Source organism: Colobus angolensis, unplaced genomic scaffold (assembly GCF_000951035.1).
Source record: "Colobus angolensis palliatus isolate OR3802 unplaced genomic scaffold, Cang.pa_1.0 Scaffold17, whole genome shotgun sequence".
Classification (NCBI taxonomy): Eukaryota; Metazoa; Chordata; class Mammalia; order Primates; family Cercopithecidae; genus Colobus; species Colobus angolensis.
In genome coordinates, this window is record NW_012114821.1 from 13,191,265 (window position 1) to 13,318,394 (window position 127,130).

The following is a 127,130-nucleotide window of genomic DNA, read 5'->3' on the forward strand; positions in this document are numbered from 1 at the left end:
TTTTTCCCACTTAAGAAAACAAAAAGGAAAAGAGAAAAATGATCTTCTGGAATAACTCTGCTTTGATATTCTCCTTTTGTTCCCCAAAAAATACATTCCAGAAAGGCAAACCAAACCTGCTCAAGTTGCCTATGCACAGACAATCTCAGCAACATGGCTCACAGTGAGCAAGCAGAAATTCAGGGTCTGGAATTGAATGTAAGTGATAGGAAGAAACAGTGTGTGCTTTCACAAAGATCCTTTTGTCAGACAAAGTAACAGCATGATGATCCAATGGAACTGGTTAATAACATGACCCAGGATTACATGACCACAGATATGCTAGTCGTTCTGAAACTTGCCCAAGAAATTGCAATCATTTCAGCAGAACTCCATGAAATGTTAACAAAATAATTCCATCATCAAAACTAGGAATGATATGATCGGGTAAAACTATGATCTCATGTATGTATTTGGTCTTTTTGGGTCACAGTGTGACATGAAAAATTGTAAATGTCATATTTTAGCAAGATCAAAATGAATGAGATAAATCACCTTCACAAATGTTAGGTGAAACATGATCCTATTGAGCTGAGAAAAGTACTTGAGATCAAGTGAGTTTTGACTATCAAATATCAGCCAAAAGCAAATATCAAAAGTTTAAGAAAAAAAGTTATTGCAGGAAAAGAAAAGCAAATCAAATTGAGAAAGTGCTATTGAATAACTTTGTTTTTAGAACTGGGAGTTTAGGCTTATTAGACATGACATTGATATTACAAAGCCCTAGTTTTCATGAAAACATAACTAGATAACCCCAAGGTATATAGGTTAAAATGAACTAATTAATCAACAATTATGCATCCTGTGTCTATTTTGTGCAAGGTAATTCCTAGACACTAATTTAAAAGAATAATTTCCTGTAGAAAAACCTAATATAACCGGACCTACTCATAATTTGACAAAATCAGTCTCATAATTCCATGCTACTGTAATGGGAGTGTAATAAAGAAAAAGTCATTTGTTTATTCATTTAACAAGGTTTATTAAGCACCACTATATGCCCAGAACTGTGCAGTGCACTGAAAATTCAGAGATAAGAAAACCACAGTTTCTGCCATCAAAATGCTAGTAATTTAGAGGTCTCAAATATCAGAGGTCCCTTCAAACTATGTCTACCAGGAAAATAAAATACCTGATTTCATCCCTGCAAACAACTCTATACAGACAGAAAAGCTTCCTAGCTTGGAAACCATAAGAAATTGAACATGAAAATGAGAGCAAAGATTCTACATCAAAATGGCCATGATCCAGTCAGCCCAATCAAGACTGAGTGGGTTGAATGGAGACTTCGAGTTTGGATTCAATGCTTTGAATTTCGTAGCTCCAGAGACGCTGTGCAAAAAAGAGGGATTCTAGGGAATCCGAAGAAGATTGTTGGAGAAACCAGCTTTCTTCTTCTCCCCTAATCCCTACTAAGATTGAGATTAGGCAAGGAGCTGAGCTACTTTCATTTCATCACGTTGACCAAGAGAAGCTTATGATACAGACTATGACACAGCACCCATTTCAAGAGAAAGATGTTACTCTACTTGTGGGAACCTGCAGATCAAATTCTCCTGGGGCAAGACAAGAAGTTTGTTCAGCAGCCTAAGAAGTCAACTGTACTTTGGACAGTGCTGCCAAACACACCCCAGGATTCCCCCACCCCTGCGCTTCCCCAGAAGATGCCACATAGCTGGTATTTGGTTTTCATGACTAACCAAAGATTCTTCTTTGCTTCCTGAACCCCAGGCATCCTTAGGAATTTGCTTCATGTCCTCACTTGTCCTTGAAGGCTTGTTTTTCAGGATGAACTTTTTAAGTCTAAGTTGTTTATATTCAAATCAACCCAATGCTATTGTTGCTGATATTATACCATCCCAAACTGTGCCAACTGGCCCCTAAACAAGTCAGCAGGCAGCCCCTCACTCACTAATGCCCAGTTTAGAGCATGTTAGGACCAGGTTATCTGCATAGCTTTAGTGGTTTTAGAAGCCAATAATGGCAGTGTAAAAGAGACAGGAAGCATACAGAGATGACCTTGAAGAATATTTGAGTTTCAGCACATTCAAAAGCATTTGACTCTTCTGCCATGTTTTGATTTTCAAATGAGACAATCAATGTACACAGAAAGCCCCTAGTACAATGACTGATGCATACTAGGGACTGTTATTTATGTTATTTTTTTACAGTATGCATGGACTTCATTGTCTCAGTCTTTGGTGTTACTTATGAACTTCAAATTTACACCAAAAATTTTTTTCTCAGAAAAATGAATGGTGGAGATACAATCCTAATTATTAAATCAAATGCTTTTACGATTGCTTTTTAAGTAAGTACATCTCTGCAAATAAAACTGCTTACTCTTGTCTACCACAATAAGGAAGAGAAGGAATATTGGAATGAAGAGAGGCAGGAATGTTGGATCTCAGTGGCTGAGTTGTGGCAATTCCATTGGACGTATAGTAGCAGAGGTTGCGCCATCTGGATGATGTGTAGGAGATAAAGTCAAATAGCAAGAATAAAAGACTCATGATTTCCCAAGGAAAGTCAACTGTGCATGGTGGCTATCAGGCAACACCCTAGCAATGAACTTGCAGAATAAAGAGTTAATGCTTGCTTAAACCCTCCCTGGGGAGATTTGTTCCCAGGCTTTCACAGCTTTAACCTCAGCAACCCTGTAAGAACATTGTGATTCGTATTTTGATGTGTTATCATAGATGCAAGGAGATGTAATTTCATAGATTCAAAGATACACAGAGCAAGAAGAGCTTTTGATCACCCAGAACAACCACCTGTCTTTTTAGATCAAGAAGCAGAAGCTCAGAGCAAAGAACATCACACCACATCCCTCAGTGATTGAAGAAGTGATTGAGTCACGGAATAAATCTGGAACTCAGGTCTTCTGAACCTCGCTCCAGATGTTAGAGACAAAAGTAAAAGTAAAATAGCAAGTGAAATCAAAGCATCACTATTGAGCCCAGAACAGGAATAAGAACTTCCTGGCCCACTTGAGAAACCGTTAAACCAGACATGCCTTTGGGGACTTCTTCCCTTCTCTGGAATAAGATTGATGTTTCCATGCTGTGAAAGATGATGATGTTCCTTCTCCCAGATTCCTGCTGTCTTCAAAAGGCCTAGCAAAAACCACTGATGCAGGGTGCAGTTGAGAAAGGGAATGAAGAAGAATAATCCTATTGCCATGCAGGCACTCCTACCCTCCACCTCTCTGCCCTCCACCCCTCTGCCCTCTCCTGCCTTGTTCCTTCTTGGCCCTGCCACGTGTGGACTGGTTTACCTTTTTAGCCCATCACTTGGACTCATTCAGCTCCAGTCATGCCTTAGGTTGTATCCTCATTTATAGACCAATTAAACAGGGTTTCTCCTTGATAAATCCCTATGGTTTTGATTTTAGGAGGTCGGGCATGATTTCTTTTGGGATCTACATGACCCAAAGTGGCCAGTTTTACCAAAGGTGTCCCTTTGCACTGCGATCTCTGGGTCTCATTTCAACACAGCTTGGATCCTCTTGCCTTGTCCCAGGGAATCCCCATGTTGTCAGGCCACAAGCAGATACTCTAGGGCCTTCTCCAAAAGCTACAAAGAAGCAAACAGGACTCAACTTAGGACATGGTTATGTAACTAGGAGATTATTTTAGGAAGTAAACAGGCCTGTGTTGGCTCAAAAGAGCATCTTCATTGTTACTTTCCACTTACATGGTTCTCGGGATCAGTCTGCCAGAATTTGGCAGGGCTCCCCAGCAGTCCCTGTGAATCCCTGTGGTAAGATGTTCCAGTTCTCCCGAGTCAGGCTGAAGTGAAAGCTCCTAAGAGATATTCAGAAAGAAAGATGGTTAAGTTCTAGGACAACCATAGTTTGCCCAGTAATTTTAAAGTTTGTCATTCTACCTAAGCCTTCATCCTCCAGATAGCACTGTTATGGGTTTAAAATAAGCTTCAAGGGAAATAATGATATTTTCTGACCCAGCCAATAATGGGCTATATATGAGAATAACTTGAGAATGGCTTACAATTAGGTAGTCAGAAGCCCAGCTCAGTGCTCAGGAATGTATTTGTAATTCCTCTTAGACTTATCAAATGGACTGCAATTTGATACCTAAGAGTAATAAAAAAATGAGAGCATATTTTATTTTAATGTTCCCTTCTCTTCCTCTGCCCACACAAGTGAGGTCAGGGAAAGGGAGAGAAACTTATCCTAAGCGCTCCTTATGAGCTGCCTGTGACATGATAGCTCTCTCTCAAGTTCATGCAATCCTCATCGGAGCCCCGTGAGGGAGATGTTATTGTCTCCATCTTATAGATGAGGAAACTGAAGAAAAGACCTTGTCAAAGGTCACACAGTGTAAGAAGTAGAGCTGCGTATTTAACCAAAGCCCGTGTACCTGGAAAGCTCCTTCTCCCTCCCGCTTCTTCCTCTCAAATCAGGCCCTAGCGCCCCCACAATGCTTCGGCCTTCTACGTCCACTCAGCTTTACAGTAAAAAGATCACAGACCTGTGAGTTCCCTGCAGAGTAGAGTGATGATGCCTGGGTCAGCTGTTCCTCTTGGCTGTTCAGCAGGTCCTTTGAGTGGCTTCACAATCCAGCTGTCAGTGGCAGAAAATAATACCGCATAAATTATTCACCTGGTTCACATTGGAATCCATTAGCTCTCGGGGCTTGGTGTGGTTGCAGATCATCCACAAGCGCCCCTTGTTCTCTGCCCCCAAGGAGCTCCTGTCATTGTTTTTAATCAAACAAGTTCAAATATCTCCACATCTCTGCTGACTCTGGTCTTTTGTCTCTAGACTGTACCTTTATTTCTGAACTCTGAAATTCAGCAGAAACAGGTGAGTCTTTAAGAGCATTCTCTGGGAGGCCAAAAGCTCAGAACAGCTGTGTCTCTCTTTCTCAGTATTAAAAGACCAAGGTTTCCCATGGAAGCCAGCCTGATCTGGTAATTGGGCCCTTCTATACCCCTCTGAATCCTTTTCCAAGGAGACGGCAGTTCCCGCCCCCACAGTTCCCCTGAGGGTTGAGTCCAGGTGGTGGCCGTGTTGCAAGATTTGGGGCAGCCATTTTGCCAAGGATCAGAGATTCGCTCTCAGAGAGGGGAGGTCGGCTCCGTCCCATCCTGAAAAAAAAAAAAAAATCATCTTAGAAAGACAGGTGGACTTCATCAGACTTGTCAGTCCTTCCTTGTTTTAAAGAGAAAAATGATCTCTGCCTTGCTTCAGATGGCTATTTTTTTTCCTCCTTTTTCTAATGTAGCAGTGATGGAAAACACCAGTCTTTGAAGAACAAATTGTGGTTCCCAGTGACATGAATCCATTATATTTGATTTTGGATTGTATTTTTTAACCCCTTTTTATGGCATAGAATTCTGGTGCCTTGCTCCCTGGGTTTGTCTCTGTGCTATGAGTAGGCTTTCTTCACATTCTGGCTTACAGGGGAACACAACTATTCCACAAGTGGCCTTTAGTGCTCTTTATAATATGATTTCCTGTAATTTTTAAACTGTATGTGTAATTTATATTCTGGCTCTGTCCAATATTTGAACAACTTTAATAGGTTGATTTCCATATATATTATGCAAATAATTCTTACCTGATTTTTTATGTTCTATCTTAAATAAATACTGCACCACTTATTAATAAATAGACATTTCAGTGATTATGTGGAGGAATGTTATTTGCTTCAAAACAACTTTTATGAGGTTGTATTATTTATCATAAATAACACTGACTGTTGCTAACAGAAAAGCTCTAAATATCAGTGGCCTAACACAACAAAGATTTATTTCTTGCTCAAATCACAGTCCAGTGTAGATTGTCTGAATTTCAAAGAGTGATGCAAGCATTTGGGCTATTGAAGAGCTGGAGTCCTTCACTTCCAGCCACAGTGCCGGGAGGAAAGGATCTAGAAAAGCCATACCTACATCTTCCTGCCTTGGACTCAAAGTGACTCATCATTCCCACTCACAAACTCATTGCTTAAACTCAGTCACATGGTATGGGACAATCTGCAAGGGAAGCTGGGAAATGTAGTCTTCATGAATGCCCAGCATGAGGAAATGTGTTGAATATATAGCTTTGCTCACTACAAGAATACTATGACTGATCCTATAGATTTCCTTGTTAGTACTGAGTGATGACTACGTCTAACCCAAGTGTAGTTGTTGCCCAGGGAATAAAATAAGGGAACCAGAAAGTCCCCCTGAGAGTCACTGGAGTTACAAATATATATGTGGCAGCAGTTGAGTAGCATAAAGTGTTGGCAAGAGTTATCTACTAGTGGTACACATTTCAAATGCAGCAAACAAGAACATGTCCTAAATATTTCTCTATTATCAATTGGACCATTGGTGGGTATAATCCCTTCATAAGCCAGTTTGCCAACTCTCTCTCCTTAAACATTTGGATATTGATTATAATTCTTCTTTTCTTTCTTCTATTCAGTTCACTTCAAGAAACATGTATTTAAGTAATATTAATTGGATATCTACCATATACCAAGCATCGGAGATGCAGTATTTTACAATTTAATGTGGTATTGGCCTTAAGATCGTTTCAGTTCTGTGAGAAGCATGATGAATGAGATAATCAAGGGTTCTGTGGAAACAAAGCATGGTACTGGCTCATATTAGAGGTATAGAAAACACTTCATGCAGAGCATGGGGTATGAATGGAATATTTAAGGATGACTTCACAAAGCCAAAAATGAAGAAGGAAGTGGAGAAGACAGGCCTGCCAGACACTGAGAAGAGGATGTGCAAAGAGGCATGAGACAGGCTTAGTTTAGAAGTTCTGTTCAAAGCAAAGTTGCATTTTTACATTCTTGTTCTTATGGTCTCCAATGCCTCTGGCAAGCAACTCAGTGGGCTTTATGACCTGGGTAAGCAGGGAGCATTCCAGGTATAGTAAGAAGGCAGTGTGCTTGGAATGCAGAAAGCAAGAACAAGACTGATCCAGGCAGATGAGGCCTTGAAGGTATATTAGGGCTCTTTGGAACTTTCTGTCCTTAAGTTAAGCAGATCACGCCATAGTGAGGAAATCTCTTCCCAGATCCGCAGTCTGAAACTGCACCCTCCCTTCTGATTTCTGCCTCCCATCCTGATCATGGTTCTCAGAATACAATTTTGAAGTTTTCCTTTCAAAGAAACTACTCCTCTCATATCTAGAGACTGACAAGATTTTCCCAGCTGCCTGGTCTCAGTTCCTCTCATTAGAAGAAAGAATCATACTGTCTTTTTTATTGGTAACTAATGCCATCACCACAAGGTCTCATGTCCTACCCTCCTGCTTCCACTCCCTACAATCCCACTGCCTCCCATGGTCCCATTTCGGGGACTTGCAGCACCAGTCAACATAGCCACCTAATCCATGGGCTTCAGCATCAACCTCGACTCCCCACCTTCTTCACCTGCACAGCCCATGATTTCTACCTTGTGACTCTTTCCAAGGAGGGTCCTCTTTTTGCCACACTTTCTCCCTTCCTGGTCTATAATGGTCTGTTTGACTCTGGTCTCTTTCCTTCCACTTCATCCTCTACAGTGTTTGTGACACAGTCGTCTTGAAGAAACAGAAATCCAATCATGTCCTTTTACTGTTTATACATTTCGGGGCTCTTCGACATCACCTAACATTTAACTTTTAAAATTCTTTTCTTTAGCACACACAGTCCTCAATGATCAGCCACTTTCATGCTCACTCTTACCTGTCCAGCTAAGTGTCATGTTCCTCACCTATTCACCAGCGCACCCTCCACGATACATATGCTCTGTGTTCTACTCCATAAAGGAAGGCCTGCAACTCCCCAGACACACCCAGTTTTATAATAATGCTTGCTATATCTCGATCATGTCATTTCTTTTGCCAATGAAACACTCACTCACAAGACTTACTAAGACATCATTTCCTCATGAAAGTCTTTCCTGAGTCTTTCATCCTCCAAGTAGAATAAACCATTCTTCCCTTTTGCCTTGACTGTATCCTGTACAGACATCCACTATAGTATTTGTATTTTCATGATTTTCTCAGTAATTTCAGTGTCTATCTTCATTACTTCCATGACTACCACCACTATTCTGTGAATTGTCTGAGGATAGACACTGAGTCTTACTAATCTTTGTCCTCAGAAACTATCATGGTGACTGTAAGTGCTAAAGAATGAAACTGAGTAAATGCAGCTACATTTTAGGTGTGTTATCTATTGCTACACAAATATTGCCACAAACTTAGTGGTTAAAAACAATACAAATTTATTATCTCGTAGTCTCTGCTGACCAGGAATCCAAGAACAACTTAACTGGGTCCTCTGCTTTAGGGTCTTACAAATTCAATCAAGGTGTTAGCTGGAGCTGTGGTCTTACCTGAGGCTCAACTGGGGAAGAATCCACTTCTTGTCTCATGTTAGGAACAATTCAGCTCTTTGAGGGCTGTTAGACTGAGGACATCAGTTTTTTTGCCGGCTGTTGGGCAAAGATTGCTCTCAGTTCCTTGTCACATAGCCTTCTCCATAGGTCAGTTCACAACATAGCGCTTGCTTCATCAAAATGAGCCAGGGAGAGCCTGCTGGCAAGATGAAAGTTGCAATCTTATGTAACATAAAACTAACAACCCATTACCTTTGCCATATTTTATTGATTAGCAGCAATTCACAGATTTGCCTATGCTCAAGGAGGGGGTATTACTACGCAAGATATAATTGAGATCATCTTAAAACCTGTCTGTCACGCTAGGTAACTAGGGCATTCTCAAAGTAGCATGAACTTAATATTGTCTTTAGGGACTAATGAAGCAAATATTAGAACTCAGAAACCTCCCTCCAGCTAATAAGGGTGATTGCTTAATCTCTGGACCTAGCCTTTATCAGCCTCTCCCAAGCTCAATTCTGTTAGACATAAGAATAATAGCTAAGATTTACTGAGCACTTACATTTGCCAGACATTTTATTTAGTATTCCCTATGAATCATCTCATTTAGTCTTCACAATAAATCTTGGCACTCAGAACTATTATCATCTCTACTTTATAGATAGGGACACTGAAGTATAGAGAATTTAGTCACTTGTCCAGGGTCACATAGCTAGTAAATGGCACAGCCATGATTCTGACCAGGAAGTCTGACTCCAGAGCCTTTATTCTTAGCTACTAATCCATTAGAATCTTTTATTTTGAATATAAGTCCTTGCTAGCTATGCAGGGAATAAATATGTTCATATTCGTTTAATTTACCTAAGTTTTCTCACCCAAGTTCCTTTCCTGCATGCTTCTCTAGGGGTTATATAATGTGTGGTTGTCTCATTTAACATCCAAGTGGAAAAATAAGAAAGTCATACACAGGTAAGTGGAGGAGATTTTAATAAAGGGTTTGCTTACAAAGATTTGGTGATAGTTTAGTTAAATCAGATTGGCATGGTACAGTCCTGCAAAGCTAGCAACAGCCCTGCAAAGGCCAGAACCCAGATGGAGCTTTATGGAGAGGGCCATGTGATAGGGACTATGACCTTGGGCAATCTGGTAGTGAACCAGCAGGGAGGGAGCTGCTAAGGGAATAAAGACTGCAACCTCACTCTCTTTCCCTCTTCTGATCCTCTACTGGTACATACTGTTGTCTGAACCCAACAGAAAGTCAGGGGGAAAGGAAGCCTGCTACATAGCTTTAGAAAACAGAAAAGTAACTAGGATGAAATCATGGCACGAGTGAGCTCACCACCCAAGGAGCTCTGCGATAAAAAAGTAAAGCTTGAAAAAGCATGAACTTTGGGAAAGATCTGCCTTGAAAGATATGCAGAGGAACAGGAAAATGTAAAGAGTGGCCTGGAAACCATGATCAATGTAGATAGAAATGAAGAGAAGAGGGTCATGGAATTAAAAGGGGAGAAATGAGAGGGGGTGGCCATCATATAGAGTAATACCAAGATGTTGAGGTAAGGCAGGATATGGATGGGAAAGAGACCACTGAATTTATGTAATTTATGTAAAAGAAAGGCAAAGAGCTGCAGGAAAAATGAGGGTCCAAGTGTTGATGAAATCAATGACAAGTAAGGAGAGTTTGTTATCGGTTGCAGGAGGGAATGATAGGGGAGGCTTCAGTATATTTATAAACTGTGAGAAAAAGAAGTGTTGAGAGGGAAAGAATAAAGACAAAAGAAAGAAAATAGATAATTGATGGCATAAAGACCAAGAGGAAGAAAATAATCAAATACAAACTAAAACCCATAGCTGCAAAGACAACACGATGGGAATTGAACACCTCCTTGGTACCAGCCACTACACAGGTTTAATCAAAGTCTTTTAAAGTGTTATTTTAATTTACTTTTTGAGACAGCGTCTCACACTGTCATGCAGGCTGTAGTGCAGTGGTGCAATCTTGGCTCACGGCAACCTCCACCTCCTGGGTTCAAACAATTTTCCTGCCTCAGCCTCCCAAGTAGCTGGGATTACAGGTGCATGCCACCACGCCAGGCTAATTTTTGTATTTTTAGTAGAGACGGAGTCTCACCATGTTGGCCAGGCTGGTCTCAAAGTGATCCGCCTGCCTTGGCATTCCAAAGTGCTGGGATTGTAGGCGTGAGCCACCATGCCCAGCCTAATTAAAGTGTTACTCAATCACTTCAATTTTAAGTCATCATAATTCCCATTTTATACATGGGGAAATTGAGGCTCGGAAACATAAAGAAATCTGCTCAAGGTCAGACACTAAGAAGGGAAAGAGTCACAATTTGAACTTAACCAGGACCACCTACCCCTGAGTCTCAGGTTACTTCCTTTGGAGAAACCACTTCCCAGACCATGTGGGCTGAAGAAAGAATAGGTGAATCAAAAACACTGTGAGTTGATGGGAGAGGAAATTAGTAAAGCTTATTTAAGTTTGCCTCTCTCTACTATCAGTACAGTGGGAAGGAATGTTTTTTCATGCAAGAGAAAGAAACTTGAGAGGGTTACTTAACCCTTTTATGGTAAGCAACTGTAAAATGGGGAGAACTATACCTATCTTGAAAGGTCATTCTATGGAATGATATCGGTAGAGTACTTAGCAAAGGATCTAGCCCACAGAAAATGTTCAGTGAGTGATAGCTTTTGACTCCATCCCATGCCCACACACCAAGCTGCCCTAATTTGGGCATCTACAAAAATAGAGATGAAGTGTTGAGTGTAGGTGGTTTATTCAGAAAGCATTCCCAGAAAACACAACTCAGAGAGTGGAGAGATGAAACAGGGGGAGAAAAGTCTCAGATAGAGAAACAGAAGCATTGCCAGTGAAGGTGGAGAGCTGCCAGCATGCTGAGAATTATCTGTGAACTGCAGGTGAACTCAGAAGTAGGGAGGAAGGACACAGGGCAGGATATCATCAGCATCTGGCACAGAAGCCTAACTTGAAAACCAGACATACACAAAAATAAACAAAAACGCATCCAGGTTGCCACAATTTACTCTGTAAATCAAAGGACAAAGATGGCTTACCCTGGGCAAGCTGGAAATGATACTCAGGGACACAATTCATTGTGGAAACATTGCCTGTAGCCTCTGAGAATCAGGGTAGACAACCCCTGCTCTTCTAGAACACCGCCATCTGGCTGCAAGGTCCACGTCTAGCCTCACAAAGGCCTATGGACAGCTTTGCAGTTATGGTAAGTGAATCCACTCTGCAACCGCATATTTCTGTCCAACTAAAACTTACCCACTTCAAGCCTCAGGTGACTGTATAACAGAAAAAGCCTGAAAATTTCTTTCCATCTGCACAAATGCAGCAAAAACCCATTCATAGCCTTACATCCCAGATACTCTGCCAACTTGTTCTTGTTTCTAATAATTTCAGCTTCCAACAATGAGCGTGGGCATCCCATTGACCCAGGACCCAGTGACTTCTCCTCACTGAAGACATGTAAGGTGTCTCCCTTGAGAAAAATCCAATTGTCCCGTGTCCTGTCCCCACATCAGATATGAAAATATTCCCAGCAGTTTACCTTCTGGTTCTGGGCAGGTCTGCCTCAGGCCAGTGCAGGGCAAGGGAGTTAGCAGAAGGAAGAACAATGAGAGAGGAGATTTGAGAAGTATCAGGGTCGGGTCATGAAGGCCCTCATGGGCCATTATGAGGTTATTTGTTTTTACTCTGAATCAAGAGGGAAGTCATTGCAAGGCTTCGAGTAGAGAGATAGCAAGATCTGATTTATGTTAAAAAGAGTTTCTCTGGCTGCCGTATTGAGAATACACTGGAGGAGGCAAGAGCAGAGGCCAAGAGATTAGTTAGGAGCAATACTGCATTTGCAATAATCGGTTCAATGAGAGTCAAGAGAGGCTTGGACCCAAGTGAGAGTGGCGGAGGAAGTGAGAAATGTTTGAAATCCGGATACATTTTTAAGAGCAGAGATGACAGAATTTACTGATGGAGTGAATGTGAGATATGAGAGGAGAACAAGAATAGGATTATTGGAAAGCTTTTTGAGTACCTTAATGAGGGAAGGTATCATGGAGATAGGGTAGATTGGGGAAGAGTCTGGTTTTGCAAGCAAACAACTTGTTTGGATTTTTATGTGTTAAATTTCAAATGCATATGAAATATTTGATGGAAATATCCAGCAGGTATTTAAGTATGGAGTTAAGGAGACTGTTCAGGGCTGAAGATATCTCTGTCTATATCTATATCTATACTCATATTTATGCAGTCATGCACTGCATAATGATGGATCAGTCAACAATGGACGACGGCCCCCTAAGATTATACTGGAGCTGAAAAATTCCTATCACCTAGTGATAGTGTAGCCATCCCAGTGTCACAGTACAATGCATTACTCATCTATTTATGGTGATTCTGGCATAAACAAACCTACTGCACTACCAGTTGGATGCAAATATAGCAATGCAATTATGTACAGTACATAATAATTGATAATAATAAATACTGGTTTATATATTTATTATACAATACTTACTTTACAGTGTACTCCTTCTACTTATGAAAAAAAAATTTACTGACCTGGCACTGTGACTCATGCCTGTAATCCCAGCACTTTGGGAAGCCGAGGCATGTGGATCACCTGGGGTCAGGAGTTCGAGACCAGCTTGACCAACAAGGTGAAACCCTGTCTCTACCGAAAATACAAAAAATTAGCCAGGCGTGGTGGCAGGCACCTGTAGTCCCAGCTATTTGGGAGGCTGAGACAGGAGAATTGCTTGAACCTGGGAGGCAGAAGTTCCAGTGAGCCGAGATCACACCACTGCACTCCAGCCTGGGTGACGGAGCAAGACTCCATCTCAAAAAAAAAAAAAAAAATACTATAAGGACTCAGATCAGTCTTTCAGGAGGTATTCTAGACAAAGTCATTGTTTTCATAGGAGATGACAGCTCCATGTGTGTGATTGTCCCTGAAGACCTTCCAGCAAGACAAGGTGGGGAGGTGAAAGACAGTGATAGGGACGATCCTGAACTTGCATCAACCTAGGCTAATGTATGTGTTTGTGTCCTAGTTTTTAACAGAAAAGTTTAAGAAGTGGAAAAGAAAAGTAAAAAAGAAAAATTAAAAACAGGAAAAAGCTTATAAAATAAGGATATAAAGAAAGCTTTTGTACAGTCGTACAATGTTTGTATTTTAAGCTAAGTTATTACAAAAGAGTCGAAAGGTTTAAAAATCTTTTGTTTATAAAGGAAAAAAACTACTGCCAGCTAAGGTTACTATTTACAGTAAGGTTAATATTCTCAATAAATTCAGCATAGCCTAAGTGTACAGTGTTTATAAAGTCTTCAGTACTGTGCAGTACTTTCCTAGGCCTTCACATTCACTCACTACTCACTCACTGACACCCAGAGCAACTTCTAGTCCTGTAAGTTCCTTTCGTGATGCAGTGTTCTTCTACACAGGTGTTCCATTTTTCATCTTTTATACTGTATTTTTATTGTGCCTTTCCTATGTTTAGATACACAAATGCTTACCATTGCATTACAATTGTGTACAGTATTCAGTATAGTAATGTCCTATACAGGTTTGTAGCCTAGGATCAATAGGTTACACTGTATAGCCTAGGCGTGTAGTTGGCTATACCATCTAGGTTTGTGTAAGCATACTCTATTGATGTTTACATGACAAAATTGCCTAATGACACATTTCTCAGAATGTATCTCCATCATTAAGTAATGATTGACTCTGTCTATCTATTCAACAACTTGTAGGAAACATTTGAAACCATGAGACAGAATGAGATCCCAAGTGAACTAGTATAGAGAGAAAAGAGAAGACAATCAAGGAGTAAGCCCTTCAACATCAAGAGGCCAAGGAGACAAGGAATGAGCAAAGGAGGCTGAGCAGGAGCAGCTAATGAAATAGGAGGGAAAACAGGAGACTGTGGTGTGGGGAAGCCACGTGCTGAGAGGGGCTCAAGGAGGGAGTGATTGGCTAATGGCGTCAAGTGCTGCTGTGCCCAGTGAGAAGTGGAGTTAGCCATGTAGGAATCAGCACGGCCTTGACAAGAGCTGCACTGGAGGGATGCTGGTGTCATGCCTGATGGGAGTGGGCTTGAGAGAGAGGAGATGGAGGTGCTCTGGGACATCAAGTAGAGACAACTCATTGAGGAGTTTTGCCATGAAGGGAAAGAGAGAAATGAAGGAGGAGCTGTAGGGGATGTAAAGTCAAGAGGGCTTCGATTTTGTTTAAGTAGAAAGAATAACTGAAGGATAGGAAGGAGCCAGTCGTTAAGAAGCCTGGGGAAAAGCCCTCCAATGAGAGGGAGCAGCCAGTGCAAAGTCGCTGTGGCTGTGAACAAGGGAAAAGGCCGCATGTGATATGGGTAGAGACTTAGGAAGGGGGCAATTGCAGGAGTCTTTGTGGCCAGGGTAAAGAATTGAGATTTTATTCCAGGTGCTGATGAAAGCTATAGAAGGATTTTAGGGAACGTAGTGACATGATCTTGATTCATGTTTTAAAAATATTTCTCTGACTACGTATTGCATGATTTCACTGAAATGAAGTGTTCAGAAAATAAAAGCATATAGAGATTGAAAGTAGATTAGTGGTTTCCTGGGCCTGGTCGGGGTGGAGGGAATGGGGATTAACCATAAATGGGCAGGAAGAATGTTTCTGGGGTAACAGAAATGTTCTCAAATTAGAATGCAGTGATGGTTGCACTAAATTTACATTGAATTTTACACTTAAAATGGGTGAATTATACCTTAATAAGGTTTTTCAAAGATTACTATGGCTGATATAATGGGGACTTATTTAGGGAAGCAAGAGTGGTAACAAGGTGACAAGCGAATGGCAACTCCAGTCGTCTAGATAAAAATCATCAGTCTTGAACACTGGCCCTTGGAATAGAAGGGGCCGAGTTCTTCTAGGCCAGGAGTTGGCACTTTTTCTGGAAAAGGCCAGGCAGTATTAGTAGTAAATATTCTAGCTTTGTGGGCCATATGGTCTCTGTCACAACTACTCAGTTCTGCCATTGTAGCCCAAATGCAGCCACAGACAATACATAAATGAATGAGTGTGGCAATGTTCCAATAACATTTTATTTGTGGACACTGAAATTTAAATTTCATACAATTTTTGCATGTCATGAAATACCATTCTTCTTTGATTTTTTCAATTATTTAAAAAATATAAAACCATCCTGAGGTTGTAGGCTGTATAAAAACAAGTACCCCGCTGTAGGCACCTGCTAAAACCAACTATAGCCCCCAGCCCTTTCTTCAGAAGACTCCGGCAGGCCTGCATGCCAGGTGATGCTTGGCCCACAAACCATTGCAACAGGAAGAGAGAACTCATCACCTAGGGACTCCTGTTCTCTCCTTCAATACACGTAATTACTGTCAGAAAGGTTTTCCCATTCCATGCTGAATCAGTGCATTGTCATTCTGCTCACGGATGCTATTCAGCTCATTGCACGGGCATTTTTCTCCCTTGGAGTTGATCTTCTTTCACCACCCTGAGTTTTTGGTAGGATTATTATTCCATTTTTTTCCCAAGGGGATTTAAAGCAATGTTATCAAGCCTTTCCCCACCCCCACCCACTGTATCTTTCACTAAGAACTCATATAAACCCCGTGGCTCTGACCTAGCTGTTAATCTTTCTAGCTATTTAAGTTCTTTGAAGTCAATTTATCCTTCTCAGAAGATAGGTAAGTAGTATACGGTAGGTATTTTAAAACTCTTTTGGTTACTCCTCCTCTTCAAAGCATGAAGCCAGCTAAAGAATTCATCTGCTATAATCCTGAGCTCTGGGTTCCTGGATACTGAAAGATATGAGAGCAGTTTCTATCATCCAATATCTGCATGGTACTTAGCTAAGACTCCATCCCTTGATCGCTTGATCACAGTCTATTTCTTGTCATTGTTAATTTTAAGCTATTGATTAGAATCTTAAAGCAGTCACCAGCTGGAAGGATGGTTTCTCCTCACATCTATGATAAAAGAAACAGAATCTTTAATCCAAAGCATTGGAATGAGGATGAAAGAGTACGCTAAAAAATGACTGGCAGTGAGGCAACAGCTAAAAAGTTATACTTTCTTACTCAGTATTCAACCAGCAATGGATTTTGGCAGCAAACAGACTGGACTTCCAATCCTGGTTCTCCCAGATGCATTCCCTTGGGCCTTATGTTTGTCTGAGTCTTGGTTTCCTGAAACTATAAAATAAGAATTATAACAAGTCATTAGTAGGGTTGCTGGAAGGACCAATGGGTTACTATATGTAAAACTCCTAGCACATCAGATGGTCAACAAATATTAGAATCTTCACTTTTCTGTCATTAGATGCTTTTTAAAAGCCAGCCCCTCACCTTTTGGTGTTCTCTCACAGCTCATGGAGCCAAACTACCTAAGTTTGAAGTCCAGGGCTGCCCCTGCCGGCTTTATGACCTTGGGCGAACTGTCTAAAATCCCCAGGCTCTTGGTTTCTCTTCAAGAAGGGGGAGCTGATATCTACATGGAAGGTTACTGGCTGAATGGACAGTCGTAATACCTCAGAACATGTGTCATTCACTGTGGCTAGCCCACACCTGCTGACACTCCAGTGTGTATCTCCACCTCTCCACAGCACACCGTAATTACGCTATATCTGATCTGGCACCTTTTGACTGCAGAGTTCAGTGAGAAAGGCAGGTTTGCTCATCAAGCTGAACTAACCTTGGTTGATTTGGGACCCTTGTTGATTGGAGGTAACACAATGTTTAATTGAGACGCTAGAGCATTTGCCTTCACCATCCACACTCCCGGCTTCAGGGCTGCTGTGATAAAACACACAGACAAATTGCAAATTAATTTCTCAAGACTCTCGGGTGAATTCTTGGCCCATCAGTCATAGTAACACTTCTCAGCCCTTCTCCCAGGCATGTGACTGGATTTCTAACCCTCCCACTTCCCAAAATGCTTTGAAATGGCCATTCTGTTTGTGTTCAATATCAGACTTTTTATTGGCACTCCAAGTTGGTATTTTGAAAGCAGGAGAGTAAAACAGAACGCTGTGGAAAAGATACTTTAGTATCTGAGAGACCATGGTTCAAATCCCAGTTCTCCTGCTTAGAAATCATGTGACTGGGAGCCGGGGCTACACCTCAAAACCCTGGGCCTTTATCTTCTGTAACTCAAAGATCAATGCCTGTCTCATGGGATGCTTGAGAAGTTGAAATAACAGACTGTGCTCAAAATGGGAGGATCAATACATTGTACTCTAGGGGAGGAAACTCCTGTTTCCTCTCTTAGGTTCAGTTTCTGAGGTCCTGCAAATTAAACTAACAAAAGAGATTACAGGACAAAAATGGTTTTTTCATATGCTTATAGGAGTCCTTACAAAATGAAATAAAAACCCTAAAGGGACCCTGGCATGGTGGCTCACACCTGCAATCCCAGCACTTTGGGAGGCTGAGGAGGATAGATCATGAGGTCAGGAGTTCAAGACCAGCCTGGCCAAGATGGTGAAACCCCGCCTCTACTAAAAATACAAAAATTAGCCTGGCGTAGTGATGGGCACCTGTAATCCCGCCACTCGGGAGGCTGAGGCAGAAAATTGCTTGAACCCAGGAGGCGGAGGTTGCAGTGAGCCGAGATCACACCACTGTACTACAGCCTGGGCGACAGAGTGAGACTTCATCTCAAAAACAAACAAACAAAAAAATCCTAAAAGGGCCATCAGACTTGGGGACTTATATATCACTTTAACAAAAAGGTGAGAAATTTGTGGAGAAGTGACAAGACAGAGGAAAAGAGTTTTGAGCTTCTAGAGGCAGTATGATGTGGGAACAAAATACATGGGGAAACCAATGGAAGCTAAGGCTTATTTTTGTGAGGTTTGTGTGCCCACTCAGCACCCACTTTCCATTTTCTTCATGGCCATAAAACTCTCCCCGGGAGAGAGAATTTCTCAGAAGTGTCTGTACATAGTCAGGTAGGAGAAGCTCCAAGAAGGCTTCTTTCTGCCTCTGTTGATTCTCAATGGCCTTCCACTCAAAATAATCCACATGACCAAAGTCACTTATTAGGGGATAGTATATTTTGACTGGCATATCTTGATCCCCTTCAATATATAATTATTTTTGTCCTGTCATCACATGACTTGCTCTTCTGCAAGGGTCATGGAAGAAACAAAGATTTATAAACAATTATCCAGTAATAGTCATGAGAAATGTAGTGAAATAATGACAACTTAATTTTACGGTAAAGTTTTGGATATCTAATTCAGTCTTTTAAAGATATAACTTTGAGGACTCACTCTGTCATATGAAGAATATTGTCTGTCTTGCTTACTATTGGAGTACCAACATCTTTTCTTATTTTTATTATTATCACTATATTATGTTGGTGCAGAAGTAATTGAGGTTGTTGCCATACTTTAATTCTATCACTTATTTGTTAAACATTTATATAGCACTTGCTCCGTGCCAGACACCGTCCACTGCAGTCTACAAATGTAACATATTTTAATCCTCAGGACAGTCTTGGGTGAGGCACAGAGGGGTTTAGTAAGTTGCACAACAGAACCAGGAAGTAAACCTAAGCAGCCCTCCAACTCCAGTCTCTGTGCTTCTAACAACTATGCCATGAGCGCCACAAATGCTTTTTGACTGAGTGAAGGTTAAGTAAGTTAGCCCAGATCACAATGGCCAACTCAAGATTCAAGTAAAGTCTGTCTGACCTTAAACCCAGGCTGTCTCCCTGTCCTAGACTGTCCCAGAGTGGCCCGGACTTGCAAAGGGGAGCATAAAGCCAGATAGTCTCCGTTTTACTGTCAGTTGAAGTCTAGCCAGTCTGAAGTGTTCCTTTATAAAACTCTCCAATTATCCAAACTATGGATGTTCCAAATATTTCATGAGATACACTAAGATATTATTCATTGTTATCAGAAATTCAAATTTAACTGGGTGTCCTATGTTTTGTACTTGTTAAATCTGACAACCTAATCCAAACATATAGTTGACTTGGCCAATGACAAAGAATTAAAAAAACCAGGGAGAAGTAAAAATGCATTTTTCTCCAAGAACAGTATCAGTAGGAATTGTAGTCTTCGAGTAATAAATCTTAGCACGTTGGCTGGGCGCTGTGGCTCATGCCTGTAAACCCAGCATTTTGGGAGGCCGAGGCGGGCGGGTCATCTGAGGTCAGGAGTTCGAGACCAGCCTGACCAACATGGAGAAACCCTGTCTCTATTAATAATACAAAAATTAGCCAGGCAAGGTGGTGCACGCCTGTAATCCCAGCTACTCAGGAGGCTAAGGCATGAGAACCGCTTAAACCTGGGAGGCGGAGGTTGCAGTGAGCCAAGATTGCACCATTGCACTCTAGCCTGGGCAACAAGAGCAAAACTCTGTCTCAAAGAAATAAAAATAAAAATAAATAACTCTTAGAATGTTTACTTTTAGTAGATGGAAGAGGGTGGTTAACGTAATGAAGCAGGAGTCAAAAAGAGAGAAATGTGTAACTATTATATAAATGTAAATAATGGTTTTTCTACTATAAGGTTTTATCTTTTCATTTCATATTCCTCTGGTATGATGCTGAGTCCTGAAATAGATACAGAAGAAAAAGGGGAGAAAGAGGAGAAAAAAGAGAATGATAAGAGAATGAGAAAGAAATTAAGATTCCTAATATCTACCATATTCCAGAGATTGTAGTAAGCATATTTCATTGTCTCATTTAATCTTCACAAAAATACCTTCAGCGTAGCTATGACTCGGTCCATTCTACACATGAAACTCAAAAGGGGAGATAATGTTTGCACAGTCGTTGAGGTGCCAGAGGAAAGAATCCTCCTTTAGCAGGAATTGCCTGCCCACCTCCACCCCCCGTCACCCTTTGCTGGAGAGAACGCTGAGTCCTGGCTTCACCAGGTGCTCGCTGTCTCTCTCCTTGTCTCTCTCTCTCTCTCTCTCTCTCTCTCTCTCTTTCTCTCAGTGGAGAATTTAGCACAGCCAGCCTTGAGTGTGAATTAGCTGAGCATGTGTCTACATCTTCTAAGTTACTAAACAGCCCAAGCGAAGTAGCAGTGTCTACTCTGTCCCTGTGTCTCCTGCCTGAGCTTGATGCCTGGTATGTGTTGTGAGCGTAACAATGTGCCAGGCACTGGGCAAAATGCTCTGAATTCACTATCTTAAATCCTCACAAAGACCCTGTGAGAGTTTTCTTAACTGTTTTGCAGATGAGGAAACTTGATATTCAGAGAGTAAATAGACTTATGAGAATAGCCGAACTCCAAGAAAGCCCCAGCTTGTTGCTTCCTTGTAAGACCTGTCTCTGTGTGGGGTGGCATCTAGAACAAATGCCAGTCACATGTCTATCAATAATTAAAAAGCTATTTCACTGTTTCTGGGGTCTTTTAAGAAAATTCCACAGGGGCTTCCCATTCCTAATGGACAGCAGAACTTCTCAACATGCAATTTGCCCTGAGGATGCTCCCTTCCGGCAACATTTTTCTCCAACCCAAGCACAGATTCTCTTGACTTTTCTTCCCTCCAATTCACCTTCCAGATAAATCCATCCCTCTACCAATGGTAAATTTCCCCTCTTTTCAAATCATATCTGTGCAACCTGTATTTAAGTTGTCATACATTAATACCTACACAGAAAGACTGTGCAGTTATCAAGTATGAATCAGACAGTGTTTTGTGTGGCATCTGGCACGCAGAAATAAATGTTAGCTGTTATTCAATTTAGTCTCAGCTTTGCAGCTGTAACTATCATGGTGATTTTGCATGGTAAATGCAAAATGAGAAGGGCTGGCACAGAGTGCTGCAGAGAAGGGAAGAGATTGTGAATACTCGCATACTCCCATGATGATATATTTTCCTATTTATGAGAGGAAGTGATGCTGTATTTGAAGGATATTTCCCATCTCAACAGCCAGAAAGCCCATGGAAGAAACATTAATGCTCCCTGCATGTGTATGCATCTCCCTCTACATTCCCAGAATTCCTGCAGTCACGTGGGGTCATGTAAGTAATTTTGGTATGGGCTGCAAGCAAAAGCAAATGTGTTGCTTCCCACCAAAGCACTTAAGAGTTGGTGCATAATCCCACAGCTCTCTCCCTTCCAGTGCCACAGTGAATCAAAGTCTAAGGAGGCTACAGTTGCCACATGGAGAACTACAGGATAGTGCAGTGCCATTAACTGGAGTCCCTGAGAGACTGTGTGGGCAGAGTTCCCCACCAAAATGCAGTGAATACATACTGCAAACAAGAAATCAACTTTTGTTGTTAAGCCAATTAAATTGTTGAGTTAATTTGTTACCTTAGCTTCCTAACGTCTCCTAACCTAGTACAAAGCCTTTTTCAGATTGTGATGTTAATGATTCCTCAGGCACTGTTCTCAAGGGAAGATCTGCATCAATGTGCTTAGTAATCTAGCCAGTTTCCTCCAAGTGCTTGCTTGCTTCATTCCAGGTGGGTCAGAGTATCACAGGCATGCTGGGCTTCCTGTCACGTGGTCCTCCAGTGAGGCTGTGCGTGGGCCTGGCGTGTGTCTTGTCCCTTTGGAACACAGGTGGGTTTGGCTGGAGTTCCGGAAGTGTCTGTGTTGTATAATAAGTTTGAGTATCCACTGTGCTTTAGAGAACCTCAGTAGCCAACATTTCTGCCCAGAATCCTAAATGAATTATTTGTTCAAAATGGCAAGAATAACTTCCCCATTTCTGTTTTTCCCTTGACTTTTTGCATTTGATTCCCACCTATGCAAAAGAATTCTCTTCACCTCCACTGTTGCGACCTTTGTCCAAAGCATTATTTTCCTTTACCTGGACCATGATAGAGCTTTCCAAACCAGCTTCTCCTCTTGTCTCTCCACGACCCATTCACCACCAATCAGCCTGAGTGATCTTTTCATAAGTCTTGTGATTTCATCTTCCAAGTTCCTCCCTCTTTTCTCTCCCCCTGCCCCAAATAATTCACGGACTTCCTACTTCTCTCTGTGTAGTGTACCAGGTCCTTTTCAGGCTCTGCGTGACCCTGCCTCCCTCACCATCCCTGCTTCCTACCACCTTCACCTGCTTCATTCTTTATGCCCCCATCACTGTTGGCCTTCTTTCGATTCTTTAAAGTAATACTCACGCCTACCTCAGACACTGGGCTTGTGCTGTTCTCTATACATCAAATATTTCCCCCAATCAGTTAAATCCTACTCAAATGCTATTCATTCTTTAGAGCTCAGCTCAACGTCCCCTCTCAGGGAAGGCTTCCAGATTCCTGGGACTAGATCAGCCCCCTGTTACATACCCTCACCATTCTCTTCAAGGTATTCAATGTTGTTTTCCTATGTGTCTGCCTTTCCAGCACACACAATGCCTAGCAAATACTCGGCACTCAATAGCATGATCCATCATCAGTAGTTGGTCAACAAATATTTGATGACTAAATGATTAAATGAATGAATAAACTAGATGTGGGACTAAATGTCACTTCACAATCCCAGATCGTAATTCTCTCATCTGTAAAATGGGTATGTTGAATCAAATTATCTCTGGTATTATGTCTTGGTTATAATTACTCTGATTAAACCTTTTTTACTTTAGTGTCTGGTATCAAAGGAGAAGCCAAGAAAGAGATGGGAATGACCTTTTTACCTACAACAGGTAAGTGGGTAGTAAGGGCTCCTTTTCAGCTCACTGTTCTTGGACAAATTCCTTGACTTCCCCAAGCCTTACTTTCTCTACTGATAAGACAGCGATTGTATCCACATCTAACACTATAATAGTCACAACAATGGTTCCTGTGAGCTGCTCATTTCTTTATGGTTCATTGAATCCTTGTGATCTTAATAAATCCACAAAGACTGTGGCATTCCATTGGTGATAGAAGATTTTATAATGGGAGGTATTTTTACTTGCCATAATCGCCTTTGTAATAATTTCATCTTTCTTTGCTTTTCCTTTTTGATGCTATGAAATTGACTTTGATGCTATGAAATTGACTTTGCGGTACAATGATGAATACATTGCAACAGGAAGGACAAGAGGAGTCAGGGAAAACAGGTTTCTGTTTCTAAATTTTAGTAAACAAGCAGGACAATTTTTGGTATGGTTTTGGTTTCAGTTTTGGTGGAAATTATGTTACTTTTTATTTTTATTCATTTATTTATTTATTTATTTTTGAGATGGGGTCTTACTCTGTCACCCAGATGGGAGTGAGGTGGCACAATCTCAACTGACTGCAACTTCCACCTGCAAGACTCAAGAGATTCTCCCACCTCAGCCTCCTGATAGCTAGGACCTCAGGCATGTACCACCACATCTGGATAATATTTTGTACTTTTGGTGGTGACAGGGTTTCACCATATTACCCAGGCAGGTCTCTAACTCCTGAGCTCAAGGGATCCACTCACCTTAGCCTTCCAAAGGGCTGGGATTACAGGCATGAGCCACCAGGCCTGGACTATTTTTATATTCTCATTTATTTTTAATTAGTACATTCACGCAGTTCAAACAGCAAAAGGTACAAAAGAGTATAAAGTTAAAATGCTCCCCCAGCTGACAGCTTCCCTTTCCTGATAGCACCAATTGTACCAATTTATTGTGTATAAGTAGGATAAATTTCCATAAATATTTTTCCTATTTAAGCCTCCAATTTTCTCCTCCTTAAATGGGAACTACAATTCTTGCCCCACAGGTAATCATGAAGGATAAAAGGTGATAAATACTAAGCATGAAGAAGTACAAAAAGTGCCAGGAAACTTCTATTTTAAAGATATTATTATGGTGGTCTTTTTATCCAAAAACAGAAAAATATCTTTTTGTAATCTGTCAGGGAACTTATTTGAAAAATGCTCTGTATCACATCCTATTCAAACATCTGTGCTCTACTGGTGTTTAGTTCAGACTTCAAATATTGTTATCAAAATCCACCCAAGGATTTGTAATTTAAAAAAGGAGTGGTAGAAATACTCTTTCCTTGGTGAAAGCGTGGTGCTAAAAAAAAAAAAAAAAAAATGGTGCTCAGTGAGGAAGATGACACAGGGCCCCCCATTCTGGCTGGAAAGGTATAGAAATCCTGCCAGCCTCGTAGCCTGGGGCATCCCTGCTGCCTGGAGACTCGGAACTGACATAATCTTGGTCCCTCACCTGCATGGAGGACTCTGTTGCCTTGGCAGGTCACAAGCAAGGTTGATTGGTGCCTCCCGCAGATCTTATAGCAGCTGGTGCAGAGTAGACTGCTTAGGTAAAGTGCCACGCAGGTGCCTGAGGGGTTGAAGTGGCCTCACTCAAGCTAGAGAGCTGACTAGTTGGCAGCATTTGCTCTGCTTAATTACGTCTGTCTCAGACTTCCTTTTGTTGTGACATAAGCCCCTTGCCACCAGTAGCCCTATTATGGGGAAGGGGGGTCAGAGTCCCCACCTACCTCTAACCCCAGAAGCTCTGTTATTTAACCAAAAAGCTTGACAATTGGTAAAAGGCCAAATTGGCTTAAGCAGGCGACAGTTGACTTGACTCAGTTTCAACATGGTATCCGAAAAGCAGAAGCCAGCAACTTAAACGGCCACTGACGGATAAACAAAAAAATGAAATGCGGCATATACATACAATGCAATATTATTCAGTCTTAAATAAGTAAACACTGCCATATGCAATAACATGAGTGAACCTGGAGGATAGTATGCTAAGTGAAGTGAACCAGTCACAGAAGGACAAACACTGTGTGATACCACTTTCATGAGGTATCTAAAAGAGTCAAACTCACAGAAGCAGAGAGTAGAAAGTTGGTCACCAGGGGATTAGGAGAGGGAAATGAGAAGTTTGCTGTCCAAAGAGTATGAAATTTCAGTTACGCAAGATGAGTGAGTTCTAAAGATCTGCTGTACTGCATAGTAACGATCAGTAACAAAACTGTATTGTGCAGTTAAAAATCTGTTAATTGGGCTGGGCGTGGTGGCTCACGCCTGTAATCCCAGCACTTTGGGAGGCCGAGGCGGGTGGATCATGATGTCAGGAGTTTGAGACCAGCCTGACCAACATGGTGAAACCCCATCTCTACTAAAAATACAAATATTAGCCGGGCATGGTGGCATGGGCCTGTAATCCCAGCTACTCAGGAGGCAGGAGAATTGCTTGACCCCAGGAGGCGGAGGTTGCAGTGAGATCACACCACTGCACTCCAGGCTGTGTGACAGAGTGAGACTCCAACGCAAAAAAAAAAAAAAAAGAAAAATTTAATAGAGTAGATTTCATGTTGTGTTTTTCAATAAAATTAAAATTAATTTAAATTAAATTAAAAAGTAAAATAAAAAGAAGCGAGCAAGAAGAACATGGACAAAGAGTTGAGATTGCTCTTTTCTGATTTTATCTTAGCCACTAGCCCAATATGGGATTTAGGTACATCAAATCAAGTTTGGGGATTTCAGTTTATCCATTCTTCAAAGTATTGGACAAGATGATTTCTGAGGATGTTATGAAGTGTTTGAGGCTGTACTTTCAGGTTCCTATTTTATTTATGAAAACTTTTATTTCAGTGTCTGGAAATAAAGATGTTAAGAAGGAAAAAGATGGGACATTCGTCGGTGTAATGGGTAACTACATCAGCCCTAAATCTTGACTTACTCTGTAACACAGAGCACATTTTTCAGACTCTGTGGCTTGTTGCTTTCCATTTGTAAAATGACAATGTAAAATAAAGCACCTTCTCCATCCTGTTGGTACCTACGGTTGCAGTGGTCATTTTTCATGTTACATGTGATACTAGCTTTTTTTGTGTCAGCTTCTTTTCTGAACCTCTCTGTGACCCTGACAAAACATGTCGCTTCCGTGTCTCATTTAATTTAATAAAATAAATTGTAAAGTAGGGCACCTTCTCCATCCAGATGTAACATGAAAAATGACCACTGCAACAGTCGTAGTCACAAGTAGAGTGTGATGCTATAGCATGTGGTCCAAAACAACTGATCCTTCTGGTCTCTGCTTAATGTCACTTCCACAAGAAGGCCTTCTCCATCCCCTGACACCAGGCTAGTGCCCTGGTGCTCCCACACCGCGTTGACATTCCTCTTTTGTCACGACATGTGAGTCTCTTTCTCCCTGACCAAATCATACACAGGAAGCCCCATGGAGCTGGTTCAGTCTCCTTTGCCATTTCGTATTGCCTATCATATTGCTTGGCCCTCAGTGAATATTTGTTGAGTGAACCAATGAAGATTGAATGAATGAATGCCTTTGAAATTTCATATTTTTCTTTGACATTTTCTCCTTTGGTCACATGAAATTTGCTAAGTAGTCAAGAGGCCTAATATGTTGGCCACTGCTCTACAGTTCTAGAAAGTAGGTTCTGAACCCTTTATTACCACTGCTCGAGGTTTTTCTCCTCTCTGGGCCTCAGTTTCCCTACTCAGTTAAGGAGCGGGGTAAATAAGACCCCCTGTATCAGAATCACCAAGCTTATTTATTAAAACATGGATTTATAGGCCACACCCATCCCAGAGAGGTTAGAATCTGTATCAGGGCCATACAGAAGACTCCGGGATCTGCCTTTCCTCAGTGTCTGCCAGTGACTCTCACACGGAGAGCAGATGCCAAAGAGGCTTCCAAGACTTCTTCCGTTCCTGGGGGTAGGAACTGGACCACTCGTGTTTTTCTCATGAAGACTGTTTCCTTCCCAGTGTCCGGCCTTAGAGGAGAAGAGAGGAAGGAGAAGGGGGTGGCGTTTCTTGCTACAACGGGTAAGTGCCGCTCCCCGAAATCCCTTGGGTTGTCTGGGCTGCAGAGCAATTCCTCCACTTCTCTGGACCGCTGTTGTTTCCCACAGTAGAGAGAATGTCATCTCTCTAATCATTATCTGATCATTAAGTAAAAGTCGAAGAAGGCAACGTTTGAATAAACAGGAGCATCAACAACTGTTTCCATCTTGTCAACTGTTATTTCCAAATCTTTTTTCTTTTAGATGGAGTTTCACCCTTGTTGCCCAGGCTGGAGTGCAATGGCACAATCTTGGCTCACTGCAACCTCCACCTCCCAGGCTCAAGCGATTCTCCTGCCTCAGCCTCCCAGATTACAGGCACCTGCCACCACACCCAGCTAAATTTTTATATTTTTAGTAGATACGGGGTTTCACCATGTTGGCCAGGCTGGTCTCAAACTCCTGATCTCACGTGATCCACCCACCTTGGCCTCTCAAAGTGCTGGGATTACAGGCATGAGCCACTGTGCCTGGCCAGTTTCCAAATCATTAAGGAATAGCCGGAGGAAGCGGGAATTTTAACTCTACTCACTGCACAGTGCCACTCCTGCCACACCTGGGAGATTTCTCCCTCCATCCTGGGTCATATCCTGGACCTATTAATTCTGAATTTCTGAGGATGGAGCCCAGGTACTGGAATTGTGTAATTAAAAAAATATATATTTCCAGGTGATGTCAATGCTCAGCCAGGTTGTGTGGACCCCACTTTTACACGGGGTACTTATTTTCAAAGAACTGCTGAGAACTCCTGCAATGCCCTTGGGCTTCCCATTATGCTTGAGATACCTTTTATATGAGTCCTGAGTCTCTCCAAATGCAGAGATGCAATCGTCACTAAAAGTTAATGTTTCCTGTGCTTCATTGGGATTTCTCTTATCTATATTTGTCACTCTGTTGACTGTCACCTCCTAAGGTCAGGACCCTCCTCTTGACTTGGAACCCCTTATGCCTGACACTTGGTTTGTGTTCAGCACATGTGCAAAGAAGTTGAATATCTCTACCTGAAGTTTGGAAATGAGGAACTTTTTCTCTTGCCGAGAAAAGCCTGCCAGTGACATTATCTCTGAATCTCTTTCAGAGCTGCCTGCAGGGTCAATTGATCTGTCTGCACTTAACCTGACAGAGCTTGTGAATGGGATGTTGAGTAGAGCATTAAAAGGTAATCATTTTTTAAAAACACAATCCAGGTCCATGTTTTTTATTGTGCCAGTGTCTTTTCTGAGCCTTTCTGTTGCCTCTACAAGACACTTCACTTCTGTGTCTCAAGTTTCTCGGTGTTCAGAGTGGAGAATAGGCTGAACTCAGTGGCCCAGGCCTGTAATCCTAGCACTTTGGGAAGCTGCTTGAGCTCAGGAGTTTGAGACCAGCCTAGGCAACATGGCAAAACCCCGTCTCCACAAAAAAAAAAATACAAAAATTAGCTGCATGCAACGGTGCATGCCTGTGGTCACAGCTACTCAGGAGGCTGAGGTGGGAGGATTGCTGGAGCCCGGAAGGTCGAGGCTGCACTGAGCTGTGATCATGCCACTGCATTCCACCCCGAGAGAAAGAGTGAGACTTTGTCTCAAAAAACAAAAACGGAAACAGAATGCAGAATTCATTGTCCCACCTAACACAGAATGACGTAGAAGGTTGACGAGAATTTTGAGAGTAAATTGCATTCCAGACATCGTATGTTTGTAACTGTAACTCTGTTGCCATAAACTAATAATAATTACTCATTGATTAAGTTAATATGATTCTGGATTTCTTTTTTTAAGCCCATATTATGATTACGATATTATTATAATCTTCTTTCTGTGTTCTTTAGCGTCTAGCAAAATGATTTGTATGTAACACATACTTAGTGAATGACAGCAAAGCCTGAACAATCCCTAGTGTACACTCCTCACTGCCTTCACTATTTATTCTCACATTCTTCAGTCAATATTCACAGAACACCTATCACATGTCAGGCACTATTCTAAGTATTGGCGGATAAGGCAGTAAACAAAGAACAAAAATCTGTGGCCTGGGGGAGCTTCCATTCTATTGGGTGAAGGGGTAACCAAAAACAAACAATAAACATAACAAATAAGTAACAATACATGTAATTTAGAATAAGGGGGATGGAGAATGCCAATTCAGCATTGAGGTCTATGTAAATGGCATTCCCTAGGATTGTGCAATACACACACTGCACAACTGTGCCTGCTGGCTCTACACTTGTTCACTTACATATTTACCCATAAACATTATTATCCATCCCTGTCCCAATGCCTGTTACTGTAAATCACAGGGATATAGCTCCTGCCTCCGATTTGCTCTCATGAGAGTTGCCGTGGATAGGGCTGCCTTGGGAGGTGCACGATAAGAAGGCAGTGATCTACCTGCAGAGGGTGCTGTGGAGAGACTGAATCATCAGATGGAGGGATGGGCTGTAAAATACTTAGCCCTTCCAGCCCCGAACTGTTAATCCTGTCCTTTCCTCTGCAAGGCCCTGCCCTGGGCTCTGTGAAATTTTGCAGAGACTCGAATGCCATAACTGGTACGCTCGATGAGCTCAAAACTCTTCCAATGACTAATTTAATCCTTGTATAACGTCCATGGGGTGGTACTCTCACTCCCATTTTCTAGATGCAGACATTGAAGCAAGCCCATTGCCATATAGAATTGGAATTCAGACATGTTTAATCCAGCTTTGTGATCTAGCCCAAAGTTCCCCAAACTTGTTGCACAATAAGAAGGACCTGACATACTTATTAAATATTCGTCTCCCCAGGTTCCTGCTCTGGAGATTCTGACCCAGCTGATCTTGGATGGGACCCAAAACGTACATTTTTACCAAGCGCTATTTGTGATTCTTATCATCAAAAAAACTGAGTACTGGAGTATTCACATTTTGGTGTATACCCCATTCTTCTAAGGAGCTTATTAAACACAGAGCCTGTGTACCGCATTAGGGTCTCCAGACGGCAATAGCCAGAGAGCCGAGGGAGAGAATGGGCACCGCTGGTGATTTGCGTGCACCGAAGTTTAATGATTCTGCCATTCCATCCACCATCACGGTGGGTCACAAATTTATATGAATAAAAATCACCTGAGGCCGGGCACAGTGGGTCATGCCTATAAGCCCAGCAGTTTGGGAGGCTGAGGTGGGAGGATCACTGGAGCCTGAGAGGTCGAGGCTGCAGTGAGCTGTGACTGTATGATTGCATTCCAGCCTGAGTGACAGAGCAAGACCCTGTCTCAAAAAAAAAAAAAAAAAAAAACAATTCACCTGACAACTTTGTTAAAATCCAGAACCCTGGGCATACCCACCTTTCTCCTTTCTTCACCATCTGATTTAGTAGACCTGAGTCACATCCAGGAATGTGCCCTTTTAATAGGTGCACCTTGTGAATTGATGCAGGTGGGTGATTCTCAGACCATGGTCTGGAAAGATCTCCCTCTGCTGCACTGTCTTCCAGATACAAACCAAGAACAGGCACTGATGGAGAGTAGACAAGATGCTCATGCATGTATTCCTAAACCTGATTGTTTATGTTAGTATTCCTGGTTTAAAAAAAATTCCCTCTCTTTGTGTAGTAGACTGAAAATGGCCAAAGATATCCACTTTGTAATTACCAGAATCTGTGAATACTTCTTTATATGTCAAAAGAGTGAATATCACCTGATATGAAAACATATGGATTGATTGAGTTAAAGATTTTGAGATGAGGCCATTGTCCAGGATTATCTGTGTTGTGCCAGGTGCCACCACAAGGGCCCTTACGAGAAACAGTCAAAGGAGACACACACACAGAAGAAAAGATCATGTGACGATAGAACAGAGAGAGATGTGGCCACAAGCCAAGGGACACAGGCAGTCACCAGAGCTGAGAGAGGCAAGAACAGATTCTCCTTTAGAGCCCTTGAAGGGAGTGTGCCCTACTGAGTTTCAGACTTCTAGCCCCTAGAACTGTAAGAGAACAAATTTCTGCTGTTTAAGGCCACTGAGTTTGTCATAATTTGTTACAGCAGCCTCAGGAGCCTAATACACCTTGGAATCTTACTTAGAGAGTTGCCACAGCTTGGGATGGATCAGGAAATATAGACAAATGATACATACTCTTCCGTTTTTTGGTTTAGTTTTACTTTATTATTTTTAATTTCTGTTACTTTTTTGTTTATTTATTTTCATCATTGCTTTCTTTATTTGTATTGTTAATTTCTAGGGACTGTTTACCTATTTGTATCATTTACTCATTGTTACCTTAGTAGCCATCTGTCTGTCTCTTTATCTGGTGTATTTTGGCAGATAGCAAGAAGTTCTTCTCCTTGCTGAGTGTCACTTCCTACAGTTCCTTCGCCTTCCACAAGTTTTCTGTAGCTGTTTACAACAGTGAGTGCTGCCTAGCTCTTCTTGATGGTGGTGGTGGTGGTGGAGATGTGTTGCAGGGCCGGTCTGTGTGTCAGGATCTCTGTTGAATCCTTTCTCTTCACAGTTTCTAACCTGAAGACAGTGGACCCCGCCAAATTCCCCACAAGGTATTGCTACTGTTTAAACAATCGGACCAATGACTTATCAGGTGGGTACAGCTAACCATGAGGCTTGCAGCTTTTCCAATTTTGCTTGTGTCTTTTTAGATAAGTTTCTGTTTTTCCTCAATGTAAGATAGGAAAATATGTTCCTATCCACTACCCTTAACCATGTGCACATTCATTATCCCAGTGAAAAACAGTTGTGTGTGCAAAAGGGACAGGAGGAAAATGTTCATGAAGCATTGTTTTAATTGCAAAATTGAAGAACAACCTAAATATCCATCATGAGGGAAAATGGTTAAGTAGTCTCCATTAAGTCTCCAAAGTCTAATTAAACTTTGGAAAACAGCCACAGATAATACATAAATGAGAGAGAGTGCTCAAATTTGGCCTGTGCATGGAAAAACTTCCAAGAGATTTTTAATTAGAAAAAGAAAGTTACCCAAAAATATGAAGCACACAGTGTTATTGATAAGAACACATATGTGGGCACCAGATAGGTGATTCCCTCTGAAAAGAAGATCGGAGTGTGTGTTAGAGTGGAAGAATGTCGGTTAAAAGAGCCTTAGATTATCTGAACTTTTCTTCCCAAGGAGAGTATATTCATGTGCTAGTTTTATAAATAAAACTTTAAAGTATTACCTGTTCCTTATTTTAGAGAATATTGAAAAAGAAAAGTGACAATTTTGCACCACTAATTCACCCATTCAGTAATTCTGTTTGAGCCTGCACTATGAGCCATGCACCCTTCTAGGTGTGGGTAAAGCACACAGAGCAAAGTGAACACACCTCCTGCTCCCCTGGCACATAGAATCCTAGCGGGGAGCAGAGAGTAAATAAATGCACTGCAAGTACATGGTATGTGGGCTGACAGCCTGACCATGGGGACCATGAAGCAGGGGAAAGCTGGAGGGAAAAGTCACAGTGGGGGATATTACTGTGTGTAGGGTGGTCAGGAAAGTCTCCTCCAAATGGGGTGAGGGTTGAGGGGTGATCTTCAGGATGTGAGGGGCCAGCCCTGTGGTTATTCCTGGGTACAGTGTTTCAGACAAACACCTAAGCAGCAGCATGAGGAGGACCAGAGAAGCCAGCATAGATGGAGCCGGTTAGCCAGGACAGAGTTGTAGGAAATTAGCTCCGATTGGTGAGGGCAAAGTGGGGAGGGTGTTGCAGATCATATAAAAGTTTAAGGTCTACTGTGAGGATTCTAGTTTTCACCCGGAATAAGAAGGAAGCCATTGTGATTGTCTGCACAGGGAAGAGACATGATCTGACATTTTAAAATGATCCTTCTGGCTGCTTGTTGAAGACTAGATTGTAAGGGAAGCATGCACTAAAGGCAGCCAAAGCCTCTTGTACTTTTCCCCACTTAGTCTAATATTAATATTTTCCACCATATTACAAGCTCTTCATAAACATTTGTAATGTCTATGTAACCAGTGAATGCAAGCATTCTCTTAGCCACTATGCTGTTCTTAGACTTTTGAGTGGATTTAGGTTTTTTCTTAATATAAATAATTTTCCATTGGACATCTTTGTGCATAAACTCTTCCCTGTTTCAGATTATTTCCCCCACAGAGTAGAATTTCTAAAACAAATATTGTGAAAATATTAAAGGAAAGAATTACTGATATTTAATGAGTACTATATGCCAGACCCTACATTGAGTACTTAATGTCTATTATCTTACATAATTTACCCTGTGAATCTCATCAACAAATACATTTGTGAGGAAAAAAGTTCTTCATAATCACGCCTTTCTCACCATTTCATTAACCCCTGCTGAGGGTAGAAGTCTGTGCTGAGTGTGTCCCTACCCTGATTGTGTGAAAGATAAAAATAAGATTTGAAAAGTTACATCTGCCTGGAGAAAGTTTATAATTTTTATTTCATGAGTCAAATCATATTTCCACACACTTGCAACAATTATATGAAAAGAATGATCCATGGATCATTATCTACTGATAAAATTGCATGCTGTTCCTCTGGTAGGTCACAGCAACTTTCTCAAGGTTTGACAAGAAGTCACAGCGCTACCATGAGAGGCTGTACACTTAGGCCAACAACTTGCCGTTGCTCAGCACCTTTGGGGATGATGTCTTTTTGGATGATCTTTAGATCTGGATCATTTTCTTTTTAATGTTTTCAACTCTGACCTATAGCCCTCCTTTGAGAGTATATTTGCTTATTTTCCTTTTTTTCTTCCTAAATGAAACTTGCTTAAATTTTCTTGATTTTAAAAATAATGTACTGTGATGTCAAGACGCTATGCAACATGGACAGGTAAACTAAGAAACCAGAAATAACTGATATCCCACCATCCACTGGTAGTCACTATTAACATGCTGATGAATGTTATACAAGGCTGTCTACACTACCTATATAACCCACTTATCTATCCAACCTGTCATCTAAGCTACTTATCTAACCTACCTACCTACCTATGTACCCCAACTAATATCTACTCATTTGTGGAGACATCCTGCTCTACATATAGGAACCCATTCTCTGTATTATTTAGAATACAGGGTGGGCTACTATAACAAATGACTCCAAAATAGTCCAGTTTAAAGAAGGTAGAAGTTAATTGCTTTCATGTGTGATAATGTGGGCATGTAGACACGCCAGGGCTGCTCTAATGGTTTGATGGTTTTGGGACCCAGGCTCCTTCTAGCTTGTTGCTTTGCCTTACATATGGATCTGTGTTCTCATAGCCTAAGGTAGGTTGCCTGCACATCCACAGTCCAACTACAAGGAAGGGGAAAAAGGATTTGGAAGGTGTATTAGTCCATTCTTCCATTGCTATAAAGAAATACCGGAGACTGGGTAATTTATAAAGAGACGAGGTCTAATTGGCTCATGGTTCTGCAGGCTGTACGGGAAGCATGACTGCTTCTGCTCAGCTTCTGGGGAGGCCTCAGGAAACTTACAATCATGGCAGAAGGGAAGGAGAAGCAGGCAGATCTTACATGACTAGAGCAGGAGCAAGGGAGAAAGAGGGGAAAGGAGTTTTAAACAACCAGATCTCGCAATAATTCACTCACTATCATGAGAACAGCACCAAAGGCATGGTACTAACCCATACATGAGAAGTCTGCCCCCACGATCCAATCACCTCCCACCACGCCTTACCTCCAACATTGTGGATTACAATTTGACATGAGATTTGGGCAAGGACACAGATCCAAACCATCCCAAAAGGCATGCACATGTACTATGAATTCATAGCCTGGAAACCATTCACATTTCTCTTACATCCTATTGACCAGAATTTAATCTCATGGCTACACTCACCCGCAAAGCAAGCTTGAAATTATAGTCATTGTGTTAAACCACCACGTTCCCAACTAAAATTTGATACTCCCTTACTAAAGGAAGGTGGGAGAATCGATATTGAAAGACAACCATCAGTATCTTTCATTTTTTCATGCAATTTTATAATCCACTCTCAAACTAACCTGTATGTCTTAAAAAATCCATTTCATTCCACTGAATGCAAGTATGCCTCATCCTTCACATGAATTCTTAGTATTCATTGACAGAATGTACCATGATTTATTTAATTTGTCTTCTCTTGTTGGAAACTTGGCTAATTCCTCATATTTTTGCAATTATAAACAAGGCTGTGATGAACACCTGCGTAAAATCACTTAGAATACTTGCCCAATTACCTCTGCAGAATAAAGCCCTCAAAATAGCATTGTTGGCTGACAGGGAAACAATATTATAATGATCTGAATTGCTAAAATGTCTTCTAAAAGTCTTGCATACGTTTACAGTCTTACCAACAATGTTTGAATGCCTATGTTTTTCCACTCACATTTGCCAACACTGAGTGTTAAGAGACAGTCTTAAATCATTACCAAAAGGATAGGTAAAAAGATTTTCTTAATTCTACCTTCTATTTATGTATGAAGGTAGTCATAAATCTTTCATTTTGATCATTGCTAGTAAATTAGATAATTCAAACTTTCATAAATGCAAAGAATATCTTTGAGTTAATAATAACTGGCTTTCTTCCAAGCCTAAAAAGCAGATTGTGAAAACAGTTCTAAAGGGAGAATTGACAAAATGCATTGAGCAAGAGGTTTCATGAGTGGTGGTAAGAATACTGGGAATACTGGAAGCTTCAGCCCAAGGCAGACCTCAGCTGAAGTCCAAGCTCTGCCATGTACTCAGGAACTTTGGACAAGTTACATCATGTCTCTGAGCCTTGGGCAAAACCTGGACTCCATGTTTTGTGTGTGGCTTCAAAGCCATGCTCATAGCTTCTATATAAGATTAATAATGACTTCCAAGTTGCATTTTATTGGTCTGTTTATGAATCTTGCTTCCCCACTAACCTCAACTTCTTCTATATGTCTTACACAACTCTCCAGTACCGACTAAGTGTATGGCACACTGCTAATGCTCAATGAATATTTATTAGATAAATGGATTAATAAACAAAGGAGAATTTTTACAAGCAGGAAGAAAATATATGGAATGACTAAGAGATAATACCCTTCCTCAGTTTCCACAATTGACTAAGAACAGACCGGTCTAAAGAGACAGAGAAGGAGGCCGAGGCGGGTGGATCACAAGGTCAGGAGATCAAAACCATCCTGGCTAACACGGTGAAACCCTGTCTCTACTACAAATATTAAAAAATTAGCCGGGTGTGGTGAGGGGCCCCTGTAGTCCCAGCTACTTGGGGGGCTGAGGTAGGAGAATGGCGTGAACCTGGGAGGCGGAGCTTGCAGTGAGCCAAGATTGTACCACTGCACTCCAGCCTGGGTGACACAGCGAGACTCAGTTTCAAAAAAAAAAAAAATACAGAGAAAGAGGGTGCCCATGTTTGCTTACCTTCTGCATATACAGGTGTCTATACCTGCATAGGTATACTACATAGTGCATAGGTGTTCTCCCTCCAGGAGGTTAAAATGTGCCTGTACAGATGTAGTAAGAGCACCTCATGGCTTTGGTTCTTACACAGTAGTGCCCATCATCTGTTGGTCTTGGCTACACATTCCACTAATTGTCACATAACAGTTTCCTACCTCTCGTGGTTCTGTATTTTCAAGTTAGTTTGCTCCTGCCCAAACTCATGATCCCATTAGTAAGTGAAAGGAGCATTTACACAGTGTGATGGGAAATCATCCATTGGACCCAAGAAGCTTCCTCTCTAGAAAATGGCTGGGGCTCCTCAAACACATTCGCCTTGTTTAGAAGTCAAGAATGTGTTGGATCGTGGAAAGCCATAAATGAACAAAGAAGGAGATGGCAGCTGTTTGACTAGAAGAATATTCGGAATTTTCAGTCAATGGTGCCCACCATGTCAGGCAATGGCCCTGTTCAAACTCAGCTGAGAAAGAAAGTTCACAACAATTCTGTAACCTGAAATGCAGAAAAAATTATCTCAAACACCACTCCCCACCACCACCACCATGAGTCCCCTTAAAAAGGGGGCAGAAGGAAAGGTTCCTGGTGATAATTTTATAAAGTGTCTTGTCTCTATTGTTCATAGTTTATAATCCACCAGTAAATTTCACATTGCATTTTCATTTTCCAACTCCCAGGTCTGTAAATTTACCCTACATGTCTGCTTCCTATCAGATGGAGTTGGTATTCTGAAAACAATTAGGTAAAACAATGGGGAAAACCCCCCAGAAAGACCATTATTCAACAATGTGGTCTTTCATAGCTCTTAGATGTTAGTAGAGAAGGGGTTGGGAGAGAGGATGATAAAAGAAGAAAGAGGATTTTAACAGTGGATCCAAAGTTTACCTCTGGCCTGAAATCAAGACTTTTCCTTTTTTAGAATTAGTAGTATTTCTCTATACCATTGTTGATATTCCTCAATATACTAAACTAAATCAAACTTGTAAAATCTACTCTGAAAAATCCACATACAGTATATTTTTCTCCTTTTGTTTCTGAAGCAGAAATTAAACCTCCTAAATTTGTCTTGCAGATTTTACAGCTCTACTGGTAGATATCATTGGAAATTCCACCAGCTACCTCACAGAGATTTTTAAGTCAACCTCCATCCTCTCAGGTGTGTTCATCTTGAAAACACTTTGGTAATTTTGAGGTTTAGCATCTGTTGTGGTAGATAATCAAGCATAGTATGTTCCTCACTCCAACCCCTGCCATAGGTTAGGCTGGCAGAAACCTTCATGTAATCTTTAGTTAGATAATCAATGTGGTCCAGTTTCCACACCAATAAATACAACAATATTTAAGTCTTCATATTTCTGGGATCCATAAAATTGGAGGAAGAATCCAAAGCTCAAAAGTTAAAGGAACATAGGCAGACTCAAGAAAACATCTTCTGATGGGTCAATATACCCCCATTTTAAGGAGGACAAAACTGAGATCCAGAGAGGTTGAATATTTTACTCAAATTTGGTGCCAGAATTCAGGTTTAAATCTATATGGAGCCTAAGCCCATGTTTAGAGTACAGTTCAGAAACATACACCTCATTTATAAGGTGGTTTCATGTAACCTCCAGGAAAATCACATTTCCTTAGGGACCCACTTTGAAAAGCAAGGATCATTCAACAGTCCAACAATTGGTCTCAGCAGAAAGATGGTGTGATGCACTGTGGAGCAGCTACTATTTTAAAAGCAGGAGGAAGGGAGAAAGAGAAATAGTAACAGCTACCATTAGGTGTCAGATAATATTCTAAGGGCTTTCCATGTATTCTTTCATTGGATCCTCACTACAACCTTTTAGGGCAGCTACCATATTTATCCCTACTTGACAGGTGAGGAAACTGTCACAGAGGGGTTAAGTAAATTGCTCAAAGTCACTCTGCAGAAGCAGAATTCTAAACCAGGTGATCTGGCTCTTAGCCTGTGCTCTTATGTTACTATGCTAATGTATATAATAACAGTAATATATTAATAATAACAATAATGATTACTCTAGCTACCATGCTCTTCTATCTGCTGGGCACCATACCTAGTGCTTCACTCCCATTATCTCCTTGAATTTCCCTGTAATCCTATAAGAGACATGGAACCCCATGTCCACAGTTCTTTAGGCAGCATTGTCAGAGAAAAGTATATTTAAGAATTCAGAAGTTTTCAGGCTTTTGAAGATCTAATAGTGTGACCACACCATACCTGATGTAACCTCTCCAACAGCATCCAGAGAAGCCCAATAAAATCAAACATGTTAATGGTAATTTGGCAAAATGTTCAGCCCTTTACACTAAGTAGTATAGATAAAGACTATAATAGCCTCACATGTTTCAAGTTTTGATACCAAGCTCACACAAAACATGCTGCCTTACAGAGATTTGGGGATTTGGGAATTACAAGTAAGGGATTGTGGGATTTGAATTTTCACCATTTTATAAAGGGGCAAACTGAGTCCTGAAGAGGTCAAGCAGTTCATTCTTGTTTGCATAGCTAGTAAGTGGCAGAGCTGATGTTGTAACTGTGGAAGCTGACCTCAGAGGCTCTGCCCTTAGCCACTACACCATCCTCCAAACCCAGCCAAATAAAATAAAGAAATCGGAAAATCAGGACTGCCTTAAGAGTAAAAAGTCAGCCTTATTTTTCCTATATTATCCTAAGTTAGGTACTTTCAGCTTAATTTTCATTTCAATCAAAGACTTACAGCTTCAAACCCATTGCTAAGTCTTATTGTGTACTGGTTTGTCTTACAGTGAGTCAAAGCAATGCATCGGATTGCATCTTCATCTGTGTGATGACAGGAAAGTCAGGTAAACCACTAGACATTCTTTGACAAGCTCTCTGGGCTGAGAAATAGACAAAACTGTCCAGCAGATGAAACCCAAGATCTGATGCTGTTGGTGTGATTTTTGCAGGAAGGAATCTTTCTGACTTCTGGGAGATGGAGGAAAAATACCCCATTATCAATTACACATTTACCAGCGGCATGTCTGGTGTGCTGGGTGAGTACCAACCTCCCAAACTCCTCCCATAGACTCTCCAGACCAGGGTCCCACCTGGCACACTAGCAACTGAAAGCTGCCCTCAGGTTGTGTTTAGCTACACTGTGTTAAAAATCAGAGAACTTCGCCATTAAAAAAAAAAAATGAATTTCTGGATTCTCTTGCAAAAGGTCTGGCAATTCTAGATCCTCCCCTCAACACAAGGCAATAAGGAACTGGAACTGAGTAGCTGCCACCCTCATTCCCGCACTAGGAAGGGCACCTTTTCCCTCTTTTCCATAGTCCTCTCTGCCCCCTATTGCCTTGCACGTTTTTTCTCATATTAACTACTTGGTTTTTGTAGACATTTGAATTTGTGACTCTGTGCTGGGGACCTGGCCACTCTGTAATATCCAGTCCCTACCCAACCATGACCCACCTTCATGCCCCTCTGTGCCAAATTGGTCATGCTGTTGTCTCCTTCTGAAACTTCTTCCCTACTTTTCCATATTTCAGAACCCTATTTGCCTGTTAATTGCAGCTTAGATACTACCTCCTCTTTTTTAAATATCCCCCAATCAAAGTCAGTCTTCATCTTCTACCGTCCCATAACACAGCACTTGCATGTCACTTGGACTCTATGTTACTCTGGGTTGTGACACAGTTGACATTTCTATGTGTGTCTCAATGAATGGAACTGGAAGGTAGAAGAAGTAGTTTCCTTCAGCCTCACAGCCTGCCTTCCCCTTGGTGCCTTGCACATAGTAGACTCTTCATCACTTTCTATTGAAGTGCAATGAAGGATACAGTAAATCTGCAACTCCACTTTAAGGGCTACTTTGCTTTATATTTATTGTAGGGCTTCTTTTGATTATGCTGTAGAAGGAATCTCAATGTGTGTGGGACAAGGCTACTTGATAAGAAGATGAAATGGGCAGTTGGTAGAATGACTTCACCTGCCCGATTCTCAGTACAGATCTTAGGGTTGAGTCAATCTCATTTATTTGGAGAGTCTTTCTGTGACATTCCTACCCCCCACCCCCCTCTCCCACACACACACTGGTCTCAGTTAATTCTCCCACTTTGTGCTCCTTCAACAAGAACAAATGCCTAGGAAGAGAAAACATATTTACAAGCTGATGCTAAAGCTGATGTGCCTGAGAGCAAGTACCCTGGCTGGGTGGTAGTTTGGCTGGATGTACTTAGCCCCATGTCTGGTTGATCTGGGAGCAAGGCTCAGGCTGGTGTTGCACACAGGGTGTTAATGGGCCCAGAAGTAGGGCAGAGAGAGGAAATGAGACTGCAAGGCCATTCCTTTAATTAGACAGTTCTCATTCTACATGCATTCAGGGGAGGTGGGGACCAAAATCCAACACAGGCTCTGCCCACCAGACTATAGGCCAGTCTTTGTCTTCCCAGGGGAAGGAACCCTATGGGCTAATAGGAGCTTGTCATCCTCATATCCACTGCTACCACCACTTGAGCCTTCCCTAGGGAAGATATAAGGTGAAACTAATACTTGATCCCACTTCCTTCTTTCCTTCATGGAGCAACCAAGGATGCTGGGCAGATTTCCCTCTGAATTAAGCTCTCCTGCTAACTCTGTGGGAGCATATTTTTCAAGCCGTTTCTGTCTGGAAGCTTCTGATTCCCCCAAATTTCACTTTTGGCTTTTAGTTGTATCCATAGGGCATATGAAGGAGACTAATTCCTCTTCCAGGGACATGTACCAGAATCCTGGAGTGGCTGAGGGCTGGAGGTGGAAGAAAGGCTCTGACAGGGGTCAGGATCTGTTCAGGAAACATAGCAAATGCCTGATACTTTTAAGCTTGAGAGCTTTGCATTCTGTTCAGTGTGATTCATCACAGACTTTTTTACAAATTGATAGTTTATCTTAGTTTGAATTCAAGGGGAAATACTTCTTTTGGTTTTATTTGATGCTGTTCAGAGAAAGGTTTGAATCTCCACATTCAGTATACTTGCTGTCCAATGACCTTTCCATTTTTTTATGTCCAAAGTGTCAAGCATGTTAAAGTTACCATTGACTGCCTCCCTGAAGGTGCAGCTACCAGGGGAACTGCCAGGACTTCAAAGCCCACAACCAAAAGCCAGAAAACACTACCAAGTACAAGCCCCCGACGCTGGGCCCAGAGCACACCCTGGGCATCTGCTCTGAGAACCTCTCCCTGGATAAAGACAGCTGCTCCTTCAGAAAGAGGGGAGACCCTGAGTACAGACAGGCCTCCTGAGCTTCCTGCCAGGGCCACGGCCACATGGGTCAGTGCCTCCCATATTCTCCCAGCTTTGGGTAAGATGCATTCTCACCCTTTCCTCCCCTTTGCTGTGTCTGGCTCCTGTTCCCTCTAGGCTTGTATATATAAGCAAAATCCTTACCTCAATCCCTTCTCCATCAATGAAGCTACACTTCAGCTTACTTAAGTAACAGATCTATATGAGCAAGTATGGGTTCTACAAGATCAAGCAAAGGCAGAAAATACCATTGACATAATGTACTTCGAATATGTATTTTGATGACTTTTCATTCTGAAATAGTTTAAGACTCACAAAGAGTTGCAAAAATAATGTACAGAGTTTCCCAGTACCCTTCACCCAGCCTCCTTCAATGCTACTGTCTTATATTATCACAGTACATTGTGGTAAAAGTATTTATATTTCAGCAAAGCATTTCGCGATATCGCTCCTGAAATTCACATGAAATGGTGAAGTGAAGTCAATATTTTACGGCACGGTTAGTTCAGTCTGTAACTGGTTTGATAATGATGCCAAAAATATGTCAATGACTTGACACCAGCGGGAAAGCTGCCGCCAATGGCCTGCAGGAGGCTCCTGCCTCCCCAGCGTCTTGAGTACATGATCAGCAGTGTCATCACTAAAGACACAAAAGGCGTGGTTATCTTATTTTTCCTATTTGGAAATAATATAAAATGGAGGTAGCTCATTAAGAGTCAATATTTTCTCAGTGGGTTCCAACAGTGGACCCACTGAGACAATATTGTCATCAGAATTCGTTCATTCAGTTATCAGAATTCATTCATTCAGTTATCAGAATTCATTCATTTATTTACTCATCAAAACACATTTCCTTCCAGACACTAGGCTAGCTGTTAAAAACACAGCTCTATAAATGTTCTCTTTCCTGAGCTCTCAGACCTAGGAGAGAGCCCAGGCAAGTGAACCAGTAGTCATGATCCAGCCTACAAAGAACTATTGTACACAGAGAGCACAGAGAGGGCTCCTACTCCAGCATAGAGGAGACACAGGCTTCCCTAAGAGATAAGGATTGATAGGTGTCAGCAGCCTAGGAAACAAGGATGACTGGGTGGCGTAGAGGAAAAGAAATCAACTCCATTAAATAGAAAAACACATTTACTGCAGAAAATTAGCACAATAGCTGGCATCATGACAATTATACAAAATCAGAAAACTTTCCAGAATAATATGACAAAAACTTGTGATTTCTAATCACAACAAAAAAATCATAAAATGCCTACCTATAATCCTACAAGGAGAGATGCTGGTTTTATACAAAGAAAACTACGAAATTTTAATGAGAGTAATAAAGGAGTATTTAAATGAAGAAATACACCATGTTCTGGTTGAGAAATCTGAGTATTTTAAAGAAAGCAACTGTCCTCAACGTAAGTTATAAACGTAAAATCCTTCAATAGAATTCAGTTTTGTAAAACTTGAAAAAACTGACTTTAATTTCTACTATGTTAATAAACAGGTAAGAACATCCAACAACTTTTTAAAAGGTCAAAAAGGGAAGATCCTTCCTTCCTTCCTTCCTTCCTTCCTTCCTTCCTTCCTTCCTTCCTTCCTTCCTTCCTCCCTCCCTTCCTTCCTTTCCTCCCTCCCTCCTTCTCTCCTTTCCTTCCTTCCTTCCTTCCTTTCTCCCTCCCTTCCTTCCTTTCCTCCCTCCCTCCTTCTCTCCTTTCCTTCCTTCCTTCCTTCCTTTCTCCCTCCCTCCCTCTCTCTCCCTCTTTCTTTCTTTCTTTCTTTTCTTTCTTTCTTTCTCTCTCTCTCTCTTTCTTTCTTTCTCCTTCTTTCCTTCTTTCCATCTTTCCGTCTTTCCTTCTGTTGAGATAGACTCTTGCTCTGTTGCCCAGGTTGGAGTGCAGTGGCTCAATCTCTGCTCACTGCAACCTCTGCTATCCAGGTTCAAGCGATTCTCCAGCCTTAGCCTCCCAAGTAGCTGGGATTACAGGCACCTGCCATGATGCACAGTTAATTTTTTTGTATTTTTACTAGAGCTGGGGTTTCACCATATTTGCCAGGTTGGTCTCAAACTCCTGACCTCAAGTGATCTGCCTGCTTCTGCCTCCCAAAGTGCTGAAATTCCAGGCATGAGCCAAGGATTTGTCTTAACTAATAACAATCCTGTGATGTTGGAGGGCAGGTATTATTATTAATACTGGTATCCTCGTTTTCATGAGGAAGCTAAAAGGAGTTAAGCAATTTTCCCCAAAGTTCACACTACGGAAGAGACAGAGGCACGACTAATCTGTTTGGATCTCCTCACCTCAGACCCCGCAATCTTTTCACTATGTCACATGACTAGAAATGTATTAAATCATTTTGAGAGACAGCTAACTGACCCCCAAACACACATGGCTGGGGTTCCTAGAGATTCAGAGGTGTGTGTGTGTGTGTGTGTGTGTGTGTGTGTGTGTGTGTGTATTCATTGGTGCTTAGGAAAACAATGCTTATTTAGGTCCATTTGTTTCAGTTCAGAGTAAAGTTTAAGCCCCTGGATTATCTGTATTACAGGTGCACATTGCATTTGCCCTTTGGTAAGGTTTCAGTGTCTCAACAATTTCATATCTGAATCAAAGTGGTCAAGCATGTCAGTACCCTGTTACTATCACTTTGAATGTGCAGCTACCAGGAGGGTGGCCAGAACTCAGTGGGTGACAGTTGACAGACAGACATGGGCTTCCGTATCGTCCGTGCCCTGGGCTCAGATCATCGGTGAGCAAAAACCTGGAGGGTCTCCCTGGGAAACTCGTTCTCCCCCACCGACTACTGCAGGGGCCGAGGAAGCCATGTATACTACGAGCCTTTTGGTGCCTCCTGCTGGGATAATGACCACAACTGGCAGCCCATCCCAGGACAGCCCTACCTCAGGTAAGACAGGGTACTCACTTCTACCTCTCCTGTTTTAAATTAAAGTTAGCATTGTCTGTTTTGATAACCTTTCTAAATTTTTGGAATATAACACGCATACAGAAAACTAGGAAAACATAAGCAATAAATTAACGATCACGAAGCAAACTCTCCCTTCTCCTTTCCTTTGCCCTACCTCTTTGTTCCCATCTGTAGATGAATGAAAGCTCCTTCTTTCATTTCCCAGTTCCTCTCTCTTTTGTGTAATCCCACTCCCCGATTTCTTCTCTTTTTCCCTGTTTCATTGTCCATTAACAAGCAGTATGACAACTACAATGGATGGACCCGGGCCTGAAATTCCAGGCATGCGCCCTACCTGCTGCTCAGCCTCACCTTGCCCCTCCACCTTCCTCCTCTAGACTCCAGCCACAGCACACTGCTAGCTACCCACGTCTCCTGGTCTTTATATATGCACTTTGTTGTGCCTGCAAAGCCCACTCTCCTCCAGACCTGCTGTGCTGCTTGACTCAGCACACCTGCCCCAGCTGAACTGGGTGTCCATCACCTGTGCCTCAGCTGTTTCTCAGCCTCACCTCTTTCCTTCCACTTAGCCATATGAGGGAACTTGCCTGCTTGAGCTTCTCTCTCACTCATCTCCTACAAGGAGACTGTATTGCTGGTTTTGCCAGACGCCAGAATCTTAACAGCAAGGATCAAGTCCTGAAGTGACCCTTAAACTAAGGCTTCATGAACATGATATGAAAATTGTCGAACTGAACCCATACTCTCTCATGAAAATGACAGGCAATTTATCTGGAGTGGGATGGAGCAAGGTGTACACTAAGACTCAAATGAATGAGATGCAACTCATTTTTCCTTTGCCCAGGAGCACCCACATTGGACACTTCCTATACAACACCATCGCTCTCCCGTTCCGTGTCACCATACCTTACCAATGTTAGCTGGTTTCCAATGGTACCCATCATGCTGTATCACAGCCATGATGAAATTTTCCATTTCCTTTCTCACACTCCATTGTGGGTTCTATTTCTTACTCATCTCTGCTTCTTAAAGCCCTGCCTGGTACCTGGCTTAACCAACATTGGTTGGATAGGGCAGGATTGGTGGCCCTGGTCCTCTTCTCCCTCAGGGCCCCCTAGAAGAGATGCAGGCTCACCTCTCTCTCATCTCCCAGGAGCATTCACCCATGGCACACAGACTCCGAGTCCAACCAAGGCGACAGCCCCCAGAGATCCACAAACAGGTGAGAATGCACAGCGGGAAAGAGAAACTCCATACAGAAGTGGGGGTTTGGGGGGGCGGGGGATGGGAGGGGTGGGAAGCTTGGGGACTAGGGCGTGGTGGGATGGGGTACCAGTAAACAATCTAAGCAAGTTATTGCGCTTTGTTGTTTCCTGCAGGAAAAGAGTCAGGAGAACTAGTTTATAAGCCTTGCCACGCTGCTAAATTGCCGTGTGGTCTTGCATAAATCACTTCCCCTTTTTTGGTTATCATTTCCCTATAGATTTCAAGAATGACTTATCTTTAAGTTATAAATTTATAAGTTATAAATTTCTTGCTGTGTGTATCACCCATGGTAATTCCATTCTGACTTCTGGAAGGCCATTCTTGCCCTTTGCAGGTGATCTCTCTGCAGAGTGGCCATTCACCCCTGGGGAAGAGCCAGTCCTGGTCCCAAGACCCCATCAAGTTTCAAGTGAGTACCAGTGCCCAGTCATTACTATTGCTTGTGTTTATTTTGAACAAGGTCATGTAGTAGAATAAAGAGAGGTTTGTTTGGTAAATTTAGAATCAGACTCCTGGGATTCAAATCTTAGCTCAACCATTTACTGGTGAGGTGGCCTCCAGTACTCAACTTCCAGGATTCAGTTCCCTCAACTGTAAAGCAAGAATAATTGCAATTTTTGTGGGCACTAAAAACGCCTGTTTTTTTTTTCTTTCCCACAAGATTTTGTATTAAGTAAGATAATGTTTGTGGACGTGGTTTGGAAGTAAAGAGCTCTATAGAACTTAATTCAATCAACTTTTATCAAGTGACTGTCTATTGGGCAGCATGCTGGGCACTTTGCAAACAGAAGCTGCTCTTGCAATGAGCAGGGTTGATAGCAGTGAAGGAGCAAGGAATAAAAAAGATGACTCCAAAATGCAACTTCATTTGCTGAGTGTGATGTCCTGTTGTTCTGTGTTAAGGGATACCCTACCCTTTCCATCCCTGCACAGTTAATTCTCATGGATCTAGAAAGAGACCATTTCCTGGGTCTGTAGCTGTGTTTCCAGAACTCCTGACAGAGGCTGAGGACTTGAGTTACTGTGGTTTTTGATGCATTTTTCCAACTTTTGGACATCTCACTCTCCTCTTTTCTGTTGAGCCAGTTTCCATAAGAAAGAAATGGATACAAAGTGAGTGCTTCAAAGCTGCTTGAGTCCTCAGGCTCCTCCCACTCCTGAATACCTTTGTACACCAGCTCCTGGACCATCCAGTCATATGTCAACAGGGCATTATTAAACTGCTGGACCCTGCCCCCTCTCCTTTTTCATGTCACCTTAGATCTGCCCCAGCCTTACTCTCAGCCTGCAGTGAATAGTGAATGAACCTTTCAGACACAAAGATGTGATTGTGCTACTAAGGAAATTATATCCCTTTTCTCCCAGGCATTCTAAAGAAACACAGTGGTGCAGATGGAGGCAGTTGTGAGACCGAGTTTTAGAAAACAGGATGACTGTATCTATATCTATGTCTATATTGGTGTCTGTATCCAATCTACATCTATATCTGTATCTCTATCCGTGTGTCTATAGCTATCTGTATAGGTATATCTATCTGTCTCTCTTGTTAGCTCTATCTGCTTACCTAATAGGCATTTACCGTATCTTATCTATTAATCTACCCACTCCTCTGTCATCTGTCTAATAGATATTTATCCAAGCTATCTATCCATCCATCCTTTAATCAACCCACCTACCCATCCATACCTATTTATCTATCTAGTTATCATTATTTCTTAACTTCCGTATCGTAGATATTTGCCTATCCATCTGTTATCTATCTATCTACCTACGTAATGAAAAATACAATTGTAAATTAAAGGGGTTCTGGCATTTCTCAGCAACTGATTCTGTTCATCCAAAAAAAAATCATGCCACAGAGTATTTGGCATCCACTCATTCATCCATTTAATAAATATTTATTGAGCTCCTACTGTACTGCTAGGCACTATGCGAGGCCTGTTTTTACTTTCTCTTCACAATAATTCTGCAGGAGAGGCAATATCTCATTAAGGAATTATGGTGAGTTCTACATATAAAAGGAGACTACATTTGACCCCAGATCTAATTTCAAAGCTTGTGCTTATTCCACACCTCTGTGTCACCTTTCCCAAGATATGCCATATGTGGGGGGAAAAAAAAGCTGCAATTGAGAAAAAAAAAAAAGTGGCTAGATTCTTAAGAGAAGCAGAAACTGCTATGTATATCCAGAGAGGAAGAGATTACCTTCAGGTGAGGGGATGGTTTAAGAGTTTATTGATTGGGAATGTGGCATCTGAACAAGGTGCATTCTAAGCAAAGGCATAGCTCAAGCAAAGGCACTATACCTTAAAAGGACTGATGCTGAAGGTGCTGAAGGTGAGGGTAGTGTGGAATGAGGCTAGAGAGGTAGCAAAGAGTGAGATTAACAGGATTTTGTCACCATGTCAAGGAGTGTAGAATTCTGAGGCAAGTGAGAGTAATGTGATCAGATTTGCATTGCAGAAAGCTTTCTCTGACTGCAGAATGGGGAGGAATGGGAGAGGCTGGGAGCAGGGAAACTTGCAAGGTGATTGTTGTGCTAATGATGGCCAGTGGTGATGGTGACTGGAAAGTGGAGTTGACTGTGTGGATAGGGAGACTTGGATGATATTTAGGAGATAGAACCCAAGAGGATGGTGGAGTGAGCACAGGAGGGAACCAAAAATCATGCCCAAGTTTGAGCAACTAAGTGGATATCCCAAGTGTCATTTCCTGAGTTAGAGAAGGATGGATGGGATGGGATGGGGCAAGGGGCATGGAAATCAAGCCTTGGAAATGTTAATTATGTTCAAGTAGTGAAGTGTGATGGTTATGAGCACAGGCTTCAGAGTCAGACCTTGCTGGAGTTACTCTCTGTTGCATAACTGATACAACTGCAGAATTACTCAGACCCTCTGTGTCCCCTTCTGTACACTTCTGATGTCTACTTTACAAGATTTATGAGAATTAGATAAAATAATGTATGCAAAGATCTTAGGAGAGTGTCTGATATGTAGCAACTGCTCAATAACTGATAGAGAAAAAGTCGGGGCACATTGATGCAAATTGATCAATGTTCTGGAGGGTTTATGTTCTAGTTAACTCAGAATAAAGTATTTTCTTTCTACCTTTTTAAAAAGTCTTCTGCTAACATTATGAGCCCCTTCTCCACTTAAATAAATATATTACTGGCCAGGTGTGGTGGCTCACACTTGTAATTCCAGCACTTTGGGAAGCTGAGGTGGGAAAATTACTTGAGCCCAGGAGTTTCAAACCAGCCTGGGCAACGTAGCAAGAAATCTCTACAAGAAACAGAAAATAAAAATAAGTAATTACTGATAAATTATAATTTTGAAAAATGTTCAAACATGACAGAATAATATTAAATGAACACATGTCAACATGTCAGAGATATTATTGAATTCATTAAATAATGAGGAAACCAGAAAGATGTGAAGATTGGTTCAATGCGGAATTTGAGGGAAAAAGATTTATGTAGTCAGTCAAAGGAATTCTCAAATGAATTGATATCCCACAGCAATAAACTCTTTTTTTTTTACTGGACAAAAATCAATTGCACCTCTACCAGACAATATTCATTTACATTGCTATGGACAGAAATCATTAGCATTGCTCTTAGACAAGAATTATTTTATTGCTATCAGTTAACATCTACCTCTTGATAGTTGTAAAATCACCCATTCAATAGAAAGTCAATTAATGGTGCACAATTCTTTTTACCCAGTCCCCAGAGAGTCTGCTAGACAACAACCAAAACTGCATTAAAAGGCTATTCAGTAATCCTTTTTGTTTATTTCCAGGTTTTAGATAATTTTTCCTGATAGTGATTAGTGAACCTTTGTTGGAAGATTATTAGTAATATTGGAATATAACCTTCTAGTCCCTAGAAAGTAAGCTCTGTGAGAGGAAGGCCCTTTTTCTTCTTATTCATTGTGGTAGCTCTAGTGGCTGTCACCAGTGCCTAGCTTGCAGTGGGGCTCAATACATTTTTAATAAATAATAATAATTGCTATTATTTATTGTTTGTTTCATGCCAACAACTTTGCAATATGCAATATACTTTAAATAAATGGTCTCATTTAATCCTTCCAGTCATCCTATATGATAGGAATGGGTCTTCCTATTTTCCAATAAGGAAATGTAGGTATACCCATAGGTAGCTTTCTGAGCCTCAGCAGATCCCAATGAGTTGGAATTTTTATTAAAGATAATTTGTTCTCTCCTTCTTTTATCTTTGGCCTTCCTTCTCCTAAAAGCTAAAAATTAAACAACACTGAAAAATCTGGTTCACGGAAACATAATTAACTTTCACTTGATGGAAACAGAGAACTCACAAACTCAGAGCCTGACTCTCCAGTGACACAGCATGCCAGTCTCATCTTTCAACCTGCCCTTCCTTCTTTCCTTCTTGCACTCATATACACATGCACATGCACACACATGCTCACGCACAGGCAAACACATATCCATATGCTCTCACATGCATGCACATATACACACACATGCACACACATGCACCCTGTGCACACACATGCGTATACATACTTCATACCCCCTGTACTCAAAGTTTTCTCCAATCCCCCTCAGCAAGTCATCCCCTTACATCATGCAGAGTCATTATATGCTCTGTCCCTTGCATCAGAAATGTCCTCCACCTGATGCATTTCTGTTCAACGTCTTAGATCTCTGTTTAATATTTGCTTCTCAGTGAAACTATCTCTGTTTTCCTCCAGGAACTTGATCACCACCTTCTTTCCACCTGTCTCTTAAAACTCTCACAGTAGCTTTATTGGGTAATGGTGAGGAATGCTATGTTTACCTGACTGTCTCAGAGCTACCTGAGATCAGGATAAGACTATATTCACCTGGTGCAGGGCTTAACAAAGAGAAGATGCTTGCTAAACTTACTGATTTGATTGGTCTGGGATTGCATCTTCTAGGGTGTCCTCAGCCGCTCTTCAAGGTGGGAGCCATGGCTGCCGCTCCTCTCACCCTGGCTATTCAGAGGCTCAATCCGTGCCTGATGGAGCTGTGCCACTTCTTCCAGCAGTGCCTCTGCATGGGCCAGAGGAGTCCCAGGACAGAGGACATGAGGTAATCTGGCCTAGTGGCTTCTTTTCAGGTCCAACGTTTATAGTTTTTATTTTGTGTGGCTTTTCTGCAGGCCACAAGGCAGTCAGGCAATAAGCAATCCACAGACAGGTAGCAGGGGGTACCTCAAGGAAAGGGACTCTCCAGTGAGTCCTTTACTAGACAGTCACATCCTTGAGATTCGTGATGGGATCTCATTCATAGCTGGTCCCCAGAACCAAGTGCAGTGCCTGGCACAATAAATATAATTGAGTTTAGCTGAATTGAAGTTGAGTTGAGTTGAGTTGAATTGGAGTTGTGATGAGTTGAGATGAGTTGAGCTGTGTTGAATTGAGATGACTTGAGCTGTGATGAGTTGAGATTACTGCAGTTGTGATGAGTTGAGTTGAATTGAGTTGTGATGAGATAAATTGTGTTGAGATGAGTTGAGTTGAGATGAGTTGTAATGAGTTGAGATGAGCTGAGTTGTGTTGAGTTGGGATGACTTGAGTTGTATTAAGCTGAGATGACTTGAGTTGTGATGAGTTGAGCTGTGATGAGATGAGTTGAGTTGAGTTGTAATGAGTTGAGATGGGTTGAGCTGTGTTGAGTTGAGATGAGTTTAGTTGAGTTGAGTTGTGTTGAGTTTAGATTAATTAAGCTATATTGAGTTGTATTGTGTTGAGTTAAGTTGACTTGTGTCATGTCAGGTGGAATTATGGCAGAGGATCTTGAGTGGTTCTTTAATCCAAATGCCCTCAGCCTGGTGAGATTTGCTAGGAGAGAATAATTAGAAGATATGTCTATCTAAATTCCAGTTCTTTCATAAATCCCTACCAATCACCCACCAGCAAAATAAATTGGAAAACTTACTGTTTTATATTAAGAAGTTCTAGGCATGGACATTTTCTGTCCTACAATGCTGACATACTGTTCTTTCTTCTGGGATTTATTCTTGGCTGTAAGCCCAAAACTAAATTACCTAGATGAATATTCCTGCTCCAGTGGTCTGGATACCAATCTCTGATGTCTTTAATGTTATTTTCAAAGACTACTCTCAAGATCCATTAGCTTTTAAAATTTCTGCCTCGGAGTCTCAAGCCCAGGTGGGCAGCCATTTTCCATCACCCTTTTCCAGTTGTAATCTTTGATCCCCCAGTCAGTACGAACATTTCCTCCACTCACAGAGGGCAATAAGCAAGACCCACAGGCCCAAAGCACAGGTTTATTCTAAAAAAAACTTACACAACAATACTTTCTGTATTGTCTAGGATAAGCCCACTTTAGGATATCTTTTACTCACTAACTTCACCAACAACGTGTATTGGGTCTCTGCTGTATATCTGTGATGCTCTGTGCTAAGCCATGGGATCTAGAGATGAACCAGAAATAGCCTCAGAAACTGAGGCTTTCATAGTTGGAAGGAAGAAATGGTCATAAACACAAATCAAAATACAGCATTACAGGTAATAGAACCAAGTCACATAACCAGGCAAGAATGTGTTAATCATATCCCGTTGAAAAATATCACATTTGAAAACATTCATATTGCAAATAATGGCTGAATGAATAAATGAAAAAGACATACATTTTCAGAGAGAAGTTTGAGTTTAAATTTAGAGCAATGAAGCACCTGTTTGCTTGGGCTTGTCCCTTCTTTTCTGTGTATTTTCACTGAAGAGTAAATTTTTCCATAAACTCATACACTGAATATTGGCCAAGAATACTAGAGTAGGGGAGGTGGCATTACTTAGTATGTTTGTTGAACACAGGCTCTGTGATTAAAAAAAAAAAAAAAACACTGGTGGGAAAGTTGGCAATGTAAAAAGACAAATTTCAAAGCAGCTGCCAAGTGCTGAGCCGGCTTGAATAACATGCTATGAGATCCCAGGAGAAATAACTAATAGGGTTTTATGGAGGAATAGGAGTTTCCCAGGCAAAAGAAATAGCATCTGCAAAGATGGAGTGATGGGCAACCTGGAGCATCTAAGGACCACTGAGATGTTCAATGCAGCCGCAGCAAAGATAGGAGACCAAGTCTCTGGCATGTCCCTATTCAGGACTACCTTGCCTTTTAAGCACCTGGGTCACCTATTATATGCTCTCTTTGACTTTCACTCTAGAGCTCCATCTGTCCCTTCTCCAAGCTTTCTAACTCTCTTCTTGTTCAGAGTAAATAAAACAGCATTCTTGAAGTCCAGTCCTCTAAATCCTGTCCATTTTTAAACTGAGATACTCTAAACTCTCATTCTCTTCACATCATCTCCCTCCCAGGGCCATCTCTTGAAATCTTTCTTATTTAGGGCCCCCAGAACCATTCTTGGGGCACACTCCTTGGAGAATAACAAAGCTGCAGACCCTGGTGACTTACAAACTTTGCTAGCTCAGGCCCCAGTCAAGTGTCCATGGCTCCTCCTCTATTCAGCCTGCTGCTGACTCCACAGTGCGTGCAGCAGCTCTGTTTCGCTAGGAATTTAGATGGGCATACCTGCAAGGGGCTGGTATAATAATGGGTGCTTCAACACTAGTTTCAGCTCATCCTAACCATGGCGTTGCTGCTTAAGCCTGCCCTGAAGAACAGAAGATGAACAAAATAGGCCACCTTAACAACTGATTTTCTTCTAACCATCTAGCCTTTTCCACAAGGAAATGCCTTCTCCAGTCCTTGTGAGGAATACATATTCTTGTTATGAACAGGACTTTGACTCCATCCCCTGTAAAGTAATAACCATGGGCATTTATCTATTGCTAATTTACCACCTGCAGGCAATGCCTCTGCCAGGAAACTTGGGAATGGGACATGTCGTGTTTAAATAGTTTCTCTCCTGATCATAGAGGCAAGATTCCCATTCATCCTGAGAGCCGTGTACCCTCTCAAAGTGAATTCAGGCACAGAATGGCAGCTTTTTGGCTTATGAAGGTGTGGGTCATGTTTCTGTGGTTGCTGCAACTTAAATCCTGGTCTTACACTTGGCAGTTTCACAGAGCACCTCAGTTTGGATGATGTAGTCCATGTAGCAATATGAACTTCTGAAGCAGATCATGTCCCAAAGTTGCTTGATATCTTCTATCACAGAAGCTTTCTAAGAAGTTTTGTTGCTGTTGTTAGAAAGTATGACTCGCAGATTGTTACACTGGCTAAGAAGGAATAGTATTCAACCATAGAACCAAGGCCCCCAAAGCTAGTAGGTAGCTTAGTGTGCTATAGAGAGGGCAGGGCTTGAAGCCAGGCAAGCCTAGGTTTAAATTTAGTCTCTGCCACTTACAAGCTATGTGGTCTCGAGCTAGTCATTCAATCTCTGAACCTCAGTTTGTTCATCTGCAAAATGGGTATAGTCCTGCCTACATTCTAGGCCACATGTTGCACAACTCCAGGAGCACCATTCATATAAAAGAGTAGCAGCATTATTACTTATATTGACAGTGTTGTGAGAACAAAATGAAATGAAATGAAGTAATCTCTCGAATTGTTCCTGCACGGTACCTGGAACGCTGCACTCGATGGTTGCTGATTAAGACACTGTTGTGCTTGCTGTCTTGTCCACTCCCACAGCCAAGTGAGAATCCCACTGCTATCACACTTGACGTGTTGTAACTGTGCTAACCAGGTATCTAGTGGCCATGTCAGCTGTTGAGTTGGCCAACCTTGACATCCTGTCTCTGGAAATTTTGAAAGGTCTCCATAAGAGTACAGGTCGTAGGCTCACAGAAAGCATCCTGCATGTGTTCATCACTCGCCTCTTCACACTTGGTTCCATTTCCTGCCCTTTCTCTAGTTGGTTCTTTAATGAAAGGGGGCTGACTTGTGCAAACTACCTTTCCCAGAACACGTTGCCTGTGAATTCCTGTGAATTCATCCCATAGAAGATACTGAGAGGAGATTGGAGGGCAGTAGAAGGGAGAAACCAGGGAATTTCTCCCCCTGCCTTTCTGCTTTGGGCAATATTTCCAGGAGTGGCTCTATCTCCTCTGTGGTTCCAGTTTCCACAAGGAGTCCTCATGACAGCCTCAGCTTTGTGGTTCCAGCTGCCACCAGAGGCCATTGCCCTCTGTGCTTTAGCCACAATACTTTCTCCGTCCGTCCTTTCAGGCCCAACAACTCCCTGTGGCGGCTAATGCAGGGTTACCACAACTTCCCCTATTGGTTCTTTCAGCCCTTTATCACTGATTCACCATATTAAAGCCCCTCTATAGAACCACCAAGTCCTGTTTTCCTGGCAGGATCCTGACTCAAATACTGATCTTATTGCCTACCAGAATGGCAGTGTGTTCTGGCAGAAAGTGAGTTACCCGGGTTAAAATCCAACACTACCACCAGAAAGCCCTTGGGGAAGTCATTGAATCTTGTGCCTCAGTTGCCTCAGCTTTGCACTTTCCTATAAATTGGGGGTGATAGGCCGTGGAAAATATCTGCCACAAGCTTGACTTGAGCAATTAGTTGCACAACTCTCTAGGGTGTGCTGGAATCACAGAATGACAGAGACGGAAGAGAAATCAGAGAATGTTTAGCCCAACCTCTTCACATATCAGATGAGAGACTGAAAGAGAAGTGAATTCCCAGAGTCATACAATGAGCTGGTTGACACAGCCTGCACTGAAAACTCTTCTTCCTATTAATTGCGTGAGTGATCTTTTCACCACAGCCCATTGATGCAGCTCCTGCCGCCCCTGACCAAGAACAGAATGTTATTTTGCAAAGTGTTTACTGCACTAGTAATGATAGCAGCAGTCCACTCTCTCTCTCTTCATCTCCCACTAAAATAAATAAGTAAACAAACAGACAAGTGTCGCCATGTATTGAGCACCTCTTGGATGCTGGGTACTGTTCAGGAACTTTACGTATGTTATCTTATCCTCATATAACCTGTGAGTATAGGTTCTATCATTGCCTTTCATTTATATACAAGAAAATTAAAGTCCAGAGAATTAAGTTATCACCCTGAAGTCATGCATCCTAGTACGTAGTGGGGCTAGTTCTAAAAATAAGTCCTGCTGCCCCAAAGTCTGAACGTCTTCCTACCCAGCCTTCTTTCCTATCTCTCCTCTGACACCCTTTAAAGATGGGCAGAGGGTTCCTTGCTGTGAATAATTGGCCATATAGTTCATGTTTATGTGCTTACCTTTAAAACTCTGGTTGTCTTCTAATAGCCATCACAGGATAGTCACTGCTCCTTGCTCTGATTTAAATCTTTAGATACTGTCTTGAAAACTATTCCTGGTTTCTGAAGAATGCAACATATATCTGTCAGAGGGTGAAAAGGGTTTCCCACTCGCACAGTAAGTACACAGCTTGACTATGTTGTAATTTTGCAGTGAATGCATTACACAAAAGGGTCCTGTAACTCTGAGTGATTCCCAGATGTCCTCGGAATGCTGTAGCTCATCTAGACCTCATTAATCTGGGCAAAGAGCATCTAGGATTTTTCTTATTCTCAGCTAACAGCGTGATGTTTGCAATAAGGTCAAGGGAAAAACACAGCAGGAGTCAGCCTGACCAAGCACTGTTGCTCTCTGCGTAAATTTGGGCAAATCTCTTAGCCACAGAGCTCCCACGTAAGCTAAAAAGACAAATAAAAATAAAACAAAGGACAACCCCCACACAAATACTGAAATTATTGACCGAAGGAAAAATGCATACAAATAATTCATGCAAAAGAAGGCACCGTGAAGTACTAGAATTTATGTTTCATTATGGTATCTCTCTTCTTGTCCCTGGTCACTTCAAGGCTTCATTTATTCCCAGATATTCCAGGTATCAGCTGTGTTTATTTCTCTCACCTCTGCAAAAAAGTCCCAAAACCAATAGTTTGGCCATTTTATCATGCCATCTACCTGAACTACCTTAAGGGACTCTGGTCTTCTAAATATCATGGCATTACATTAAACAGCGTGGAAAATCCCTTCTTACTATAACCCAAATATAAGCCGGGCGCTCATAGGGCTCAGTCTTGGCAATGTTTTACATTTGAACAAGCAAACAAAACAGTGTATGTAACAACCCAATATTTCCATTTGTGTCCTGAAGAATACCAGCTGGGATCCCTGGGATCCATGTCAACACTTCTTAGAAACCCTTCTTATTCTTTCTGCCCTCCACTATTTCTCACTTCTCACAAGCCATCATCTTAAAACTTCTCTTTTTATTTCATTTTTCAACTTATCACTCAGTAGCTCTCTGAAAATCAGGCTTTCTGGCTCTTCTCTGTGTTTCCATTTACCTCTTCTGCTTATTTTGCTTTCCTTCTGCCTCCATTATTTTTTTCTTTCCCAAACACAGGGTTCTTGTTTCTTATGCAAGTCCACCATCTCACCTTTCCTACCTTTCCTATCTTCTCTTTCTCTCATCACCTTCATCCTGCATGGCATGACCAAAAAAAAAAAAAAAAGAAGAAGAAATACAAGCTTTAGGAATGGAGATGGGGGTTGGTCAGAAATCAAAGACAAAGATTTATCTGGCATAAGGAGAGGAAATAGGAAATCTTGCAAACACATAATTCAATAGTTCTTTTGTCCTTGCCACATTAAAATCTCTGTGCACACAACATATTACATTTACTGAACAACTTATTAACGAGTTTAAATTAGCCTCGTACAAGCCGTAGAGATGCGTTAGATACAGCTGGGTTTTGGAAAAGAGCACTGGGCAGTGAATGGAGAAATAGGGGCTGCTCTGCACTAGACTTTGCTGCTAACTAGCAATGGGGTCTTGCACGAGTCCTTTCCGCCCTCTGAGGCTCACCCCTAGTGACTCCTGTCCAGCGCCCTGCCCCACACTTGCTCTCTGGAAGAGCCTAGACCGTTGGTGCCGACAGGGTTTAATTTATGTCTCTACAGTGTTTATGTCTCAGTACCTTGAGTTCCTTCTTCTTCTGCTTTTTTTTTCAGCCTTAAAGCAAAAATGCCTTGAGAATATCTGCAAGTCTGTGTGAGACCTTGAAAATAACACTAGGGCATAACAATGACTTCAGGAAATGCACTATCACCCTGGCTCTTCTCCCAAGTGGGCTACATTTGAAGAATTCACTGAGGCTCCAGCTAGATCATCAATTAATTGAAAGTGGTTATTCTTGGAAGTAGCATTTTCCCCCTCCTGTGAATATGTGCAAAACATTGAAGGTAGAATGTTTCTTGTTAGAGGCCTCACAATTAATATAGTAACGCCGGACTCCCTGCCTGCTTCAAGTCTTGGAAATCTAGTGTTCATGCTCAAGAAACTGCTACAAAGCTGAGGCAACCCTGACAATTTAAAAACTGGGGATGTGTGGGCACGTTAGCCTGCACAAACCAGTTCAGTCACGGAGGCTCTGACATAATACCTGAGGTGACTTAAACCTGAGACTTTAAAGACAACAAAAGCATAAATTAAAATTGAATTCATACTGTAGAGAGATTCACATTTACTGTTTATATACAGTTAACTAAAACATGTACAACCAATCAGATCTGCCATAGTATGGGAACTATATAATCTTCCAAGCCCCCTTAAGTGGGCAATAATGAAAACTTCATCATTAGGAGGAGGTTTAGAGAGTTATTTTCATTGATATCTTGTCTTGATTCCTCTTCTGTGTGACCCACTGGATTCAGAGGTCCCCACGGGCACCCTCAAGTTCAATGATTCATGAGTAGAACTCAGAGGTTGGGAAAACTGTTATATGCACATTCAGCATTTATTAGAGCAAAAGAATGCAGATGAAAAGCAGCAAAGGTGAGAGGCACCTCTAGAGAGATTCCAAGAGAGCCCAGGCACAAGCTTTCAGTGGGGTTGCACAGTCAGCATCTAATCCTCCCAGCAACAATATTTAACAACATATATGGAGTACTGTCAACCAGGAAAGCTCATCCAAGTTTTGGTGTCCAGGGGATATGTGGGGGTATGGAGTAGGTATGGAGTGCCTTCATGGCTTGCATGGCTAAACTTAGTTATTCAGTCTCCAGTCCCTCTAGAGGTCAAGCTGGTACTGCATGACCTAAGGCCCTGCCATGAATCACATTGTTAACATAAACTATCTGTCATGGCACAAAGCCTCAGGTACAAGAGACACTCATCAAGCAGGATATTCCAAGGGTCTAGAGGGGATTCCCCAGGAGCTGGTCAAGGACCAGGCTTTCCTTTGGAAGGTGCAGGGTTTGGGCTCATCTGTGGAGTCAACTTTTTTCTGCATCCCCACATACTGAGATGTCACCTTCATTGCATCAGGTTCCTTTTTCACTATGTTCAGGTTTGCGGTTGCTCCAGTATCCCTGTCTATGCTGAGTCTCCTTGTAAAGCACGTGTGCTCTCTCTAGTGGCCCTGCACGGACCCCTTATTCCTCATTACCAGGGACAGCTTTTCTCCTGATGTGCTTGGTGCTCCTTCTCCACTCTCTTGCCTTAGGACTCTGCTGGGCCATCCGTTTTTTTACCCTTTTGTGATCTATGGCTGCCCTTGGGTGAGGAAAATCACTTTCTGTTTGTCTAAGTAGAAAACCGTTTCCTCCATTGGAAGACCCCTGAGTGCCCTAGCACTCCTGTGAACCACAGGGTACCTGGGGAGGTAGAACTTGGACATTGGAGAGAGGAGCAGCCAGACATTTCTCTTTCTAATCATACGCAGAAAGATTTCTTTTTATTCTTCAAAACACTTGAAAGACTCTCCAAGTTCTGCAAATGTCAGGCTCACAAATACATGTCGTTTTGCAAAGATGAAGAGGATACAGCAAATTTTCTGAGAGGCAAAGGGACTTCCACCTGAATAGGAACCAAGCAAACTCACTGAGTATGGGTTAACTTGATTGAACCCTTGCATGGATATTAATTAAGGACCTTTGACAGGGAAGGGTCCTCAAGGTTCCCCAAAGAGTAACTTATCATCAAGGAAGGTGAAGAATGGATGGATGGCTTGGGCCCAAGACTGGGGCTATTCACTTGTGGGGAAACCCATGTGGACCCACTTACTCCATACTTTGGGAATAATGACTGAGCATGACTATAATCTTTAAGAAGCTCAAATGCGGAATACCTCTGAGGCTTATGCAGGGATCTTACCTAGCATCAAGAACAAAGACTCAGAGGACTCCCTGGGGCCAGTTTTCTACAGTCACACCATCAGCCACAACAGGCAGCAATGGCAGGAGGAAAACAGGGCCCAGGAGTGGCTGACCACTGCCTGGAGTCCAACTGGTCTCCTGGAGTTCATAGGAGGATTGACCCCTGCTGAGCTGAATGTGTCCTGATTTAGGGATAGCTAGGGCAATAAGAAAGCCTCAGAGGGTGTTACTGATCTGGAGCTCCTACTGATTTGTGTGTATGTGGCCACCAGTGGTTAACAGATGAGGTGAAAGAGATGAGACAGTGACTGTATCTGCTCTGATGAAGGAGATTGTGCCGTTACATGTGTAACATCATTAAACTGCATTCTTCCAGGTAGCAAAGGTACAGGTGCATTTCTGTTTATTTCATTTATGCCCAGAAGACCAGCTAAGTTGTCAAGAGAAAGAAAGAGAGGGACAGAGAGAAGGAGGGAGGGAGAGGGAGAAGATGAGGGAGAGGGAAAGGAAGGAAGGGAAGGGAAAGAGGAGAGGGAAACGGGGAGGAGGAGGGAGAGAGAGGAGAAAGATTGTGTTTGTTTCTTGGCCCCAGTTCATGGCTCTAAGTGTTTGTGTGTGTGTGTGTGTGTGTGTGTCTCCCTATTTCTGCACAGGTGCACTAGTGCTGTGGGTTTGTGTGAATGAGACATTTAGGTGCTATCATAATGAAATCTAAAATTTTAAACTCTCATTTAGAACAGACTTTTTCCTCTTATGTCTGAGTTCTTGTGAAAATTTCACTCTCATCTTATTCCACCAACAGAATGATAAAAACCAAGGTTCCAGGGATATTGAAGGCCAGTGATTTTCAATTACGGGTGATTTGGCCCCCAGGGGACACTTGGCAATGTTTGGAGACACTTTTGATTGTCACAACAACGTAGGGAGTGCTACTGGCATCTGTTGAGTAGAGACCTGTGATATTGCAATGCTCGGGACAATTCCTAAAAAAAAAGAATAATTTGGCCCAAATGTCAACAGTGCTAAGATTAAGATACTCTGTTGTAAGCTATGGGGAAAAAATGATCCTTCTCAGAACCCCATGAAATGTCTCGAACAAGATACCTATGCTGATTGTTTTGCCTTCGCATTGCTCAGGCGTCATAACAATCTCAGTTATGCTCTTGAGCATAATAACAACCTCAGCCATGCTCTTGAGATGCTGAAAAGATGGATTTTGCTACACCGAGCCATAGATGCCCATGGGCTTACTCATTTTGGAGATGGTGGGTCTTCGGTGCTAATGAGAAAAGATAGCAGACAATGCATCTTCATTCCTCAAATCACATGAGATGCTGAACAACAGTTAATGATCTACAAACACAAACCTCAATACATGAGAGTAATTACTTATTTGAAGAAGCCCTTCAGTGGGTTCTTCCATAGAGACTCAAATGCACCCTGATTTAATCATTTGAAGAGTCCTGCTTCTGCAGGAGGTGGCCATAGAGAGAGCAACTCAGAGGGTTCACAGCCAGGCTAACCTGCATTCCAGAATGCTCCCATCACACATGACCTTCTACAATGCCTCAACCTCAATGACACCGTTTTTTCTCATCTTTAAAGTGGAGCTAATTCACCGTTGCTCCTAGGATTATGAAAGCAGCAATGGAAGAGCTGCTGCAGGGATGATGAGGGCAAAATCCTATAAAACATTTGTGGTACATTACACACACTCAATAAATGCCAGTTTTCCTTGTTAAAATCAGGAAAGGAAACACTTGGCAAGGGGATATGAAGAAGCAATAGAAAGAACTAGGACTTAATGAGCCCCCATACCACACACTGTACATGGCTTTCTTCATCCTCACAATCCTAGTAGAATTAAGCCCATTTAACAGATGTGGAAGCTAAAGCTGAGCAGTGACAAGCTCGAGGTCACCCTGCTACTCAGTAGCAGGACTGGCAGAAGAACCAGGGTGTCTGGTTATAAAGCCCCACCTCACCCTACCCCACAGCTTGGGCAGAAAAGCCCTAAAGGAAAGAAGCATCAAATTCCCAGGTCTGAGGCCAATAACACATTAAAAAAATCATGCTAGAGATCCTCTTGCTAAAGAATGAACTAGACCAGACAAAGCCAGCCCTTTATCTTGCAGGAGAGCCCACGTGACTTTCATCAGTCTTTCATCCCCTGAGAGTTCCCATGATGACCCTGAGACATAATCCATGGGCCTCCTAGCCTTTGAGGGGAGGTGGGGTAGAACAGGGAACCCATTGTTCTCTAATTAGAGCCTGGGTCTCCTCTGAGGCTCAAGATGGGGCCTCTTAATATGGAGCCTTCACCTGTTCCAAGCTATAGTATTATGATGCCTCCTCCCTTCAGAGGCAGCCCACCTGCCAACATTCATGAAAGGCTTCCTTCTTGATGTGAGGAGTGGGGAGAGGCATCACATGGCTAAGGGTCTTTTCTTGGGGTATAAAGGACTCAGTCTGCACCTGTTCAAACCCTAGCATCATTCATCCAGCTGCACTCCAGTGGAACCTTCACGGTAGGCACCTGTTGTTCCTGATGGTTGGGGAGACAGAGAACAGGGGAGGGAGGGAGGGAGGAAGACAGCAAGCAAAGGAGGGAAATGAATGGGAGCCAAGAGAAGGAGGGAGGGAGAAAGGGAAGGAGGGGGAGAGGGAGGGATAGAGGAAAAGAGGGAGGGAGGGAAGGAAATGGGTGGGAGATGGAAGGAGGCAGAAAAGGTAGGAGGAAGTAAGGGAGGGAAAAAAAGAGGGAGAAATTGAGGAAGGAAGAAAAGAAGGGAGGGAGAGAGGGTAGAAGGGAGGGAGGGACAGAGGGAAAGAGGGAGGAAGGGAGAGAAGAATGGAGGGGAAATGAGAAGCTAAATGATTGGAGGATAAGGTTTGCGGGGGGATGCTCTTAGGGCTGTCTGAGACCTGGATGTTGTTCCAGAATATAGCTAGAAACCCAAATCGCTCTGACCCTGTCTGTGAAAAGATGCAATGCCAGACAGATAACACCTGGCGAATTTACCTGGGGGAAAAAAATCCACCTCTTCACATTAGTGAGGATTCTACAAGCCTCTGTGGGGCAATGACCCTGCCTAGGGCACCTGGTGTGGAAACACAATCAGCATTAATTGTGGGCAGTCCTCACTGAGCACGTAGCATGTGCCAGAGATGGTGTTCTACCTTTGTAAGACTTATCACATCTAACCCTCATGATTCTCTGATGAGAAAACACCATTACATGCATTTCACTGCCCGGGAAAATGAGTGCCCGGGCTCAGGGCACTCAACAAGCAAAAGGCAGAGCCTGAACTCCCCGACCCCAGCCCAGGTCTGTCCTAACAGCAAGGCCTTGGGATCAGACACTGGCTATGCTGCCATGAGACTGGCCACTGGGAGACAGCTTGGGAAGCCGGGACTGCAAACCTGGCATACAGTCCAAGGCAAGGCTTCGGGAGCCTTCTCAGGCCCACAAGGACAACACTGACACACGAGACCATGACAGTCCCAGAGGCTTCCTTGGGCAAATTAGGAGAAGGAGGTCTTTCCTCCAGGTAGACACAGCCCCGCAGCCAAGGGTGCCTGATGCGGCCAACAGGAGGATACTGGATTTCTGAAGCAGCCCTGCGCCATCCCACCCAGATACCCTAATGTGCATGTACCCTGGATTCGGGTCATCCTCACTGTTGCCCAGGGCTGACCATGTGCTTCTAACTGGCACCTTCTGGCTGGCGCTGACTTCCCTTCTTGGCACTCAGTGGGGGAGCTGTCACTTGCTATGTTTCACCACAACCCAGCAAGAAGCTGACCACCCTAAGGGTCCTCCCAAGCAAGTGCTACTGATAATTGTGACAGTTATGCAGTGAATCACCACTGGGCTGCTTAGTTTGTCTCAAGGATTGCCTGGAAGTTTAGGGTGTTGGAGCCAGGACAAGTCAGACCAGTCCACCTGGGTCTGGTCATTGCCACAGCGCCCCCTTCTGGGCAAGGACCACCCTGCAAGTGACTCCCCGTCTCTGAGCCCGGGTTCCTGGTCTAGAAAGTGAGGTGCCTTGATAGCCAAAGTCTTAGAGGGTTGTCACCTGACATCAAGTGGGGCATGCTCAGTGGAACACTTGACACAAAGAATGACCCAATCCATGACATTTTGTGTTTAAAGGAATAAGGTCATCAAGTTTATTACTTACTTTTTGAAAAGTTGTGGTAAAACATACATAACATAATATTGACCGTGTTAGCCAGTTGAGGAGCATTAAGTGGATTCACATTGATGTGCAATCATGCCACTGTCCACCTCCAGAACTTTTTCATCTTCCCCTTCTGAAATTCTGCCCATTACCTATGAACCCCCGAATCACACCTCCTTATAACTTACTGCAAAAATAAATTAGAGCAGAGTCAAAATTATGTCTCTAATAAAGTCCTTTTGGCTCATTTGCATTCAATCAACATATTCAAGGAGGTTAATGGAACATGACCCTCAGGCCGTCTTATCTGAGCTGCAGAACGACCCAGGGGAATGCACCCCTAAAACACGAGTCACAAAAGGAAAGCAGAGATCCACTGTGCGAAACTGATCACTCTTCATTCACCAGACAGGGCCTTCCCCTCTTACAGGGGATTAGGGAACAGCACAAAGGCCTTCATTGTAGCAGCTGCTACTTATTGAGCTTTTAACCCTGAGCCAGATGCCATCATTGTAATTCTTCATGCTTTTGAGCAACTTCTCTATGTCAGGTACTGTTGTAAGTGCCTCACAAAGATTAATTCATTTCAGTCTTCACAACAACCTCACAGGTAGGTACTGTTATTATGATGACGCTGGACTGGGAGTCAGGAGACCTGGGAAGTGGGACATTCTTGCCATGATTTGCCAGGCTCTGAGCCTCAATGGTCTCACCTGTAAAATAAGAGCTTGGACTAGAAGATCGCAATGCCACTCCAAGTTCAGACATGCTGGCAACCTGTGACAGTGTGATGGTCACAATAAAATGCCTGACATACTAAGTGGCAGAAAGTGACTACATTGTCCAAGTTCATGTTGGCCCCATTCACGTGGGTATCATTTCAATGAGGTCTCTGTGCTCCTCTGAAGTGCCTTCTGCTAACCACAGAGTTTCCAGGGCGTATCACTTTCCATTTGAAGACCTCTTTTGTCTCCCCCTTAATTTTCAGTCTTGTTTCATGGCCTGAGAAGGAATCATTCAGAACTGAATTTCCACCAGAGAGAGAGAGATGGTCTAACTTGAAAATTAACTGGCTTTAGGAATTTGCATGGCTAAAAAAGTCTCTAAGCAGAGCGTTGTACCAATAAGACAGTAACCAGATTACTAGAGAATTCTTGAGCTGAGTGAAAATCTTAAAGAACTCACCCTCTACCCTTTTTTAAAAAATTCATTCAACAAACATTTATTTTGCAGCCACCAGAGCTTGTGCTAGATAGACCCTGGGATAGGTCCATAGAGTAGTGATTGTACAACTTTCACTGTCTTCTCCTCTGGGACACTTTCCCTAATACAAGCCTTGCTCACAGGCAGAGTGACCAGCCACAGCCCTGGGTACATATGCAGGACCACCAGAGTATGGGGCAGGCTTGGCATCTGGGAGAACAAATTTTAGAAAGTGCTCCTTCCTTCGGGTTGATGCAACAAGCTTCAGAGTCAAGCACCGGCTCTTTCGGGATCTAGTTGACCCCCCTGACCAAGCGCTTTTGTGCAGTGCACAACATGTACAACCTTATCCAGCAGCCCTATGTGTGCCACCAGGGTGGTATGGATCAAGATGTGTTATCATGCACACGTTGTCCCAAAAACATGTTCTAAAAGCAGAATATGCACAAGTCAACCGACTGCATTTACATTATTTATGGAGTTATATTCTAAGGGGGCAAAAACTATTTTAAAATCCCTCTGGTCTTTTCCCTGCCCCCTACCCCCCACCACCTCACCCCTGTTAAATATATAATGGACTGGCTAGAGTCTGTTAAGGGCTTATTGAAGTTAAATATTTGCTGATCTCAGCAGACGGCAGCTACAGTTGAAAAGCAGTAGGGTTGCTGGACTCTGCCCACTTCGCCCCGTTGTCCCCAAAGCATCCTTTGAGGCATATCTGTTGAACTCTCAGGACCGCAACAAAGTATTCAAAACGCTCAAAAGCCAAGGAAGGGAAGGAAGAGGGAGCTGCTGCAGGAAAAGCTTTGTTTGCTAGCATGCAGCGCCACCATGTGGTTGTCTGGTTTATTTATATGTCAAGTGATTAAGGTTCAAAGCCTACATGTCAAAGGTATATCGGGAATGCTGGAATATCATAATGTATGGGCTGTTTAAAATTCAGTTAACAAAAGTCAAACTACAGCACTTGTTACCTTGCCTCCCTTCCGCATTAGTCTATGAGCAACTCAGAGGTAAGGAGTGTGTTTTCCTCACTTTGCATTCCTGGATCTTTAATCCTTTGATGCCTGACACAAGGCAGGCCTCGAATAAATGACCATGGAATCAATCAGTAAGTACAGAAAACCACGGCTGTTTCTTCAGGGAGCTCGTGGCTACATTTCCATTTTACAGATGGATAAACTGAGTCTCAAGGAGGGAACATAACCTTCTTAGAGGCACACTGTCAGTTAGTGACAAAACGGGAACCTGCGGCCTTTCAGGGCTTTTCCCTTTTACCACATGCTTTGTGGGACCAAGAAAGGACATGGGGGTCCTATGGGTTCCTTCATGGGAATTCTGAAAATGCATCAATCCTATTCCACTGGCTTCTCTTCCAGGAGTCTGTCCCAGTTGCTGCCTAAGCCCATCCTTTGCTCTCCTGTCATGATTGTGTTTCTCCTCACGAGTGTGCTGATGATCCCCCGTACTGGTGAGTAATGATATTTTACACCATAGTTCCAGCTGAGCATATAATTACTTGATATGAATACTGTCCCTTCAACATGCCCACCCCCATCATCTTTCCTACGTATCTTTTAAATGTCCTTATTTTTCTATAAAACTGAAATTATTAAACATATTCCTGTCTCCTTGCTTTATTTCTTCCCTCTTTTGTAAGTTTGCAACTACCTTGTGGTGACAAAAATGACAATTATATGCTCTGCGATTATAAATGTTTACAAACATTTTTGGTACCTCCCAAGAGATTTTATTCTCAAATGTTAACACTTACCTTTCAAAAAATTACAATCAGAGAAAGTTTACGTGCAATCGTATCACTTACATATGAATTGAACATGCTCTACGTGCAGCCCCAATTTTTTCGGGGCTAAGTTTGTGACCACCACCGAGATAAGACTGCTTGCCCAACAAATTCACCAATTCTGGGCCCAGACACTGTAACAGGGAAGGTCTGTTGTCGAGGCTTCTGACTCAAAGATGCGGGAGTGGTGTCTGAATCTGGGTCTTCTGAGAAACAGAAGCCCAAACTAGATCAAGTGTGCAGATTTCAGCAGAGGAAACACCTGTGAGGAAAAACATGGAGTGGCAACCGTGAAAGGCAGAGACCTTCAGAAAGTTCTGCATGTGAAGGAGACGGGCAGAGGGGAGGTGAATGTGCCCTAGATGTGTAAGCTGACAAGGTCATCCAAGAGGAGCCGGAGGAGTCCCGTGTGCCCCAGGAGCCTTGCCCACTGGGGTACACCTACCTGCCCTGGGACATTGGCTGGGAGCAGGCATGAGGGGGACGAGGCCTCTGTGCAAACTCTGCCTCGGACTTCCAAGCATAGCCGTAGGCCCTCGGTCAGTTATGCTTCCTGTAGTTGCAGCAAGGTCCCTTCTCATGGCTTCTCCAGTGGCAATCTGAGTCAGATACAAGACAATGCTTTGTGCGTGTTGACCATGGGGAGGGCCTCTGTGCATGGTGAGGTCTCTCCAGGGGTCTCTATCCCTGCAGCAGGACGGGGAGCAGCTTGCACGTTGGCTCCCTCAACACAGCCAGGGCAACAGCTGTGCTTCCTCTACTCTCACTCGGAGCTGCCTTGTGACTTCCAAGGGCAGGCGTCAGCCAGTGGGATGGCGGCCACATTTGCATTAGGAGAGGGAGATCCCTTGGCCCTCCCACCTAAGCACATGCTCCCTTTGTCTGGGAGTTCTGCACTGAAGCTCATGCTGCAGTCCCCACATCACACCACCATGTGTTGGCTCCCACTTCCCTGTTGTTCTCTGCGTGTTTGTTTCCTTCCAGATCCTCCGAGAAGGGACCTGAGGAAAAAGGTGGGTTTTGTACAATCCTGGTTGATCTTTTTGGTAGAATACATAATACCATGAAATCCCATTCTATAGCACTAATAGACATTATCATTCCACTATCTAAAGATGTTATATTCTAAGTTTGCTTCAAGTTTGCAAGACTAAGATTCTCTGATTCTAGCAGGCTACCACTCACTGGCCATTTGATGGTGTGGTTCAACTATTGCATGTTCAGTCCTTCATTAAACAGTTATCGATTGAACTTGTGGTTTCTGTTATATATGTATAATGTAAGTATATACATATATCAATATATTACATACATCACAGTGCTTACCTTCAAGTCCCTAGTTTAGTGGGGGAAACAGTTACATAAACAGATCATTGCAACATGGAGTGACAGGTGCAATGAGAAAAGGATGTCCACAACATTATGCTAGCACAGGGGCAGTGTCCCAGACCCAGGCCAGGTTGAGGGTCAGGCAGGGCTCCTTGAACTTTGAATGGAACCATAAAATGTCAGGGAGAGTCAGTAACGTGACCCCTCTTGTTACAGACAAGAGGAAGGCGTCCCAGGCCCCAGGGTGCAGTACAAGCAAAGGCAGGATGGCAAGAAGTAGTTTGCTGTCCAGAAAACCTAAGCTTTTCAGCATCTCCGCAGCATGAAGTTTAAGGTAGGAGATGATTCAGCAGAGGCAGCAGGGGCCAGATCAAGGAAGGCCACATGTACTGGGTGAGAAAAAACTTTAAAGCTTCATCCAGGAGTCTCGGTTTCATTGTCTATAAAATGGTAATGACAGAATGTGCCTCGCAGTACTGAGGAGAGGATCAGACAAGGTGATGCCTACAAAACACAGTGTCCTACTCCTGGAACAGGACAGATGCTCATCACCTTCTGCGTGTATCAAACTTACTGAATCAGAATCAATGTCATCCTGGTGAGTTTTGTCCTTACATTGCCTCTGACCATGCATCTCCCTAAACTGCACTGTTGGACTTTGTGAGTGAACTAATTTAGTCCTTGGGGATAAAGAGTTTCACATCCAGGATGCCTATTCTAATTGTTAATAACATCCTGAAAGTAACTATGAGTGTGGGGGAGAAAGCACACCTTATTAACGTCTGTAGGTAATAAGATTACCTCCCACCCTCCGGAAGAGGAACTTAATTATCAGTTGCACAAAAGAATAGAGCACAGTAATTGCCAAGGAGCAGGCAAGATTTTACTATTGCTGCTGAAGTGGGCCACAGGTATTCTTAGCTGATGGTTATTATGCTGATTAGTTTCCAAGGCAATTATGCCCAGTGAAAAATGTGCCAGATCTATTACATGGGCTTTGTGACAAGGGCTCAGATGGAACTGAAGTCACAAGTCTCCCTCCCTGCCTGAAAGTCTGCATTTTACAGGCCACAGTCCCCTCAAAGCCTGTAGTTCTCAGGCAGGAGGGAATTCCCTGTTTATGGGAACCATTCCAAGAACCTGGCAAAGGGAATACATGGCTGGCACTGGAACCTGAGAAATGAGTGGTCAGCTCCCACCCCTGCCCCTAGATGGAGCACTGGCCCTCCCAAGCAACCTTACAAAGCACCTTCCTTTCACCTTCAAACCAAAATCAGCCTGTTTTGTTTAGTCCGCAAAATATTTTATTTTAAATTTGAGCCAAGAGTTTAAAATTGGAAGATTTTACCAAAATACTCAGATTTCAAAAAAATTTTTTGAAAAATAAAAATGGTGAGACTCTTTTCTCAAGCCCTGGTGCTGAGTCACAACTGCCTGTCTTGCTATAACTTGGGTCTGTCTGGTTCTCCACAGTCCCCACCATTCCCTATTGCTTCCCAGCGTTGGACTGCTACTTGTTTACATTATCTGCCCATCCCTGCAAAGATTTGGGTCTGCAGTCCTCGCTCTTAAGTTGGACCCCATTTCCCACATGTTACCGCCAAGAGTCCACATGTTACTTCATGTTATCTCTCGGTAAGATTTCATGTAATCTCACAATGTCCTATGATATAAACACACAAATAGTTATCCTCATTCTACAGATGAGAAGACTGGAGTCAGAGAGATATAGAACTTTGCTCCTGGTCACAAAACCAAAAAGTTACTGAGCTGGAATGTGGATTCGCATTTGTTGTGCTCCAAAGCCCATGCTTTTTCTTCTGTGCCATGATACACATTAATGCCAAAGCTTCAAAAAAGGAAGGTCTCATTAGCCTAGGAATAATTGTAGAAGGTGTCCTTGAGCTTGGCTAAAGAGAAGGCAGGAATTGGATAGGAGTTAGATAGGTGAGTAAGGATGCCTCAAAAAAGGAGAAGAGAGAAAATAAAGTTGGATGTAGGGACAAGTGTGAGGGCTGCAGGGAACAGCATAGCCAGAGGAGGGATAACAGTGTGAGCACTTGGCTAGGGGTCAGGAATCCCAGATAGCAGTTCCCAGTCTGCCTTCAAGTTCTATCTCATCTCTAGAGTGGAGGCTGAATAGGATCATCTTTAGATCTCTTTAAACCCTGTTGGTTTTTACTTCTTCAATGCGAATAACAAATGCAGACTGTTGAGATCATCCATGAGCCTGGAATTATGCAGTTATATTATTAATATTAATATTATTATTTGAGACAGAGTTTCACTCTTGTTACCCAGGCTGGAGTGCAATGGCCTGATCTCAGCTCACAGCAACCTCCACCTCCCGGGCTCAAGAAATTCTCCTGCCTCAGCCTCCTGGGTAGCTGGGATTACAGTCATGTGCCACCACGTCCAGCTAATTTTGTACTTTTAGTAGAGATGGGGTTTTTCTATGTTGCTCAGGCTGGTCTTGAACTCCCGACCTCAGGCGATCTGCCTGCCTGGGCTTCCCAAAGTGCTGGGATTACAGGTGTGAGCACCGCGCCTGGCCTGTGCAGTTATATTATATACATTGAGTCATTTTGTGTTTGAGAGCATCTTGCCAGGCAGATAGAATTGTCTCATTTTACAGAGGATCAAAGTGAAGCTCAACGTGGAAAGACCATGTGCCCGAAGCCTCACAGCCCGCATGTAGGAAAGTGAGGCTTCTAACCTGGTCTCCTGATGTATTCAGTGTCTGTTTCCATCCACTGCAGCCTCTCAGAATCCTTAAGCCAGAGGTAGCTTCAGTGAGTTTCGTGAACATCCCTGGGATCTTACTTAGAGGTAGGACATGTCCCATGTCCCAGGAAGAGGCTTATGTTACTGAGAACATGAGTGACAGATTCCAAAGTTACCCACCCCTAGTGAGCAAGTCTTCATGGATCATGCATTCTTATGACTCCACCGTCACTGTGCCTCCTTAGAACCTTCCACAGCTTCCCCCCTGTGAGGCCTTCAAGGTCCACATCATTGATATCCTCCTCCCTTTGCAGTCTTCTTTCCTGCCAGCCTGCCCTACCCACAGCCAACTGCTTCCAGACTCTTCGGCTTTTGCTCCTGTTGACCCTTTACTTAGAAAGCCTCTGTAATGATTCAGTGAGGTAAGGCTTATTACTTCCATTCTATCCAACAGAAAAATGAGGCTTTGAGAGTTAAGTGACTTGTTAGGGTGACACGATGGTAGAGGTAAAGTTTTAAGTCAGGCCTGTTGGACGAAAAACCCTTATAATGCAGTCATATCTTATGTGAATTTGAATCATATAGAGGTGAGATGGTGCAATAGAAAATGCTAATGGCACATCAATTTATACAAATAGTTCAAAATAATGGATATTGGCACCCATCTTAACAGTCCAAAGATGGCAGCTGAAGAAGTTATCATCTGTGATACGTTACAGCCATGTCACAGGGCCATGGCGACAGGTAATTGTTCATTAAATGGTTTGGCTTGAGCTCATGCTGAGAAACGCAACCTCAAACCAATAACTTGGGAATGGAAGTTGTGAAGAAGATTATATAGCTAAAAAATCTATGGAAAGGGCTGTCCATCCTCAGGTACATCAGGCTATTAATTGAGAGCATTTTACAAAATACTATCAATGTTCTGAGAGAACAAAAAGCTGCTTTAAAGCAGGCACACTTTTGCATCTTCACAGAATGAAAGGGTGGGAGAACAGAAAAAAAATGCTACTGTTATGGCTATAAGATCAACACTCCTTCCTGCTCCCTAATATCCTTCTAAATAATACATTATGCATTCATACATCCTGACCTGGAGCCCTTTACTCTGCACGTATCCGCTGTGAAAACATAAAGGATGCAAGTTTTGAATTGCATGAGATCTTCAGGCACGTAGCTGGTTGGACTGGGTCTTTTTCCAGGCTTGATCACTAGGCTGGGCTGCTTCCCCAAGAGCCTTGATTACTCATTAAGAAGCTGGAGATCTTAGAGAATCACAGAAGGTTTGGAGCACTGGAGTGGTAGGAGCCAAACTTAGGTCTGCAAGATTTGATAACATTGACACAAAAAAGTGTTGTAAAGGTGGAGGGAAATGACATCAGAAGGCATGCTACAGGTGCTTAAAGGTTATGCCAGTTATTTGTTACTATTATCATTAACTACTTCTTACGTCCACTGTTCCCTTTCCCCTCTTCATTAACGCGTGGGTTGCGTTATTGGACGTCACCTTCATCATCAACCTCATCATTTCACCATGGAATTATCTTGGGGGGCAAACTCATCATGGAATTATCTCTGGAGACACAGACACCTTTAGCAGGTTGAAGAGCAGCCTCCCAACCTACACACCCTGTGGGTGCCTTAGCCTCAGGGCCCCTGCAGGCAGGCCCTTTGGGGTGATGGGTCATGGGGAGTTGCAGCTGCGCTCCTGTAGACTGTGCCTCAGCCCTCCCTTGTGATGAAGTTGGCCAAACACTGATCCTTATTCACTTTCCTTCACTTTCCTGCTGTGCTCTGTGGCCGTGGCTTAAATATCTCTAATATTTATAGATAATAGATGATAGATTTATAGATAATATTTATAGATAATAGATAAAGATTTATAGATAATATTTATAATAATAGAGGTTTAAATATCTCTAAACCTCTGATATTTTACCTGTAAAAGAGGGGGGAGTGGGGACAAAAGAGTCACCTTGAGACTTTCCAGATCGAAGGACAAGGACCCTGGTCATTCTGTCCATTCCCTTGATGATACTTATTGATGCTGAGAGAAGAACAGCTAAGGTGCAGAGTGTGGCTAAGGGGGTAAGGAGTTTTGGGAGAAGTTGCATAGAGTCATTAGAGGACAAGGGTTTTTCAGTCAGGAAAGATGGGAAAGAGGCAAAAGCAAGGACTTAATGCTGTGAAGATGTGTGGCGTGTTTGGGAAACCACAGCAGGTTAGTGCAGCTGGGACTACGCCCGCCTTGGTCTCCATACTCCAACCATCCCGAATTGCTCTCAGTTCCTTCTGTGTGCCCTGGGTCCTGGGCCTTTACAATGGTTTTCCATTTATGAATAAAAGCTTGCTTTAAAAGAAAAATGTATTTACCGTTTTTGAAGTGAGGTGGCTTATTTAAAACAATTTTTCCCACTGACATATTTGAAAGTTTTTCTTTTCAATTCTGTCAAATTTAGCTTAGTCTGTCCATGCTGTTATAACAAAATCCTACAGACTGGGTAATTTGTAAAGAACAGAATTTTACTTCTAACAGTTTTGGAGGCAGGAAAGTCTCAGATCGAGGCACCAAATGATTCAGTGTCTGGTGAGGGCCTTCTCGTTTTATTCTCACATGGCAGAAGGGATGAGTGCTATGTCCTCACATGAAAGAAGTGCGGAAGGACAAACGGACCTAGCTATTTTCCTCCAGCCTTTTTAGAGTGATGCTAATCTCATGTATGAACGCAAAGCCCTCATAGCCTAATCACCTCTCAAGGGCCCCAATTTCTAACACGATCACCTTGAGGTTTAAGTACTAAGATATAAATTTTGGAGGAACACATACATTCAAACCATAGCAGGGTACATTGACGACGGTGAATAATGCATAGATGATCATTTTATAATTCTAATTTTTAAATGTTTACTGTTTCACAATTTTTATAACGTATTTTTGTTCATTCTAATCAGCACTTTATCATAGTTTCCCATTTACAAATAAAAGTTTCCTTTAAAAATAAAAATACTTACCTTTTTAAAAGCAACGTGGCTTTTTTTTTTTTTAAAATCTCACACTGACAGATTTAAAATTGTCTCTTTTCAATTACGTCAAAATTAGCTTTATATATTTTGGATCATGTTATTATGCGCATACAAACTTAGAGTCACTGGAACTCTCAGATGAAACAAACTTTTTATAATTGGAAAGTAAATAAAATTATCCTCTAATAAAACAAAAAAAAGTGAGTTGACTTAAAATGTTGCATTAAGAAATGTTATTATGTGCATACAAATTTAGAGTCACTGTAACTCCCAGATGAAATAAACCTTTTTATAATTGAAAAATAAATCAAATTCTCCTTTAAAAAAAAAGTGAGTTGACTTAAAAATATGCGTTAAGAAATAATAGTAGAGGCAATAGGCTAGTGACTGAAATTTGAGGAACCTTGTAGGGATGGTATATTGGTAGTGCCAGTCCTGGTACTGGTAGCCAGGACAAGCACCCACTGTTGTTATTCCTCTCACCAGTGGTGGTTTTGTCTCCACTAGGAAGGACTGGGTGAGTCTCAGTGACTCTCTCAGTTATGTGTTGTGGAAACTCCAAAGGAATGAGTTTTATCAGAGGAAACTGTGTATGGAAGGATTTCCTACTGGTATCTGTGGCTAGAGGCCAGGGATCTTGCTAAATATACAGCACAGAACAATCTTGCTAAATATTAATGCACAGGACAATCCCTAGCAACAGAAAATTTCGCAACCCAAAATGTCAATAATGTGAAGCTGAGAAACTTGCTCTAAGCCAAGCAAGGCCAACTCAGACGCCACCTGGGGGCATCTTCCTGAACAGATTTAATCTAACATGCTTCTGTGAAGGATGGCCCTTTGCAACTTTCAGATTGATAGGGCTTCCACACAGTGTCAGATGGACAGTGCTGACTCCATAACTCTCCACTTGACGAAGAAAGACAAAACTCTTTTGGCCATTTCCAACTACTTACAAGCTTTATATTGCTGGGGAAAGAAAATACGAGCAGGCTCTCAGAGCTTTTAGGGAACAAATTTGTGTTCAACCTGGGATTCCAGCTCGCATATATTTGTCCCATTCGCCCAGGCTGCATCTTCACACCCCCAGCATAATGAAGTGCTGGCTGAAGGTGCTGGTTGTATCTGGGTACTGGTAGTACTAGGACACTATTGTTATTATAACGCTAAGCAACATTTCTCAAGGTGAGGTTTCAGGACAATCCGCTTCAAAACTAGTTGGGGACTTGCTAAAATTGCTTCTTTCTGAGTCCCAGTCCAGAGTGGCTGAATCAAACTTGAGTGAGAGCATAAGAATCAGAATGTTTACGGAGTCTGCATCCCAGGTGATTCCGATGCTGATAGTCTGGGGAAAACCCTTATCCTCTATTATTATGTAAACCCCTTGGAGGTTGGGGGTATTTTTCATGTATTTACCTCTTTCCACCAGGGCTTTATGTCAAGAAAGTCCAAAACAAACCTGCAATCTAAATAAAACAGGATGTTTCATACACAAAGATGGCTTCAAGATAAGTCTTCAAACCTCTCCATCCCCAACCAGAATGCCACTGTTAAGGCTTACCAATATAAGACACCAGGGCTACCCCAGCCATCCCCTTATTTCCTTCAGGAACTACCTCCTAATCTGGTGCATAGCAGGCTCTACGAAATATGCGTGGAATTGAATTTATGTGAATTCCCACTGTTTTCCTGACTGTCACCTTCTGGCCTTAGTCCAGTAAGTGAAGGGTATCAGTGTTTGTGCTTACCCTACTTTCTTTTCCTTATTTATAGGGGGCCATCCTCTGGACACACCAAACCTTCCACAGGAGCTGCCTCCAGGACTCCCAAACAATATCAGTAAGGATTCTTGGAACTTTCCTTAGGAGAGAGTATAAAGTTGTCTAGGATATTGGCAGAGAAAATGACCCCTTCTGAATACACGTTAGAGCCACTCACTGCTGTGGCATTTGTAAGAACAGGGATTGAAGTGGGACTCAAAAGCATCTCCCCAACAACCTCCCCTGGTGTCTGACCCCCTCTTTGTCTCTCAGGTGAGACAAAGTCTAAACATTTCTGCCAAAGACAAAGGTCAGCTGAAAAGGGAAACCAGGAGAAGGTAGGAAATGGGCTGATGTGAAGGTTATGTATTAACTGTGTCTTAACTGTATCTTAGCTTCAGATTGAGCTCTGAGATTCCAAGAAGGCAAGACCAAGAGGAATAAATGATATATTGCTTGCTCTGGTTGTAAAAAGGCAGGATCCATATTTATTTCCCGGGGAAGTGAAAATTTTCTCAGCGATAGTTTATAAACACTTCTCAGGTGGGTCCCTGAAGGTAGGCGTGGCTGAAGACGATAATGCATAGTGAATTCGTTGGTGATGTCAGCCCTGAATCAAGTGTTGATTTCCAACCTTTCAGAGCAGTGAGTTGGGTCAACCGAATTATTCATGCGTGAGTCCATACATGCCAAGTAATCAGTCCCATTCAGATGCAAATGACAAGTGGCCTCTCTCCAAATGGCATAACTTCTAGAGGAAGTGCAATGCCCACCAGGAGGCCTTCTTTAATTAGACATTAAGACTCACAGGCCACACTTTGCATTTAGAAGAATCGAAGCTAAGGAACACAGCATGCCCGCAGGCCACGGCAGCCAGTCCTCTTCAGCAAGAGTAGCGCACACAGCAATCTACACAGCAGTTATCTGGGGATCCCAGATAACAAACAGCTCAGGTTCAAGAGAATGGGACTTACATGGAGCAGCTGTATGACCAGCCCCAGCTTGGAAGCTTCATTCTCCATAGGAATCAGTATATCTAGTAATGACTTCATGGGTATAATTTCTAGGACACCCGGTAGGATGACCATTTATAAGAGTCATCACACTGAATAAGACCCAATATGATGATTTCCTAACAGGTATTTATAGTTCACCCATAATTCCTGCCAGTCCAGATATACCTTACCACCCAGGGGTCATTTGTACCACTGTGCAATGCTGCCCAGTAATGGAATTCACATTTCATCGCTATCAGGTTTCCATGGTAACCTGTGTTAGTAGAGAGCTAGCTTAGCCCAAGGTCAAATTTGTCTTCAGAGAATGAAGAAAGGTTTTATGTACACTTTACCTAGAGGGTGGACAGGGAGGGGAAAAAACAGAAAAACCAAGACTCTCATTTGTTTTCTTTCTCACACTTAGATATCACATTCTTCAGTGGGATGTTTAAAAATGTGGAAAGTGTGACTGAAATTTTTGGTAAGTTAAGTCTAAAATTGCATTTATCCACCAGAGGTCAGGGCATGTGTGGCAAGTCTAAGGAAATTGCAAGGGCCTTGGTCTCAACCCTCGGAGCTCCCATGGCCTCCACAGCTACCTCCCAACAAGGTGACCCAAGTTCTGACAAGAGTAGTGGTGTCTTTTATTGCAGGGTGAGCCACTGAGCTACCATGTGCCTTCCTGTTCCTTACTTCATTAGTCGTGACTCACAACTCTCCAGGAGGGGAATGGTATCCCCATTTTATAGAAAAGGAAATTCAGCCTGAGGGAGTTGAGTGACTTACCCAAGACCACCCAACTAGAAGGGAGGAGCTCTCCTTGGAGTCTAGAGCTTAGTCCTGTACCTCAAAGTAGTTTTATTTTTCTTCCCTGACTAGTAAATATAAAGTTTAAGAATGTCAAAGTGTATCAAGTATCCCATTTGTCAACTGAAAATCTATTATGTGACGATCAGGACACTATGATGGTTCCTATCATCAATTACTAAGAGTACTAAAAAAATAAGACTATAATACGATTGACATGAACAAAGACACTCAGAATTACTTTGGGGTTGGGCCATGCTGGGCATGAGGCTGCACTTAAACTGTGTATATAACTTACACAGTGCAGGTGCCTTGTAAGTTTCTGAATGAAAATGCATGTTTACATAAATACACACATGCATAAAGCTTAGTGTTGCTTTTTCAATCGGCGTAGAATTCTGTCTTTATTTTTCTAATTAGGCCTTGTGGGTACAAAACATGGGAAAGGAAGTTTGAATGAGGTGGAACTGGTCCTCACAAACTACTCCTGATCCCCTTAGACTCTGTCTTGTGACCCCGTGCTTGTTAAATCAGTAGTGAAGGGTAACCCATGCAGCCCTCAAGGATCCTCCAGTCAGAAAGGTAGAGAACAGGGAGGAGAATGCCAGCTTTAGAGTTGGAAAGAGTTGATATGGTTTTCCTGCCAATTTTGTTTGCTGTATACTTTAGGGCAAATCATTATCCCTGGTTGATGCCTTGGGCATGTCTTTGGCCTTCAGTTTGTTTACTGTGAAATGTAAAGCAAGTTTATTTATTATGAATTCGCAGTGACAAAAAACATCTGCCTTACAGGGTTAATAGGAGGCTTATGGGACAACAGACAAAGCAAATACTTTCCAATGCATTACAACTCTGCCAGGCTGAACTATTGTGCTAGTGAAAGCACTTAGTGCAGCTTCTGACACCTAATGGGTGCTCAAAAGTTGTGAATGTCTGTACCACATTTCTTCCCATATTGGCTTATAGTTTTTTTTTATAGTGTCATCACTATATTGTTTAGGATCCATTCTGCGAACTAATAGTGACTCAAATAATAAAGACATGTGTACAACATTTTCTTTATCCAATGCACTGTTGATGAGAACCTAGGTTGATTCCATGTCTTTGCTATTGTGAATGGTGCTGCAATGAACATACAGATGCATGTGTCTTTTTGACAGAATGAACTATCTTCCTTTGGGAATATACCCAGTAGCGGAATTCCTGGGTCAAATAGTAGTTCTACTTTAGATTATTTGAGAAACCTCCAAATTGCTTTTCACAGTAGCTGACCTAGTTTACATTCCCACCAACCAGTGTATAAGCAATCCCTTTTCTTTGCAGCCTGGCCAACATCTGTTGTTTTCTGATATTTTAATAATCACCATTTTGACTGGTGTGAGATGGGGTCTCGTTGTAGTTTCGATTTGCATTTAACATGGAGGGAGTTTGAGGCCATTATCCTAAGTGACTTAATATAAGAACAGAAATACAAATACCACATATTCTCACTTATAAATGGGAGCTAAGCATTAAACACACGTGAACGTAAAGACGGGAACAATAGCCGCTGGGGACCACTAGTCAGGGAGGGAGGCGGTCATAGGCTAAAAAATCCCCAGCTAGGTACCGTGCTGCCTGGGTGAGGGGATTGTTGGGACCCCGAGCCTCGGTATCAATTTACTCATGTGACAAACCTGCCTGTGTATCCTTTAATTTATAATAAAAGTTGATTTTTTTTTTTTTTTTTTTGAGACGGAGTCTCGCTCTATCGCCCAGGCTGGAGTGCAGTGGCCGGATCTCAGCTCACTGCAAGCTCCGCCTCCCAGGTTTACGCCATTCTCCTGCCTCAGCCTCCCGAGTAGCTGGGACTACAGGCGCACGCCACCTCGCCCGGCTAGTTTTTTGTATTTTTTAGTAGAGACGGGGTTTCACCGTGTTAGCCAGGATGGTCTCGATCTCCTGACCTCGTGATCCACCCGTCTCGGCCTCCCAAAGTGCTGGCATTACAGGCTTGAGCCACCGCGCCCGGCCCTAAAAGTTGATTTTTTAAAAAAATAAATAACAACAAGAATAAAGACATTTCATTACCTCAAGTGGCGTGAAGTCATCAGGATGCATGCGGTAGCTCAACACGGGTATCAAAGACCCAGCAGGCTCTGTCTGTCTTGCTCTACTGCTACCCTGAGCATATTGGCTTTTCAACTGTAGACTTGGGCCCTCCTGATTGTAGTGTGGTTGCTGCAGCTCCAGCTAGCACATCCTCATCCACATTCAAGGTAGAAAAAAAGGTGTCGATCAAAGGGATCTTCCTACATGCCTTTATTCTTAGTTAGAAAAGAAATATTTCCCAGACGACACTTACAGGCTTTCCCTTAAGGTTTTTTGGCCAAATCTGGGTCACATGCATAACCATAGACCAATCAGTTGGTGACATGGGATTACCATGACCAGCCGAGAATGATTATGAAATACCCTCAGGAACTTAGGGAAAAGGCTCACCTTCCTTAAGAACTTACTAGTTTTGTTAGTAAGGAAGAAGGGATAAAAGGCTGTGAGATAGAAAACCAGCAGGGATGATGGCTTAGTCTAAAACAGTCTTATTACATAGTAGGTGCTTACTAGGTTGATATGGCATCATCAGCCTGAGGTATAGGAAGTCCATGGGTCAGGGACTTCCTCCTAGATCTAGTTCCCAGTGCTCATCAGGCCCTGTCCCCCACCCCCACAGATTGCCTGGGCCCCCACTTCACCTGGCTGCAGGCTGTCTTCACCAATTTCCCCGTGCTGATCCAGTTCGTCAATGGTATGAAGTGTGTGGCTGGTCTCTGCCCCCGAGACTTTGAAGACTATGGCTGCGCCTGCAGGTTTGAGATGGAAGGGTTGCCTGTGGATGAATCTGACAGGTAAGTGAGTTCCACAGGTGAGCAACACCAAAAGGTGAGCTCACGGGAGGTCTGGTTGATACCATGTCAAGAGCACAAATACGGAAAAGCCCCTGGACTTGGGACTCAGGAAAGGGTTTAATTCTACTACCTACTAGTTGGGTGACACATCTTTACATGGCAATGTTATCTGTGATCAGCTCTCGCTCTAGAAAGTTATTAAGATCCTATGTTATGTCTGTTATGCAAAACTTCATTTTAGTGCACTGAATATTCAAAACACACCACTGCCAGGATCCATCCAGAGACACAGAGAAATCATGAGCTGCCTGCCCTCCCTCACTCTAACCCACACTCTCACCCTGTCTCTTCCCTGCCTTCCTGCAGCTGCTGCTTCCAGCACCGCAGGTGCTATGAGGAGGCCGCTGAGATGGACTGTCTCCAAGACCCTGCCAAGCTGAGCACACAGGTCGATTGTGTCGGCAAGAAGGTCATATGTGGTAAGCATCGCCAGGTGTCCCAGGGGCCTGGGCCCAGAAATGACAGTCCAGGGACCCCAAGCCTGGACCAGGCTGAGGGCGTTGTGATCCTCCCACATCATCATCACCATTGGCAGCATCATTGGCAGCACTTAGAGCCCCACGAGGGCTGGATCAGTGGCATCTGTATCTTTCATGGAGTAGATGCACAATGAATGTTTTTGAGTTGAAATATTACCTGATCGGCAAATTATTTGATTTATAATTTTATACTTGTACAACCCTGAGACCTTGGGAAGGGCAAATTGTTTACTACTTACACATTGTGTAACGTTGCAGAATTATTTAACTCCTCTGACCCTCAAAAAGGGGAGGAGAAACCTACGTCAGAGATTAGTTGTGAAAATCAAATTACACACTGCTTGTGAAATGGTTAGCACAGGGACTGGCATATGTTAAGAACTCAGAGATGGACGTGGAGGTGGAAGTAGTGATATGTGAATAAGGCTTGCCATGGTGGTTACTAGTAAGAATCAGAAACACATAGGTTCAAATCTCAGCTCCCAACTTATTTACTGTGTGACCCCAGGAATTTTATTTCATGTCTCTAGGCAACCCTGGCAGAGGTAGAAAATGCAAAGACATGGAAGGAGAACAGAACACAGCATGTAGGGGGTCCTATATTAGAGCCATACTTCATGTGTGTTTATTACGTGCTGTAGGCTTATACACAGAAACTCTGATCTTCCTTACAACCCTATTTAGATAGGGGCAATGTTTGCAGCTTAAATAACTTACCCAAAGCCACACAGCTGCAAAGAGGCAAAGCCAAGGTTTGAATCCTGATCTGACTAACACTCAAGTCTATATAACATGGACTGGCTGGAGTATGCAGCATCAAGGAGGAATTGAGGGGAGGAGGTGGGTGTGAACCAGCAGGTGGGAGGCACAGTGAACCCAGAAAACATGATTCATTCATCCACTCAACATATATGTATTGTGCACCTACACCAGTGCAACACAGTCTTCTGTGTTGGGGATAGCCTGACCTTCTGGAATGTCCTCACTGTTGTCAGACACTGAAGCTATCCAAAACAAATTGTATAGTATGTTAGAGAGGGGCAAGAGCTGTGGAGGGAAATGAATCAGAGCAAAGGCCTGTGGAGGGAAAGGGGGGTTCTCTATAAATGGGAAGGTCAAGAAAAGCCTCCCTGAGATGATGAGAGTTGAGGATGACCTAAAGAATGGGTGAGAAGGCATCCTTGCAGATATATGGAAGAGGAGCAAAGCAGAAAGAGGAACAGCTCATGGACCAGCCCTGAGGCTTGAGATGCCTGATGTGGTTGAGAAATAGGGGAGAAGTGAGACACAGATGGGTTGATGAAGAGGGAGTGGAAGAGGATGTGACCTGAGAAGGAATAGGGGCTGTGGGTGGGGGGACCAATTATGTGACATTTTCTAGGTGACAATGAGACTTGTAGGTTGAGGTGGGAAGACGCTGGAAGGTTCTGAACAGAATAAAGGCATGGTTAGACCTGAGTTTCTAAAGGATTGTTCTGACTCCTGGATGAGAGTAGATTGAGCAGCAGGGCAGAAACAGGGGGGTGTAGTTAGGACGCCACTACCATGACCAGGCACGAGACAACAGGGCCTCTGCCCAGTGTGGTAGAGTGGAGGCGTGGAGATGTGGTCAGACTCCATGTTGAAAGTGGAGCCAGTGGAATTGCTTGCTGCCCTGGATGCAAGTGTGAGAGAAGAGGAGTGGGTATGGGCCTGGTTTCGGTCTACACACCTAAAGAGATAGAACTGACATGAATGAGATGGAGATTGCAAGGGGAGTGGGGTTTTGGCGGGGGAGATGGGGAATTCAGTCTTGGATCTTGCATTACCTCTTGGGATTCCAGGTGAGATCTTTCCAACCAGCTGTGCTCTTGCTCTGTGCAGAGTCCAGGGACCACTGTGAGCACCTGCTGTGTACCTGTGATAAGACTGCCATAGAGTGCTTGGCTCGGTCCAGCCTCAACTCTTCCCTGAACCTTCTGGACACCTCCTTCTGCCTGGCTCAGACTCCAGGTAGGAAGAACCTGGCTGCATCAGCCGTGGGGTTGAGGATGTGGACAGGAGCTTGTTTGGAACCAGTCATTGGTGCATGTCTCTAGGTGCCAAGTGCAGCATCTTCAAACCTTCCCTGAAACCCGTTGCTCTCAACAGACTTTCCAATGTGTTTTCTTTTCAGAGACAACCATCAAGGAAGAGTTGACAACACTTCTGCCCAGAGGTAAGGCCTCCCAGGGTTGCTGGCTCTTGGACCACAAGGGCCCAGATGCTGATGGGAGCTGGCAGATACACCTCCTCCACCAGGCCTGCCTCACTGGAGCTGGAGTGACTGTGACACTGGAAGTGATCCTGCCTTCCCTGGCTAGGAGATGTGCTACTTCTGATATACCCAATTCAAATACCCAACATCAAATGGCCCTAGTGCAAACTCAGCCCCATACTGTGTGAACAGGTGTGAATTTATTCCAGTGTGGCTGTAGATCCCAAGTTCATTCTCTCCCCTTTCTCACTCTGTAGTCAGAGCCCTGGTATGTAGTGTGACTGGGACAGGACGTAGTGCTTAGGTGGAGTGAGGTCCCTCCTAGCTAAGTAAGCTCCTGGCTGCCACAGTTTCCCAGGAGCAGACCCACTACCTCCTCCTCTCCCTTCCTCCCCTTTCTCCACGCACTCTCCAGAACTTGCAGCAAAAGGGGCAGCCTGGGTCCAACAGAGGCTTTTTGAAGGGGAGGCTGCTTTTCACATGTTTCTTTTCAGAACAGGGTAGGTGCTTAATAACTGTCCACCGAACCAAGCAAGTGATGATTTCTAATCTAAAATATGGATCTTGCCAAAAATGGGAGTCAGGTTTATGCCTGCCACTCCTTGTTCACCAGTTTCTATGATCCCTCAGTCCCAACACCTTTAGGCATTTGGGGATGAGAAGTCCAAGGTACACCTTGGCGGAGCATCTCTCCTCTCCTGGGGTCGGAGTCTCTCTCCCAGAACTAGTCATGCAGTGTTTGGTGTTTGTTAAAGAGAAAGCAGGTGTGTGTGTGTGTGTGCATGAGTGTGTGTGGATGTGTGCATGGGCATGTATGGGGTGTGCATGTGTGTACGTGAGTGTGTGTGAGTGTGAATGCACGTGCATGAGTGTGTGCATATGTGCATGTCATATCTCTATGTATCTTCTGAGTCCAGCACTCTTTTTATCCTCAACACCTCTGCCTCCCTTTGGAACAGAGGTCTCCTCAAGCTGGGATATCTTTGAGGTTTTCAGTTCTTTCGTTGCCTTCAGCCAGGATCTGAACCTGAACCCAGCTATGGCTGTGCTCCCTTCTGAGCTGGGTTCTTGCGGGACACACCATGTTCTGGGAGGAGCAGCAGGGGCAAGTGACTCCTAAGACAGGATGAACAACTCTTCTTAGCAACCCTTTTCTCAGCCCCTTTACTCCCTTGGGCCAGCAATCCCCAGCCTGTGCTAGGTTTTGACACCGTGTTGCATTAGTCACTGCTACTGGGAGCTCTCTCTTTCCAGTGGTTCCTGTGGAGCCCACAGACACCAGCCTGACAGCCCTTTCGGGAGAAGGTGAGTCAAAAGGAACTGGTGTGGAACCCAAAGACACGCAATGAGAGTGGGGAGGTGCTATACACTTTTAAACAACCAGATCTCACAAGAACTCACTGTCATGAGAACAGCATCAAAGGGATGGTGTTAAACTATTCATGAGAAATCCACCCCCGTGATCCAGTCACCTCCCACCACGCCCCACCTCCAACATTGGGGATTACATTTCAACATGAGATTTGGGTGGGGACACATATCCGAACTATCTCAGTTAATATTTTAGGCTTTGTGAGCCATAGGGTCTCTGTCACCGTTGTTCAGCTCTGCTACTGTAGCACAAAAGCAGGCACAGACAACCCCTAAATTAATGCAAGTGACTGTGTTCCAATAAAACTTTATTTACAAACCAGACTGAGAGCTGGTCTATCATTCACTAATCCCTGAAAGGGGATGATTACACCTATCCTTTAGAGTGGCATAAGGATTCAGTGAGAGCGAGCATGGGGAGACTCTAGATCAGTATCTTCTCCCAGATGTGGCTATAAAAACAGCACACACTATCAAATCATAGGCTGGATACTGGACAGCTTGCTTAAAATACATAATCTCATTTAATGCTTACACATCCCTATGGAATGATAGCTACAACTTCCATTTTCAGGCAGGTGATTGAGATTTAGAGATGAATTGTCTAAGACACAGAGCTGAGTGGCAAAGCTGTGGTTAGAGACTTTTTCCTTCTAAACCTTCTCTTAAGCTGCCTTCCCACAGGGACCTGTTCCAAGCCTCAGGGAAATAATGGCCCTTCACCCCTGAAGATAGCATTTGCCGGTCTTTGTGCCTAAACACAGGCCTGGCTCTGGTCTGGCCTCTTTCCTACCAAATTGAGACCTTGCTGAACACCATTGTGCAGCCATATGCACTGATCAGATTACCCTAAGCCACCTCTCTTCCATCCTTAGCCCCTAAATCTGTTTCCTCTGTTTGGCTTTGGCACCTAGCTGGACCCATCATTAAAGCTGGGTGATTTCTTTTCACAGTGGCTGTAGAGACTGAGGCGGACAGACTGACCACTCTCTCAAAGACAAGTAAGCAGAGGGGAATTTGGAAAAGGACAGCCTGGAATCCAGTGGAGAAATATTTCAAATATCTAAATATCTGTGCTCAGTCCTGTGACCACTTCTCAATGGAACCTGAAAGAAATATTATTATACCCATTTTACAGAATATGTAGGAAACTGAGGCTCAGGAAGAATACAAGTTGAGAGTCACTCAGCAAGTAACTTGCTGGGCTGTTCTCCAAGCCCAGACTTTAGGCTGTCAGACTGTTTCCTTTCCTTTATACAATAGCGGCTCTTAGAGAACACTGTCTTTCCTAAAAATATCTAGGCCAAAATTTCATCGGCAGAGTCAACCTAACTGATGTGTAAAAAACCATGGATCCTTTATTAATAAGTACAAATAGATGTTAATTATTTACCAATTACTTACAATGAATAGGTAAGTAAATGGGTTCTTTGGTTAGCGAGCAGTGACCTTGTTGAGGGCCTCTGATGTGCCAGCATATCATTCCCAAGCCCCTTACAAACATCCTCTGAGTTAGTCTTCCCTGGCCTATCCTCATTTTACAGACAAACAAGAAGCTCTGAGAAGTAGAGTCATTTGCCCAGTGTAGTTCAGCTTGGTAGTCCTTTCATTCTGAGTCTATAGGTTTTGCTTTTGAATAGAACAATCTGTCCCAGTTTAGAATGGTCCAGAATCTCCCTCTTTCATGGAGCAATTGTGTCCATATCAGTCAACTTCAAAGCCTGGTTTTCATAGAACACTAGCATAGTCTTGATCTTTGAACACATTAAACTTAAGGTAGTTTCTGTCTTTCCAAGAACTTTTGAGTCAGCATCTCTAACATTTTTGTGTGTGACACAGCCAGAAATGAAATAGTCTGCCTAGTGGTTAAGCATACCAACTTCAACCAGGCTGCCTGGGTTTGTAGCCACCTCCTAGCTCTGTGACCTTGGAAAAGGGACCCAATTTTTCTGTGTGTCTCCTTTCTCATCTCTGAATGAGGGTGAGCATAGAACCAACTCAAGGGGTTATAGTAAGTTAATACAAGAAGCCCTTGCTGCCATACCTAGCATGTAGTAGGAGCTTAATAACTCAAGTGACAATAACAACAAATTCAGTTTACAGAGGAAATGAGGCTCAGTGCTTTTCCTGGAGTCACATAGCAAACAACTTCAACCACGCAGTTCTGCTGTCTCTGTACTGCAATGCTCCTGTGTTCCAAAATGTACTTTTCAGTTTTTCTCCAAATTCTAAAGAAGCTGTCGTTCCCAAAGTATTTGCACAAACTCACTTGCTTCCAGCCTGACAAGCTGCGGCTGCATTTGCCAGCAAGCCTGTATCTGGGAGTTCCCTTTGGCTCAGTAGCAGCCCGGGTCTCACCAGCTCTCCTAGAAAATCTCATGGTGGGAGGTTGGCCAGGGGCAGAGTGAAGAGCACATGGCAGCCTGTGTGCAGTGGGTGGGAAGCGCCTCTGGAAACCCAGGTGGGACAGGCTGGGGTGGATGCTCATGCTGTCTCTCTTCTTTGGGGAACAGAAGCAGGCCAAGATCAGGAAGGAGTGGGAGCTGCTAGGGCTACGTCCCCTCCAGGTAAGCATACAGGGCTCTGCCTGCCTATGTTCATGCCACATTTATGTCCTTTGTCCTTGACACATTCATGACATAAACTGAGTTCCAAATAAGATTCACTGTGACCTTGTTGGCATGGGAGATGACAAGGCAAGAATCAGAGGCATTTATTCCCCAAATGGGGCAGCTGGCCCAGGCAGGATGATTAACACCAAATGCCCTGATCTAAAGAGAGTTAGGGGATCTGAAATTAGATTAGCACCAATAGTCCAGAAAGTTCTTCCTCAGGAGGTGAGGGCTACTGGCTGTTCAGACTCAGCACAGAGAAGACACTGGGCTCTGGCAGCTCCTTTGGCTTGTAGAATGTTCTAGCTGGAGAGTCTTAATCCTGGATTAGCTGTATGGTTATTTTCTCATTCACTGAGCAGTTCTGATAGCTACTACTGACTATTTCTTAATTGCTAGGCATTTAGCTACAAGGCTTATTCAAACACCAAAAGAAGTATTATTAGTATAATTTTACGAACGGAGACATTAAGATTTAGAGAGGCGAAGTGATTTGCCCAGGGTTGTACACCTAATATGTAGCTAAGCTGAAACTCAAACTCAGATCTCTTTAACACTAACTCATGAACTCTTTCCACTGACTAGGTGAGTTTCCAACGTGGAGAACATGATAGAAAGAAACCAGATAACTTGCTTCTATTTGTGGGATTGCGGAACTGGGCAGGATGCTAAACCTAGGAGACTGAGGTTACAAACAGGGCTTTAGTCTCACAGGAACTGGAGTTGAGTAAGAGGAAGTAGATGACCAGATGCATGAAGCAAACCAATATGGTGGATTTGGGGAAAGACTGCAATCCAGCGGGCACAAACATGCCAGACCTTACCCAGTACTCTGGAAACTGAGCCTGGGTCAGCAGATTGGTGGGGCTGAGCCTGCTACTGTTCCCTTCGCTGTACTGGGAAGGCTGGAGATTTGGTCTGTGGACGGGAGACTTTGCTGCCTCCAGCTAAGAGGGCAGGTGAGACTGACACATCAGAGCAAAGGGAGATCCAGAGAGAGTGCCAGGCAGGTGGTAAGAGATGTGTTGGTGAGGAAGGTAGGGCCGGGTCACAAGCAAGTCTTGCAGACCACAGGAAGGACCTTGCACTAGATTCTGCAAATAATGGGAAGCTGTTGCTGCACTTGAACGAGGAAATAAGGGCTTCCAGAAGTGGTTTTGCTTGCCCACCTTGTTGTGTACCATGAGTTGTCTTAATTTCTCCACCAGTTTCTTTACCTCTTCACTTGCTGTGAGCGCCATAATGCCCCTTCACTGGGCAGGCATGTGATATTAAACGTGACACAAACACAAGCCTGGGAACCTCTGCAGTCCTCCTCCCTGGGATGTCATCCAGGTGATCTATCACAGGCTCCCAACAGTGTTAAGGTTATTGTAGAAAATTTGGACATTCTCATGTAGAATTCATGGATCCCTAGGAATCTGCCTGGATATCTGCAAACCCAGTTTGAGGAACACTCTCCTAACACTATGGTGTTCTATCTGTTTGCATTTGGTTTTCATGTGTCCATCTGCAAATCTCTCCTGGAGCCACTTTTTAAATCCGAACCATGAAGTTTTTCATTTTCAGGATCTGCAGAGATAGTTGCAACAAGGGTTACAGCTAAAGTTGTAACCCTTGTCCCCGCTGGCATTAAATCTCTGGGGCTGGCAGTGTCATCTGTTGAAAATGGCCCTGAGGAGACAACTGAAAAAGGTGAGCAGAAGCAGTGCTTGTCCTCCCCACTGCTGGGATCTTTTGGTTAGGCTATGAAGAATCACTGTAGGCCACCTTTTCACACTGTGACCTTCTCATGGGCGTGTGACTAGAAGACATAACCCCCCTGACTGGATAAGCACCTTGAGGTTCAGAGGAGATGTAAGCTGCCTGTAGCCACTCAGTTACTGGGAAGCTGAGCCTGGGGTAGGAGCCACAGTCTTCTGAGCCCCTGACCTCAAGCTGCCACCACTCTTACTGGCCCAGAGGGAAAGAGTTTCACATCGTCCGCACCGTGCTTTATTGGAAAGAATTAAGCACTTGGGTTTTGATCATTTTCCTCCTTTGTCTCTCCTCCCTCTGATGCCTTGAAAAAGCCTCTGCACCTGCAAGGAGGCCACAGCCTGTTGGGCCCACAGAGGAGGGGCTTTGTTAGTATCTGAGTATGGCTTCCATGGTGTCCAATGCAGAGCTATGGAGAAAGCTGCATTTGAGATTCGTGGACAGAGGAGAAAGGATAGAAGGAGGAGAAATAGAGACAGAGAAAGAGAGAGGAATGGGGAGATGGAGAGGCAGAGGAGAGAAAGGCAAGCCCAACCAGGTGTGCTAACCTGATGCCACCAGAAAGCATAAGATTTCAGCTGGGATGCTCCCAGGATGCCAGGTCTACTGAGTAATAAGACATGGCCCCAAAGAGCATCTTGGGTCCTGAGAAGTCTCCATCCCTTAGGGAGATTTAATAAGGAGCATTAGAAGCCTAGAGAGAAAAGACTTGGTCTCTGAAAGACAATGCATCCCAAGCAGGGGATGAGCCATAACAGCTTTCCCAGAAGAATGGTGACCCAAGGAGTAGGACATGGGGTTCCTTCGCAAGAACCTAGAGTTGTCCACATACAAACCGGAAGCTCACATGGCCTTCCTCTTGCAATGGCTGCCCCGACAGTCCTTGCTCTCCGGACAATTCCTGTTCCTTTCAGCCTGTGACAGATTCACCTTCCTGCACCTGGGAAGTGGGGACAACATGCAGGTGATGCCACAGCTTGGAAAGATGCTCTTTTGTCTGACATCCCGGTGCCCAGAGGAATTTGAGTCTTATGGCTGTTACTGTGGACAAGAAGGAAGAGGCGAGCCAAGGGATGACCTGGACAGGTATGGAGAGCCAGCGGTGACAGCTCTAGTGTAGTAGTACTGATGCTGTCTGCACCAGGGAGTGGTGACAGCTCTCCTGGACACCAGGCTGCACCTTGGGCCTCACTAAAAGCTTGGTGCACACTGCTGCTCACTCAGGAGGCTCTTCAGCATTATAGGCCCATTCTCCTGGTGAGCAGCTGAGACTCAGGGACTGACTTGTTTGAGGTCGTTCACCTTGGAAGAGGCAGAGCCAGAAAGATCCACATCTTTTGATCTGGGGGCCTAGAGCCCTTTCAGTACTTTGACAAATACTGCCCAGCTACCCTAAGAGGGCCAATCTACAAATAACCTTCAAATGACCCCAAGTCCACCTATTTAGCAATAGCCAACATGTGGAATTAAGGTCTCCAGTTGGTTTTTCCTGCAGAAGGCCACATTAAAATCAGCCTTTTAAGTGTAACTTCTCTCAACACCTTTTAAATATAACTGCTAATTTTCACATCTACCACTTGAAAGAATTTTCATTGACCTCATGTACTCATTAATGTATTCATTCATTTAAATGTGCATTCAATCCATACCGCTTGAGCTTTTGCTCTATGCCAGCCACTATGCTAGGTGGCAGAGATGCAACAATGATTTCGCCCTCACGGAGCAAAATAAAACAAACTACTTTTGCCCAGTAGAAGCTTATTTGGTGAAAGAGATGGACAATTAAACAAAAGTACTACCCAATATAATAAATACAGTAGGGTAAACAGAGGACACCACGGAGGACTTAACCTGAGTTTAAGGAATTTTCTCAAAGTAGTGTTGATCAAATTTTTTTTTTTTTTTTTTGAGACGGAGTCTCACTCTGTCTCCCGGGCTGGAGTGCAGTGGCCAGATCTCAGCTCACTGCAAGCTCTGCCTCCTGGGTTCACGCCATTCTCCTGCCTCAGCCTCCCAAGTAGCTGGGACTACAGGCGCCCGCCACCTCGCCCGGCTAGTTTTTTGTATTTTTTTAGTAGAGACTGCACGTGGGGACAGCCCCAGTCCACAGCCAATGGAGAGACCTGCATTCAAAAGACACATGTCCTCCTTGGGTGGTATGGTTGCAACGCAAAATCAGCAACTATCGATGAATTTTAGACACACAAAAAGACAAGGCTTGTCATAGCTAACACAAAGGACACAGTAATGGCAGGAATATGGAGCATGTCTGCTGCGGGTTGGATGTGTGGGTGGCTGTATTTTTTTACCCATTCACTTTCTTTCCCCTGCCTCTACCTCTCGGCTATCCTGGCTTCACTATCCTCCTCTGAGGTTTTCAGTGAAGGAAATCCAGGCTCTGCTGCACAGACAACCTTCAAAACCTACCTCCCACCAGGGAACCCGAAAGAAGTTTTTACTCTAGCGAAGGTTATGCTACACTGTGGAGCACAAGCATGTTTACATTCTGAGGTTCATCCATATGCCCGCTGCTCTCCATGACAGAGGACAATTTAAATAGTGTCAAGGTTTTTTAGTACATAGCCCTCAAGGAGACAAGGCAACAGATAGAAACGTAGCCAGTAGCAGTCTCTGCGTTCTGTTGAACCCCTTGGGAAAAAGTGGGGATGATTTTGAAGATGTTTCCTGATGACTGACTGTATTTCACAAAAATATTAAATTTGACCAGTTGGGCAGGGAAGTTATGATATGGCTACTTCACATCTGTAGAAAGAAATTGAAAAACTCAAGGTCAACAGGAGAAAACCCTTGACTAAGAAAAGTTAGTCAAACTAATATAATTTTTTAAAGAATGTATTTTTAAGACCATGTATACTGTACGTTATGGAGAGTTTCAGTGATTTTATGAGTATTTTGATTTATATATGATGTCTGATTCACTCACTGACTTTAGAGTTTAACTATTATATCAAGTGTCCACCCCCACCCATCCCTGCCAAATATACACACAAGATTTTGTGGTTCTTTTGTGCTAATAGCTAAAGGAGGCAGACGCTGACCTCTGGCCAGTGGCCTTGTGAGCATATGAAGGGGATTGTTCCTCTGGTTGCTAGCAATGTGGAAAAGTTAATAAGCAGATAACTGGTTGAGAAGAGGTGCAATAAAAAAGCCACAAGAGTCTATGACTTACCCTGCTGGAGCTGTGGCCTCCCGGACAGAGTGAGAATTATTAAAAGACATGGAAGAGTTGAAAAGGGAGTATTTGGGGAGCAACTGTATCTCCCTATTGGCTGAAGTCATCACAAGTTTCTTAAGGATGTCCACCCGGCAAGGGGGGGACACTGGATATTGTGAGGCCGTATCAGCCAAGATGGGTGGATATAAAAAGCAAGACATTGATTCCTTTTCATGTATTTACGAGGTCCTGATCTATGCTGGACACTTTTCCAGATGCAGTTCTTTATTTATGCTCAGGATGGTTACTCTGTCCTTTTTTAAGGCTAGGGACAAATGACAGTGCACTGTGGATGTGAGATTAACTCTTCCATGTCAAAGATTGGAGGGAGTAAGGTTACTGCTAGCCCATATGGTACCTTTGCATACATTTAACCTTCCTTAAGACTCTATTTCCATCTGTTAGAAAATCGTTTAAATAAATAACCTATCTCTGCCACGAACAGTTACAATAAAAATCAAAAAATGTTTTTTAATAATAAGATGCATACAGTATGATTGATGCTGCCTTAGATGTGGCCTTTGTGCAGTATACAACCCTAATAACCATACACGATGGCCCTTGGTGTGTATATGAGTCAGCCCTGTGTGCACTGGAAAGGAGGCACTGGCTTCCCTCACTACTATAGGGCATGTAGGAGAAGCAGGCTGTGCTTGAGGGGGTTCCTAGGGAAGCTGGGAGTTCTGAGAAGTAAAGCGTTTTCCTTGGTCTTAGGTGCTGCTTGTCCCATCACTGCTGCCTAGAGCAAGTGAGAAGGCTGGGCTGCCTGCTTGAGGGGCTTCCTCGGTCACCGGTGGTGTGTGTGGATCATACACCCAAGTGTAAGTGCTGTTGGTTGCACAGTGAGTTATTATTTCTTTCAGTTCAGCATTGTGACTGTGGATGCTTTCCCAAGCACTTCTTCATCTGTACTGTGACTTAATACTCTTCTCTTCTTCTCTTTTCTTTTCTTTTAGTTTAGTTTTTTTTTTTTTGAGATGGAGCTTCACTCGGCCATCAGGCTGGAGTACAGTGGTACAATCTTGGCTCACTGTAACCTCTGGTTCCCTGATTCAAGCGATTCTCCTCCCTCAGCCTCCCGAGTAGCTGGAATTACAGGCACGTGCCACCATGCCTAGCTAATTTTTGTATTTTTAGTAGAGACGGGGTTTCACTATGTTGGCCAGGATGGTCTCTGTCTCCTGACCTCGTGATCCGCCCCCTTGGCTTCCCAAAATGCCATGATTACAGGCATGAGCCACCGCGCCTGGCCAATACTCTTCTTAATGTTGAGGCGCATATTATCACACCTCTTCCACTGATGGGGAGATTCACTGTCAAGGGGGTGAGCTGCCTAAGTCACAGAGCCGGTGACGAGCAGGCTGGGACTAACATAAAGAGCCCAAGCTTATTGATTCTCGGCTCTTAATGTGTGTTAACAGAATTAATCCTCTAAACAGTATCACGAGGAAGCACTATTATTCTTCCCATATAGCAGATAAGGCAACTGAGGCCCAAGATCACACAGATAGAAATAAGTGGGAGAATTGGGATTTGAATTGTAAAACCATATCACTTCAGAACTAAAGCTGATTCTTCACCATACTAGTGAGTCTCTGAGTATTTTTTCTTTTTCTAAGAAGCAGCGTCCTTTTCCCAAGGGAGATCTGAGGAATACTATTTTGAAAAGGGGGACTGGCCCTGGCTGAAGAGCGAGGCGTGCCAGCAGCCCCACTCCTCCCTATAGTGGAAGCCAGAGGCTCCTCTGTATCCCTTCAGGGCCTCAGGTGGGGAGCACTCTGAAAACTGCAATCTCCATGGGCAGGCGCCTGACAGTGAACGGAGACTTGCTATAGATTTGACTTTATCTGCATTCTCCAGCTCCATTTCCTCATTTATATCAGTGGATGCACTTCCCTTACGGTTTGCAGTTCAAAAGGAAACACTTGCCCTAGAATTTTACAGGGGCCCTACAAGAGTTTGTTCTCATTTTCATTTTCGTCTGGGGAAGTCCACTAGCTGGACCGTCCATCCCTTCTTCTTCCTCTACACAACCTCAGCACAGTGCGTGGACTGCCATATTGTCTTGCCTTGTATGATCAGCTATGTCTGTCACATCCCAGGAGCTTTGTGTCTACATATCACTCTCTCATTCATTCACTCATTCATTTGTTCATTCTATTATCCACTTAACCAACAAACTTTCACCAGGAACCAGGCAACCCATGAACTTTCATGATCCTTGCCTCAAATTATGCACAGCTGGGAGGGAAGAGATATAGGGAAGCAACTGTTCTAATCCCATGTAGTATATGTGCTAACAGGTAGCACAGGGACCCTGGGAATGGGGGTAAAGGCATTTGAGTCTACAGTATGGCAGTGAGAACAGGATAATTTGGGAAAATTCAGGAGAGGTGTGAGGTAAGATTTACCACATTCCCAGATGGCCATACTGGGCACGGATATTCCAAGCAAAGGGAAAAGGGGAAAATGGTGGTGTTTGGGGAATGCTGGGCAGCGTAGGGACAACTGAGCTGTGGTTCTGTATTGCTGGAACAGAAAGTGGAAGTGGGAGGCCCAGTTGGGGAGACAGACAGGTGCCAGATCATGAGCCCAAGAAACCCATGTGCAAGATTGAAGCATTTCCATTTTTTCCTATAGGGGATGGGAGCCAGGGGAGGGTTTAGAGACCATGAGTTGTCACATGATGCAATCATGCCAGGAGGTCTCACCTGCTGGGCTGAAGGCTTATTCTCCATTCCTCCAGTATCACAGAATCCAGGAACACTGCATCTGGAGATTGAACTGATTCAGAGCTTCAGTAAACCGCTGCTGACTCTCTGTGAAATTTAAGCATAGCCTGCTGTACCAGATGCCAGGTATTAGTTGATGAGAAATGAGGGCATCTCAAATCCTGGCCTGTGCTGTCATAAGACAAACACAGGGAGGAAGGACAGAGTGGTTCAGGGGAACAGGACCTCTGCATGTCTCCACTGTGCTCTCACACTTGGTACATTTGCCTGCTCTTCTTGTCACTTCCTGCTGCCGAGATGCAACTGGCATGTCTGGGGCTGATGTGGAGACCAATTTAGGAGGGTTGGAAGGGCTGTGTGGTATGTGATAGGAAAAAATCTGGTTGATGAACATTTCGAAGTAGGATTAGATGCAAAAAAAAAAAAAACCCTTAGCTTCATTGGAAGCCACAGATAACAAGGATAATATTTGTAGAAAGCTTATGTATGTCTAGCACCTTCAAAGATATTATTTCATTTGAGTCACACCACTCCCACTGCATGCAACTCATACATTGAAAAAAATAGGGTTGGTTTGCCAGATCTAGCAAATAAAAATACATGATGCCCAGTTAAATTTGAATTTCGGATAAGCAATGAACATTATTTTTTGTATAAGTATGTCCTAAATGTACATACATTCAAACATATTAACTTAAATTCAAATTTAACTGATCATCTGTATTTTATCTGGCAATATGAATGATGAATAGGGAAATTCTGGCCCAGAGAAGGAAGAAGTAATCAAATGTAACACATATTTCCTGAGCACTAACTTGGGAAACATTTGTCAAGGTTTGAGGTAGGTGCTTGGACTCTGCTCTGTCAGCAAGGTTCTCTGTCCAGCATTGTTACCGGCAGCAAGTCCAGGCAGGCTCTGCAGTCCTTGATCCTTCTCTTCTTGGGAGAAAGAATTCAGCCAAGAGACAGAAGTACATCTAAGGCAGAAACAAGAGTTTAGTGAAGCAAAGTAAAGTACACTTGGATGGGGCCAAGCAAGCAACTCGAAAGATTTGAGTGTCCTGCCTGATGGTTGGCTCAGGGCTCTTATAGATTTACTATTTCCTGTCTTTTTCCCTCAATCTCTTCCTCTTGTCCCTCCCCCTGGGCAGGCTGTTGGCTAATCACTGCATGCACAATGACTTGCCAGTATCTAGGAAGGGCCACAGGCACCCTTTGCTGGCTGAAGTTATGTGCATACTCTCTTAGGGCAATTTCCCCTTACTGGTCTAGCACCCTCAGAAGAAGGCCACTGTGCATGTCTGGACATGTTCCCAGAAGAAGGTCAAACTCACCATTTTCAGTTTTTATTGGGAAGTTGCCCACAAGCTCAAGATGTCTCCTTTTGTTAGGAAATTTTCTCCTCCCTGTTGTCAGCTGCCTTACAATTGCCTGACAGTCACCTGACAGTTGCCTGATCTTCTTTGGGGCCCTATCCTGCCCTGCTCATATCTACCTATCTACCTACTCTAACATCAGGGTGAAAAATAGAGACATAAACTGACAATGACTATACAATGTGATTAACACATAACTTGCAGTGATATACAAAAACATGAAGTGGGATTCCACGGGAACCCGCAGGAAAGACACTTCCCTTGCCCTGGTGGCTCAGGGAAACTTTCTGGAGGAGGAGAAGCCAGCCTAGTCTTGACAGGCACCAGTTGAGAGCATTGAGAGCATTCCTGGCAGAGGGATCATTCCCAGCAGGAGAAGAAAGTTGGAAAATTGCCAGCCATATAAAGCACACACCCTGAGGGCATGTGGAAGATGGGGAGGAAGGAGAAGGGCTGAGGGGTGGTCAGGGCTGTGGGGGGGCTCCCAGTGCCATCCTCAGAGATCTCACGTCTCCTACTCTCCGCTTTCCTTCTAAGGTGCGGGCCAAAGCCTGTGTGAGAAGTTGCTCTGTGCCTGTGACCAGACGACAGCTGAGTGCATGGCCTCTGCCTCCTTTAACCAAAGCCTCAAGTCTACAAGCAGACTCGGGTGCCCTGGGCAACCAGCGACCTGTCAAGATAGCCTGCACCATGTGCCTGCAGCCCCCACCCTGGGCTCCAGCTCTGAGGAGGACAGCCAGGAGGACCCTCCCCAGGAGGACCTTGGCAGATCCAAGAGGTTTCTGCAGAAGTCACTGGGTCCCTTGGGGACCAGGCCCCTCCGTGGAAGATAGATGCCCAGAGAAAATGGTGAACACTCTCAGTAGCACGGCTCCTGCTCCACCTTCAGCTCTTTAGCTCTCAGCCTCCTCTGTCCCTTGGAGCCTTTTCCCTTGCTTTAACCCAGAGGCTGGAAGGGAACAGAGGCCATGAGCTCTGCCCATGCAGCATCAGCTGTGGTCATCTCACAAGCCAATGTGCATTTGGAGAAGGCAGACCACGGTACCTCCATACTCCTTTAGTGCACTGTAGAGGCTCAATAAATACTCCAATCAACATGCTCTGATTGTTTTGCTTTTAAGACATGTTTAGATACTGTCTCATGAGTAGATTATAAAAGTGGAGATAGAGACAATGAAGGAAAAAATATCTCAACTCCCTAATCACAGAAAGCTACTTCTCCTTTTCTTAAAAAAATCTACATATGTATGAACATATTGTATCAATCTTATGAGATTACCACCAATAACCCACCCATGCTGAGGACTGAAATGGTAGCTTTTCTGGTGTGTGCCCTAAAAAATACACTTGGCACCCTAAGAGGGTGGCCCTGTGTCACAGCCACCATGAGAAATTGCTGATCACCCTGTCCTGGGTCCTAGGCTTAATTTTTTTTTTTTTTTTTGAGACAGAGTCTTGCTCTGTTGCCCAGGCTGGACTGCAGTGGTGCAATCTCAGCTCACTGCAAGCTCCACCTCCTGGGTTCACACCATTCTCCTGCCTCAGGCTCCTGAGTACCTGGGACTACAGGCGTATACCACCACGCCCGGCTAATTTTTTGTGTTTTTAGTAGAGACAGGGTTTCAATAGGGTTTATCTCAGTGATTGGAAGTTCCAGGGATGCAGGTGCCCACTCTGATACAGGGAGTTTAATATTATGGTGATTAAAAAAATACTTAAATGCCATTCATCCATCCATCCATCCATCCATCTATCCACTCACCCACCCAATAGTTATTGAGCTTTTATGGTGTACCTAGCAAAAGGCAATGTTCTACCAGAACTGCCCTTAATATTCTATGGGGACACAAACTCTTTGGTTCCTATCATATCTTTGGTTCTCAACCCCCATGCATCAGGTATCCTGTAGTGAGAAGATATTTCATTTTCTCCCTCTCCTCAGACAGGAAAGCAGAACTTCTAAAGAACTCAGTGTTTGTTGACTTTCATGGCATGAAAATATCCCAAGGTTGCCAGCACCTTAAGTAGTCAAAAGGTCATGGTGCCAAACCAACAGTCGATACCCTTCCCTATCTTCTAGGGAAACCATGTGATAATCATTTTTTTTGACGAATACAACACACTGGAATCTTTTCAACAACATGATCTTAACTAATAGTCTAAGGTTGGGTTGTCCCAGAAGCAGACCCTTAGACAAGGACTTAAGGGCACATAGTTTATTTGGAAACTGAAGAAAACACTGTTAGGAGAGTGAAGAAATAAGAAAGGAAAGAAAAGGCAGCCAGTGAATGTGATTTATCAAGCCAAATACCACTGTGGAGGCCTAGACCACTTTCCACTAGAAGTGCCATCCAAGACTTTGGGAGCAAGGGTAGGATGCACATTTCAAAGTCATCTCATCCAAGGGAAAAAAGTGGAATACACACACACGCACAAACACACACACACACACACACACAGAGAGAGAGAGAGACAGATAGACAGATAGACAAGCAGAGACAGTGAGAGAGAGGTATGGAGGGAGACAAACTTCCATCAGTCATTGCTCCTGAGGAGGGTGATATTTCCTTCTGGCCTGCTGCACAGCTGGAGACAAAATGCGCTCCAGTGGCCAGAGAAGTCTTTAGGCAAAGAAATGCAGATGTCAGCAGCTGACAATCAGCCAGCATGCACTAAGATGGCAAGGATGGAGGCATGCCCCCATGGCATTTGCTGCAAGTAATAAATTGCTTGTTGGCTGGCTCCTTCTTCCCTCCCTTTAATCCAGGAGGAATTGACTAAAAGTCCACTCACCACGGCTGTCACTGTGTTAGGTCACCCACAGTATGATGACCATCTGCCTTCTCCACATCTTCACTAGAGGCAGCTGAATGTGACTGGAGGAAAAAAAATGAAACTGAGCTGACCCATTTCACTTCAAGTTTACAACCATGAAACCTCAAATGGATGCCCAGACTTTTCCTAATCCGTTGACTCTTCTGCTCTACAGGACAACTATTTGGTATCTTCTCTTCTGCCCTCAAATTCCCCTTGCCTCCCCCTCACTCTCAATTGAGGACTCAAGAACTTTGAAGAATTTGAAATTTTACCTTACTTACAAGCTTACAAGGTTGTGTTTCATGGATGCTGGCAAAAGACCTGAGATGCTTGGGTCAGAGACAAAGGACTTTATTACTTACAGCAATGACAGTAGCCTGAGTGCCAGCATTCATGTTGCTTTCCTGAAACCTGAAGCAGTGCAGAGAGGGCCAGGGGACACCTACACATGCAGTGGTTTTAATTACACAGGAGGATTCTGAATTTAGGGAACCTGGATGTTTTATAACGGGCTTTAAGACTGCCTGTCTTATATCCCAGAAGGAGACATTATGTTTAAAATACAGAAAATAAGTATGTCTGCCTATGGAGTCAAAGGGAAACATTATCCCTGTCTTCCCAGTCTGTTTGCTATACTGCATCCTTGAAAAGTTAGTCCAGAATAAAGGTAGTTTATGTCTTAGCTCACAAGACACGCAGAAATGCAAGAGACACATGGAGGATTGTTTAGTATGATTCTCATCTAATAGTACAGTATTAGATCTCATCTAATATTCATCTAATCAGATCTCATCTAATACTCTATTGAGATAATTGAAGCTTTCCAATGGGAATACCTTCATCTTCCTGCCATCAAAACTACAAAATTCTCCGCATAGTCTTTCTCTTGCTTCTTGTTACAATGAAGTAAGTGTTCCTTGTCCTTATCGACGGTCAAATTCTCCACCTATCATCTAGTACAATGCCCTCTTACCTTCTCTAGGGTTTGATTCCTGCAAATATCTCTTCTTTGTTCTATATCAATTTCTCTCCCTCTTCTGTATCACTCTAATCTGCGTGCAAATACAGCCTAAAGTCTCCCATCTATAAAAATCCCTCCCTTGACTCTACATTCTGCTCCAGATATCACTCCCCATTTATTTATCTGCTCTTACAAGACAATTTCTCAAAAAATGGTTACATTCCCTGTCATCTTTTCAATCAGGCACATAACATCATTCAACAGAAACTGTTCCAGTCAAAGTCACAAATGACCTCCATATCGCTGCTTGGACCACTGGACATCTTTTAATCTTCCAGTATAATTCCATACTGACCACTCCTTCTTTCTTCACCATTTTCCTCTTGTCAGCAATGACTACACATTCTACTAGTTTTCATTCTACCTTTTTGGTTACTTTTCCTCAGTCTTCTTTGCTTATTCCTCCTTCTTTAGCAACCCTCTAAATGTTAGTGTACTTTAGTGCTCAGTCCTAGGCATTATAAAAGCAAAATTTTGCACTAGACATTTGTTAAAAAATGGCAAGGCAGATTTTATTCAGTACTACTGCAGTAGAGGAGAGACCTCTGTGCAACTTGAGCTCAAGTCTGCCAAAACAAAAGGTGAGAGGCCTTTTTCTCAGGTATATAATACAATATTGTAAATTATTGTCCCCATGCTGTACATTAGATCTCTAGAACTTATGTTGCACAATTGAAACTTTGTATCCTTTGACCAACATCACACCATTCTTTCCTCCCTTAAGTCCCTCTTCTCCGCTTGCTCCGCTTGTACGGGTTTGAGAATTTTAGATTTCACATATAAGTGAGATTATGCAGGATTTTTCTGTGTCTGGCTTATTTACTCAGCATAATGACTTCTAGCTCCATCCATGCTGTCACAATGGCAGGATTTTCTTTTTGTGGGTGTAGCTGAGTATTTCATTGTGCATATATACACCACATTTTCTTTAATCATTCATCTGTCAAAAAATATTTAGGTTGTTTCCCTATGTTGACTACTGTGAATAATGCTGCAATGAATACAGGAGTGCAGATACCTCTTTGAAGCCTATTTTTAATGCCTCTGGATATCTATATCTCTATATCTATCTATCTATCTATCTATCTATCTATCTATCTATCTGTCTATCTATCTAATCTATCTATCTATCATCTATCTTTCTATAGAGAGAGAGGAGTGGGATTGCTGGATCATATAGCAGTTCTATTTTTAATATTTTGAGGAATCCCTGTACTGTTTTCCATAATGGCTGTGCCAATTTAAATTCCCACTGAAAGTATAAAAGAGTTCACTTTTTTACACATCATCGCCAACACTTTTTTGTATATTTGATACTAACCACCATAACAGATTTGAGGTGGTATTTCATTGTGGTTTTGATTTGCATTTCCCTGATGATTACGAATGTTGCACACTGTTTCATATGCTTTGTTAGCCATATGAATGTCTTATTTTGGGACCTATTTAGATCCTTAGCCCATTTTTAAACTAGATTATTTGTATTTTTGGTATTGAGTTATGTGAATTCCTTATGTATTTTGGATACAAACCAAAATGCCTAAGAATGTATTTTTTCTCACATTTTGTAGGTTGTCTTTTTACTCTGTTGTTTACTTTGGTATGCAGAAGCTTTTTCATTTGACATAGTCCACTTGATTGTTTTTGCTATTGCTGCCTTTGTTTTTTGGGTCATCTCCAAAAAAATTATTGCCAAGACCAATGTCAAGAAGGTTTTTCATATATTTTCTTCTAGGATAGTGTGAAGTTTTGTGTCTAAATCTTTAACTCATTTTGGGTTGATTTTTGTGTATGCTGTGAGATGTGCCTCTAATTTCTTTATTTTTTCAATGTGTATATCCAGTTTTCCAAACACCATTTGTTGAAGAGGCTGTCCTTTCCCCATTGTGTGTTCTTAGTACTCTTGTAAAAGATCAGCTAACCATTAGTTTGTGCATTTATTTCTGGGCTTTCTATTCTGTTCCATTGCTTTGTGTCTTTTCTTATGCCAACACCATACTTGCTTATTATAGCTTTGTAATGTACTTTGTAACCAGGAAGTGTGATGCCTCCAACTTTGTTCTTCTCAAGATTGCTTTGGCTATACAGGATCTTTTGTGGTTCCATATAAATTTTAGGATTGTTTTTTCTATTTCTGTAGAAAAAAAAAATGCCATAAGGATTTGCATAGGGATTGCATTGAATCTGTAGATCACTTTGTGTATTATGGACATCTTAATAATACTAATTATTTCAATTCTTGAAGAATGTTTCTCCATTTATTTGATTCTTTTTTAGTTTCCTTCATCAGTGTCTCATAATTTTTATTAAATAGGTCTTTTACACCTCTGGTTAATTCCTAAGCATTTTATTTTCTGTTACTGATGTAAGTCTGATTGTTTTCTTAATTTCCCCTTAGCATAGTTTGTTGGCTGGGGTGTGCTAAAGGAAACGTACTGAAGGATGTAAGGGGGACTGGTCTATGTGATTAGCCATCTGTGTTTGTTAATTGGTGATTATCTAAAGGCAGAACAAATTTCTCATGTGTTAAGGACAGGAGGCAGTTTTGCAAATGAGAGCAAGGTGGGAGATAGCTCTTTTGTAAACTGGAGCAATGTTGAGGGAGATAGCTCTGCTGTCTCAGTTCCTGAGCCTACCCACCCTCAGGAATTGGGACAGGAGAGCTATCTCCCTCAGCGTTGGCCTATCAAAGAGATGGCTCCTAGGTCTGTGAGGAGACATTTCTGAGTGGTAGAAGATTTATATCTCAAAGGGGCAGGGAAAATAATTCCATTTTACTGGAAGGAAGATTCAATTATTTTGTCAGCATCGAACTTTCTCAGACAAGGACTTAAGTGGGGCTGGGGTCCTTATTCTAAGGGTGTGGCCTTGAGCTGTTAGGAGCTATACTGGTGTTTGCTCAAGCCTCCTAGTGTGGAGAGTGGACAAAATTGTTTGTGGTGAGAGTGGAAGTTCTCAAAGGCCTAGTCTGAGGCCTACTTGAGAAGAGGGCTCAGAGGAGCCTGACTTGATCTCCTTGATCAAGGGGAGAGTCTTTGTCAGTATTCTCTTCTCTCTTCATGCAGTCTACTGATGATTTCCATATTTATGGCTCAAATGCTGACCTTTTCCATGACTCCAAACTCGTATATTTGAATAGTCGCTTGGATTTTTGCTCGATAGTCTTTAAGCATCTGAAGCTTAACTTCGTCAAAACAAACCCCTTGATTCCTGGCCTGATGCATCCTCTCCCACTCTGAACTTGCTCTTGCCCCACTCTTCCTGCCTCAGTGAATGACACAGCCAATCATCAAACTTAATCTGTCCTAAAACCTCGGAAACTTTTCCTGTATCTTCCCAATTCAACCCATCAATACACTCTCCTGGCTCTACCACCCTTGGTCTACATCTCACCAGCAACAACCAGCTGCTCAGGTACTGAGAATGAAGTAGGTCTAGATTCCTGAAAAGTCCTGCCAGGGATAGCAGTATTTGCACTAGGAAGCCTTTATGGAGAGCTTTTTAAAGGGGTGTCTTGCAGTGTCTGTCAGGTACAGCTTAAACTGGTAGTTTGCTTTATATTTACAGTAGTCCCCCGCTTATCTGCAGTTTTGCTTTTTGTGGTTTTAGTTACTTGTGGACAATTCAGGTCTGAAAATATTAAATGGAAAACTCTAGAAATAAACAATTCAGAGTTTTTAAACTGTGTACTGTTCCAAGTAGTGTGACAAAATCTCTCACCACTCCAATTCATCCCACCTAGGATGTGAATCACCCCTTTGCCTAGTATATCTGTACTGTAGAAACTATCTCAGTTATCAGATTGACTGTTGCAGTACTGCAGTGCTTGTGTTGAAGTCACCCTTATTTTATGTCTATAGAAGTATATTGTTATTAATTTTTCTATGGGCTTATTGCTGTTAGTCTCTTACTGTGCCTAATTTATAAATTAAACTTTATCAAAGGTGTGTATGATAGGAAAAAACATAGTAGTATATAGAATTTGGTAGTATCCACGGTCTCAGGCATCCACCGGGGATCTTGGAATCCCCTGCAGATAATGGGGGAATAAAGTACATTTGTTTTATGTTGATAGCTTATCAAGAATTTCACCCTGGTTGGCTGACTGGTAAAGGCAGGATTCAGGCATTCCAGACCCCTGGTAAAAATACCATCTTATAAAAAATTCTGGATTTATGCTTAACAATCTGCAGGGTAGGTTTAGATTGTGAAGGGCCTTGAGTGTCTGACTAAGAAGTGAGCATATTGGTTCTTTTAAAACACATGAAGTTCACTACTTCTGCTTAACAATCTTTAATGGTTCCCCCTATAAACACTGTTAAGCAGAAGTAGTGAACTTATGTTTTAAGAGATGATTCTGACAGTGCTTAACTGAACTAGAACTGAAAAGTCCCCCCATGTCCCATTCCCCGCTGTGTGTCTTGGAATAAGCACCAACTTCTATCCTGTTTAGTTTCCTAAATCACTTTTCATTTCATGTCTTTTCCCTTGGGCCCATCTTGCTGGCTGCGTAGCGGAGGGAGGGGACAATCCCATTTTGCTCCAGAAGGCCAGAGTGAAGGCGTTAGATTTGATGACTCCTAAGCATTATTCCAGGTCTGACTCAGTGAAAACAGTCTTCATAGCACTACACTGTAGACTGAATTACAAAAAGCTAGACCTGAAAGGGAATTTAAAGGTGATACTTTCCCTGAGATTACAGGATTCTGATGGTAACTTCTCCCCCAACAGTATAAATCAATAATGGGTGGAGAGAAAGACTTTTTACCCCACTTTGAGTTTATATGGTTTCTAGGGCATTTTTAGATTTCAAATCCTAATAGTTTGAAAAAGGGAATGGCAAACACATGAACAAGCAGCTCTTCTAACTTCTTGGTATCTTTCTCTTTGTCCCTTTCGCAGCCCCTCTTTCTAAAGCTATGTGTTCCCAGGTGTCTATGTGGGTCCAGCAGCTTTTCACAAGTCACAAACCCTCTTTTCCTTGGGACACGCTCATTCACTTTCAGTTTTAATTATTGTCAACGTGCTTTTGACTTCTGAATCACTACCAAGTCTCTGAATTCCAGGCCTGAATATTCAACTTCATGCTAGTATATGTTACTTGGATGCTCCCCAGGCATCTTAAATTTAACACATCCAAAACAGGACTCATGTTAGAGTCACTTCCTCAGGAAGCAGAAAGGCTGGTGTTATAACGATGATGGAAGCCCTATAATGTTGGGCAAGGAAGTCTGGGTCCTGTTGTGTATAGGAAAGTCTGAGAAGTATTTTAAGCAGTGCTTCCTACACTTCAGAAAGATGTATCTGGCAGCAAAATAAAAAATTGGAAAGAGTGCAGACTAGGGACAAGAGGCTACAACCAAAAAAGACAACTCAATAAAAAATAAAGATTCAGAATATATATTTCTCCAAAGAAGATATACAAATGGCCAAAGAGCACATGGAAAGATGTTCAACATTATTAGTCCCTAGAGAAATGCAGTTGCCAGGGCCTGGTGGTGAAGGGGAATGAGTGACTGGTAAGGAGTATGCAGTTTCTTTTTGGGTGATTTAAGTGTTCTGGGATTAGATAGTGGTGATCAGTGCTTCACTTTGTGAATATATTAAAAACCACTGAACTGTACACTTTGAAATGTGAATTTTATGGTACGTGCATTATATCTCAGTAAAATTTTTTTTTTTTTTCTTTTTAAAAGTAGACTACCTATGGACTGAGTTGAATGCCCTGGATCCCTAATTTCAATTTCTTTATTCATTTAGATGACTTACAATTATATTTGAGATGATTACTTTTTATATTTTCTTGCTATATTAGGGCATGAAATGGTATTTCTAATTTTCAGATACACTAAAGTTGATGTCATAATCAGAAGTTTACTAGTTTAAAGTTAGTTGGTGAATGACTACTGTCAGCTTTAAGTCTGAATTTCAATGTTCTCATCTGTAAAATGTTAAGCTTTGAATGAACCCGACTCTAAGATTCTTTCAACTGTTAAGTCTCTGAAATCAGGAATCGTACAAGTGTACAGCTGTAACCTTCATACAGGTGAAGTAGGATAAGAAAAGCAAAGGGTCAGCAAATAGAACAGTGCAAGAGGTTTTATGGCCAAAACCAGTGAGTGAGCAAGATGGGGGACACATGAAATATAAACCAAATGCTCCCAGATTTAGTCTTGTTCTTAAATACCAGATTAGATGGTGCTATCTTGGCATCTTTTGCTTGACTTCACATCCTCTAATCCTCACATATCCCTTCAGACCCTGCTGTGATAACAATTTCCACACAGACTCTGACTGCCTCATGGAAGTGGAATGGCAATGCCTGCGTGATTGCTGTACTGCTGTACTTCCTGCCTTCTGGCACAGGACTTCCCTGAGAAAGAGGTATGGGAAACCTGGGGTAACAGCTCAGCACTCAAGCACAAACAGTCTAAAAATGCGGGGGAGTTAATGACCACAGGGCCACCTTCAGCCATGAACAGAAGCCAAATAATACATGCTTTCCCAATTTTTCATCCCCTGGGAAGTTTTGAGATTATTTTTATGAGACTCCTTAGAATGTCCAATGGAATGGTTATGTAGGCACCTCAAGTGATAGACAATCAAGAAATCCTCTTAACTGGCTTTTTCTGCTTCCATGTTAGATCAATTCCCAAAGTAATACCTGCACATACTCCTTGTCACAGGCTCTGCTTTAGAGACACCTCGGCTAAGACAGTGCCTTCCTAAGAGTCTGCCTCTGATTCAACATACAGGTAAAAGGCTGAATACAGCAAAACTAAGAGGCAGAGTTTAATGTTCCACCTCGCCTCTGCTTTTTCCTTCATTTGAACTTGGCACTTGAGATCAATAGTTTTATCAGATGAGAGAACAGGTAACGGGATCACAGCAAGAGTTGGAACGAAAGTATCTGGGATAGCACAGCAAACACCGTGCTCATTTTATACCCATGCAAACAGGTTCACAAACGTGGAATGGCTGGCCTAAGACTGCAAAGCTGAGGGCTGCTCAGTTGCTTATGTGCCAGTGTTGTGAACTCAAGGATGATTATTAATCATTTATTGAATGCTTATTCTGTGTCATGTAGGCGTGGCACAGGGAACCTCTTCTAAGTGGTTCACTTACTCCTCACAGCTAACCTTGGAGGGCAGAACTTACCATACTCATTTTACAGATGAGAACTTCACGGATCAAAATTCAGTCATTGGCCTAAGGTCACTCAGTCAGGTAGTGGTGGTGCTGAATTTGTGAACGAGAGCCGAAGCTCCTCACCGCTCTGCTACGTTGCCTAATAAAGGAGGTTCAGGCTATGATGCACATCTTTGTAAGTGGTAGAATCAGCAAACTGGGGGTTCGGGGAGATAGGGTACTGAGAGTGTGTATATATAATATATATTTCTTATTTTTTCTTTTTTTTAAGAGCTGCTTTGTGTAATTTATAGGACAAGGAGGTAGGGTTGAAAAGACAATCATTAAGACTGATACGGAGATGGCAACTACATTTTCACAAGCACACACTGTGAACTTTACCTTACTATGTCTTGTCATGACTAGTAGTTATCATTCTGATATTCCAACGTACATGGGAATGAATGCACTTGGCAAATTCATTTCTACTAAAGCTCTTCATTTTTTGTTTTTGAGATGGGGTCATGCTTTGTCAACCAGACTGGAGTATAGTGGCATGATCCTAGCTCACCGCAGCCTTGAACTATTGGGCTCAAAAGAAGCTCTTCGTTTTTAATTTAAGCAAATATTGAATAAATTTAATTTAATGTAACTAGCTATTATAAAAAATGAACTTAAATTCAAGTAATCTGATTTATGTTTTATTGCTTACATACGAATTGCACAGTGAATTTTTACATTTCAAAAACTAACTTTAATACAGATATAAGCACGAATAAGACAAATTAGTTCCATTTTCAGACAGGAAGAAAAACATTTTGGGTAGGGAGAAGTTAATTGCTGGTAAAGTGTAGTACTATTATTCTAAAAGATGATGAGTTCAGAAGTATTAAGGAAGTGTGTGTGTGTAAACTCCAATAACAATAAAACTCTGTAAGTGGTCACGGACAACACAAGTACAGGAGGAACATTTAAATGTTAACTGTTTAATGTCATGAAAGAAAGAGTGATACAAGCAACTCGATACAGCAAAAAGAGAATGATTAACAATTTATTGAGTTTCATATATCTACAAAAATATAGCAATACAGTGAACTTCACCAAATCCTAAATGTTCAGTACCTGAACTGGCTACAACACCATGTGCACACCCTGTTCCTGCAGAATCTCCTGCAGATATGGGAGAGGCAGCCAGTGAACAGATCCATTTCTTGGGAATCCTTGTCAACAAGACCAGTTCAGAAATCCACTATATGAAGAAGCCTAGTGTAATTTAAAAACAGTAACAAAAACCCCGACAAAACCCAAATCAACAAAGACCAAGATAAAGGTGTGATCAACATTAATTGTAATGGTTTTCCTTTACATGCAATACATGCATTTTAAAATCACTAAGAAACACGAAATTTTGTAGAGCAAAGTTTGTGTTTCACAGAAGTGCAAATGAATATTTTACTTTTTATACTATTAAATTATATATATATTTCCATACAAAAGCACACAGTGTTAATCTATAAAATGACATCCAAGTGGATGATGATTGTTTTTGCATGTCCCCCTGCTTAGATTTTTTTAAAATATATAGTCAAAAATTAACATCCTTCTTTAAAAATACAGAAGGAAAAAAGGGCAATAAAAAAAATACAACTTGGCTTTACTGACTGGTGTAGCATTTTACCTGACCAAGAGGCAAAGTTCCAGTGACAACTGCCACAGGGCCCTTCAGTCCTCCAGTGGTAGTGACTCCACTGGCACTGTGAAACAAGTCTTGTTGATCTACATTTAAGCAGCAGCCCAGGATCTTTCAGTGTCATTTCATAGGTTTCAATGACTAGACTGGTTTTCAAGATGTTGCACTTCTGTTTAAGTATTCAGAAATTTTCAAGTATGCTTGTCCTATTATCATTTCCTTACTTTTTTCCGTTTCTACTACAGGTGCCCAAATAGCCATAAACACAAACATCCCATTCTTCACTGCAATTTTTTAAACAAAAACAAAAGCCAAAAATTAAACTGTCTTCTAGGCTACAGTTTTTGATATGTATGCTGTTTTATGTAAAAAGAAATGGAATCTGAAAAGATAGAACTATAAACAGGTGACTTTATAAAAATGTCCTAAGACAATGTTCTGAGTTACAAAGAAAGCTGTTCATTTTACCATGTGATAGAATTCACTAAGATGTAAGTACTTTTATGGGTCTGTCAGTGTATGTGTAGAGTGCACCTGTGATCTTGGTAGCTGAAATCAAAAGCAGCTTAAATTGACAAACTTTAGCACACTTGATTGTTAAAACACAGGCAGCTTTTCAAATATGATATAACTGATTCTAAACAGATGTGTACAAGTCACAGTTCAAATCTTACAAATTAAAAGTCCATCTGGAGAACTTTTTGACTATGAGGATCTAAAACAATGCACAATATACAAATGTAAATAAATGTACTCTTAATGGAAATCAAAATGTACAGACTCTTCACAGGTGAACTAATAGCTGTTTTAAATGTCTTTCTTCTGCACTAAATATATATCTCATTTAATTAACGGAGCCACAGCAAAATACTACTATCATTTCAAAGCACAGCCTGTAAACTAATACATCTTATGATGTAAAAATATTGCACAGTTTGGTACTCCAAGAGTAAGCTCTACACTTCTCAAGCAGAATGGTCAAACTCTTGGCAGGAAACACAGTATTACAAGAACTGGACAATTTAAAGTATGGCGTTTTTAGGGTCATATTCGAGGAATGCTATTCAACAGATGTCCTATTATTGTGAAGATGAGGAATGCCTATCACACATTATTACAGTAACTGAATAGCAGGGTGCCTATCCCAGCTTATCTAAAGCATGGGGACAAAAAGCCACCGAACAGTTTTGCAGCCCCAGGACTAGGAGTATATTTAAATGTATCTGCCTTTGCAGAAAACAACAACAAAAATTCTACATCTAAGCGGCTGTGTAGATGTTTAAGAGAGAAACAATTTATACAGTTTCAATCCTCTGAAGGCTTACTTTTGAAAAAACATTACATTTGTGAAAAGTTTAAAATATACTACTTAACAGTGGAATAAAGTGAAACCAAAACATGTTCAACTTAAAATGCAACAGGAACCTCAAAGCAAATTAACATGACATAAATCTATCTTCGAAAGTACTTGAAATTATATATAGCTCCAAAACTTCTAATATGGTATGCCAAGCATTTGGTTAAAGATATGTTCCATCATTATTTTCAAGAAGTATGTTAATACACATTAGGTAAACCTTGAAATCTCAGCTTGGCCGTAATTTTTAGGCTTTACAAATCATATGCTGAGGTCTTCATGAGCCAATCAGTACACACACAGATCTGGAAACTTCATCTCATAGACTGGGACAGACTGGTATTGGGCATGCCCAGAAGTAATGGTCAGTGTTCCTGATGGACTGGGAGGAGGACTGTAAAAGAACAAAAGAACATGGTCAGCAAGTGTACTCACAAGCTGTCAGAGTCACCGAGTATTCTGTTTTCTATCGGCAAATATCAAAGTCAGACTCCTCAACTGCAGAGATCAATGACATTGCAGTTACTGGCCAGCTACAAGGCTGCATGGGAACCAGATCACAGTAGTGTCAAACTGCTTTTAAGTCTAAAGCAGACATTTTCCTTGGGAAATATGTATATACAATTTTAAATGCGATTATACTCTATACCCATTCTTGTAAGCTGCTTTGTTTGATTAGTAAAAAATTATTTCATGTATACAGATATTATGTTTTTGATGATAGCATGGTATTTCATTATACAGATATATCATACTTGATTTAATCCAGAAAACAAATACAGGTTCATTTTCATTTTTTCATCATAATAACGTTAACAAGTCTGTTCTTATACATACATAATTTTATTCTGACTGGTTGTCTCCTTGGTTTATAGTCTTATGAGCAGAATTTCTGCATCAAAGTGTATTCAAAATTTTGACTTTGGTACATATATATAGCCGGAATACCAGCAATTTACACTTTCAGCTTTTCAGTGTACCTTTTACACTGTTACAAATATTAGATATAGTCAGTCTTTTTAAAACAGCTTTACCAATCTGAGAGGCAGGAGGTAATTTTTTCTTATTTTCATTTTTAACTTATGTTACTATTAATGGCAAATATCTTTGTAGTATCCATTTTAGGTTTCTTTGAAAATGTAAACTGCCTATTTAAGTCCACTGTCTCTAATCCTACTCAGATATTTTTCTCTTATCAATTTGGGAAACTAACCTTTTGTCATATGATATAAATGCTTTCCTCCAATTCATTATTTCTCAACTTTTTTTGTTGCCAAATGCTTAAAAACCTTACCAAAAAATCAATTATTTCCTTATAATTTTTAGTTTTTGAGTTATGCTAAGAACAGCGTTCCCTCTATGTCAAGATTACAAGAAATACTCCTGTATTAATTCTAGTGTTTTTATGTATTTTTCTAAACAATGAGTGAAGTTGTCTATTTTGGTAAAAGCAGTGAAGTGGAAATCTTGCCCCAACCCTCTCTCACTGGTCAGTAGTGTTTAGCAGTTGTCCAAATGAGATTAACTCAACAGTTGCTCTTTTCCTTGAAAATCTGAAATCTTATCTTTGCCACAGATACCTTCTATACTTGAATTTTCCTCTCTTCCACTTACCCATATGCAGGTCCAACCTGATGTAAGCACCAAAGATCTGTCATATGTTTTTCTACCAAGCAAGGCAAATGCTCCCTTGTTTCTTTCTACAGCATTTTCCTGACTGCTCTTGCATGTGGATTCTTTTACACTGCCCTTAGCATCATTTGTTCAAATACTTAAAAAAAATTATCTTACTAAAATGATAGCTCAATCTACAGAAAACTGATGTCTATATTAACTTCCTATTCAAGAATGTTTCCATTTATATAAATATTCTTAAGCATATCTCAGAGATACATAGTTTTTTCATTTAAGTCTTATAAAGTTCTTTGAATTTATTAGTTCATGGTTAAGAATGTTTTCATTTTAATTAATACATGCACAGATATTAATTTCATATAATTATTTTTAACTGTAAATTATCCTCAATTGTTAAATTATTCAGTTGGTTTTCTTCTATTTTCCTGATATATCTATTTTTGGTAACTAATAATAATTTTGGAATTGTTCCAGTATTTACAATACACTTAAATTTTTTATTAAGGGATAATTTTCACAGAGTGAAATACACTGATCTTAAGTGTACTGTTTGACAAAAATTGACAAATGTATACACTCATGTAAATCACACCCATGTAAATCATAGTCCAATAGAGATAATGAACACTTTCTTTTTTTTTTTGAGATGGAGTTTTACTCTTGCCACCCAGGCTGGATTGCAATGGTGTGATCTTGGCTCACTGCAACCTCCTCCTCCCGGGTTCAAGGGATACTGAACACTTTCAATCACCCTCAAAATGTTTCATGTCCCTAACTAGTCAATTTCTCCCCACTCTGACATACCCATACACATACATCCACATGCAACAAACTATGTTCTGATCTCCATCACTGAAGATTAGTGGTGCTTGTTCTTAAACTTCATGTAAATGGTCTATACAGGCTCTATGAACAGTCCAACAAACTGTCTTTTTATGTCTGATTTCTGTTACTTAATCTGTTTTTTAGATTTATCCCAAAAATTGTGTTCCTTTTTATTGCTGAATAGTATTTCATTATATTATCATCATTAGTCTGTTCTTGTGATAATGGACATTTGGCAACTATGAATAAAGCTGTCATAAACATTCACATGTCTTTTTGTGAATATACTCAATTCTCTCATTTTAATGGGCACAAAGTCATATCCTGCTATTTAAATTTGCATTTCCTTGTTAACTAATGCTTTTAAACACTTTTACACATGCTTACTGGCGATGCAAACATTCCTTTTGTAAAATGTCTACTGTCTTGGCTATTTTGAAAATTGTCTTTTTATTTTTCCGTTGTAGGGGTTCTTTATCAGATATCGGTACTGTGTATACTGTATTTTCTCAGTTTGTGGTCTGCCTTTTCATTTTCTTACTGGAGTCTTTTAAGGGTAAGTTTTTAATTTGGATGAAGACCAATTTACCCATTTTGTTTAGTACTCTGTGTGTCCTAAGAAATCTTTTTGCTCATTTTAAGACTGAAAGGACTCTTTCCTATGTTTTGTTTTAGAAGTTTTGGTTTCAGATTTTACGTAGATATTGATTACCCAACTTAATAATTAATGTTTGTGTTTGGTGGAAGGTAGGGATTGAGATTAGTATTTTTCTCTGAGGTTATCTAGCGGTTCCAGGACATTTGCTTAAAATATTTTCTTTTCCTCATTAAATTGTTTTGATTCCTTTATCAAAAATCACTTAAGTTTTTGATAGGACTCTCCATTCTGTTATCTTGATCTCTTTGTGTATTCTTATATCAATAATGTCTTCACTTCTTTGGCTTTATAAATCAAGTATTGAAATTAGGCAGTGTAAATTCTTCAACTTTATTTTTCCTTTTCAAAACAGTTAGCTACTCCAGGTCCTTTGTACTTTCATCTGAATTTTAAAATCTATTTATACGTTTTTACAAAAAAAAAAGTCTGTTGGGGTTTTGATTGAGATTTTATTGAAGTTACAGATCAACTTGAAATAAACAGCATATAAACAATATTTAATCCTTCAGTCCATGAACATGGTATATCTCTCCTTTGTTTAAGTATTCTTTAATTTCTCTCATTCACGTTTTACATTCATAACAGAAATCTTACATACTGTTAAATTATGGCTAAATTATTTTTTAATGCTGTGTTTAAAAATTTACTCTTGCAATTATTTGTTGTTAACATATAGATATACAACTGAATTTTGAATACTGACCTTGAATACCTTGAATCTTGTGACCTTACTAAAATTCATTTAATTCATGTATTAATTCTAGTAGGGTTTTTTTTTTTGTCTTGATTACTTAAGATTTTCCACATATACAACCATGTCATCTGTGAAAAGATAAGTTTCATTTCTTCCTTTCTCATCTTTATATTTTTCCTTTTTTTTTTTACTTTACTTACCTAAGACTTCCAATACAATGTTGACATGGTGAGAGTAGACATCCTTGACCCAGTTTTAGGTGAAAGGCATCAGACTTTCACCATTATATATAACACCAGCAATAGATTTTTTTGTAATTACTCTTTATCAGATTAAGTTCCCTTCTATTCCAAATTTTCTGATAGTTCTTGTCTTAAATGAACATTGAGCTTTTTCAAATGCTTTTTTTTCTGCTACTGGTGTGATCATGCAACTTTACTCTCTTAATTAATGTGGTGAATTTTGCTGACTTCCTATAAGGAATCTAATGGGATCCCTTGCATGAGCAGTAGTTCACAATAGGGTTCCTGCTCCTATGAGAATCTAATGTCGCACTGATCTGACAGGAAGCGGAGCTCAGACAGTAATGTTCGCTTGCTCGCCGCTCACCTCCTGCTGTGGAGCTTGGTTCCTAACAGGCCATGGGCCAGTACGGGTCTCTGGACTAAGGGTTGGGGACCCCTTTTCTAGCACATATTGAATATTTTATTCTGATTCTCTGTTCTTAAATTTTGTAAATGAGTGATTCTCAACTTAGAGAGTGTAGCAGATATTGGAGGGAAATGTCTAGAGTAAGATATATAATGACAAAAATGTGCTTTGCTTATCAAAGCAGAAAAAAGACTGAAATAAAAAAGCAAGCTGCCTAGAGCATTTACCTATCTAATATTAATATAATACAGGGTTGAAGCAAAACAGACTTAATTAATTAAGCTAAAAATATAAAAGATATGGCAGATACAGAAAAAATTTCCAGAAGCATAGACATCTCTACTGGCTGCCTCTCACAAAAGCAGGTTTCCACACTGCCTCTCCTTCCTTCAGGTGCCACATTTCTTATATATGTATAGACACAGGATAATCAAAGAGCACAATAATTCACAACATAACTGAAATGAATATGATGTAAAAAAGCTAAAGGAAAGTTCAATAATGCAAATGAGCCATCTGCATAGGTAGACTTATTACTGCCCTGAAAAGAACCACGAGGCTGACATATTAAAATGCAGTTTCTGCAGGACAAAACGATTCAATATGAGAAGGACAAAACGATTCAATATGAGCAATTTCCTAATTAAGCATAATATTAGAATATGGGTCTTTCAAATTACCCAGATGTCCTTATGAGATCATCAGGAAGGAATGAATAATCTAAAAAAGCAGCTAAAAAGCTAGAGGACAACTAGTCAAGAAAGGGTATCAGACTCTGCCTAAAAAACAGAATCACTATTAAGCAAAGGATCACCTATATGATCTTATGTTAATCCTGAATGCAAAGCATTACTTTAACATCATAACTTAAACATAATGAACCACAAATTCATAGAGGTCCGACAGTTTCTATTCATGTATGTATGTTATTGCTAATGTGATAACAAAACCCTTACCGTATGGTGAGTTCCAATATTTGAGCAAGTCTATCATGAAGCAAATTTGCCTGCAAAAAAGAAAAAAAATGTTAAGAACGGATTATTTTCTAAGTATCTATATATAGTAATAGCAATGTAATTTAAGAGACAAAGTGTAATTGTGACTATTAAGCTGATTAATTATTAAGTACACAATGCTTTAACGTTTGGTTTGATCTGTCTTATCTATTAGAATTTAATGTAAGGGTTGTCTTTTTCTCCCTTTCCTAGTCTCAATGTTAAAAACAAAGCAACAAACACATAAAACAAAATACCTGCAGCAAAATCATGGAAAACCACTGGAAAAAACGATCAAAAGAATAACAATCACTAATACTTAATTTGGGAAACCAGTTCCACCATTTCCATCAGCTTACATCACACAAAGAAATTATGTAGGCCTCACAGATATGCCTTCAGAGTTTTCAGTCCTTATCAGATATATATTCCTGTGTTCTACTGATTTGACTAAAGCTTGGAACTTAACAACCAATCACCAAGTAAGAGTTTCCACAAAACAACAGTCCACCCACAATCCCTTCACTATTTGTTCACTTACTTTGGATTCACACTGTGCTGCTATTTCTTCAAAAGGTGCTTTCTGAAATTTCTCTATCACAAGACGCCTCTTTTCCTTTTCCTGCTCTTCCATTCCACTGGTATCTATATAAATATTTATAAAGACTCATTAAAGGGAATACATAATTTCACAGAACCCAGTCAATAACCATTAAGAGCTAATGATATATCATCCAAAATTAAGGGCAATTTACAGGGCTACTTTTATAAGAAAAAAATAAAAAGGCCTAACATCCATGAAATATCTTAAGGCTAGAAAACACATGCACACACACAAAAAAACAAAACAAAACACAAAAAAACTAAGGGTTAATACTACACAGCACAAGACTCCCTTTCATAGAATGCCTTTGTCTCTCTTACCAAAAAACAGCAAGGGAATGGGAGCTTCCTACAAGTCAAACTACTTCACGGTCCTTCCTGAAGGATGATTCTTTTATATAACAATATTCTTGTATATATGAGGTACTACATAAAATATTTGCTAAACTGAATCTTGGTACTGAGTGGAATAACTGAAATACGAACGGGGTCATTTGGAACCATGTTGTTGTAGCCTTTTCCACTTATTTATCATAATTTGGGAAGGAATTTTCTTGGTCTTATGATGATGTATGGTCTGGCCAAAGTTTGTGGGAAAGTAAATTAATAAATGTCTTCTTTTATATCACTGCCATAATTGTGTCTATTTGTTCAGGAATATGACCCTGATGGGACAAGACAATTTTGAAGCCTAAAACATGTAGCTAAATAAATGATACATTTCTATAGAAGCCAACAAGTTTTTTTGGTTTTGTTTTTGTAATGTCCCCTCTACTTATTCTGTCACTGAAAAAAGCAGCAGATAAAGATAAGTTAAATATTGGTAGTACTAACAAGTGCAAAATATCTCACCAATTGCTTTCTTTAATGCTTCAAAAGTGATTTCTTCAGTGTTACTAACCTAGAGAAAAGTGATTATAAGTGAAATCGAGAGTTAAAAAGGGTCAATATAAATAATACCTTTACCTAGTTACAAGTCATCTAAGAAGTTTTTCAGATTTGTTTTCTTCTTTGTGTTGGTCTGAGCTGTGATTATACTCTGCAGTACCAAATAATCTCAACTTTTTCACTGGTTCTAACAATGGCCTACTGCGGTGGTTCCCCAAAACAAGTCTATAGATTAGCATTAGACTACAATAATTAACATACCCTAGGCAACAAAACCACCCTTGAATTACAGAACTCAGTCTCCACTACGGTGATGCACAAGAAGATTTGAGTCCCACTGACTGAACACTGTGCTGTAAGTAAACGATGCTCTGAGACAGTGAAGGCTGAGATTATATATAAATACATTTTTAGACAAGTGATAAAAAACAACTAAGTACTCTACAGCCTCTATAATTTTGGTACCACACACAGCTTACAAATCAAAAGTAAAACTAGGATTTTAAACGATTTAAAAGTAAAAACCACTACTTCGGGAAGTATTTCTCTAAAGTCAATCACCAATTTATAATCCTTTTAACTTATGTCTTTCAAGTCTCTCTTGCTTTGAGATATGTAAAAAGGTATGAAAGCAAGTGCTTTAAAAAAAAAGTCGGCCGGGCACGGTGGCTCAAGCCTGTAATCCCAGCACTTTGGGAAGCCGAGACGGGTGGATCACGAGGTCAGGAGATCGAGACCATCCTGGCTAACACGGTGAAACCCCGTCTCTACTAAAAAATACATAAAACTAGCCAGGCGAGGTGGCGGGTGCCTGTAGTCCCAGCTACTCGGGAGGCTGAGGCAGGAGAATGGCGTAAACCCGGGAGGTGGAGCTTGCAGTGAGCTGAGATCCGGCCACTGCACTCCAGCCTGGGTGACAGAGTGAGACTCCGTCTCAAAAAAAAAAAAAAAAAAGGCAAAAATACATTTTATGGCATCAGCACATTTTTAGGAAAAATAATATATCTAGTTCCTATAGTATCTCTGAATAAAAATTAAGAAACGATACATGGGTACTTGCCTGGGAATCTGGTCATCCCTAATTTTAGCTCATGAGCTTCTTTTGCTAAGTCTAAGGCAGCAAGACTAACGAAAGCAAAAGACTTCATTCTCTGCACCTTAGCTTCTCTGTAATACAAAGGCTTTAGCTGGAAATCAAGCAGCAAGAGTTCCACTCCCTCAGTTTTGCTACTGAGGGTTCATATTTCTAGTTGAAGTCAGATTAAACTTGGGAATCTTCAGTTGTTTTGTTCTAGATATTTGGAGCAGACATATAAGATTAGGCACTGGCTGGTCAATTATTTGTACTTATAAGCATTCTAGTATTTCAGTGAAAAACAGAAATTGCTTTTGTTCTTAGAACTGGCTAAGAGCTTCTGACTTTTGAGATACAACTCCAGTATAGGAAAAAGAACATGGGAGAAGTTAGAAGGCCAGCATTCTTGATATATATAATTTTTACTTATTACCTGTCAATCTCAGATGAGTAAAGAGCTAAAATACCTTACCCTATTAACTCTTCTCTTTTTGTCCCTGTTTGCCTTAATTCAGATAATTATGATGCAGCTTCCTAGCATCAAGAACCCCCAACTCATGCCATCAGTGTCCACTTTTTTTTTCTTTTTTTTAACATCTCCTTTCTTTAAATCCCTTCAAGTCATTTGTTGGTCCTATTCATTCTATTTTAAAGTAGAGTACTCCTGCCCTCCTGCCCCTCTTTGTTACCTCCAGCCTGGCTACTCTAGATTCTCATTCCATCAACTGTGGACTATTACAAGGATCTCCTAACTGCCTCTACCTCCAGTCTCTTCTTTCTAATTTAGCCTTGTCACACTTGAGAGATTCTTTTTATGAAAGCACAACTCTAATAATGACAGTGACTAAATTTCGGTGTTTACCTACTTCCTATGAAGTTACATACGAAGCCCTCAGCCTGGTATACAACTTTCTATAATGTTGCTTCAATCTTATCTCCCACTTGTCCCTTTTGTGAATCTTTTTTTTTTTTTTTTTTAAAGACTAACTGCTTTATACTAGCATTTAATGATTCATGTTTTTATATACCATAGCTGGTAAATACAAGCTACATACTTTATTTGGTGATCTACCAAACTACAATCTGTTCCAACTCCAGAGGAAAAACTGGTTATGTTGGAGTTATAGAGAGGTGGTGCAAAGGCACTATCCTAAAGGAATTTCAACATTCCCTTTATAATCTATGACTTTTGCTTTATCTATGATCTACAACACTAACCTAGACTATATAATGACCTTGGGCCTACATAAAATCTACCATTCATCTTTTTCTAACTATAGTAGTTGCTATGTCACTTCCACAAATATCATAGTAATTTGATAGCATCTAGCACCACAGTGTGACATAAAATCTACCATTCATCTTTTTCTAACTATAGTAGTTGCTATGTCACTTTCACAAATATCATAGTAATTTGATAGCATCTAGCACCACAGTGTGACTAACATTGACTAGATGCTAGCATACACACAAGTATCTTCAGTTGTATCTGGGGAAAAAAGACAGGAATACATGGATATAAAACAAAGATCTGTTATTTGTACTAGAATAAACAACAATCTTTTGCAGTCAACCAGTGACTTAATTTTGTACCAAAAAATTTAACATATACTCAAAATTTAATATATACAACATCCTACCCATGCCCTTAAATAATCAAGCACTTACTATAAGCTTTTAGAAAGAAGAGTAGTGTGATGATTTCAGGTTTTACTCATATCAATTATGCATACATAAGGAAGCAAAAAATCATGCCTATAGTGCTTTATTCTATTAGTCAAGCTGATAATTTCATCTCGGGAGACAGAGATGCCTCTGTTCTATTTTAGTCATTTATCTTCTTGAATATGTTAATTTAAATTAGGTATCGTTATAAAAATGTGTGTATGCATATATATGTATATATATGCATATATGTGTATATATACACGTGTATATATGTGTATGCATATATATGCATATATATATGCATATATATACACACACATATATATGCATTGGGAAGCATTCCTCTAAAGTCAACCACCAATTTATATTCTTTAAAAACACCTTTTACCTTGAGTCTCTCAAATCCCCCTCTTGCTTTGAGATATGTAAAAGGTATAAAATCAACTGCTTTATGATAAAAATATCAGTAATACATTTTATGCCATGAGCACATTTTAAGAAGAAATAATAATATACATCTTTTTATCTATGGCAAGTTTTAGAAAAAGTTCACCAAATGATTCTCAGTAGGCCAAGGTCGGAATTGCAAATGTCAGAACTGGCACATCTCAAGTGGACCAGGTATTTCAATAGACTAGAGTAACAATTTGAGTTTAGGGAAACAAAAGTTTGTGATGGTCTCCATCTAAACAGCCTTCTGTCTCTCTTTTTTTAAATTGTAAGTTTAAAAAGCAAAAGGAAATACATCTGAGGATAAACTAGGATTATACATACAAATTATAAATAATTTTGATCAAATAAAAAAGTTATTTTTTTATGAGCAATTTTCTTATCTGAGTCATTGTAAGAAAACAGTTTGATATTTTGCTGCACCATTAACTGGTAAATATCTGTTTGATGTGAATTTCTCCTGTCCGTTATATGAAAGTAACTAATTGGTTTTAGCCTAGAAGATAGTATTATTCTGTCTTCTGGTATTTGAACAAACATCTCTAATATCCAAAAGCAGATTCCACAATGGTAAATGAGCCTGAAACTCAAATGAGCTCAAGTATATGTGATACTAAACCATACTTAACTTTTCAGATGCTTGGTGTGAGGCATATTTGACTTAGCACTTATAGTAAATGAAAAACAGGATCTTGTAAAAGTTAATAAAAATATTAACAGACTTTTAATGTAAGATTTGTGATAAGAATCTTTCCCCTACACTGGGTCTTTATGCAAATGTTTTTTCAGTTGATTTTATCAAAACAGACTGACTCTTTCCAACAGTTTCAACTGTTCTCCATATATTTTTGAAAAAAATAAGAATAGTTAACAAAAGGAGAAAGGTGGAAATACCAGTCTATAACATATAGTGTACTCTTAACAAAATTAAGTTTATAAACTAACACTTTGGATGAACTTCTTCCCTAGAAAGGTAACAGCGGCAAATTCATAATCATTAAAAGGACAGAACTAGCAAGATACTGTTCTTACTAGTAAGGGGTGTATAAATTAAATGGCTCTGAAGAAAGAGGTGAATTTAGGCAAGGTGGTTATTAAGCCTTAAATTGGTAAGAAACTTTAGCCTTAATGCGTTGAGTTTCAAAATGAACACTAAATGCTTCTTCAACTACTCTTGATGCCGTGCTGATAATTTCTTAATAAAACTGGTAACTTCTATGTAATGGGGAGTTGAATGGCATAGAAAACATAAGTCAGTTGGCTGTACTCTGGCCACCAAATAGGTTTAATACCTGAAGACAAATAATAGGAATTGGAAGGGGGTAGGAGGGAGGCTTGAGAAAGCATAAATTCAGATAACTTCCTTTCCCTTTCCCTATATGGATATTCTTTTAATTATGCATAGTGTACCAATGAGAAATAAATACTTCAGAAGGCAAACAATGGATAAACCACAAGATGGAGGTTGACTTGACATGCTGGCATTTTGGCATTTTTATTTGACTATGAAAAAATTCTCTGGTGATTTATGTAGAATAAGTCCTAGAGAATACTGGCTGCTTTTTCCCCTATAACTCAGGAGGGTACACTCTTGTGCTCTTCTGAAACGGGAGGAGAGCATGAAATCTATGTTTTAAAAAAGCCACAGTCGTTACAGAGTACAAAGTTCACTAACGCAGCTTAAACTACATCCTTACTATCCAAAATAATTAAAACATTTTACCTTATAGATGAACTTTTATAACTTTTTAAAGGTAGTGAGCATTTGGCTTCACATGAGGATGTATAGTTGTATTTATTTCTGTAATTTGCATTTCCTAAATTTTTTAAAATAAGTAGGATCTAGAATCTAGACAGCCCACTAATTTAATGACAGGCTTTGTATAAAGTTTCTTACGAAAAAAAAAATCTTATACTTTACAGTTCCTTTATTACACTAAATTATAATGTGAAATCTGACAACATCGTAACATATAATGTTAGGTTTATATAGCTTTACAGACAGCTGAAATGAGTTCAGTAAAACAAATTATAAATAAATTTAAAGCTAAATCAGATTAATTTCTACTAATAGCTTAGTTGATTTGAGGATAATTTAGAGTTGTATTTTCTCCTGTTTGAAAGTGTGGAAGGCAAAAAATTCTTTTAAATGATGTCTACCAAGACAGTACTCTACCATAAACTTTCAGTAACTTACCACATCATCAGAAGGAACATTGTTGGATAAAATATCCACCTGAATGGATACGGTGTCCACAATGCTTTTTCTTCTAGAAAGTCGATCTTCATCTAAAATAAAATTGTTTTCCTCCATTATTTGTTAGAAATGTTATGTTGGTTTTCATTTATAAACTCTACTTATCTCAGATTTCAAAAACTGTCAAAAAATTAAGACAGTTTGTCTTTTTTGTTCCTTCTAAATACATAAAGCAGTGTGTTCTCACACTTTTACATTTCGTGAAGCAGATTAAAAAGTAAAATTGATGGAGTGAACTGAAAGAAGGTTATCAGATTTTTATTTTTCAAAAAGGGGCATTTAGGACAGCAACATCAACAACCACTACCAAATAGTTTAAGAAAGCAAGTCAGTGTAACAGCAAACGAAGGAAGTACATAATCTAAACTTAATACATTTATCCTAACTCAAACCTGACAATATTAATATTGCCCTTATCTCTCTAAGATTTTCACCAAACAGTGAAAGCTGTCAACTAACTCTGGTTCTAGGATGACAGTTTGGGAAGCAACGTCTAAAGGTGTTTACAGTGCATTACAATTTGTGGACTGAAAGAAATTGCTGTTTCAATTAGTATCTCCTTCTCCAGCATTGTCCGTTCAGTCATCTCCATCAGCTGTTGTTATTTTGCTTTATAACTGACCACTTCTCCAGAAAGATGTTGTCTTTACCTCAGTGCTCTAGCTAATCTACTTTTCTGCCCCCAATTCATTTGTGCAGTCTGAACAAATTGCTCTGATTTTTCACTACTGACTATGCCGAAGCCCCGTAATTATAATCCCAACCCCAACCACTCTTCTGACAGCGCTTTTAAATAAAATTCCAAGGTCTCCCAAATCACTAAATTCAAAAGCTATTCCTAGCCCATTTTCTGCTTAACCACTTCATGAACATTTGAATTTGTTAATCATAATGTCCTTATATACATTCTTTTCTACTTCTGTTTTTCTACTTTAGCATTCAATACTCAACAAATCTAGGAAGTGATTAGAGACCCTTTTAGGTGTTAGGGACAGTCTGAACAGATATTACACATCCCGTGCAGTTTACAGTTTAACACGAAAAATATACAATAAAATCACACAAATTATTAAAGTGTGATGGAGAGTACAGGATGCTAGGAAAATATCAAATAATCACGATTACAACCGAAAAAAGGAAGTCACTTTGTGTATTGCAATATATAGAATTAGAGGCTTATTCAACCCTTGGAAAGCCAAGTAAAAGGCTAGCCATTGGATATTCTCAGTCTGCAGCATGGAGATGGTAATTCTCAAGAAGCTTCTGGAAGCTGCTAGTCTGATTTCCACCCATTTGAATGCTACACTGTCTTTCAAAGATAACAGTTTCTCCTCTTCTACTTGCAAACTGTTCTGAGTGCTTTTCATTGGCAGTCTCTGATTCTGAAAAAACATAGTTCCCAATTTTTCCTTTACGATGCAGAAGAGAATTCAGGAAGGGTGACAATGATGCCAAATTGGCTACTGTTCTCCCAGTCCTAAAAGGAATGTACTCACCCAGGTCACATCCCAGGACCTCTAACTCTCTCAGAGAGTTCCCAGGTACTATTAGGGTTGCAGCTGGCACCTAGTAGGTGCTCTATAAACACTTTTGTGACTGAGCAGGATTCTGGTGCCTCCTTTTCTGAGTTCAACATTTTCAATTTCTTATTAATCAATTCTATTTGACATGTTCTAAATCCAATTCCGCATCTCTAAATAAGCGAACTTTATCTCCACATTGTCCTATTTATTTTCAGGAGTGCCATCTTTCAAAATCTTCATCTTTTCTTACCTAAACTCTTAGGACAGCTTTCAAGTGGGTCTTCCTCGTATGTTTCTCCCTTCTGTACTACCAATAGAGTTATTTCAAAAACAGATCATTTTCAGTCCTAATTAGAATTGTTTTTTTTTTTTTTTTTTGAGACGGAGTCTCGCTCAGTCGCCCAGGCTGGAGTGCAGTGGCCGGATCTCAGCTCACTGCAAGCTCCGCCTCCCGGGTTCCCGCCATTCTCCTGCCTCAGCCTCCCGAGTAGCTGGGACTACAGGCGCCCGCCATCTCGCCCGGCTAGTTTTTTGTATTTTTTTAGTAGAGATGGGGTTTCACCGTGTAGGCCAGGATGGTCTTGATCTCCTGACCTCGTGATCCACCCGTCTCGGCCTCCCAAAGTGCTGGGATTACAGGCTTGAGCCACCGCGCCCGGCCAGAATTGTTAAACAAATGCAGCCCACTGCTTAATGCAGAGTTCCCAAGGTTTTCTACCTCACTGCACATATTAAATCATAATGCATGCATGGTACACAGAGATAAATGAAAGGGCCTGTTCATATTGCAGGCTCAGACTGCCCCAGGCCCTCTCCAGCTACCTGAAGAGCAAAGGAGAACAATACCCAGACACACCTATAAAATTCCCCCAAAACAGTAGGGAAGTTCAGGTCTAGAATCAGCCCAACAGCACAGTTACTGTATCGTCTGGCAACACTTCACTGTTCTCTATTTTTTCCTTCCTGAGACAGTGTCTCTTCTCTGTCACCCTGGCTGGAGTACAGTGGTGTGATCAAAGCTCACTGCAGCCTCAAACTCCTGGGCTCGGGTGATTCTCCCACTTTAGCCTCGAGTAGTCGGGACTACAGGCACGTGCCACCATGCCCGGTTAATTTTTTTTAACTTTTAAGTTCAGGGGTACATGCGCAGCTCTGTCATACACATAAATTGGTGTCATGGGGGTTTGTTGTACAGATTATTTCATCACCCACATATTAAGTCTAGTATCCATTAGTTGTTTCTGGATGCTCTCCTTTCTCCCACCCTCCACCCTCCAACAGGTCCCAGTGTGTACTGTTCCCCTCTATGTGTCTGTGTGTTCTTATCATTTAGCGCCCACTTACAAGTGAGAACATGTGGTACTTAATTTTCTGTTCCTGTGTTGGTTTGCACATGTGTATATGCATTGCAGCACTCCTCACAACAGTAAAGAAATGGAATCAACCGGCTAAATTTTTTTTTTTAACTTTTTGTAGAGACAGGGTATTTTTTTTTTTTCTCAAGCTGGTCTCGAACTCTTGGCTTTAAGCAATCCTCCTACCTCAGTCTCCCAAAGTGCGAGGATGATAGGTGTGAGTCACTGTGCCCAGCCTATGCTCCATCTTTCTAATTCCATTCTGTATATACTGTGATTTTACTTTACTGAAGAAGCAAAGATTGACGAATTAAAAGCAATCAGCAAGAAACTGGTTTCTCTCTTACTGACTACTCCTCTACTCCAAGGTAGCCTTCCATGGTTGTAACTAATGCTGTTAGTCAATATTATAGTTTTCCCCTTTCTGGGGATGTGACAGGATTGCAATTCCTGTCCTCTCTGTGGTTAGGAGGGGTTCTGTAATAAGTCCTGGCCAATACAATATGAGTAACGTACCAGACAGTGGTAGCTCCATCAGCTTGGATTCCAGAATGTGGATGATGCATAGTTATGTACAGAGAGTCTGAGCAATAAATAAATCTTTACTGTTTCAAACCATTAAGAACTTGGGGTTGTTTGCTACTATAGCATAACCTAGCTAGGGTTTCTTAACATTGACACTATGGACATTTTGGGCCAGATAACTCTTGTTGTGGGAAGCTGTCCCTTGTATTACAAGATGTTCAGCAGCATCCCTAGCTTCTACGCACTAGATGCCAACAGGCCTATCCCATCTCTCTCCGGCCCAGTTGTGACAACTAAAAATTTCCTCAAGATTGCAAAATTCACCCTTAGTTGAGAACCAGTAACGCAGTGCATCCTAATGGCAGACTTTTCTACAATTTTACCTGTATGTCACCACCATGTTAACTAAGTTTCTTAAAACACTAACCACATAACTCCCCAAGCTATGCTCCCCAACTGCTTGTGAATTAAAAGGACATTCTAGGCTCTCTCATCAGATCTTACCAACAGTAACTTCAGCCTTCCCTAATTAATCTAGTGTTCAACTCAAAAATGCCTGTTTTCTAACCTCTGTGCATGCTGTGGGATATCTGCTTTCTTTTTTTTTTTCTTTTTTTCTTTTTATTTTATTTTATTTTATTTTTATTATACTTTAAGTTCTAGGG

At 41.7% G+C, this 127,130-nt stretch overlaps 3 protein-coding genes across 3 annotated transcripts in view; 2 read left to right on the forward strand and 1 right to left on the reverse strand.

The window, feature by feature from the left end:
- The first annotated feature begins 21,901 nt into the window (after positions 1–21,901).
- HHLA1 (HERV-H LTR-associating 1) lies at positions 21,902–60,454 on the forward strand. Its single transcript, XM_011938164.1, has 16 exons — positions 21,902–21,980; positions 23,005–23,064; positions 27,075–27,134; positions 28,230–28,310; positions 31,431–31,514; positions 31,618–31,701; positions 37,608–37,691; positions 39,314–39,370; positions 39,476–39,562; positions 41,601–41,849; positions 44,444–44,689; positions 45,864–45,932; positions 46,311–46,385; positions 50,917–51,070; positions 56,241–56,323; positions 57,932–60,454. The coding sequence occupies exons 1-16, from the start codon at positions 21,902–21,904 to the stop codon at positions 57,973–57,975; spliced, it is 1,596 nt and encodes a 531-aa protein (XP_011793554.1). The 3' UTR covers positions 57,976–60,454.
- Positions 60,455–62,570: 2,116 nt separating this feature from the next.
- OC90 (otoconin 90) lies at positions 62,571–97,743 on the forward strand. Its single transcript, XM_011938166.1, has 14 exons — positions 62,571–62,604; positions 66,843–66,934; positions 76,118–76,183; positions 77,524–77,580; positions 80,617–80,791; positions 81,158–81,270; positions 83,194–83,322; positions 83,486–83,527; positions 84,821–84,871; positions 87,451–87,504; positions 89,119–89,244; positions 90,222–90,393; positions 93,257–93,363; positions 97,188–97,743. Exons 2-14 carry the CDS (start codon positions 66,889–66,891, stop codon positions 97,481–97,483), a joined length of 1,434 nt encoding a protein of 477 aa, XP_011793556.1. The 5' UTR covers positions 62,571–62,604; positions 66,843–66,888; the 3' UTR covers positions 97,484–97,743.
- A 10,604-nt stretch (positions 97,744–108,347) lies between these two features.
- Positions 108,348–127,130, reverse strand: part of EFR3A (EFR3 homolog A (S. cerevisiae)) — a 72,179-nt gene continuing 53,396 nt past the window's right edge. The window contains exons 18-22 of the mRNA XM_011938167.1: positions 123,003–123,094; positions 117,577–117,625; positions 116,663–116,766; positions 116,083–116,132; positions 108,348–111,057 (exon numbers count right to left, since the gene is read on the reverse strand). Of these exons, the coding sequence (XP_011793557.1) occupies positions 110,952–111,057; positions 116,083–116,132; positions 116,663–116,766; positions 117,577–117,625; positions 123,003–123,094 (401 nt within the window). The 3' untranslated portion in view covers positions 108,348–110,951. The remainder of the gene's footprint in view (positions 111,058–116,082; positions 116,133–116,662; positions 116,767–117,576; positions 117,626–123,002; positions 123,095–127,130) is intronic.

Bases quoted from the DNA above. Each gene is read 5' to 3' on its own strand.
- OC90 (XM_011938166.1), top strand. From the start codon at position 66,889: ATGATTGTGTTTCTCCTCACGAGTGTGCTGATGATCCCCCGTACTG. The intron at 83,323-83,485 runs GTAGGAAGAACC...TTTTCTTTTCAG, and splicing joins CTGCCTGGCTCAGACTCCAG to AGACAACCATCAAGGAAGAG. The intron at 83,528-84,820 runs GTAAGGCCTCCC...CTCTCTTTCCAG, and splicing joins GACAACACTTCTGCCCAGAG to TGGTTCCTGTGGAGCCCACA.
- HHLA1 (XM_011938164.1), top strand. From the start codon at position 21,902: ATGCTGGGCTTCCTGTCACGTGGTCCTCCAGTGAGGCTGTGCGTGGGC. The intron at 28,311-31,430 runs GTAATCATTTTT...GTATTTTGGCAG, and splicing joins GTTGAGTAGAGCATTAAAAG to ATAGCAAGAAGTTCTTCTCC. The intron at 31,515-31,617 runs GTGAGTGCTGCC...TTCTCTTCACAG, and splicing joins TTCTGTAGCTGTTTACAACA to TTTCTAACCTGAAGACAGTG.